The sequence below is a fragment of the Rhamphochromis sp. 'chilingali' genome, assembly GCF_963969265.1.
Source record: "Rhamphochromis sp. 'chilingali' genome assembly, chromosome: 18".
NCBI classification, from domain to species: domain Eukaryota; kingdom Metazoa; phylum Chordata; class Actinopteri; order Cichliformes; family Cichlidae; genus Rhamphochromis; species Rhamphochromis sp. 'chilingali'.
In genome coordinates this window covers 30,695,309-30,839,487 of record NC_137945.1, presented here as the reverse complement: position 1 = coordinate 30,839,487, position 144,179 = coordinate 30,695,309, and the positions used below count along the sequence as shown (strand labels likewise).

At 41.7% G+C, this 144,179-nt stretch overlaps 2 protein-coding genes and 1 long non-coding RNA gene across 4 annotated transcripts; 2 read left to right on the top strand and 1 right to left on the bottom strand.

The window, feature by feature from the left end:
• Window positions 1–33,876: 33,876 nt before the first annotated feature.
• Window positions 33,877–36,535, top strand: LOC308386058. Its single transcript, XR_013969704.1, has 3 exons — window positions 33,877–35,532; window positions 35,814–35,880; window positions 36,048–36,535. It is a non-coding gene; the product is annotated as an uncharacterized lncRNA (long non-coding RNA).
• Window positions 36,536–46,033: 9,498 nt separating this feature from the next.
• On the top strand, window positions 46,034–143,791 carry hecw1a (HECT, C2 and WW domain containing E3 ubiquitin protein ligase 1a). 2 transcript variants are annotated; one of them, XM_080864540.1, is made up of 30 exons: window positions 46,034–46,355; window positions 56,661–56,718; window positions 60,281–60,602; window positions 61,797–61,904; window positions 77,762–77,856; window positions 82,964–83,039; window positions 85,062–85,231; window positions 106,947–107,089; window positions 107,404–107,504; window positions 108,327–109,288; window positions 109,762–110,332; window positions 115,278–115,376; window positions 120,367–120,520; window positions 121,428–121,531; window positions 122,511–122,617; window positions 122,831–123,016; window positions 123,907–124,041; window positions 125,784–125,898; window positions 125,986–126,082; window positions 126,436–126,519; window positions 126,616–126,722; window positions 129,563–129,677; window positions 130,173–130,286; window positions 130,870–131,022; window positions 132,316–132,414; window positions 132,577–132,706; window positions 132,968–133,114; window positions 133,260–133,374; window positions 133,861–134,059; window positions 137,286–143,791. In XM_080864540.1, the coding sequence occupies exons 2-30, from the start codon at window positions 56,692–56,694 to the stop codon at window positions 137,395–137,397; spliced, it is 4,947 nt and encodes a 1,648-aa protein (XP_080720666.1). In that variant the 5' UTR covers window positions 46,034–46,355; window positions 56,661–56,691; the 3' UTR covers window positions 137,398–143,791. The 2 variants fall into 2 exon arrangements, with proteins under 2 accessions (XP_080720666.1, XP_080720665.1); XM_080864539.1 differs by lacking the exon at window positions 56,661–56,718.
• Window positions 98,452–104,485, bottom strand: LOC308385292 (uncharacterized protein; the record flags this gene model as incomplete). The annotated part of the gene is made up of 4 exons (XM_080864132.1): window positions 104,279–104,485; window positions 101,548–102,611; window positions 100,309–100,460; window positions 98,452–99,604 (listed from the first exon to the last, which is right to left on the bottom strand). The coding sequence occupies exons 2-4, from the start codon at window positions 102,433–102,435 to the stop codon at window positions 98,452–98,454; spliced, it is 2,193 nt and encodes a 730-aa protein (XP_080720258.1). The 5' UTR covers window positions 102,436–102,611; window positions 104,279–104,485.
• Window positions 143,792–144,179: the final 388 nt, after the last annotated feature.

Here is a 144,179-nt window from a genome sequence, read left to right as displayed (position 1 = left end):
TGTAGGAGAGATTAACCAAATTTAAATCAGGTAAGGTTTCTGTTTTTGAGGCCCATCCAGCAGACTTCCTAAAATACTGAAATCAGTGAAGCTTTCTTGGATATAATTTTGCAGTAATAGGCAAAATTTGTCTGATGGGTCCTCATCTCTCATTAATAACAGCAGTTCATGTGCAACTGCAGAAAAAGATCCAATAAAAACTAAGATAATGATGTGGAGGACTCAAACGTGCCACAGGAACGGTTCTTCCTTTTTACACACTGCTGCTACACCGATTTAAAGATGGCATTTGGGAGCCGCAGTGCTGGGTATCACAGATCAAACCATCAATGCACAAGAAGCTCAGGGGAAACCTCCAGGCTGCAGGGATGGTAATGCAGCTCAAAGTTAAGCTGAAACTCTGAAAGTCTGTTAGAAACCTGTGGCACGCAGTATGCAGCTCTACCAATTCCACAGCATGTGGCTGTTTGATAAAGACGGTAGCCTACAGGGAGAACCGCTGAGACCAGTCAGAACCAAATGGCAGAGGACCAAGTGTCCCTCAGTTTCTCCCCCAAAGACATTACAAATGCAGAGAAAAACTCCTGAAGAGTAATTCTAACACAGCTAGAAATCCAGCTTTTGTTAAAGCAGAATAAAAGGCTGTGTACTAAACAGAAGGTCAGCAGTTTAATTCCCACATGTCAGAATGTCTTTGGGCAAGACACAAGAACTCCAAACTGTGCCCAATGAACTCATGAGTGCATGCCTCATAAACAAAATAGTTTAAAGTGGGTGAATGTTGCCTGTAGTGTTGAAGCTCTCGGAGTTCACAGTAAGACTAAAAATTATACAAATAATATTCTGTCTTGAGCAAAAATTTGTTGCCTGTAACCATTAGGAAGTTAAGGGGCGGTTCCAGTTTAAGGGCTGCATTAAAATGAAAGCAGCACAGTTTTTGGACGACCCAGGAAAAGTGTTTGAAATTGCAACCATGTCCAAACATAACTCACTTTTATAAAATAATTTTCACAAGGTGCAGATGGATGTTAAACACGGGGTGTATAGATTAATGTAAAGACGTAGTTTAAATGGTTTCTTGTGTATTTGGTTTAAGACTGTGCTGCCTGTGGACACAATATACTGTAGACTGCTTTAGGTTTTGAAATGTGTATGAAAATGTGTCCTCCCGTGGTTAGAGTTGCTTTTTTATTTTATTTATTTCAGCATTTCAACATTATGGATCAAAAGCAGACAAAGTGCAGGATGTGCAGGCTTTTTGTTTCTGTCAGTAGATGGGTAATGTGGATCTGGAGTCCTCTGGGGTCCTTCAAGGGCGTTTAGGGTGGGGGAGGTAGACCAGGTCCCTGTGGTGTGGTTTTTTGAAAGGCTTGTGCATTTAGTCAGCTCTCTTGTCAAGTCTCGGTGAGTCAGAACCACATATACCTTTTATGTACCTGGGACGAAAACCTTCATTGTAGGTTTTTGGACATTTAAGCAATTGGGGTTAAAGTGCAGACCCTTAGCTGTCATTCAAAAAAAATGATGCAATTGTTCTTGTAACTGCACTTCAACCACATCTTGATTGTTTGATCCAAATTTACTATGGTCAGCAGTAAAATTACAAAAATTGCATCATTGTCTAAAACCAATGAACAACATAGCGTTGACCTTGACCTGACTGAGTCACCTGTGTTGTTACAGTCCCCATAGCTGGTGACAAACAGAGACATTTTGTCAGTCAGTACTGTCCATATATCTATATACACACACATTTATTTAATGTTTATTTGGTTCTTGTCGCAGCTTTGCAAATACCAGCTGTCAGATTAAATAGAGCTGTGCACCATCCGCAGAGTCCTGTTATGTTTTAAAATAACATATTTTAAAAAACGATGTGGAGTCCGTACTGAATGTCAGAGAAAAATCTTAAGCCAGTTTTATATGCAACAATTCCAGCTGAAGCTTATTCAAACCAGAAAACCACATCCTCCGTGTTGACATAAAGAGAGACAAGCAGCAATCCAACTGAGAATGAAATGCAGGAAGAAATATAAAAAGCATGGAGGTGCGGATGTAGGATGTGGAGAGTGTGTTATGCAGTGCTATCGTTTTTGCAATAAAACTACAAAAAAACCTGCTATACCACTAAAACAAACTCTTTGCAATTCACCACAGCTTGTTTGACAGCAGCCATGAGAGAAATCTGACTGAAACTCTTCAAACTGACTAGAAATCTATCTTAAGGTCAAGAGCCTGATCATACAGTGCAGCTGATTATCAAGGATTGTGACTCACTTTGAACAGAACATCAAGGACCAAATGATCTGGCAAAAATTTGATTCTAAAATTAGCGTGGGCAGAGATGTGGAATTGCTCAGCTTTGATATATTGAGGATGTAATTCAAGTGAAATGAACTGAATGGAGGCAAAACAAAGGAAGGCAGAGAAGAGAAATCATTAGAAACTAAAATAAAATGCAGCTGGAGGAGCACGTGTTAGATTTGCTGCACTGTTTTATCAAACACATACTGAAGGAAATTATATATAAAACTATTTTAAAAGTCAAAAGCAGGAAATACAAGACACACAGTGCCCACAATGAAAAAAAATATTTTTCACATGACTTCTCGTTCTGCTTCTTAGCGAGGACTCCCCACCAGCACCAAGTCCACTGTAAAGTTAGCAGAACTTAAATTAAATCAAACAGCTGCCTTAATTTCTTTACATTTATGAACTTAGAAGCTTATCAGAACTCCAATATTTTGATTGCATTTGATGTTTACCTTTTGACTAAAATAAAAGTAAAATGTTTAATAATTAAAATTAAAAAATATTGATAATGTAGAACCTAAAATATTCACTCACGTCTCCCTCTGGAATAAATTGACAGATCTTAAGCAAAACTCAATATTTATTGGTCAATTTTTTAATTAAAAATAGTCAAGCATCAACACTGAAAATTCAAAAACATGTCACACATCACGTTAAAAAAAAGGCAACCAATTGTCTCAATTGCATTGAGCACTGCTAAATTTAAAAGCTTAAGGGCATTTCTAAAATAAAACATTTAAAAAAATATTACACAGCAAAATGCACTTTTGAATATCTTAATAGCAGATGTAAACTGCTGAAACTCTAGAATGTACATATACTGCTGTGACAATGACTATCAGAAATGTATTATTTTGGTTACAACTCTGTATTTTGTAGTTCTTTTGAGAACAAACTACATATTGGTAGGGTAAAAACAGATGACATGTGTTCTAGACAGTAATCTGTTCCAAGGCCACGAAACCCAACTGACAAAAAGAGATGCAAAGCTGAGATGGTGTTGAAGATTGAGCTGTAAAAGCTAAAAGGAGAAAAGAAAGAGGAAAGCAAAAAAATGAAAACAAAGTGGGCTAATTCAAGAATTCAAACTCCAAGGGATACTCCAAGTTTTGACCCTTTGCTATGGTGAGAGCAAGAACCTCTGTTGCTCATCAAAGCGAGTGAAGTGGCTAGCACATTTGGTCTCTGGTAATATTGGACGTTGTCGGAAGAGACTGAAAGAAGAATTACAACTTCCAAAAGGCTGACGGGCAGCAACATATTCCTCTCAACAGGTTCAGCCATTTCTCTTCACATTCGTATTACTAAAGGTTAACTTCTCTTTTCTTTTATAAGCTCATGTCACTTTTGAATTCTTTATTAACTCAATGTCTTGATGCATGCTCAATCATCCAGGTAAGTAAATCCCAAAACATTGATTCTGTTCATCTGAACGTTTCGTCACTCATCCAAGTGACTTCTTCAGTCTCAGCTGACTGCAGGTTTCCCCAACTTTATAAACATTACGTTGCATGAAAACTGACACTAGCACCACTGAATGAACGATGGGTTGTGAGGTAAGGTCCTTGATCATTAATATGCAAATTGTCAAGACCATTGATCAACAAACACTGATCAAAGACCGCTGATCAATGGCCATGATGAAAGCCCAGCAGAGGATGTACTTCCTGAGGCAGCTGAAGAAATTCAACCTGCCAACACGGACGATGATGCAATTCTACACTGCAATCATCGAGTCCATCCTCACCTCCTCCATCACCGTGTGGTACGCTGGAGCCACTATCAGGGACAAACAGAGACTGCAGCGTGTTGTGCGCTCTGCTGAGAAGGTGATTGGCTGCAGACTCCCATCTCTGCAGGACCTGTACACCTCCAGGACACTGGGGCGTGCAGCTCGGATCTCAGCTGACCCTTCTCACCCTGGACACAGTCTGTTTGACCTGCTCCCCTCAGGCAGGAGGCTCCGGTCCATTCGCACCAGAACCTCTCGCCATAAGAACAGTTTCTTCCCCTCTGCTGTCGGACACATGAACAATAACCGTATGACTGTTCCCGCCACTAACACATGACCCTACGCTGTGTTCACTGCATCATTCTATGTTTGGCACTGATCACCACCTGCACTCATGTATATATCATGTATATATCTATCTATCTACTTAGCACTTTTAATTCTTATTCTCATTTTTATTTTCATGTCTATTTAAGCGTAATTTATAACAGTATGTTTGCACTGAAGCACCGCAGCAATTTCCTAATGTTGTAAACCCGCTCAACATTTGGCAATAAAACCCTTTCTGATTCTGATTCTGATGAGTCCCATTCACAGAGTTGGGGAATGGCTGCAATCACAGCATTGTAAGATGGTGACAGATGTACCCTTAGGCCCCCTCCTCGATTCAGAGATGGTCTTTCCCTTTTCACGTAAATGGCCTCCTTGACTCCGCGCTCAAACCAGCGTTCCTCCCTTTTCAGGATGTTACATCCTCATCCTTGAAAGAGTGTCCACTGGCCTGTAGGTGTAAATAGACTGCAGAGTCCTGGCCTGACCAGGTGGCTCTTCTGTGTTCGCCAGAGGTTGTTTGGTTTACCTGATGTATAAATCCTGGCAATCCTCCTGGCACTTAACAGCGTACACAACAATACTCTGTTTGTGTCGAGGGACCCGATCTTTAGGGGTGGACCTTTTTTTCAGTCATTATGCAAATGTCCTGTTTATAAGGTTGGGGAAACCTGCAGTCAGCTGAGACTGAAGAAGTCACCTGCATGAGTGGCGAAATGTTTCTTCCATTGAAAACGCTGCGTCCAGATGAACAGAATCAACCTTTTGGGATTTATTAACTTAATCCTGTTAAATTTAAAAGAATATACTAATGAAGTCTTCATTAGAAGATAATTATATATTTAAAAAAAATTAATCTAAATAAACTGACTGTTTTTACGTGTTTTGGAGTTTGTACGTGCTTTGTCTCCAGGGGCCCACCGTAAATACACTTTTATTTATTCACTCCTCATAAAATGTAATAAATAAATCATAATACAAAAACCAACTATTTACATTTCAACTTTTAACTATTTAAATTTTCAGCTTTTTCCTTTTAAACAAATTTAAAGTGAAACAACACAAAACACTGCAAACCACAACACAATTAAATATAAATCTGAAAAAATAAGAAAACAAAAAGAAGACGCACATCCTCTGTCATATAAACCTGCATGAATAAACGTTCTGAATCCTTTATCATCCACAACTGAAAATAGTTGTGGATGATTACTATACCTTTCTGATGTGACGTTGTAGTCTCTGGCTCTCTTTCTCTCTCCCTCCCGCTCTGTTCTTGTGCTACTGCCAGTGTAACTACCGCCCCTCCCCCCTCCTCCCAGCGCAAAGCACAAGGCTCGCGTGCAGAGTGAAGCGGGAAAAAAGTGCGAGAGAGAGGGTGAGAGAAAGAAGAAGAAAAAACAGCTCCCAATAAGGAGCCGGCTCGCGTCGTTCACTTCAAAGAGTCGGATCTAAGAGCCGTTTCGTTCATGACCGACACATCACTAGAACCCACATAAACACGGGGAGAACATCCAAACTCCGGCCTGATGGTGGAATTGAACCATCGTGCCACCATGGTGCCATTTCTTAAATTTTGTTCAAATTTAGTGCAAGAATTGTTAAAAGATCGAGACATTTTACTTTTACTCCATTTTCTCAGGATCTAAATCTATCCAGCTTTATGTTTGGGGTCAAGCTGATCCCAGGAATCAAAACCTGCCAAAAATGTCGTGATGTCATTTAAATAAATTAGTAAAATGAAATTATATTCTTTAAGTAGCAGGTACTTAATACACAAAATAGTTGAAGTTGAACTACCGTATTTCCCGGACTACAGAGCGCACCTGAATATTAGCCGCACAAGCTAAAAGCAGGGGAAAATCCTGTTTTGTACATACATTAGCCGCACCTGACCAAAAGCCGCAGGTGTTTCAATGTTGACTTATCATATGTAAGAGAACATGCACAAATCGAATTGTCAGGAAAGAGACGGCTGTTTGGAGACACACCACTTTTATTAATATTTTGAAAAACAAGTTATGGGTACATATTTGCATAACCTTTTAGGGTATGTGTACAAGTACCGGTAATTACAAGTACGAAACATGTACTGTGCTTCATAAATGAGTAACAAATGTAGTACATAACAATAACCTACAGCACACCAGAAAAATAGATTCAGACTACCTTTTAGGCTCAGGTGCAGTGACACGGCTTTAACAAGAAGAAAAGTCAGTCATTCACCATCTTTCTCTTCTTCCTGCGCACTAAAACCACCAAAGTCCTCTCCTCCAGTGTCGGAAACGAACAGGCTCAGGGTGGCTTCATCATCCACTCTCAGCTCCTTTCTTTCGTTGTCACTTTCAAAACCAAAGAAATCCTCATTGTCAGTGTCAGAGTCGAACACCTTCTGAAGAGCCTCCTCTCCATCAGGCAGCAGTCCAGCCCTTCAAAATCCGTTGGTGATCGTGGATGTTTTCACACTTTCCCACGCTGTCAGAATCCAGTGGTGGAGTTGGGCATAACTTGCTTTTTGCAAGTTTATCGCCGCTCATCATCCACGCCTCCAGCTGAACGCGTAGTGCTACTTTGAAGTTTGTTTTTCGCGCTACTTCGTACGGCACTACGTTGCCTGGCGGATGGACATGTGACTAACATACCACTCTTGAACTCCGATCCTTCCGCCAGGCAACGTAGTGCCGTACAACAGCGGAACAAACAAAACAAATCCGCTCATGGACAATCCATAGAAAAGCCGCACCTGACTAAAAGCCGCAGGGTTCAAAGCTTGTGCAAAAAGTAGCGGCTTATAGCCCGACAATTACGGTAACTTAAATGGAAGAAAAGGTTCAGTGAACTTCGAGTTAGAAGGACTGTTTTAAAATAAAGAAGTTTACTTAATTGATTTAAGTACTATGAGCGTTTGGGTTTACAGTGTGGGCACTCAATTGCTGATCTTTTTATTAATTGTCCGGCTTAATTCATTCACATATTTGCATGTTTAAAATGTCCTTAATCAGCTGAGCTCTAAACATGCATCAAAAAAGCCCAGCAATATCAGCTTTTATTTAGCATATTTCTATGCAAATCAGAAGAACTGCAGCTGGACTCATTTACATATGCAGCTTTAGTATATGCTTTGCTAAATTGAAAAATTATGGTTACGCAAAAATATGTCACCCTGATTATTCCAAAGTAATATTCTACTTAAACTAAGTGAAGTACTCAAACCCAGCGTGCTATCATTTTAATGGCACAAGTATCAAATCAGATGCTAAACTATTCTTGCGCATCAGTGAGGAAGGTTTTTAAAAACGTCTTTTGGTATTTGTCATGAGTGACTGTTATATTTCTTCTGCACTCGTTCCGTCTGTGCTCACCAAATCTGCTCTGGAGATTTTTTAGGTGTGTGACAAGAAAAGTGTATCACGATTTTTATGGAAATTACCAAGAGACCAGGGCAAAGCAGAGCCATTGCTCTTCTGCAGAATTTTTTTTCAAGATGTAGATGGATTAAGTATAGATACACTCATTATGGAATATGAGATAAAACCAAGAAAAATGGTTGAACAAACATTGGAGCAGGCATGGTCATCCTTTCCTAAAGTTGTAAACTTGCACAGACTTTCATGAACTGCTTCCGATATTAACTCTCAAGAAAACTCAGTATATCTGTGAAGGGTCTAAAAGTAGCTGGGCCGGGCTTTTGACCCATCATAAAGTAGAACAAGACAATCCAACTCCTAAAAGCTTACTACTGAGAGGTCTTTTTTTGTACCTCCGTATAAGCTAAGACCTTACAAAAAAGGTTAACCTACAAAGAAATACAGTTGTAATTGGTGCAAGTTATCCAGATACAAATGTTAAATCTGATATCTGATGCTAAGCTGCAAAAAAGAGAAAGATCTGTTACCTGAGTCAAATACTTTGATTCAAGGACCAGTGTTAAGCACGTGAATTGTCAGTACATGGGGAATAAAAACAAAAGAAAAAAACATAATGCTGATCAACTTATTTACTGTAGTCCATCACAGCTTGTGCTGACTCTCTTGGCCACTTATGGTCATGCATCCATCCGTCCGTTAAAAATTCGTATGTGATTGTTGGCAGCTTGTTTAACCTTGATGAACAGATCAGTTCTGTGGTTATTTGTTATTTGTTTCCAGTTGAGATTTTTGGACAAATTGAAGCACTTTCTTATATTGACTTTGTCATACATGTTGCACGTGGTCTTATCATGACAAGACTGGATTATTGTAATTTTTGTACAGAAGTTTACGATCGTTCGTTCAGTTCAGCTGGTGCACTGCTGCTTAACTTTTAACTGGGAGATGAAAATGTACTCAGTACTTCATTGGTTTCCTGTCAATTTTAGGATTAATTAATAATTTGTAATGTCCTAGGACCACTGCATTTATCTGCTCTTAGTTATGTTCACACTCACATTCAGTTGATCAAGAATATTGTAAGATGTAGACCTAAAAATTGATCTGACCGAAGTCTCTGGATTGTCTCAGCATTTCATGTTAGATCTGGCCAAACCATTTTTACTTTTGAGTTGTTTCTCATCCCTGGCCTTTAATTTGAACTAAACCTTCATATTTTGTTAATTATTGTTATGTTTTTTTATTTTTTTTATGCTGCCTGTGAAGCAGTTGGTTAATTCTGATTGTTTTAAATGTGCTATATAAATGATATAACTACCTTAATTGCTAATTGTGTTTACATTTTAAACACAGTACTAACCTTTTTGGAAATAAGGTTATACATACACTGTTGAAGCCAGGGCTTTTATCCACAACACAACATTTCTTTGAAATAAAAACAAATGAGTACTTTTCGGAAATAGGTCCCCTCAATTGTCTGTTGTAGCTTACTACAAAAGGATGTATATCCATAACTTGGATACTGTTTAGGATATTTGGACTACATTTTTAATGTCTCTAGGTTTAATGCCAGTTTTTCTGGGCAGCAAATGAAACACAGAGTCCCTCAAAATGGGCTGGAACACATCCAGAAAAGACATACAGCTAATTCACATTTGAGTGTGTGGCCTCTATTAACTGTCTGGACAGTCTTGTGGGGATAACGTCAAGGAGACTGGATGAGGGTCTTATGTGTAACTTGGTATTCATAAGAGCATGCAGTGATATTAGCCTAAAGCAAATCAACAAATTTAGACTGAAATTGGGTGCAATAAAGGTCCACAACAAAGACAGCAGGAAGGATGTAAGCCCTGATATGGCAAGTCTTTTTGACGAAGAGGGTAAGATGTTTTGCAAAAATTAGTAAGCTGAACAAGCTATGAACTTCGGTGTATTGAACGCCATTTTCTGTTAAGGGTGCAGATACTACTGGGTGTAGTGCATGTTGAAATCAGGTATAGAATACGTTTTTCTGTAACTGCTTTCATTGACAACGTCTGTCATTTAGATTTCATATGGTCTTTTATAATCAGGTAGTAGACTAAATAAATGCATTTACACAAACACACAAAGTATACCAAAGTAAGTATATACAGGCCCCAAAAACCCTAAATCTCACCCAGCCTACCCAGAGTCACAAATGAATGAAAAATGTGAATAAATTGAATCCCAAAAACATACAACAGGACAGGTAAGCAGTGTTTCCTGATTTGTGTCAACAAGAGGAACAATTCTAAGGGAATGTGAAAAAGGGTTCATTGATGTCAAGCATGGCAGGAGGCTCAGTCACAGACACTGAGCAACTGGTTTGTCAGTAGGAATGCTAAGTAAAGTTAAATCTGCATTTAGAGCTAAAGGAAAGAAACCAGTAAATTACTACTGGTGACAGTGCACATGACCACAGTGGTTGTACATTAAGCACAAAATGTAATAAAACTTAGAAGAGCAACTCTTCCTCACCTGACCGAGAGCGTCTAAGGGTCTTTTTAAAGTTTGTGAAGAAATTTCACTTCCCATCCAAGAGGCATCTTCAGTTCTAAAAATGGCCTACACCTTTTCCCAAGCCTTGAAATAGGTCAGCATACACTATGTTGCTTGACATAAGTCAAGGTATGAAAAAAGGCATAGCTTATTACCAATCAACTGGAGTTAAGGGTGCAATCTCTGTGGGACATTGCCACACCCTGTCATATTGAGGTAACCAGAGGCAAGGTGTGACTGGGGATTAAAGTACCTGGGGAGGAATATCAAGACTGCATTGTAGGTGGCTGACTGTTGCTGTAAGTCACCCTTCCTGTTAGATAATGGCCCTTCACAGTTAACATAGACAGTTTGGGGGAGAAGTAAAGACGCCATCTGTCTTATTGGTCCAAAATGTGAATACTGGCATCCTCAGGAGAGTGTTCTTTGTCCTTTAGGTGTAGATGTACAGCTCCTGTTGGCATGGCTCTTCTATGCTGTGCCATGCATTTGTTGAATGGCTGTTTCGTGGCTACTATGTAGAGGTCCTCACTGCACTGCACAACACACACTATGCTGCTCAGCTTGTTTGGGAGCTTTGTCCCTGAGATGAACCAGGTTTTGTCTGCGAATGTCATGTTTGAAGAAAATTCTCCTGAGTTTCTCTGACAATCCGGCTACATAAGGGATCGCAGTGGTGTTCCATCTGTCATTCTGGTTCTCCCTTGTTGGTGCCTGGCCTTCTTTTCTGTGTGTCTTTGCTGATTTCAGGAAGGCAAAGTCAAGAAAACCACGTTTTAAGAGATTTCTTTACATGTATGCATTCCAGTGTAAATTTCGTTGAGCAATCATTTTTGTCAAACTTTTTGCCAACAACCTTTTTTTTTTTTACATGAAAACAAGTCAATAATTAATAAAAACTAATTGATGAGAACAAAACTATGATGAAATGCATAGACACTTGTTAAAAACTGAAAAACTGGGTGGAAGCGGTTTGGAAGAGTTTGGAACAGATCCAATCAGAAGTAATCTTTTTATGTTAGATGCACAACTTGATCTGCCACCAACAAACAGGGTGGGAGAGAGAGGAACCATTTCCAAACTCTATGATACTATCCTGTCTTTTAGTAACCATTTAAATGTTAAGCTTAAGTGTACATGGGAAGGGGAAGTAGGAATTCAAATACACGAGGAGTCATGGGAACAGGCTATAGCGAGGGTACGGTCTTCCACCGCCTGTGCTCGTCTTGGACTTATTCAATTCAAGGTCATACACAGGGCGCATTTCTCTAAGTCTACACTTTCTGAATTGTATCCAGAAGTGGAAAATAAATGTGATAAATGCCACGGCTCTCCTTGTCACCTTAGCCACATGTTTTTTCTGGACAGGGTATTTTGCTATTATGTCAACTGTTCTTGGGGTAACTCTTCCTCCTTGTCCTCTGATTGCTCACTTACACTTGATTCTACACAAAAGGATATTATAGCTTTCACATCCCTATTAGAGAGATGTCTGATATTGTTGCATTGGAAGTCTGTTAAGTATCCTACTATTTCCCAGTGCCTTAAAGATGTCATGTTTTTTTAAAAACATGAAAAAATTAAATATACGTTGAGAGGTTGCACAGCCAAATCTTTCCACAGAGTGTTTTTGTTTAGTTGTTATTTTCTATATATAAGTATATTTACTTAGGAAAATGAAGAAAGGGTAATTGTATTTCGGTAACTGCAAGTACTGTGTTGTTTTCTTTTTTCAATAAAAAAGAAAAAAGAAAAAAGCCAAATAAAAAGCTGGAATAGAAACCTCAAAAAAAAAAAAACAAGGTGGGAGAGAGGGGAGTTATCGTGCTTCCTGTTTCTCATGAAAACATGAAAAGCATGATATCTGGACGCAATTCGAATTTGATGTTAAGGAAGGCGCTTTGAAAACCATATGGAGCAATTTACTGAAAAAAACACAACTTGGCTTCAGATTTAGTCTATGATAATCTAGTTTTAGTCAAATAAATATATATTTCCATCCATCCATCCATTCGCTTCCGCTTATCCTTTTCAGGGTCGCGGGGGGCGCTGGAGCCTATCTCAGCTGTCATAGGGCGAAAGGCGGGGTACACCCTGGACAGGTCGCCAGTCTGTCGCAGGGCCAACACACAGGGACAGACAACCATTCACACTCACATTCACTCGCACATTCACACCTAGTGGCAATTTGGATTATCCAATTAACCTATCCCCACAAGCTGCATGTCTTTGGACGGTGGGAGGAAGCCGGAGTACCCGGAGAGAACCCACGCAAACACGGGGAGAACATGCAAACTCCACACAGAAAGACCCCGGCCTGATGGTGGAAGTGAACTCAGGACCTTCTTGCTGTGCGGCAACAGTGCTAACCACCGTGCCACCGTGCTGCTAAATCTCTATTTATTTGACTAAAACTATACGAAGTTAGATGCCTAAATTATGACCAAAATCAAGATGTATAAAATCAAGCATGCAGACTGCTTCTACAAACATTTGTGAAAGAATGGGTCGCACAGTGAATTCTAGCGTGGTGCCACCTGTGTATGCAGCCTGTGCAACAAGTCCAGTTGTGAAGATAAATTATCTGAATTTCAGGAGCGGGACCACGCCTCCAGACACACCCCTTTTGGGTGTTTTCTATACGACCCCCCAGTTCTACAAGCTGTTCGTTCTCTTTTTCGTGCCCCACCCTCCCTCCCCTTTTTTCAGTTCATTCACGTCCTCACTTCTCATTAGTACAGGAGGATCTGCCAGGCCTGGGAGCTGCTGCCAGTCCCAATAGAGACGTTCCCCAAACCGCAGCTCAATTTTTAATTAAGCCATTCGCCTTTACCTACTAAAAACGCTGCCAAACCTAAAATGAGGACGTGGGTCCTGCTGCATTGTGCAAGTGTAAAGTTTAGTGGAGGGAGGATTATGGTGTGGGGTTACATTTCAGGAGTTTGGCTCGTCCCTTCATGTTTCAGGATAACAAGACATTTCGGACAATTTCATGCTCCCAGCTTTTTGGGAACAGTTTGGGGATGGAGTCTTCTTGTGTGACTGTGCACCAGCAAGATCCATAAAGATGAATGCGTGTGAAGGCAGACACACGACACACGCTTGTTATTTTCCTCTGAGTCATTGTCAAGAGTTAGTTAACATAAACAATGATTGTGCTGTAATATACAACGCTGCATTGATTTATTAGACCACCGTCCAATGTAACGTTTAGACCACATGCGTATGAAGGCAGACAACTGAATATGTTTTGCACTATAGTGTAGGTAGTGGTCTGTTTCCAGTAAACTTCTTTGTTGAATACTCCATCCTCCTAAACAAGCCCAGCACAATCTGGGAACTTGGTATTGGTATTGTGTAATCTTAGTGTTGTGCTGGTAGCTAATGAAAAGAAATGTCAAGAAAAACCCTCTCTCTTTCTTGGCTCTGTTAGTACTGTCACTGTACTGTTTTTGGTCAACTGAAGGCTTTTCAGGAAGACAGCTCTGATTTTAGCAATTTTGTCCAGATGAAAGAAAGCACTTAAACATATTTTCTATTGCACATGCTGAAGGACATGTCAGATTCTGTCACTAGTTAGTTAACATAAACTAATGTAAGTCTATTAGCCGCAACCAACAAACCAACCACTTGTTGTCACTGACAGAAGATGGAGCTAATCGTGTTTAAAAGTTCAACTCCAGCTTCACAGACAGTCTTACGTCATACATGTCATTTGTTGACAGCTGGGCTCCATAATGTAAATTAGTCTTTGTGTGTTTTGTGTTTTAGGTCCACTTCAATCCAATGGAGCAAGAAATTTGTTTCAACAAACCAAGAATTTGATATGAAAAAATAGGAGAGAGAAATAGGTCATTATAATTAACTTGGTTCATCTGTCATCATCACAGTCAGTATAAAGTTTCATGACACATACCTGTATGTGAGTCAGAACTTTCTATGGTTATCATTTACCCAACAAACGTTCATTAGAATTATCTGGAATACTAATTTTGCATGATTACTCAGCGGTAACAAAATGAAGGTGTCAGAAACTGAGGAAGTGGAAAAACAGATCAGACACAGTTTACTGACTGGACTAGTTACCAAGACAGCAACAGACTCTGTGATGGATCCACTCCCAGTTTGCTTTTGTTTTTTATTAAATAAAAGCTTCTTTTTTTAAGTTTATTACTTTTTTTTTTTGCAACAACCTTCTTTTTTTCCTTTTTTTCATCATTTCTGCCATTACTGCATAAAAATGTTTAATGAGATTTACAGAAAAACTCTTTGTTCTCCAACTTAAACATTACTAAGCTGATCTCATCTCACACGTCATGACAGATGACAGCTTTCTTATAGCCATAACAGAGATGTTTTACTGAGTTACTAATGCTGGGATAATCCACTGTCAATATGTGACCCTTACCCATTTGTGACACTGTGTATTGAGCCTTTACAGAGCATACCTAACCATTTACACGAATCTGGTTCTGGGCGGACCCACTGAGACCAGTTTAGGTTATTTTCAGGTGAAAAATGTTTAGGTTCAGACTCTGTTCAGTTTGTTTTATAGTCTTAAGGTCATCTCAGCCTCATCTTCACTAATCTTCAGGATCCCAGCTGTGACAGACATTGCACTTTGGATAGAGAGAAGGAACAAATCTGTCAGCTTGTTCAGGACAGCAGGGAAAACTCAGCTTGTTAAAGAAAACCTGCTGGTCACCTGGGTTAGTTAACAGAGTCTGTCACCCTGGTAACTGTTTAAATCAACTCTCTTTGTGGAACAGAAAACCCAAAGTGTTTGCCTAAATTCATGGGTTTCCCTTCCCATAATGCATTGGTCCGCGTTTCCCCCATGATTTCTGTTTTAGAGAGTAACGTCAGGTAACTACACAGTAACTGTTCTTACTGCTGTGTTTGTCAACAAGGGATTCTCCACCAAGTAACAAATCATGTTTCCTTGATGATCAAATACTTAGTGACTCATTTACAAGCCAATCAGTTTGTAATGTTCATGTAATGTGTGTCTGTCTAGATTTGTGGTTGACATTTGGTGTCTCTGCATTGAAATGAAACTACCATGAAAATTGGAGACTTTTCATTACTTTGTGAGAAAACTTACAAATTCAGTCGGGGATCAATATGCTATAAATACATATTTCCTTCTAGATATTGATGGATTATCCATTGTTTTTCTGTATGGTTTGATCCCTGGCTCCCCCAGTTTGCATGCCAAATATCCCTGGCAAAGATACTAACCCCGACTTGCCCTCCGATGCATCCATCAGAGTATTAATGCGTGTGAATGATAGTTAGAAAGCACTCACAGTATAGGTAGTAGTGCTTGTGTGAATGGGTGTGTATGGGGTGAATGCGGCGTGTTGCATAGAGTGCTTTGAGTACTCCAGGAGAGTAGAAAAGCAGTATATAAGAACCAGCCCAACAACCATAAATTAATGTATCACTATATATTATTGCACAATCATTGTCTAAATGGGGGCTGTAAGTAGGGATTATGTTCGCTCAGTTTGCAGGAGGTGAAGTGACTGCAGGCTCCTCTCCAGACTCATCAGCTGCAACACGTGTCTCTGTTTACCCATCTACAAATAAAACACCTCCACACATTCATTTACTGATAAATTATCGGCACCTCTCTAATTAAAGTTGGGGCCGTGGGCACTGCACTGATCCTACTAGTTGGATGTTACAGCTTGATATCCATTCTTTGTTACTGCAGGATACGTGTGCCCATTTTTGTGTCTTCACTTTTGGAGGAATTCCTATAGAAAGAGACATCTATAAGTTATTTATTTTTTTAAAGTGATAGATATGTATAGAAGTATAACAAGGTATGGGTAATCTACTAGAGCCTATTACGTTCTGTGCACAAAAGAGAACCTTATATTGTCTTACCCATCAAGTTGTATGACAACTCTCTGCTTCCTGCTATCATAGTTCATTAGGCCAGTTTGAATGGAAGATGTTACACTTAAATGTACCACCAGTTATTATTCCAACATCAAGGTGTTCTTTTGATGTACTTAAAACTGTGTTTTATTAGCAGTGTGCATGTTAGCCTAGTTTCTGTATTTTCTTCTTTAAATCTGTTCTGTTGTTTGATCTGCACTTTGTTCAGACCCCATTTTAAAATAAACATTCAGGCCATATCTGGCCCAGATAATGTGTATTTCAACCTTTTATATCAGGCTCACCTTATGAGCCATGTGGCCCACATGCTTTGAGCATGTCACGAGCAGGTTTGGGATCAAAAGTAGAAGCTATGCCTGACAGCACAGGTAGACACTGGCTCAGCACTCTGTTGGAGAGGCACGACATATAGTTATATGCAATGCTTCCAGATACACAGCAAAATCTCCAGTGTTAAATTAACACTTTTGACAGTGTTATATGTTTAAAAGTAACCTAGTCAGTTTTGAAGATTAACAATGGCTAACACTGAGCAGTGCTGATTTTCTAACACTGGAATATTTCTAACATTTTGAGTTATTTTCCAGTGTTAGAAAATCAACACTGCTCAGTGTTAGCCATTGTTAATCTTCAAAACTGACTAGGTTACTTTTAAACATATAACACTGTCAAAAGTGTTAATTTAACACTCAACAGTGTTGTATTTAACACTCAGAGGTGTGGACCCATATAGACACTCTCTAGTGTTAATTTAACACTGGAGATTTTGCTGTGTGTGTGTGTGTATATATATATATATATATATATAAAACACCCAGCACGCCCCTGCGGGCAGTTTATCCTTCAAGCTCGGGTCCTCTACCAGAGGCCTGGGAGCTTGAGGGTCCTGCGCAGTATCTTAGCTGTTCCCAGGACTGCGCTCTTCTGGACAGAGATCTCCGATGTTATTCCCGGGATCTGCTGGAGCCACTCGCCTAGCTTGGGAGTCACCGCACCTAGTGCTCCGATTACCACGGGGACCACCGTTACCTTCACCCTCCACATCCTCTCGAGCTCTTCTCTGAGCCCTTGGTATTTCTCCAGCTTCTCGTGTTCCTTCTTCCTGATATTGCTGTCATTCGGAACCGCTACATCGATCACTACGGCCGTCTTCTTCTGTTTATCTACCACCACTATGTCCGGTTGGTTAGCCACCACCATTTTGTCCGTCTGTATCTGGAAGTCCCACAGGATCTTAGCTCGGTCATTCTCCACCACCCTTGGGGGCATCTCCCATTTTGACCTCGGGACTTCTAGGTTATACTCGGCACAGATGTTCCTGTACACTATGCCGGCCACTTGGTTATGGCGTTCCATGTATGCCTTGCCTGCTAGCATCTTGCACCCTGCTGTTATGTGCTGGATTGTCTCTGGGGCATCTTTACACAGCCTGCACCTGGGGTCTTGCCTGGTGTGATAGACCCCAGCCTCTATGGATCTTGTACTCAGAGCTTGTTCTTGTGCTGCCATGATTAGTGCCTCTGTGCTGTCTTTCAGTCCAGCTTTGTCCAGCCACTGGTAGGATTTCTGGATATCAGCCACCTCCTCTATCTGCCGGTTGTACATACCGTGCAGGGGCCTGTCCTTCCATGATGGTTCCTCGTCTCCCTCCTCTTTCTTGGGTTTCTGCTGCCTGAGGTATTCACTGAGCACTCGGTCAGTTGGGGCCATCTTCCCAATGTATTCTTGGATGTTCCTTGTCTCATCCTGGACTGTGGTGCTGACACTCACCAGTCCCCGGCCCCCTTCCTTCCGCTTAGCGTACAGCCTCAGGGTGCTGGACTTGGGGTGAAACCCTCCATGCATGGTCAGGAGCTTTCTTGTCTTTATGTCAGTGGCTTCTATCTCCTCCTTTGGCCAGCCTATTACCCCAGCAGGGTACCTGATCACGGGCAGGGCGTATGTGTTGATGGCCCGGATCTTGTTCTTACCATTCAGCTGACTCCTCAGGACTTGCCTGACCCTCTGCAGGTACTTGGTGGTTGCAGCCTTTCTAGCGGCCTCTTCATGGTTCCCATTTGCCTGCGGGATCCCCAGGTACTTGTAACTGTCCTCTATGTCTGCAATGTTGCCTTCTGGTAGTTCAATCCCCTCAGTTCTGACTACCTTCCCTCTCTTTGTTACCATCCGACTACACTTCTCCAGTCCGAACGACATTCCAATGTCATTGCTGTATAGCCTGGTAGTGTGGATCAGTGAATCGATGTCTCGTTCACTCTTGGCATACAGCTTGATGTCATCCATGTACAGGAGGTGGCTGACAACTGCTCCGTTCCGTAGTCGGTATCCGTAGCCAGTCTTGTTAATGATCTCACTGAGGGGGTTCAGGCCTATGCAGAACAGCAGTGGGGACAGAGCATCTCCTTGGTAGATCCCGCACTTGATGGTGACTTGTGCTATGGGCTTGGAGTTGGCCTCTAGTGTTGTACGCCACATCCCCATTGAGTTCCTGATGAAGGCTCTTAGGGTCCCATTGATCTTGTACAATTCTAGGCATTCCAGTATCCAGCTGTGGGGCATTGAGTCATAGGCCTTCTTGTAATCAATCCAGGCAGTGCACAGGTTGGTCAGTCTGGTCTTGCAGTCTCGGCTGATTGTTCTGTCTACCAGTAGCTGGTGTTTTGCACCTCTGGTATTCTTGCCAATTCCTTTCTGTGTCCCGCTCATGTATTGACCCATGTGCCTGTTCATCTTAGCCGATATGATGCCTGACAGGAGCTTCCATGTAGTACTGAGGCAGGTTATTGGTCGGTAGTTGGAGGGGACCGCTCCCTTCTTGGGGTCCTTGGGGATCAGGACCGTCCGACCTTCGGTTAGCCATTCCGGGTGTCTCTCGTTAACTAGCAGCTGGTTCATTTGTGCTGCCAGACGCTCGTGGAGTGCAGTCAGCTTCTTCAGCCAGTAGGCGTGAACCATGTCGGGCCCTGGTGCTGTCCAACTCTTCATACTGGAGACCCTTTCTTGGATATCTGCCACTGTGATGGTTACTGGACCCTGTTCAGGGAGGTCGCTGTGGTCTGCCCTCAGATCCACTAGCCACTGAGCATTGCCGTTATGGGTTGCATCCTTCTCCCATATGCTCTTCCAGTATTGCTCCGTCTCCAGCCTTGGTGGTGCTGTTCTCTTATTGTTCCCTTGCCACTGAGAGTACACCTTTGCTGGTTCTGTGGAGAACAGCTGGTTTATTCTCCTGCCTTCTATCTCTCTGGTGTACCTCCTCAAGCGGCTGGCCAAGGCTGTGAGTCTTTGCTTGGCAGTTTCCAAGGCCTCAGGTATGGACAGCTTGCTGTATTTCTTAGGCACCTTATTTGTCGCACCTTTCTGCAACTCCGTTAGTTGGCTAACCTCCCTCCGTGCTACTTTGATCTTGCCCTCTAGCCTCCTTCTCCATGGAGGGTACTGCCCCTTGTGGCTGTTCAACTTGTAGCCAAGCATCTCACTGATCACTGCTGCCGTATTGTAGATCAGCTTGTTAGTGTCGGTAATCGTGGTTGTAGGTATTGCCCGTAGTGCTGCATTAACATCATCTAGCAGACCTTCTGAGGGTACTTCACGTAATCTTGGTAACCGGCTACGGGGGATCCAGGTTTCAAGCTTGGCCATGATCCTATTTTTCAGGTCAGTTCCTCTCGCACTCAACGATCCTTCTCCTATCGCACTTGGGGCTATGTACCCAATCTCGGGTGGGGGTGATGATATCTCCCCCCTGACCTGGCGTCCTGACTCCTCCTTGCCGTAGCATTTGTGTTGTACCTCGTCAATCTCTAGCTGTGAGAGCAGTCCCTTCTTTCGAATGTTGGAACACTGAGCTACTAGTTGTTTCGCTGTCATTGTGGATGTTGGGTATCGAAGAATCCATAGGTCCCTCATCCTATTCATGTAGCCCCTTCCGCCGGGGTTACTTGCGTAGTAGCATTCCAACAACGCCCTGTTTTCGTCCCTTGCCCACCGATGCCTTCTTGTTCCAGTAGCCCACTTTTCGTCAGGGTGCCCTGGTTCCTCAACACCTGACGCGGACCTTGTTGATCCAGGCGACGTCCGAGCCGGCATGCCTTCATATTTATCTGTCTCGCTCATGTCTGCGGTAGGCTTGCTTAGCATAGGGGGTCTAGCCTTAGGACCCTTACTGGATACAGACGCCCCAGGCAGGAATCGAACTTGCGATCCTCTGTTCCAAAGGCGTGTAGTTTAACCACTACGCTATCCAGCTGCTTGGTGTTTCCGCCTGGTTGTAGGTATTGTAGGTATATATATATATATATATATATATATATACCTACAGTCTGGTCTTGCAGTCTGTCCAGCCGAGACTGCAAGACCAGACTGACCAACCTGTGCACTGCCTGGATTGATTACAAGAAGGCCTATGACTCAATGCCCCACAGCTGGATACTGGAATGCCTAGAATTGTACAAGATCAATGGGACCCTAAGAGCCTTCATCAGGAACTCAATGGGGATGTGGCGTACAACACTAGAGGCCAACTCCAAGCCCATAGCACAAGTTACCATCAAGTGCGGGATCTACCAAGGAGATGCTCTGTCCCCACTGCTGTTCTGCATAGGCCTGAACCCCCTCAGTGAGATCATTAACAAGACTGGCTACGGATACCGACTACGGAACGGAGCAGTTGTCAGCCACCTCCTGTACATGGATGACATCAAGCTGTATGCCAAGAGTGAACGAGACATCGATTCACTGATCCACACTACCAGGCTATACAGCAATGACATTGGAATGTCGTTCGGACTGGAGAAGTGTAGTCGGATGGTAACAAAGAGAGGGAAGGTAGTCAGAACTGAGGGGATTGAACTACCAGAAGGCAACATTGCAGACATAGAGGACAGTTACAAGTACCTGGGGATCCCGCAGGCAAATGGGAACCATGAAGAGGCCGCTAGAAAGGCTGCAACCACCAAGTACCTGCAGAGGGTCAGGCAAGTCCTGAGGAGTCAGCTGAATGGTAAGAACAAGATCCGGGCCATCAACACATACGCCCTGCCCGTGATCAGGTACCCTGCTGGGGTAATAGGCTGGCCAAAGGAGGAGATAGAAGCCACTGACATAAAGACAAGAAAGCTCCTGACCATGCATGGAGGGTTTCACCCCAAGTCCAGCACCCTGAGGCTGTACGCTAAGCGGAAGGAAGGGGGCCGGGGACTGGTGAGTGTCAGCACCACAGTCCAGGATGAGACAAGGAACATCCAAGAATACATTGGGAAGATGGCCCCAACTGACCGAGTGCTCAGTGAATACCTCAGGCAGCAGAAACCCAAGAAAGAGGAGGGAGACGAGGAACCATCATGGAAGGACAGGCCCCTGCACGGTATGTACCACCGGCAGATAGAGGAGGTGGCTGATATCCAGAAATCCTACCAGTGGCTGGACAAAGCTGGACTGAAAGACAGCACAGAGGCACTAATCATGGCAGCACAAGAACAAGCTCTGAGTACAAGATCCATAGAGGCTGGGGTCTATCACACCAGGCAAGACCCCAGGTGCAGGCTGTGTAAAGATGCCCCAGAGACAATCCAGCACATAACAGCAGGGTGCAAGATGCTAGCAGGCAAGGCATACATGGAACGCCATAACCAAGTGGCCGGCATAGTGTACAGGAACATCTGTGCCGAGTATAACCTAGAAGTCCCGAGGTCAAAATGGGAGATGCCCCCAAGGGTGGTGGAGAATGACCGAGCTAAGATCCTGTGGGACTTCCAGATACAGACGGACAAAATGGTGGTGGCTAACCAACCGGACATAGTGGTGGTAGACAAACAGAAGAAGACGGCCGTAGTGATCGATGTAGCGGTTCCCAATGACAGCAATATCAGGAAGAAGGAACACGAGAAGCTGGAGAAATACCAAGGGCTCAGAGAAGAGCTCGAGAGGATGTGGAGGGTGAAGGTAACGGTGGTCCCCGTGGTAATCGGAGCACTAGGTGCGGTGACTCCCAAGCTAGGCGAGTGGCTCCAGCAGATCCCGGGAACAACATCGGAGATCTCTGTCCAGAAGAGCGCAGTCCTGGGAACAGCTAAGATACTGCGCAGGACCCTCAAGCTCCCAGGCCTCTGGTAGAGGACCCGAGCTTGAAGGATAAACCGCCCGCAGGGGCGTGCTGGGTGTTTTTTTTTTTTATATATATATATATATATATATATATATATATTGCATTTTCATTGTTTGCTTTCCAATATTAATGCTGGAGAGATAAAAAATAAAAACCACTGATAGTTGCTTTAGAGTGGATTTCAGCCAAAGCATTTCACTTTTGGTCTTCTTGTGTTTATTGCATGGAGCATAAAACTTGCTTTTATGCTTCTCTGCATGTTTAATTTGGCAAACTTTTACATCAGAGGCCCGTTCTGATGCAACCCCAAGGGGGATTTGTATCTCTAGCTGGAGATGGACCAGCAACCTTTCGCTAGCAAAGCAAATGTGCAAACCACTCTATGCTCATATGGTTGGTCAAATACTATTTGGACTACAGATAGACTAAACAGAAACCCCCCAAAAAGTCATTCAGCCTCAGTTATTAATGTGTGTCCAGAATACTTAAATGACTTAAATAATCCAAGCAGAAAGCCAGAAAGGGCTCATCTTTCCAGTGTTTTCCACAAAATGACCAGTTAAAAAAGAAACAAAAAGCAACACTCTCTATATGTAATAACAGAGGTGCTTTATAATGTTTCCCAGAGAAAAAAAAGAAGTTTGGAATGAAAGTTGATATAACAAAAAGACTAAAAATACAAAAAAAGAAAAAAGAAAATGAGGTGGAGGACAAGCAGCATGTGAGAAACTCATTTGAGCTGGGGGCGGGTGCAGCTTCATCAGCATACATGAGATGGTGCCAAGAAAGAGGACAAGTGATGACATCTAGCAAGGATAGAAATCATTTTTAATGAAAGCTACAGAAGTGGAATATGTTTAAACTGGGTTAAATCATTTTTAGCATTGATTTTTCTTTACATGCAATCTATTTCTGATTGTAATTGTGATATATAAATGACCAAAAGGCAATAATAATCGCCACCATCATTAGTAGCAGTAGAAGTAGTAGAATTCTTTTCAAAGGCTTTTAAATTCAATGAGTGTTTAAATGTGTCAGGACAGCCAGGCCTTCATTTGTTTGTATCTAATGTACGAATGAATTTAGGCATGAAAATATTCGATAAATGGTATTTGTGCATGGTTGATTTGCCAGTTCCTGTATATGGACTGTTAGGAAAAGAGGGTCTGAAAGTCCCAAAATAAGATAAAATAAGAAAGTTACCTGAGCGAAAAAGAAAAGTAAATACAGACAGAGAAGCATAGAATTTGTGAGATAAATATTAAACAAACACAGACATAAAAAACGATGACACTCTTTCTGGAGATTGATGAGCATTCAGTTTTTATTATTTGTCCCACACGTGAATGAATTTGAACAAATGGCCAATTACAAAGACAAAAAACTGCGATATTAAATAATGATATAAAATATGACTTAATGGATGTACAACTGACAACAGAAACAAACACACAAACAAACAGCAATAGGTTTCCTACGTCAGAAATGACTTGTAAAGTGAAAATATACTGTGTTCAACTCATCAGACCAGAATGTCTTCACTTTTAGTTGTGCTCTTCATCTTCATCTTCACGTCCTTATCCGTCCAGCCCCATCAGCAGTTCATCAGTCTGCTTTCCAAACTGCTGATATATCAGTGTTATGATGTAACTGCTTTGCAACGGAGTCTCCAAACTGGGTCATGCCATAAAAGACCTCTACACATATACAGTTTCCATCTGCAAATTGTGCTGTCTACAAAGGTAAAATTTCCTATGGCAGCAGAGCTGACTGCACTTCTGACTGCATGCTGCCACGCTGCTGCTCTGCCAGTCAGTCTTCAACGTTCTGATTCCTCTGAATGATTTTGTTTGAATGGAGGGATGAAGCCTACCTCTAATCGAGACTACTCAACACCTTGTTAGGTGCTTCGAGGCACAGACAAGCCTGTGCAAGAAGCTGACAATTCACAACACCCTCAACATGTCCCAAACCTACTGAGCAGCAGTGACCGCAGGGTCAGGTAGCATCATTCGCCTCAGCATCTTAGTAAAGTGTCTGTGGATCACAAGGACTATATTAATTACAAAGTCTGTGGTTCAATGCATGTGGTGCATGCACCATCTGTTTGTAAATGTGACTCACCAAATGTACAGCTGTTAGTGCAAAAGCAGCGTTTAGTCTAGATTTTAAAAGTGGTGTATAAACACCGCTGCATTCACCCTTTGGCTTCACTGTCGCAGTCATGGCTGGACCAAAAACAGCAAACATATCAGATGGTGATTGAGAAATAATTATAACGCTACAAACTGGAGCAATACTTAGTGCTGTAGATCTATTAGTTGCACTGACAGCACGATGGAGTCACAACATCTGAGCACTAATGTTTACAGCTTTAAATATTTTAACAGCAGTAGTAGATTTTATAATAGGGCCAAATGCCTGCATAAGGTATTTGTGTCCATACTAAGGTCTTTGTATAAGGAAGACACTATTAAAAAAGAGATACAAAATTCCTTAACGGTCTTTACCGGACATCAGGACATAGACCTGAGAGACAGTTCTATTAAAAATGACCCAGAAGGCCCCAACAGCACAAACATGTAGAGAGGTCCAATTCATTTACTTCAGTTATAGATGAGGGCTATGAGCCATGCCTCTAATTTGAAGCCTTTCCAGGATCTAGATGGATGAGTTAACAGTTGTTATAAAGGGAAAAACAACAGTGGGAGTATTGGAATACAACACTGCTAGTATCAGAAGCGAAACATTTGAAGTTGTCTAAGGTAAAGCTGGCAATGTGTACTGATTGTAGGATGTACAGCAGCTGTTGTAGTGATCTAAAAATAATAATAATACAGAACCGCTGGTTGTAGCTGATAGCAGTTATGGCAGTTTTGGTGGTTGGAGTAACTATTGTGACAGCAATGAGAACAATGCAAGACAGACAGTGCCAGTAGTGTAAAGCACAGTTTGGCTTAGCTGTAGAATCAGAAGTAGCATGTGTAGCAATTATAATACCCGTAGTAGCAGAACTAATTTTAGTATCAACATTAACAACAATTATATTTGCAGTAGAACATGACTGCTATAGGACTTTTATATCAGTGCTGATATTTAGTAATTAAAAAAGCCAATATTTCATTACATTGGAAAATTTGAAACATAAGCAGATAAGCACGACATGCTCGGATGCGTTGGGTGTTGTTTCTGGTGTTCCAAACTTGCTGCACAGTTCCTTCCATCCTACTCTTGAACTGGTTGAAGATCGTTTTTTTCATCTGTTCTTTTTTTATTGTGATAACCAATAAAATTGGATGAGCAGTATTATTGTTATTATTGTTGGCTGGGAAAGAACAATCTCATCCTGAGGCATCAAGCACTGGTAAATTGTAAAGTGCCATTCATTTAAAATTCAGTCGTGTGAGGTGTCCTTTGGTATCAGAGCCTTCATGCACCTTTTGCAGCAATAGTAGATTCTAGAAGTTAAGATTTATCTCTATAGAAGCAAAAAGTTCTTATTTTGATGGTCAGTTGAAGTTTTTGTGCCCTGTTTGGACTTCTGTGTTTTGTCTGTTTTCAGTCATTGATTTACTTCATTTTTTTTCTTTTGCCTTCACTTCATATACTGCAAAACTACTTGGTTTGATTTACAAAGTGAGAGTTCTGTGGTTAGCGTTGGAGTAAAAAACATCCACTGAAAAATTCCACTCACCAAGTGTGTTTACATGGGACATTAGGGGATCTTTTACAAGCATCCATGTGATATTTCTTAAACATGTGTCATCATGCTGAATCAAAAAGAAGTATTGGTTTCTGTGAGACACCAACAACTTTTACATGCAGCAGAATTTGATTCTCTGGAAATGAGAACACATTATAACAGCAGTAGTAAGGTGTTTAGTATTTAGTACACTATCAATAAGCAAGAGCAGAGATATTGGAACTAGAGTAATGATAACAGAAGTAACATGGCTGTATTAGTAGCAGCAGTTGTATTAACAGTGTGTGTCAGCAGTAAAATTATTAGGCTGCTATTCAAGGTTTTTGAAATATTGGTTTGAGCTTTGATTGCTAACAATGGGACGCTGCCTTCTCGGTGCTGCAGAATTTGAGGAAGAACAAGAGAAATACACGAGACGAAGCAGAGGGAGGACACAGCGAGCAAAGGCTCGTGGTGCTACAAGAAGTGGACGTTTGCTGTTCCTTTCAGCAAATGATGTACCTCACTGCCACTGGCCAGTGCAAACAAGGCACTCAGATAGTATACTAGTACACACACACACACACACACACACCTCCTATGTAAATACAAGATTGTGCACTGGTGTGAGAGACGGAGATGGATAGAAGCATGTGATGTTACACAAAACATACCCCAAGTCTTTACTTCAAAACCAGTTTGGAAAAAAAAACCCTGCACTGTTTTACCTGTGAAGAAGAACAATACTGCCCTCTAGTGCCGGGAGAACGTATAACATTGGGAACACTGCAGATGATTTCATCCCACCCACTCCAACAAGATAACAAGTGGCTTCTCTCTTTCTTTTTCTGTCTGCCTTTTACGTGTCTGTCTCTGTGTCACCTGGACAGAATGGATGATAAAGACTTCCTAGGATGGCCTGGCTGTGTCTACACCATAAAACTGTCATGGACCACTTGGTTAATTCCTTGGCCAAGGCAAGAGCAGAGTAGGAGGAATGTTATAAGTGCAGTCTATCAGCCAAGGTTGGGCAAAAATGATTAGGCTGATCTTGATTAAACTCGTTGGGTAAAGGAAGAACCTGTGAAGTGTTGTTAGGGATCCATGTCTCTTTAAATGGTCTTTGGGTCAGTGCTCTCCAAATATCTGTTGACTTTTATGCATGTCATTCTTGTCACTGGTCACTTATACCCACGTAGGGTTTGGCTTGAGTTCTGTTTTAGCCACATGTTTAATAGGCATATTTTCAGAAACTAGAATATTTGAAATTACAAATCCTAAATGTTGGTGTAACCCTGGAGAGTTACTAAGGGGTTTTAGTGTGTTATGAGTGATGTTAGTATTTTGAGTTCACTGTTAAGTTTTATTAAGTTAAATTATTTTGTTGAGAATTAATAAAATAGAAGATGTCTATAATGTCCTGATGGTCCTTGAAGTATACAGGGGGAAGTACCGCCTCCTGCCGTTCACTGCATAGCAGTTACGGATATCAGGAGAGAGGGAGAGGAAGAAAAGTCCGTTTTTTCCAAGTGAAAAGCGTGGTTGTTTTTATTTAGTCGGATTGTACGGTGGAAATAAACTATCTGGAAATTGTTGTTAACCAGAAAGGAGTTTGTTACTGCTCGGATTCTTCTGGGTGAGTTAATTTGTTGTGAACAAGAATATTGTGAGTTTAAGCCACTAACGATGACATGCTAGCGGCTATCGCGGCTATTGCGATTAGCCATGTGGCTGTACATGTGTGATTGTGAGGATTATACTGTATGTTAGAGTTTGTTAGCTTCCTATGACGATGCATGTAAAGATTGTAAGTCATATGTATGCTGTAGATGTTGATATGTTCCTATATCAATCCTTAATTGTGTTCATTGTGAGGTGAATACAGTTTAAAGAAAATGGGGTTATGTTTCTTTGTAGTTGTGCTACAATGCTTCACCATCGCCATTTTGAAGCTCCAGGAGAGCCCATTTTATTGGTTACTTTGGTAAGAAGTTATCATTGTCTATGTTTTGGAATATTCTGTCGTTCTTTCTGTATACTGGAAAGGTAAAATGCAAATTTGTTAGTATGTATGAACGAAACATAAGAAAGGATATATGTATAAATGACTAAATATAGATTTTTGAATGTTATTCTGACTGTGTTATACAGGTCAGGTTTTTTACTTGGGCGTACAGTTCAGTGATGATCCAGTCCAAAGATGGCGAGCCACCCCTCCAGGACCCTTGAGATGATTGCTCTAGGAAGAGAACTAAATTCTTTGGACGAACTGTGAACTGTACAAACTCTACTTAAGTGGTAGGACAGATTTGCACGTCATTCCTCCTTTGCACATCCTGCAAAGAGAATCCTCATTGCTGGACTCACACTTAAGGGTGTCGGCTGACACGAGAGAGAGAGACTGAGTCAAATCCCCCGGGGTTGTGTGTGTTTTGTTTATTATTTTCCATGACTTGGGCCCAATTTTTCCTTTCATGTACTGTTATTGTTTTCATTGTATGTATGTAAGATTCTTTAATTGTGAATACAAATTGATCAAACCAAGTTCTCAGAGCGTTTCATTAGTCATCCACTGCTCCAGTAGTCGAACCTCAGCTATTGGCCCAACACACAGGTAACCATTTAAATCTGTATCCCAAGTGTTGAAAGGGGTGTTACAGAAAATTGGCGAGCCAGCCAGGAGCAGGTGGCAGACTATTGACGCTTTGTTTTCATTTTTTCTCCTTTTTGGGCAAAAATTCTTATCTTCAGTCATTATAACAGTAATTTGCCAAATTGGTGACATGGAGGTAGTGACACGTGAGCTGGTAAAGATCCCTAACTCTGTCATGGTTGAAGGGTTAACCTGGACTGAGGTGGACAATGAAGTACAGAGCTATTTAGAGACTCATGGTTCTATTAACCGTGTCCTGCGTATAGATGAACCAAACTCAGAGTTCCATAACAATGCAATTGTTGAGTTCACTTTTGGTACTGCGTTGCAAACGCTTGCTCCTTTGTTGCCATTTAAATACAAAAGCCCCACTCGGCCTGATGTGACTTTCCACGTGTGTGCGCTTGCTAGTGTCTATACCCCTGTGGTTAGCAATAGTGCTACTGAGAGTTACATGTCTGAGTTGCAAAACATTGCTAAGTTAACAGGGAAGTCATTTCAGCTTCTTTTGCAAGATGAACTAACTAAGTTGAGCTCTACAGTTGCAGCCACAGTAGAAAATGCCCCTGTGGACAGGAGTCAACATGAGGGAAGTCAGGCACCTAATTTCAGCTCGGCCTCATTACCGCAAGGTGCAATGCAATCTAGAATTGCTCCTGATACCACTATTCAGGGTGCTGCACTACGCTCAGCTCCAGAGATACAAAACCTGACCAAAGAGCAACATCCGAGAATACCACCAGTGACGGTGAGTTCATGCCCAGATCTAAGCCCCAGTGATCTCAACCCCCCTGAGATACAAAAGGTCGTTGTGGAGCATATTGTGCGAAATGAGGAGGCACCGCCACACCATTATGCTGCCTCACGCCTTCGAGTCTTTTCAGGCCGATTGCCACGGCCAAATAATGAAACGGATTATGAGACCTGGCGCTCTAGTGTGGAACTTCTTTTAACAGACCCAGCATTGTCTGATTTAAGTCGCTCCAGGAAGATTGTTGACAGCTTGTTGCCCCCTGCTTCAGATTTCATTAGGCATCTTGATTCACAAGCTTTACCTTCTGCATATTTGCAGCTTCTTGACTCAGCTTATGGTGCTGTGGAGGATGGAGATTAGCTGTTTGCTAAGTTTATGGGTACTCTGCAGAATGCTGGTGAGAAACCATCAAACTACCTTCACAGACTCCAAGTTGTGCTTAACACTGCTACAAGGAGAGGAGGGGCCTCTGCTGATGAGTTTGATAGGCAGTTGTTGAAGCAGTTTTGTAGAGGCTGCTGGGATAACTCCTTAATAGCAGAGCTCCAGCTTGAACAAAAAATTAAAAACCCTCCTAGTTTTGCTGAATTATTGCTCCTGTTGCGTACTGAGGAAGACAAGCATGCTAACAAGGCAGTACGTATGAAAAAGCACCTTGGTACTTCCAGGCAACAGCCAGCCCCACCCAAACAGCATGTTTGGTCTCAACTGCAAACTGCCTGTGTTTGCTCTGAGTCTAAGGCTGTGGCAGAAACCAATCTCCTGAAGAAACAAGTTATTGAGTTACAGGCTCAAATGGCTCAGTTAACCCCCCACAGGAAAAGCAGGGGTAAGAACGCAAACTCAAATGCAAAGGTGACTGTGCAGACCAACCCTGCTCCTGAGCAGCCCTTGGCAGTGCCTGTTCCAGAGCACCAGCCACCTCCCAGGCCACGCCCGTGGTACTGCTTTCGGTGTGGAGAGGATGGCCATGTAGCCTTGAGATGCAGTAATGAGGCTAACCCCGTGCTAGTAGCAGCAAAAAGGAAGCAATTTCAAAGAAAACGGCAGGAGTGGGAGACGCAGAATGGCTCTGTGGATCCACACCATTTAAACTGACAGCAACTCCTGTTGTGGGACAGACAGGAGTTCAGTCTAACACTAGTCCCTCTACCTCCAAGCAAAAAGGCAAAAGACAGCCAAAATGTCAGCCATGTGGGCTGCCACAGAGGTTAGTTGGAAGCAAATGCACTGCTGAAGTGTGTGTTGCAGAGAAAAGGGTAAACTGTCTTTTAGACTCTGGATCTCAAGTTACAACGATCCCCTTGTCCTTCTATGAAAGCAACCTGAGGGACCAAGAAATTAAATCATTAGATGATTTGTTGGAGGTTGAAGGAGCTAATGGACAGCAAGTTCCATATTTTGGCTATGTGGAAATAGATATCACTTTTCCTAAAGAGTTTGTAGGAGAGGAGATTGAGATTTCTACTTTGGCCCTTGTGGTTCCAAACATGAGAGAAAATGCCCAAGAGCAAATTCTCATTGGCACCAATACACTAGACGTGTTGTACTCAAGTGTTGCTACTCACATGAATGAATTTGGCCTACCTGTCCAGTATGGCTACCGAGCAGTCCTCAAAGCCTTGGAGCTTAGGCACAGACAGCAACCCAATGGCAAGCTGGGCCAAGTAAAACTGTCTGGGGGGAAATCTGAGACGATTCCTGCTGGACGGACTGTTGCTTTAGAAGGGGTAGCCCTTGTTGGGAGCTCCTTTAATGAAAAGTGGGCCTTGGTAGAGCAACCAACAACACCCTCCTTGCCTGGTGGCCTACTGGTAGCAAATTGTTTAATCACATTGCCTAAGAAAAGGGCGAGCACATTGGCAGTGATAGTCAAAAATGAAACCGCCCATGATGTAACAATCGCACCAAAAACAGTGATCGCTGAACTCAGTGCTGTTCAACAAATAGTAGCACATAAGTCTGACACAAATGTACCTGACTCTGTCAAAGACAAGAACAATTCTAGTCCAGATTTACAGTTTGACTTTGGAGATTCTCCTTTGTCAGCTGACTGGAAGGAAAGAGTAACACAAACATTGAAGTCAATGCCAGAAGTGTTTGCTCACCATGACCTCGACTTTGGTCATGTAGGTCAGGTCAAGCATCACATCAGACTTCACGACCAGACACCTTTTAAGCAGAGAGCCCGGCCAATACACCCACAGGATGTTGATGCCGTGAGGAAACATTTAAGGGAGCTGTTGGATGCAGGCGTGATTCGCGAATCTGAGTCTCCTTTTGCGTCCCCTATTGTGGTGGTCCGGAAGCGTGATGACTCCATCCGTCTCTGCATCGATTACCGCAAATTGAACTCACAGACAACCAAGGACGCCTATGCCCTTCCCAATCTTGAAGAGGCTTTTTCAGCTCTCACAGGCTCAAAGTGGTTTTCGGTTTTAGACTTGAAATCCGGCTATTACCAAATTGAAATGGAGGAGGCCGATAAGGAGAAGACCGCGTTCGTGTGTCCCTTGGGATTTTATGAATTTAATAGAATGCCGCAAGGAGTCACAAATGCCCCCAGCACCTTCCAGCGCTGCATGGAGCGTTGCATGGGTGATCTGAACCTGAAAGAGGTGTTAGTTTTTATTGATGACCTTATCATTTTTTCAGACACAGTTGAAGAGCACGAGAGGCGCCTTCTGCATGTTCTGAATCGCCTGAAGGAATATGGTCTCAAACTTTCACCAGAGAAGTGTAAGTTCTTTCAGTCTTCTGTCCGATATCTAGGCCATATTGTTTCCCAGAACGGAGTTGAGACTGATCCAGAGAAAACTAGTGCCCTGAAAACCTGGCCAAAGCCATCTAACCTAAAAGAACTGAGGTCCTTCCTTGGGTTCAGCGGTTACTATCGCAGGTTTATTCAGGATTTCTCCAGAATTGTGAAGCCGCTGAATGAGCTAACAGCTGGATATCCTCCAACCTGCAAGAACAAGGAAAGAAAGGCCAATGTCAAGTACCGCAATCCTAAAGAGCCATTTGGTGAGCGCTGGACTGCTTCTTGTCAACAGGCTTTTGACACCATAATCGAGAGGCTCACTTCAGCACCTGTCTTGGGTTTTGCTAATCCTAAACTTCCCTACCTGCTCCACACAGATGCGAGTACGACTGGGTTAGGTGCAGCCTTATACCAAGAGCAAGATGGTGAGCTTAAGGCTATAGCATTTGCAAGCAGAGGGTTGTCTAGAAGTGAAGCTAAGTATCCAGCACATAAGTTGGAGTTCCTAGCCCTTAAGTGGGCTGTCACAGAAAAGTTTAGTGACTACCTTTATGGGGCTGGTTTCACTGTGGTCACCGATAGCAACCCCCTTACATACATTCTAACCTCTGCCAAGCTTGACGCGACTAGTTATAGATGGCTGTCTGCTCTCTCCACCTACTCATTCAAGCTGCAGTATAGGGCTGGAAAACAGAATGTGGACGCAGATGCATTATCACGAAGGCCACATGGTGGACTCATAGATGATCATATCTCAGTGAAAGAGAAGGAAAGGATCTGTAAGTTCACTGCCAACCATCTATCAGAAACGGAAACTTCAGAGGTCATTCAACCAGAGGTGATCAAAGCCATCTGTGAGCGGCATGACATCTATTTTGCTGGTGAAGGTTCTGAGTGCTCTGATCACTCAGTTGCTTTGGTTGAGTCCATAGCACTCAGTCCTGAAGCCCTGCCACCTTGCTTCCAAGGGAATGACAGTCATGGGCTGCCAGTTATCCCCTTTTTCTCATTTGCTGAAATCTCAGAGAAACGGCAAGCAGACGCAAGCATCAGGGAAATAATTACTCAATTGGAAAGTGGTGAGACACCTCCACCTCAAGTGAGAAAGGAGCTCCCTGAGTATGGACTCTTGTTAAGAGAATGGAACCGGCTAGAGCTCAAAAATGGAGTCTTGTTTCGCAAGAGACAGGGAGTGATGGGAGTGACTCATCAACTTGTCTTACCAAGAGAACTGAGAGATATGGTACTTGAAAGTCTACACGACGACATGGGCCATCTTGGTGTTGAACGCACCCTTGATCTAGTGAGAGCTAGATTTTATTGGCCTAAAATGTCCTCAGTGGTTGAAGAAAAGATTAAGACTTGTGATCGCTGCGTAAAAAGAAAAACTCCACCAGAGAGAGCAGCCCCAATGGTTTCAATAGCGACCACCAGACCATTGGAATTAGTCTGCATGGACTTTGAGTGTGGAACCAGATCAAAGTAATACCAAGGACATATTAGTAATAACGGATCATTTTACTAAGTATGCCCTCGCAATACCAACGCCAAACCAAAAGGCGACTACCGTGGCTAAGTGTCTGTGGGAACATTTTATATCACATTATGGGTTCCCTGAAAAACTCCATAGTGATCAGGGCCCCGATTTTGAGTCCCGTACCATTAAGGAGCTGTGTGAAATGGCAGGAATCCGGAAGACACGGACAACCCCGTACCATCGAAGGGGTAACCCTGTTGAGCGTTTTAACAGAACGCTGCTGCAGATGCTAGGCACTCTAAATAATAAGGACAAGTCACGTTGGAGGGACTATGTTAAGCCTCTTGTGCATGCATACAACTGCACAAAGCATGAAGCCACAGGGTTTGCACCTTATGAGCTTATGTTCGGGAGACAACCAAGACTCCCTGTGGACTTAGCTTTCGGGCTTCCTGTTGATCCTCTGCCATTGTCTCATTCACAGTATGTGCAAGGCCTGAAGAACCGCCTGAAAGAGAGTTATGAGCTTTCAAGCAGAAATGCTAAGAAATCTGCAGATTGTAACAAAACTAGGTTCGACCAGAGAGTTACAGGGTCTAGCCTTGAACCAGGGGATCGAGTGCTAGTTCGAAATGTGAGACTGAGGGGAAAGCACAAGCTAGCAGACAAATGGGAGGCAGATGTGTATGTAGTTGTGTCACATGCTAATGACCTTCCCGTGTATACAGTGCGTCCTGAGGCTGGAAATGGTCCTTTGCGCACTTTACACAGGGACCTCCTGTTGCCCTGTGGGTTTCTGCCCGTAAGTGCTCCTGAAACCCCAGTACTGCCAACAGTGCGAAGGTCAAGAACCCGTCAAAACCCAGGTTATGTAAACGAATGCTTTGATGATGTCATGTCAGACGAAGAAGAAGTGTATCCTTCAAGGATTGTACTTTTGGATCCAGCTGCCTCCAACCTAATGCCCAAGGTTGATCACGTTTCATCCGACATTCCACCAGAGCAGCACGCTACTGACAATGTGATCCCTCTTAGCAGAGTGGTTGTTCCCGGAGCAGTTTCAGATGAAATTGAGGTGGAAATTCCCATAGAAGCAGGGGAGGAGTCCCCAGCCACAAGCTCACCTCAGGTCAGCTTTCTTGACCGTGAAGAACCAGGAAGAACTGGAGGTGATGAAAGTGAATCTTCTGGGAAGATTGGTGAGATTTCAGTGCCCCTCATTTCACCTGTTGGGCAATCTCAGCTGCTTGACATTGAAGGTACACAAGATGTTCCTGAAACTGATGACATAGCTAATTTAACCCACATAAAAGAGCCATCAGAGGGGTTAGATGAGGCCGTCAGATGTTCAAACAGGCAGCGAAGTCGACCAAAGAGACTCCATTATGCTGAACTTGGAAACCCTTTAATAGAGGTGGTTCAGTCACTTTTTCATGGTCTGGGTGCTGCTATAATAAGGTCAATGGATGCTGCAGAACCGTTGTGGTACAATCAAACCACCATCCCTCCTGTCGATCCAGTAACAACACAGCCGCAGAGAAGGTGCACGGGGACGTGCCACCCTTCAGTGGGGGAGGGTGTAACCCTGGAGAGTTACTAAGGGGTTTTAGTGTGTTATGAGTGATGTTAGTATTTTGAGTTCACTGTTAAGTTTTATTAAGTTAAATTATTTTGTTGAGAATTAATAAAATAGAAGATGTCTATAATGTCCTGATGGTCCTTGAAGTATACAGGGGGAAGTACCGCCTCCTGCCGTTCACTGCATAGCAGTTACGGATATCAGGAGAGAGGGAGAGGAAGAAAAGTCCGTTTTTTCCAAGTGAAAAGCGTGGTTGTTTTTATTCAGTCGGATTGTACGGTGGAAATAAACTATCTGGAAATTGTTGTTAACCAGAAAGGAGTTTGTTACTGCTCGGATTCTTCTGGGTGAGTTAATTTGTTGTGAACAAGAATATTGTGAGTTTAAGCCACTAACGATGACATGCTAGCGGCTATCGCGGCTATTGCTATTAGCCATGTGGCTGTACATGTGTGATTGTGAGGATTATACTGTATGTTAGAGTTTGTTAGCTTCCTATGACGATGCATGTAAAGATTGTAAGTCATATGTATGCTGTAGATGTTGATATGTTCCTATATCAATCCTTAATTGTGTTCATTGTGAGGTGAATACAGTTTAAAGAAAATGGGGTTATGTTTCTTTGTAGTTGTGCTACAATGCTTCACCATCGCCATTTTGAAGCTCCAGGAGAGCCCATTTTATTGGTTACTTTGGTAAGAAGTTATCATTGTCTATGTTTTGGAATATTCTGTCGTTCTTTCTGTATACTGGAAAGGTAAAATGCAAATTTGTTAGTATGTATGAACGAAACATAAGAAAGGATATATGTATAAATGACTAAATATAGATTTTTGAATGTTATTCTGACTGTGTTATACAGGTCAGGTTTTTTACTTGGGCGTACAGTTCAGTGATGATCCAGTCCAAAGATGGCGAGCCACCCCTCCAGGACCCTTGAGATGATTGCTCTAGGAAGAGAACTAAATTCTTTGGACGAACTGTGAACTGTACAAACTCTACTTAAGTGGTAGGACAGATTTGCACGTCATTCCTCCTTTGCACATCCTGCAAAGAGAATCCTCATTGCTGGACTCACACTTAAGGGTGTCGGCTGACACGAGAGAGAGAGACTGAGTCAAATCCCCCGGGGTTGTGTGTGTTTTGTTTATTATTTTCCGTGACTTGGGCCCAATTTTTCCTTTCATGTACTGTTATTGTTTTCATTGTATGTATGTAAGATTCTTTAATTGTGAATACAAATTGATCAAACCAAGTTCTCAGAGCGTTTCATTAGTCATCCACTGCTCCAGTAGTCGAACCTCAGCTATTGGCCCAACACACAGGTAACCATTTAAATCTGTATCCCAAGTGTTGAAAGGGGTGTTACATTGGCATGAAAATTTTTCAGTTAAAAGCTTTTCTAATTCAATTAATGTAATTAATGTAGTCCTTTTGTATCTTCATCTCACTGATCTGGCTGCTGTTCACCAAAAACAAAGAAACGTGCTTCACTTTATTATGTACAGTATACTAGACTGCTTAGATTGATTTTTTTCCAATGGGTGGTGAAACAAAATATCGACATCCCCTTGGAGCCACGGTGGAGGCTGATACAGACAATGTTTTATTAATCTAAAGCATCATGTTAAATGGCTGCTGAAAGGCACTCTGGGAAACACTTCTGCTGGAGTAGATGTGTCAAGGTTGAGGGGGAAAATCATTATCTGCCATTATCACAAAGCAAGTCCTGGAATACATTTGGCATCACAAATTAATTAATGATAGCTAGTAGCATGCAGGTTCTTAAACATTCATCTTAGTGTGTTTTTAACATTATGCGAGCCCTTCCGAGTCTCATCGCTCCCACACTATCCATGTTTCCTTGTAAGTACAAGAAAACTCACCTGTCTAGGAGGCTGCGGTGCAGAGGCACTAAACAGCAGGAATTAGATTTGTGTAATAAGTTTACATGTCTCTAAAGATATAAGGTAAGCATTTTAATAAATTCAAATGTGCCTGCTTACCTCTGTGATATACACACCGTTTGGGACCTTTTTTCCCTTAAAGGGAGCCATTCTGCTTTTTATTTTCCATCATATATATATGATGGAAAATATATCCTGTGGTGGATGCTTATAGTAACATGGCTGTAGTTTGTGATACTGAAGTCTTTAATTCACTTCAGTTTAATGTTATTTATACAGCGCCAAATCACAACAACAGTCGCCTCAAGGCACTTTATATTGTAAGGTAAACCCCCTCAATTTTATCCCACAACTTAGACATTCACATTACTCACACTCTCATTACACATACATATAGGATCTTGGGGGTGGGCACGATACACGGAATCCAAAGTACCATCAGGGTGTACACCCCACCCCTGGCGTCGTTGCCCACCTCTCAATGTTAAATACACGTAGACATTGAGGGCTAGCAGGAGGGACCATGCGCTTACCTGCTGCTCTCTGGCAGGTAGCTCCATGCCCTCCTGGGTTTTAATTGCACCTTAGAACACACATGCATCAACACTACAATGAGCGGGTGGAGGGAGGTTTGGAGTCTTCTCACACCCCCATTCTCTGCGACCTGCTGGAGCGGGGGGGCTAGGAGGAGGAGTTGGCCGTCCGACTGCGGTCTGGAGTGTGGGGCCTCCCTGCTGCTGCGGAGTCGGGGCGGTCTGCCTCCCCCCACCGCAGGGAAAAGGGTAACACCACCTGGGTCTGGGTGCAGTTCCCCCCTCCAGGGGCAAGGGTACCTAGACCCGGTTTGTAGAGTACGCTTGGGGAGTGTGATCGTGTGTACAGCGTCTCTTTATGTCTGTCTCCACGTTGGTTGAGTGTGGAGTAAGTGCATATGAGAGCATGAGGGTGGGAATGGATGTTTGTATCTGTGTGTGCCTGTATGTCTGTGTCTATATGTCAGGTTGGGTGTCAGGCGCCACCTCTCTGGGGACATCTCAGGCCCTCCAAGGTTTGGAGGCCTATCTCCCCCTACCACCACTTCCCCTGCCAGTGGCGGACTCCCTCAGACGTCGGTGCGTTGGTGGTTCTTTGTGTCTGGGGATGGGCGTCCAGGTACACACCTGCTCACTCCTTGGCGGCCGCTTATCAGGGCCTGGAGCCTGGGGCTCGCTCGGGCCACTTCGGAGGTGGGGTGCCCCCGGCCTCTCGGCCTGGGGCTCGGTCACTCAGGCACGGCTGGCTGCCGGCGGAGCTCACGGGCGCGTCACTGCAACCCCCCCTGGTTTCGGCTCCGCGGCTGCTGAGTGAGCCCTCATCTGGGACTCTCCTCAGCTCTTTCTGGGACAGTGGCGCGGCTGCCCCTCTGTTGGTCTTCCTTGGTCTCTTGTGTTCTGGGGGCCTCTGGATGTCTGGAGTTTTGATCTCCTCCATACCTGCTTCATGCCCTGGAGGACGGGGCTGTGGCCCCCCCACACCCTCTAGCAGATTATTACATGAAGGAACCTTTAAAAAAACAAAAAACAAGCGCGTCCATGCTCACAGGTGTACACACGGGTGATCACACCCACAAACTACACCCTTTTTGGCTCCTACCTCAAAGCACACTGTGTTCTGTTGATCTTATGTGCTGCACAATAATGTTTAATATTTAGTATTTACTGTCATATTCCCATATATCATTGTGATGTTGTTTATTCTATTACTCTTGTTCTCTTCTGCTTGTTTTCTTTTTTCTTTCTCAGCAGGTGACCCAGGTGATTGATAGATGCATTTTTTTTTCTTTTTTTCTTCTTTTTTTTTCTTTTTCTGCTCATTCTGTTGGTTTTTGGTTTTTGCCCTTCTCCCCCGTCCCTCTTCTCAGCTGTTTCTCTTTCCCTCTTTCTTTCTCCCCTTCTTTCCCCCAGTCAAGTCTGTCCCATGTTCAGTAAGTGAAAATAAAATAAACAATAAAAGGTGAATCAAATGGACCATTACGGCAAGGCTGGGATGGTCAATTTGGTAAAGTAAATCCGTTGGGCATCTTTCTTTGCCTTTAGACAACAATTCTGATGGCAAAAGAGCCAAACGGGACAGGCAGAAAGAAAAAAAAAAAAAAAAAAAAAAAAAGGTAAACCCTACAATATGCATACAGAGAAAAACCCAACAATCATATGAGCTCCTATGAGCAAGCACTTTGGCGATAGTGGGAAGGAAAAACTCCCTTTTAACAGGAAGAAACCTCCAGCAGAACCAGGCTCAGGGAGGGGCGGGGCGGGGCCATCTGCTGTGATTGGTTGGGGTGAGAGAAGGAAGACAGGATAAAGACATGCTGTGGAAGAGAGACAGAGATTAATAAGAAGTATGATTCAGTGCAGAGAGGTCTGTTAATACATAGTGACTGAAGAAGAAATACTCAATGCATCATGGGAATCCCCTTTACAATAATGTATCTTATCCTATTTTACCTTATCTGTCTAACCACAGCAGTCTACACACAATTTGCTTATTTCTTCCACTCAAACTCTTCTCTTTAAAAGTATGTGATATTAATGACAAATGCACAATAACCAGTAATTAATGGGTCTGAATGTGCCTTACGTACAATACATACAATGCAATGCCTACCATGTACATTTCTCCTGACACTTGCTTTAAATCTGATCTACAGTTATTTGTTTTACAGGGGCTGCATTTGGAAAACCAGCACATAATAACAAGCGCAGTTCAAACATTTTAGATTCCAGGCGTAATTAACTGTATAAGTTCATTTAATTTTCCCCTGCATGAAATAATTAAACTGGGAGCATCGAGATCATCACCCCCATGACACCTGCTGGGTTGTGTTGCTTTTTAATTGACTGCTGCCTGTACATTAATTGCCTCGTATGGTCAGCTGATAAATTAATGATAATCAGCCATATGGTGTGAAATTGTAATTACAACAATATAGAAGATGTCAGCAAGCCCACTTCCATACACACTACACTATGTTTAGACATCTTTGTGGGAACCTAAAATTGGCGTTTCTGAGCTTATGATTAGGTTGTGTTTGGGTTTAGGCATTTGTTTTGGAAGGTTAGGGAAAGCATTATGTCAGTTAGATGCCCTCACGGAGATATGAAAATGACTGTGTGTGTGTACCGAATAGTTTAGTGCCATAGCACGTTTTTGCTTGTTGTCTCTGAGTCAGAATTAAACATGGAGAAGCAGTATTTCATTTTTATGCTCTACATATTTGGAACAAATTCCCATAAAAATTGAAGTCGGGCTCTCAGGGCTGCAGATTTTTGCATTTGTGAATTTATTCATATCTCATACAGTAATGTTTTTTCCTCCTGTTTGATCTGTAATTTTTTTTATGTCTTTTCTAATATCTGGTGTTTTTTAAAGTACACATATGATTTATAGTATTGCTCCACAATCCGATTCTCACCCGAGAAAGAGAAGATTACAGTTTAAAAGCACGATTAAAAAGACTTGAAAAGCTTTAAAGATCTGCATCGTCTACACTCATGTTATGATATCCTTTGAAGAACTGCGTAAATTCAATCCCAGCAGAAATTATACCTAATTTTATTACTGCACTGTGGCTGCAGAGTATTTTAAAGAGTCATCTGTGGGTTTGAATGCCTTATTGTCCTGCCTTATTTTTCTTCTTGAGATGTCTGGGGTTTTAGTTGGCAGTGTTATCTTTTTATCTTTCATCTTGGAAATTTATATTATTTATATATTTATAATTTAAAAATGTATAATAATTTTTTTAATCTACCAAATCTGTTTTTTTTTTAATTTACATGCTATACATGTTTTCTTTGCTGGGATGTGAATTATTGTCTTTTTCTCTACGAACACATTTCTGATTTTCAAGACAAAGTCCAGCCTCCTGTTGTTGCAACTGGACTTCAGGAAAGAAGTAATCTTTACATCTCTCCCTCCTTCTCCTTCCTCTCCTCAGTCGCTGATAAAATGAATAGCCAGCTGTTTCTCTTTCTTCTTCAATAGCTCAACCTTAATAGAAACGAGCTGACAGAGGGGCTGGGAATATGAAACCAAGAACAGGAGGGAGGAAGAGAAAGTGACACATAAACCTGAGGAGGGGGGATGGGTGAAACTGCACAGAAAGATGGGGAGATATCAGAGGACTGCAAGTTAAGCCAACCCAGTGTTGGTTACCCGTCTACATTCTTTGTAGCCATTCCTCTTTCTAACTTTCTCCCTCTCCTTTCTACACAGCAGCACAGGCTGAATACACACTCAGTCCTTCACATGTAGGTTATTTGCCCGTGTTTGCTCATTTATATTTAGAGATAATGAAGAGCTGCATGAACCAAAAACAATCAGTAGTGTAATACTGATGCATCACCAGGTTCTGTCCACCAGATGGCATCAGAGTAACAGTCCAAGCTCTGAGTCGCACTCAGACCATTTCAGGGTTACAGTTCAAAGCTGAAAGGTTTTTTCCACTTTTAGTTCATTTTATATTAATTATTTTACTGATCTCAAACCAGTTGAGATGATTGTGTGTTACTGAGTTAAATTGCGCTCTCTCGTACCTCTGCAGGTATGCCATTTGGACCAAGTGCCTTTCCACTCTCTATCCTCTTCATATCTCTGTTTACTTCCTCCTTACTCCGCTGCACTTCCTGACTCAGTAACTGTGCTCCATCCATCTTCCTCTTTCAGTTCAACTACAGTTCACTATAAGCCTTTGCCGTGTCTCTCTCTCACAATACTCCTGCCTATCTCCCTGACTGTCCTGCTATTTTTCTCTAACTTCTTCCTTTGAATACTTTCCTGTACTTCCTTTCCAGTACTTCCTCATTCCACCATCGCTTCTCCAAGTCCTCTTTCCTCTGTCCAGATTATACACCAAATCTTCGTAGTTTTCCTCACAACTGTACTTTCCGAGTCCTCTGGTTACTCTTCCCTAGCACCCAGAGCCTGTCTCAGCTCCTTCCTGAACTCTGTGCAACATTCTTCAAATTCCACCATTTAACCTTGGCTCTGCATTCACTCACTTCCTCTTCCTGAATTCTGAAGTCATCCTATAGTCTGATGCTGTCTAGCTGCATTCTCCCCTATCACCACCTTAAAGGCTTCTGTGTTCTAAGTTGTAGTCCACCTGTTTGCACCTCCTTCAGTCTTATATGTTACATCATGTTCCTTCTTCTGAAAGTACATGTGCACCACAGCCATTCCCAAAATCTTGTGAGGTATAAAAACACACGGATAACATTCATCAGCACTCCTTTGACACCACTGGCCCCGACAGATTCAATATAGAAATCTCATTCTTTATGATATTCATGTTCGATTACTCCAACCCTTCTCATTTATTCAGGCTTGGCTTTTAAGGGACACCTCACTCTGTTCCTTAATATCAGGTACATACTAAGAGACAGTGATCTCACTTTCTGGTGCATTTATGTGCCCCACATACTGCACATGAAGCACATGTGTAGGGACACTTTTACTGAAATTTGAATAACCCTGAAGACGAACCCTGAAGTCATAGAGGTATGTTAATGGACAAGCCTTGACACTGTTCCCTACCCACAAACCACAAAACATATGCTTGTGAATTTAAATCAAAATACAACTGAAATAATGATAACAGCATGGATAAATGAAAGATTTGACAGTAGGCATTCACTGTCTTTATGCTTGTTGTTGTAGAAGTGTTCCTGACTTGGAAAAAAATCACGTGCAAATTGCTCGGTGGAATAACTATAAAAAACGTAGTAATATGGGCAAAAATCACAGATATCTGTATAATAAACAGTTAAACACACTCATTTAAATTAGGTAAAGACCTCGTTTATTAACAGTGCACCATTAAACCAGCAGTGTGTACTATGACAGCAAGGTAGATTGGGTGTGTGAATTAATGCTGGTAATGCAAAATCTTGAGCCTGAGGTTTGCCCAGAGGCACTACACAGTGCAAGAAATGACCAAAGTAGGCATATCCCCTCTCACTGCAGCTCTGCCTCATGGCAGCTTGCAAAATAATCACAAAAATGTAACATATTTTTGTGTTCATGGACGCAAATTGTAACATTTTGTGTGTGTATGTTAGTGAAAGGTGAGGTGTCACTATGGCAACCAGGACAACACAGTCTTGAAAGATGTGACAGCTGTTACATTTTGACTTAAACCATGGTAATTTCTTAAATGCCACCCAGTAGATTAATGCCTAAACCTAACAAAACCACATACTTGTAATTAATGAGGTATTTGGAAATCATACAAATAATGTGTAAAAACATCTGAGACATGAATGACTTAAACCTGAGTGTGGTGAAAGTCAAGATGTCTCTAAACAACCAACCTCCTTTTAGACTTTTTCTTTGCCCTTTAAACACTGGATACAGCATGAGACTGTCTTCATGAAAAGTCAAGTTCAGGAATGCAAAATAATGTTGGGAAAGCTGTGATGAGGAACACAAACGATTTGGAAATTTGCGTCCAGCAAATCTCACTGTATGATCGCGTCACATTTGACCTCTGTCAAGTATTGCTGCCATTGTTTGAAATGACAACATATAGACATATAGGGAATTAGATATCGGGATTCTAAATATCAAATTACGTTTGGCTTCCAACATCTTCCTCAAGGTCAAATAAGGTCAAACTTTCAGTTCCTGCCCCAAGTGGAAGAGTTTAAGTACCTTGGGGTCTTGTTCACGTGTGAGGGAAGATCGACAGACAGATAGGTACTGCGGCTGAACTGATGTGGACGCTGTACCGGTCCGTCATGGTGAAGCGAGAACGAAAACGAAGCCCTCGATTTAGTGGTTTAGAGGGAGGTCAGGGCTTCTCTAGGCTGCTGCCAATGCGACCTGGCCCAGAAAAGCCGAAGAGGACGGATGGATAGTTTGCATCCAAATATCACGTCACATTTGACCTCTGATCTCATTTTTACATTTCACATCTGCTTTCTCTTTAAGTTGAACCCATAAGGTTTTGTAGTATTGTCAAAAAATGAGCTGCCTAGTGGGTTAGAAATATACTGTAGTATAATATTATATAAGAAGCTCAAGTTATTTGTGTCCAGTTATTTATGAATCAACACCTATTATCCATTTCCTGCTCCTACATAATGTTTGTGTAATCAGAGTAAACACCCGTCATGCTGCCCTTTTCTGATTTTTACTGCACTACAAACTTCTTAAAGTATGTTTAAAAAAGAACAAGGAAAACAAAATGAATATACATAAAACTAAATACTCCTCAGAGAGTGTGGTGCCTTGGTGAGGCTTTAATTCTGTGAATGCATCCTGGTTTTATTTGAAAATGCAATTTCTTTGTATTCTTACTGTTTGGGGGGTGGGTGCAAAAATTCCCTGATGAATTTGTATATTTTCTCACTTACAAAGAAATGATGAGCCTCTAATTTTTACAGTAGTTTCACTTTAATGGAGAGAGACAGAAAAACAACCAAAAGGTCTAGAAAGGAAAATACATGAAATTCTAAATTAATTTGCACGTCACTGAGTGAAATAAGTATTTGATCTTCTACAAACCACTGAGAATTCTGGCTCCCACAGACTTGCTGTGAGCCCACATGGCACACAGATTACGATCAGTCAATCAGTTACAAATACTCCTGATGTCAATTTGTTATATCTATAACACAAATCCATTTTTTCCAGTCCAACATCTCCACCACCATGGGCAAGACCAAAGAGATGTCAAAGGATGTCAGGAACAAGATTGGAGACCCTCACGAGGCTGAGGTGGACAACAAGACCATCAGCAAAAAACACTTGATGAGAAGGTGACCACTGTTGGTGCGATTATTCAGAAATGGAAGAAATAAAAAATGACCATTAATCACCCTCAGTCCGGATCTCCCTGCAAGATCTTGTTTCATGAGTACGAGCTCATCCTTAAGTTTGCCAATGAACAGCTAACTGATTCAGAGAAGGCTTGGAAGAGAGTGCTGCAGTCTGATGAAAACTAAATCTAGCTTTCTGATTGAACCGTCCATGTTTGGAGGAAGAAAAATGCAGAGTATGACCAAAAAAACCCATCATCCCCACAGTCCAAGCATGGAGGTGGAAACATTATGCTTTGGGGCTGTTTATCTGCACAGAAAGACTCCACTGCATTACACTTTCATTGGTAGTGCCTTCGGTGGCTCCCCTGAGAGTTTATGACGTCCTGCCCACTTCACCTGCGGCTTTATCAATGGTGTCTGGTTGCCAGGTCAACACTGGAAGTGTGTGGCTCAGGGAGACAGAAAGAGAATTGTATTTGGCAAATTTAAGTGACAAATGGTGACACTTGATAAACGTTCGCTGAAAAGACTGAAGTGGCCATAAATGAAAGCAAAGAATACTGCTGATTGACATACTACCTGCTAGTAAATACGTTAACGGCTCACCTAGGTAACCGGAGCTGTAGTCACTAGCTGGCAGCTTGAAAGCGACACTGCTTTACACGAAAACATTTTCAGAAATACGGGATTTCCAGCTTTCACTTGTACTCATCCTCAACCTGTATTCATATACATACGAAAATGTCTGTTCTGCAGGCACAGCATCGACAATGCGAACACGGTTGCCTGGGACGGAGTCGCATTTCCTGCTTGAACTAAGTTCCAGCTTTTCTTTCGTCTTTCCGTCTTTAGCTTCTGTTGTTTTGGCGGTGGGAGTAATGCGAGCGCTTGCTATCGCGTGCGCGTAACTAGGTACATGAGCGGAGGGAGTAGAGATGAGGAGGTAGCGCACGCGAGGCAGAAAACCCGCTTTCGGATTGGCTGAGAGACACTGGTACCCAGCTCAGTGAAGCTCGAGAAATTCGCCTCAAACGACCGGAAGTTCCACCGGAAATCGCATTCTTACATTGTCATGCAACAAACTGTAAGAAAATAATATTTGGGATAGAATAGATTTCCACACAAAGTATTACGTCACATTTCATTATATCAGATAAGCTGAGTTCGGAAAATACTGACCAAAAACTTCGCGGTATTCGGTTTTCTGACGGCGTGTTTTGGCCGCATCCTGGGACGTGCTCGCGGTTGCTGCTAGCTTTACTTTGGTCCAGAGAAAGAGTGAAGGATGTGACTGAAGCCTCTTTCGCGTGCCTCATCGGCCCTGACTCACCACGCCGTTTGTGTACACTCCTACTGCACTTTGCCTACGAAATGGAGCTCGATGGAAATTAGCAAGCGTGTACCTCTTTGAATTCCCACCCTTACCTTTGGAGAATGATCCACCGGCAGGTTATTTTATCCCAGGTAGGTCGCCTCCATTGTTGCCTTAACGTTGATGTAGTGTCATATCCTGCCAGTCTCCAGCAGCGGGCCCAGCGTTCGGTAACCCGCATTTATGTCATTCTCTTCCGTGTGGAGGAAACGTTACGCTGAATTGTTTAAACAGTGAGTGATTTATTGTAACAGTACATAACGTCAGCAAAAATATCAAGTACATAGCCGCAGCATTTAGACAGAGTGCCTTTTCAGAGGCGGTTTACTTTAAAGCCAAACGTGTTTCCCCAGTAGCTTAATTTTCTATTGCTGCAAGGGCGTAACATCCTTTAAAGTTGTTATTTTGTGTAATAAAACATCTAAATTGAGACTGTGTCAGCTGTATTACACGTGCCGAATTGAAGGGTGGCGACTGCTGTATGAAGACATTAAGCCATGTTTCAGTGAAAACCTTGCCCTTCTCTGGTAAGCAGCGCTGCATTAAATTAATTAATTTCTTGAATGATGTTTGGCGTGAATGTATTGGCGCTGAAGATGTCGGGGCCCTACAGCGTCGCACTGAGTTCTTCCTCCTTATTTGTAATGTACCACGAGCAGGCTATACAAGAGAAAGGCTTACCCCCTCCGGTCTTTGTGCGAGGATTCCCATCCACAAAATCCTCTTAAATACTGGAGCCACACATGATCTGTGTATTTCCTTTTTTTTTGCTTCTGTTCTTTGGAGACATGATAATAATAATAATAATAGAAAAGGTATAGCCACGAAGGGATGCATATCACCAGTGATGGTGTTTGTCTAGCTGTCAAGCTGCTGAGTAAATTGTGACCCACATAAATCCCTGTAACAATGGGGAAAAGGCAACGTTTACTAGGTATTGCACACTACCATTTGGTTCTTACTATGAACTCAGATCTTCCAGTATCAATAGGGCAAACCTATTTTTTGCTGGGTTTTCTGTTCCGCTTCTGAATGGATGCCACTGATTTGCCACCAGCTATTTTTAACATATTCATAATTATGCACATAGGTATGGTTGGTACTAATTAATGGTGGATATTCTCATATATGCAGTATTTTTGTTGTATAATGTCAATGATGTTCATAGTTCCTTTAACTGCATGCAAGTCTGCAGTGGTTGGCTATCACCAGAGGTGAACTCAGGTTGTTTATGATGAATATGAGAACCAGACCCTGATGTTTTCATGTATCACCCACTCCACTGTAAGTCACACAGGGCTGAATAATGTTTCTACTAGAAAGCCTAAGAGGTTTGAGCACATCTTTGTGACCTGAGCTCTGAAGATAAGCTTTTTATGTTTATCTTTCTGTGGGCATTGCAATAAGTAAAACGATAAGCAATTTGAAATTGACAAGCACTGTTTTCTTTGAGTGGTTCACCTTCTTATGCTAAGAAATGTTAATCAAGCAGGCTCAAGTGAAAAGGATTTTTCTAATGGATTGTCAGATTTAAAGCATGATAAACCAGAAAAGCACTTTGTTATTTTAAGGGAAATCCCTGCTTAACCAATCCATTCTTCTGTTTGATTGGGGTCTCTGATTATTGAAAAAAGCACAATCATAATTATTTCTCAGTTATTTATTTTGATTGTTAGTTAATATTAACATTCACCAGGTGGATGTTGAACTACTTGGGGGTAGGGTTAGGTTTCATGCGAACCAAGTGTAGTTTCAGAAACCTGAAATTAATTGTTTTCAAATGAATTCTCTTCCATGCATTTTGGCTTTATAGATCTTCACTTGTGAGATTACATTTGGATACACCAGGTAGATGAAAACTTTGTTGTTTTGTTCCAACAGAACTAAACAATGAGTGACTTTTGGCTAAGGTGAAACACTCATTTGATTTAAAACACAAGACAGAATAATCTCATAGTGAAAATAAAAAAAAATTAAGCACTTTACCCAGATTTTCTTTATTCATAATTAAATGTAACACAAGTTCTGATCCAATCAGCTGAATGTTGCATTATCTTTACATAATTCAGCATCATTGTGGATTGCATATGTAAAAACATATTAGTTACACTGGCAAGAAGAAAGTCAGATTTATTGAGAGAATTCTGTCAAAGCAAATAGAAGTGCAACATTTTCTGTTTGGCTGGAGAGAGGCCAAGTCAGGTCAACATGTACAGAAAGAGGAGCAACACAGTTACTGTAGCAAGAGCAGGTTAAACATGTCTTTGTCTGCTCATGCTAACTGTCATGGCAACTCGGATACAATCAAAACAACACCCAATATGGGAAAATGCTGTTGAGTGGATAACTCCTCAAAGTGATCAGGTAATGATATATAATAATTAAAACTACCATGATGTTCCTGCCACAGCTGGCTGCCTAACATTATGTCCTGACACCTGACAGTTTTTCAGCAGAATAAATGACAACATAAAAATTGATCTAAGCAAGCAGGAATACTGTAAATAAGCCAAACAATAGTTTAAAAAGAAATATGAAAAATGGAATAATTTAGGATAAGTGCAGCAGCTTCTGCCACTTAGCTGTAATGTAATCATTTCATACTTCAGCCTGTTAAAAGACACTGCTTAAATGTATATGCAAGAAACAGAAGAGGCAGATTTCCAGTAATAAAAGTGTACTTGATAGAAGACTATCACTGCATGAGAAGTGTAGCCTGTAGCTTTTTTCATTCAAGACGTTTAAAGGACTAAAGGTAGTTTAAAGGTTTCTTTTTAGTGAGTTTTGCAGAGAAAAGTTGTACGCAGTCAGAAGCTCTACCAGCACTTATTATAGTTTGGTGAGTATCAAAGCTCACAATACAAAAAAACTCAACGTAAGCAACACTTACACTGTTTTCTAGCTGTTTAACCTTTCAAGTGAGAGAAAAAAGTGTGCAAGCTATCATAAAGTGGCCATTTACTGCATGATGACAGCAACTGCTGCAACCAACTAACTTGATTAATAAAGTGGAAATTGTTTGATCATGGATTATTTCTGTCTCTAATATGATTGTCCTAGTATTGCAAGCTTTAAACAAAAACAACATCTGCAATTGAATTGTGTGTAGTTGGGGACTGGTAAAGATTTTCAGTGTTTTCAGTTTTGTGTGTGTTTGTTAGCAGTCACTGCTTTGTGTCACTTGGTTTGATTTAGACAGTAGCGACAACTGTACAACATGTTTATCAAGTTTACTGGGACATTATAAGAAGCAGAGTATGCCATTGGTCTTTATTCCTAATGATGTGGCATAATAGCAGTTTTTTTGTTTCAGTCCTTTAACATCCCTTTTATAATTTTATCATGGCTAAATTGTGGATATTTTAATATTGAACGATTCAAATAATGCTGAGAGATAATTTGATTTTAATGACTTTTCTCATCTAAATAAAATATGGAAGGAATTAATTCTTCTTTATTCCCAGGAAAGTTAATTTGATTTTGTGCATCAAAATGGGCTGTGTTAAGTGTCTACAGAGGGAGGACCCCAGACTCATCCTCTTAAATAACTTGCGCTACTTTACCACTTTTAGCACAACAGACCCAATCTGATCCTCCACACTAGAGTTTTAAAGCCTGTGCTGAAACCAAGGGAAAAAAAGATACTTAATACTAGTGGTGCAACGGATCACGGTTGATCCGTAATCCGAACCGATCCCACTCCACGGTTCGGCACGCACGTGATCCGAAGATTCGATAAAGAAGAAAAAAGTATGTGTATGGTGCACGTGGTGGGTCTGTCAAGCGATAGTTATGGCCAGCGCTAGCAGTCCAAGTAGAGGAGCAGAGGAGTTTGCAGCATTTAAGCAGCCCTTTGCTGCCCAATCCGACCGGGCTAAAGCTATTACAGAAGCTGTTGGGGTGTTTAGCTGCAGACGGGAGGCCGTATTCTGTTGTGCAAAACAAGGGGTTTAAACTATGATGAACGTGCTTGAGCCACGCTATGATGCGCGTCTGCTTTAGTGGCAAGATCGTACCCAGGCATGTATGAGCAGGAGAAGATTAAAGTTATGGCTGAACTGTCCCAGGCATCTTCTGTTGCCCAACTACAAACGGGTGGACCTCCAGGTCAACGGAAAGCTACGTGACCGCTCATTATATCACAGCGGAGTGGTAGATATAAAGCCCTGTACTGCCCTATATTGCACCTTAATTAGTTTTTATATAATTGCGTGGAATAAGTCTTGAGTTGAATGTTTTTAACAGGCAAAAAATACTTAAAAAGTTAATAAGTAAATGTTAAAAAAATTTCTTTTTTTCTTTTTTGCTGATCCGAAAATTGATCCGATCCGTGACTTAAAACCGTGAGATTTTTGATCCGGTGCACCACTACTTAATACCATTTGCAATGCCACTGGGGAAAACAGAGCAAAAAATGCTGTTATTAAAAAAATGGGAAAAGATTAGAATAACACACGGTAACAGCACCATTTAAGATGTCTGACGTAGTGCAAAAAACATGCCAACCACGTTAGCATTTATGAGAACTCTTTAATTTAGTGTGAAACTGGAGCTTTACTGACCTCTCAAACTCCTTTATGAGGAATGCTTTGGGAGGTTCGTTGTGCTGCTTGACTTTGTTGCCACCACTTTGTAGGGTCATTTGCACAATATAATATAATATCAAATATGTTGTGTCTTGGTCCAACTTTTTAAGCAGCTGCCTAAAGAGGTCCTTTTTTACATGTGACTACGTTAGTAAATTCCATTCATTCTTGACTTTTTCTGTCTAATGGAGTGCAGATTGCGAGTGCTCCTGCCACACTTGGTGGAGTTATTTGTTTACATTTATATCGAACATCACCAGCTGTTAGTGTGTCCTCGTCTGTAGCTCAGTTGTGTGTTGTTTCCACCTTTAATGGGAACAATATCTTGCTAATTAATGCGCTTTATTGGAGGTTTTTGAAGTAGCTGTCTTTTTCGACTCATCGGAGGCTGACATGTGGCTCTTGCTCTCAGATATATCCCGGCTTGTCTTGTTGCTGCTGCGTGCACTATAGAAAGTGCATGGCGTTGCTATAGAAGTGATTGCAGTATGACATTTTCATACCATGCAACAATTTAAACCAGTATTATCACAGATGATGAGATATGGCACAGCCTGAGAAGACTATTGTTGGTATTAAGACTATTATAAATCGACATGCTGTTATGATTTTTAGTATCTCACAACCCGTTTTTTTCTTTCTTTTACTTCTTGGATAACACTACTGCACACACAGCATCAGGGCAAACATAGCATGCTGTTTATGGCCTAAAAGTGTTTTTCCTTAAGAAATTAAACTGTGGTCAGTATTGTGGTAGACCTCAGTTTCATTAAGCTGTCTTTCCATTGAATTTTTAATCCCACAGACAAAAACTCAAGAACAATAAAAAACAAAACGAAACAAAAGCTAAATTTACTTTGCCAGCTTACCAGCTTTGTGTGCAAGAAACACTCATGTGGAAGGCGTTATTCTGCAGAATGGAAATGTAGGGACACAAACAGATCTTAACAGGAAGAACTAGTATCTGCAAGTTTCATTACATGCAAACAGTATCAGTCAAAATATTCAATCCGCATCTAAAACTGCTGCTTGACAGTTAAATAACAGAACTGAAGTTGCATGGACTTACTCACTGGAGTTTGTGTACACCTTTAAGCATTATGGGAACTCTATTGTAGTTCTCAAAGTTTTTGTACTGTATATTGTAGCAGATACACTCAATGTTTGTGTGTCCCAAATACATGGGAGAACAACAGGAGTCTAACCTTCTCTGGGCAGGACCTCTTGTATCATTTCAGTACACTTTAGGTTTTTTCCTATTCTCAACTGTTATTGGCTACAGTACATAAAATGATCTCCAACAAAAGACATACATCAACACCAAACACACTAGACTGACACTGCAATGTTGTAATCAATCTGCAGATCTTTTCTCCTGTATTGTACTGTGTGTAGTTCTGTTAAATGATAGAGTAATTTGATGGAGTAACTCCAACTTACTTTTAAAAATAAAAACATTACATTATATTTAAACCAAGTTCAAAATGTCCTTTTCCCCAGCAACTGCTTGACATTGCTGGGAAAACCATTAGAGCTCCGCATTGATGGTATAGCCTAAGACTTCACTGCATCAGCAATCTGCTCTCGATCTGTTTAAAGTACAAATAGAAGTATTGATATTCGGTTTGTTATTAGGTTTTACCAAGAGCACAGGTCATGTTTCTGATTCAGAATTGAGCGGATTGTTACTTTGTATTAAGTCGTTTTAGCAATTTGCTTTGATTCTGTTTATAGGTCTACAGTACATTATTTACAGGGACCAATAAGATCGACGGGTACATTAGCAAATGGTCCAGTCTTAGTTTAAAAGCACCAGTGGGTGGGGGGGTCAAATTTAGCGCTGTTACAAAATTAATGGGTTTGGGTTCAGTTAGTGTTACAAGCTGTGCTGAAAGAATATTTGATTGTATGAATGAAACTTCATTCGAAAGTGACTATTTATTATGAGCCTAATACAAAATCCAATCCTAACCATAGCCAATGGCCAGTTTTGAGATGAAGTGAAGACTCTACTAAGTGACCACATTCCTGATGATAGTCAGGTCATCACTCAGATTAATACTAGTTCTGTAGTACACTGTGTTTTGCAATACTGTGTTCATGAAACTCATGAAACGTGTTTATGAAAATCATTATGTTAAGTCCATGTTGCTCTCATGTGCTTATATTGGTCAGGGAGCTCTCTGTTGTAGTGCTATCACAGTAAAGGCTTCCAAATCTCTCCCATACTGGACTGAATGTGATTATACCAGTTAATTGTGCAAATGTAAGAATAAGCAGGAAGTACAAGTGGGAACATTTCCTAGGAGAGTTTTGCCTTAGTGTAGCTAGCTATGGCACTGTACTGATGTGTAGCTATGAAACTAATGAGCACTGTAGGGATTTGAATGTGACTGTATAGTTTTTGTCTTCTCTCTTATTTGCATATGTGTGTCACACATGAGCATTGTTTTTTGATGCATATGTAGTCAGTGAGTGTGTACTCAGTGTATCTTTAACTGTTAGTCAGGCTGTTAGAAAATAGAAGGGTGAGTAAGAAAATATGAACATAAGGTATCAGTGTGTTGGGATGTAATATTGATCATTTTTTCATTCACACTGACGTGCAGATATGACCTGACTCTCCAGTCGCAGATGTCAGACTGTCCTTGAGTACATAAACTTTTACTGTATTGTGTTTAGTCACAGAAATAGAACAAGTGCATTTAAAGATTTGTTGTTTATCCTGATTAATGGAAGAAAATTAAACTCTTGCTGCAGGCTCAATCATATTCTGTCTTATTCAAATTTTTGTCTCCCATTCTTTAACCTCTGGGCCGTTTTTAGCATAGCTGCTTTTCCTGTAGTAGGTCAGTCTGTAGTAGTCCTGTTACATCTCTTGGTCTTCTGCTTCTCATAGATACTCTGCAGTCTGGCCAGAGAGTAATCCTTCAATTTGCTTTTCATTTTTGGCAAATGGACAAAGTTGCAGGGAGGCAAATCTGGCAAGTGGTCCAGCTGGTGAGCAAAGTTTATGTTGGTGTTCCAGAAAAGGTGCCTACGTGATGTTTTTCCTGCTTGCCAACACCAGCTCTGATTATTTGCGGTAAGTTTCCTCCTCTAGCTAAGTGAGGATGTTACAGTGGAACTAGGGGCTGAGCTCACAGTGAAAAATCCTGCGCATAGTCCCGGCTTTATGACTGTGACATTGTAGACTTAGAGGCGAAATTCAAGCCAGATTTTGGAGAGTTACTGAAATTCGACTAGTTACATAAAATGATATGCCATTGCATGGCTATCTTTGGAGCTATTGTTGGGCTAATAATAAACACAGAAGCACGGAAATACTTTAGGGTGAGGGTTGAATTGTTCCTAATTACATGTTGGGGGTTAGTCTCTGGTACTTGATTGGCAAAGTTCTGTCGTAGGGCAGGAAGAAGACATGGTTTAATTGGATTCATTCTCCTTTTAAGGGGCTCTGCTGGGTGTGCTTGTGGGAATGCAGACATTTTGCAAACTTGCAGGGAGGCAGCTCTTGTGCTTGCATAATAAAGTTTGGTTGTGTATAAGTCAATGGGAAAATAACCTGTCACCTACGCAAATACTTTGCTGCTTAGTTGATGGTTTCATAGCTGGTGTCACATCTGATTGTTTATTTCATAAATTATTGCCATCAGATCAGGGTGTTGTTTAGGGTGGGCCTTAGGTGGAGACACCTGGGGACCTACACACACCTGAACTAAATCTAGGAGACACTGGGGGGTAAACTAAAAATAAGGCAAAAGAGTCTAAGAGAACTTGACAGAAACACTTAAAACAAAGACAAATACTAGACAAGAAACAAAAGGATACTGGAGATAATAAAAGAGATAATCGAAACCAATTTTAATATATCTGACATAAATTTCAATACAATTATTTTTTTTAAATACATTTTTTTTATTAAGGTGAAAATGTTTAATAATAAATATCAAATTTAAAAAAAAGTATTTCACCCTCAGAATGTATATTTATTCAGAACAGTGCGCATGTATTCAAATTGTTATGTATTTAAATGGTTAGAACCTGTTACTCTGATGTACATAACAAAGTCAGAATAACATATCATGATATTTAGAATGGCCACATATCATTCCCTGTATTACTCTCTGTTGTCAATATAAAAAGTGGCAGTAAGTTTTAAATAGCTGTATATGGCATTATTAGCACTTTGCCCTTCAGATCAATCTGGTGACCTTAGAGGAGATGTTAGCGGTGGAATATGGAATTATATTTTAAATCCTTATGCATTACTTTCTATATTTTGGCTGTACACAACATTTGTTAGAATAATGGTTACAAGACTTTTTGTCAATGTTCAACTAATACATGATTCAGTAAAAGGACTAGATGTTATAGTCCCTGATAATGCATTGCTTTAAATGGAGAGAATCTTGAGGGATGGCTGTTATGAGGAAAGGCAGCCCAGAAACTTTACCAACGGGACACATCGTTGTGTGCCTCAACTTTCGGTCTTTTACCCAAGCTAATCTGCAATTTTTCGGTTAGGTTTAGTGATTAGAGATGTGATCTAGATTATCTTATTAAAATTTGGGACACATCGTCAGTATTCATCGGGTGTTTCGGCCATTATGACTAGACACCCTCATCCAAGGAGGCCCTGCCAGGGGTGATCAGGGGTGTGTCACTGGTTTATGTTAAATTGTTATTTCTCTTCTTTCCTTTTTTTTTGTGTCTCCATGTGTATCTGCCCTGAGTAAGGCTAATCTTACGTTGTAGGCCACAGTCTTCAAGGTCATTAAGATGTAAGCCAAATTTCATAATCAGAATACTTTTTTAATCCCAGAGGAAATTATGTTTACATTTTAATGGATTGTTGAGCCCAATCTACACCTCTACAATGTTTTCTTTCTAAACTTTCTGAGCTTTCACCTTTACAGACAGACATTTATGGAAAATCCAAACCAAAATCGTAACTTCCATAGCAGAGGTAGAAAAAACAACAAAATAGTCCAGAACTTCTCAGAATCTCAGAAAACTCAGAAAATGCTCTCTTCAAGGCTGAACAAATGAGCATATATTAGTGTTTTGCTTCTACAAATCAACACTTTTTCCGCTGTTGCCCCACATGTGGAAGTAATGCTACGTTTTGCTTGAAACTGCAAGTTATTGTGTATATTGTAACACTAATGGTGTGTTTCCCTCAGTGCCTCGGGACATTTTATGAGCCAGGGTGGCTGTTTGCTTATATAACACAGTGATAGTAGGCCTGGGGCTGTGTGGAGAGCGAGGATCCGTGGCACTTTTTTGCTAGTCCGTTAACCCTTGGTTACGTAGAGTGACACAGCTACTGCCCAGTCATCCCATAATAGTTAGTCTTCATCCTATCTATTCTTTTACTGATATTTATTTTTTATTGAAGTTTCATATTTTCAGGTTGTGATGAATTCACAGAAAACAACATTCAGAGACTTCTTGTTAATTTTTGTAGGGTTGCTTCTCCCCTGCAGGAACACTGACCATGTGAACATCTGCAGATGCACATGAAAAGTGATTTTTGTTGTATGTGTTGTAACTGTGTTGAGTCTATTTGTCTGTTCTATCTGTGCTATATTTGTGTGTTCTCCATGTCTCTGTTTCCACTTGTTTCTCCATCTGTGCTTCTTTTCTTGAAGTATTCATATTTTTATCTGATAAAGATGAAGTATGAAAAGATGATGATGATGTTTCCCCCCCTAACACCCTACTTCACTTTCTCCTCTGCATTCACTGCTTCTGCTTTTTGTTTCTGTGGTTTGTAACACCCCACCGTTCTCCTCCCACTTCCCTCAGGTTTTGGTCTGCTTTGGGTTGACTGGTCATTATGCTGATGCAGCTCTGTAGTTTCAAGGTCAGTGCCCCCTCCTTCCTGCAATCACTCTCCAGCTTCTTTGTATGTGTACCTCCACCCAGCTTCTGTTGTGCATTTACGAAAGCTGCTGCAAATTTTACACACACACACACACACACACACACACACACACACACACACACACACACACACACACACTGGTTGGACGATAAAAAAAAATCTTATTTGTAAACTGTAAAAACTCCACAACTGTATTTTAAATAAATACCATAGCTATATATGATAAACTAAAACCTTAATTGACTCGACTTACAGCTTAAAGTGCTACAGAACAACACTCACAAACTGAAAACTTAAAACTTTGGTCAGTTCCAAAGAAATAAAGTAGTCATAGTACAAGAAAAAAAACTACCTCTACACGGCATCAGTTTTTTGTATACAAACAAACAGTTTTCAGTTATTGGGTAGAAACATTCAAATGTAAAGAAAGGAGAACAAAAACAAAACTGGCACCTAATTTTGGTCTGCTTATTCTTTAAACGGTACACCTTTGTTCACATGAAGTACAGTACTGTGTCGATAGAGTGGGCAGTGAGTTGTAATCAAGGTCAGTTACTTTAGTCAGTGCATGCTGCTCTGCTTCTTTCCTGAACTTTAAATAATCAATTCCCCAATTTCTCAACAATGTTGTCATCTTTTGAACCTTGGGCTGTATCCGCTGACGTCAGCAGTGTCAAAGCATCCTGTGGTCTCACTTGGAGTCCGGTACAGGCAGTTTTTCAAATTGGTAGAGTCCATATGAATTATTTTTCTGGCTTTTACCTGTACTGCGAGTCGAGTGTTTTCACCAGTGCATGAAACCACATATTTTTAGATACAAGTTTGTAATGGCCATTTTCTTTGTGCGTATTTATTACACGGCGTGCTGTGGGGAAAGGCCTGTTCTAATGTTTGAGTCTAAGGTTGATTTTGAGCACCTGACGGCTCTTTTTTTGCTTCTCCTCCCTAAACTCTCTTTGATTACTCTTTCACGTGATCCTTGCGTAGGTGGTAGAAGAGGTTTGTCGTGTTTGAGTCTGGGGTGGGGACCGGTTTCCTTCATAATTTGCATAGTACAGTTTTCTGGTCCGTGTCAGACTTTTCAGAACCATGTCCATGCTAGCCCCTCGTTTAGAAATAAGGTCCTCGTATTGTTTTGACCGGTCCTTCTGTTTGTCATCATTTCAGTTTATTTTGAAAAATCTCAACAGGATCTTAAGCTTTATTGTGAAAGGTTTATGTGGAAAATAAAGAAGAGGACGGCGGCTGGGTTTACCACCGTTGTTCCTAACGGCAACGCGTGAAAACAGTCGCCTGTCTGTTTTAAATATAAGATAAAGAGAGAACTTTAAAAAATTAATATGGCAACTACAGTGTCCATCAAAACGATGAAAAAATATTGCCGTAAACAGTTTATTTTGCGACACCACGACACAAACAATAGCGTAAAATGAAACGATAGACGTTTTCATGTTATTTTGGTCAGCACCCTCTGTCCATAATAATGTAAAACTGGCTTCACTGTCAACAGTGAGACTAGTGTTGCAGCAGCTTTAAGTTCATGTCAGTTGACCTGAGTTGTTCCTGAACACCCTAACTAATCTGAGGGTCTTCTTGCAGACTTTGGCAAAGCGGTGACACATCCAAATAACTTGTACTCTCATACAGTTGTTTGGACTGATGATCTTGGAATCTGGAGTTGCTTAGAAATGGCTCTAAGAGACATTCACAACTTGTGTAAATCTGCAATCCTCGTTCATAGCTCTTCACTGAGCTCCTTGGACTTTTCCGTTGTATTGACAGTGAGTGCTGTCAAACAAATCCTTTTTATGCTGGCAAAGTTGTAGTTAATCATACTAACAAAAAGTTAATAGGCCTTGGCTTTCACAAATATAAAAGACATCATAGAACCTTCAGCACCACCTCTCTACAGTCAAGTGAATGTACAGTCTGTCAAACTGAAATGTTTCAGATCATCCAAAAATTCTAATATGAGACAAAAATAAACCAAGTAAATACAAAGAATGATGAGTGTGCCCATGTCTCCACCATGTTTGATAGATGTCATGGTATGCTGAAGATCACGAGTTGTGCCTTTCCTCCTCCATGCTGTTTTCTTCCCATCATTCTGGCGCAAGTTAATTTTTTGTAGAACTTTGCAGGCTCTTCCAGTTGCCGAGGGTAACTAGTGGTTTGCCATTCTTGTAACCCTCTCTGTCTCTTGATTGTACACTTTGGACATCAAGTTATTTTTCTTAATCAAGAAAAGAATTCTGGTATCGCCCACATAAGTTTTGTTCTGAGTCTTCCAGGCCTTTTGGTGTTGCTGGATGTAAGTGATACAACAGAAAGAAAGCACTGGCCAGTTTTTGCTTTCTCTCTGATAGGTTTATTTTTATTTTTTCAGCATATTGATGGCCTCGGTGAAAACCTGACACATCCAAGTTGAACATTCAGAGTGCCCTACATATATTTTATTTGTGTGGCTGCCAAGGAATAATAGGCAGAGACCTAATAGACCTGACCATGAAACAGCTTGTACATCAGTTGACCAATTCCTGTTGAGACTCTGAAAATGTGGTTATATATCTCAGAATGGCTGTAATTTCTACTGTGATCCTACCATTACTGTAGGATCTGCTGTACAATATAAAGCGCCTTGAGGCGACTGTTGTTGTGATTGTGACTGTTGTTGCGCTATATAAATAAAATTGAATTGAATTGAATTGAATGCCATGCTTTTGTTAAAAACTGTTAAGAGCTTCAGTACAGAGACAGAATTACAAAAACTGTGTCATCATCTAACTGGCTCACTGTCAGTGTTCAAATGGGACCCACAAGCTGACACATCAGCATATTAACTTAGGGCACACAGACTTACTATAACTAAGAGATAAAGCACAGACTATACACACATAATAATAAGGTGAAGGTAAATTCCATGATTGTTTTTTCGATTGGAAGTGTCAAATTAGAAGAGCAGAGGCAGTGGTGCGTCCCTACAGTGGCACAGGATGACTGGCAGGCTGATTTAACACTGATTTAGTAGCTTGCATTTCAGCTGTTGGTCACAGTTAAAAAACAATCTGCTAAACGATTAACAGAATATTGCTGTGTTAGCAAACACAAGCTGCTCTGCTTCTAGCTGGAAGAAGATCTGTGTTTGACGTCAGTCATCAGACAACATTAAAATACATGACCGTTTTCTGTTATCAGCGCATCATCATTGCATTGTTGTGCAACTGTGTGATCGAGTTGATATTGAGGATATTTTTTGTTTTGGTGTCCACCAAGCTGCAGCATAAGAGAGAGCACTGACCACCATAGTGATCAAAATGTGTATAAAAATGTGAATTCAGTCACTTTATTGTTTTAAACAAGTTTTTGACAGATTTCTATTTTTTATTTTGTTTTTACAAAAGCCGGTCAAATAAAGTTATATTGTATATGAAAATGCACTTTTACATTTTAAAGAGGCCACAAATTTTCAACCACTGTAGGTACTTCGTGTTTTTGTAGCTTTGATTCTGCTAAAAGCTTCTTTCTGTGTATGTCGTTGCAGAACTTGTACCAAAATCGGTTCCTGGGCTTGGCGGCCATGGCATCCCCAACTCGCAGCAGCCAGACCCGCCAGCGCTGTAAGGATGCGGTTCGGCACAGCTATGGCCCTGAGTCCTTTACTGTCAATGGCCTGAACCAGGATGCTTTTATGTTGGGACTGTCACGCTCCACCAGCGACACTGATCTGGTCTCTCCAGATGCACGTTCCACTCTTACCATCAGCTCTTCCCACTACATCATAGGCCAGTCCGAAGACCTGGTGATCACATGGGACATCAAGGAAGAAGTGGATGCTGGAGACTGGATTGGGATGTATTTAGTTGGTAAGATGTCACGTGCTTTGAGATTTTAGAGTTTTAAATATATTGACTCTGAAAGTAGTGTTAAAAAAATCTTATTTGTTTTTGTACAGTATGCTACTCTGGTTTGCTGTCCTCTGCTGTGATGGTTATCACGTCATGATTTTAGTGCCATTTGTCTTTGTTTAAAAATGGCAGCATAAGTCCCAGAGGTGGAAAATAAATCAAAGATGTGTGTAAATAGAGAGCACAAGTGGTTAGTTAGAAACTGGATATTACAGCATGCACAAACCACTTGTAGTCATTTACCTTACTTACTTTTCTGTATGTATTTATGTTATTGTTTGACTAATGGTAACATGTAGGCTTGCTAATGAAGCTTTAAGACACAAAGCAACAATGTAACTTCAGTGCTCTTCTCTGAAAAAGCTGATAGCTCTGAAGTCTGTGATATAGATTTTCATTCAAGCAGGCATGTCATGCATCAGGTAGTCTGTTCTAGATAGGCAATATCTGCAAACATACAGTCACATTAAAAACAAAGTACACCCAGTTAATTCCAAGGTTTTACATATCAGGCAGGTCTTAAAATGAGGTAAATACAACCCGAGATGAGCAACAGCACATGAGCTGTTATGTTAGAAGAAATAATTGTTGTATTATTATATCATAAATTATTTATTTAATAAACACTAAGCCAAATGCAGAAGCAGTGAGTGAAAAATTATTTACACCCTATGATTCAGTATCTTGTATAACCACCTTTAGTGGGCTGTAACTTAAATAAAGTAACACTTTGGGAAACCTTCTGGTACACAGAAGAGTTCGTGGTGGACATGGTGGTGTTGTTAAAATGACGCAGCAAGACCACGGGAGAGCCGTACGTAAGCGAAGGATCAGAAACCTAAAACTACTTAAGCATTGTTTAAAATCAATAGTGGGCCAACATTTCTCCACAACGATACAACAGACCGGTACATTCATACATAAAGCGCTTATTTAATTTTCAGATGTGCTAAGGGCCAAATAATCATGTCCTGATATGTAAAACCAGAGTTTACTTTATCTCAAAGCAAAGGATTTCCACTTGTCCAGTTGTATAAGTGAATACCAGTAGTTTCAGCTATCATTTTATTTTGTTGCCAATACATTACAGAAAGAAATTCAGAAGCTTGGACGTGCAGTATGGTTTGAGCTCTCATTCATCTCTCTTTCCAGATGAGACGTTATCGGAGAACTTTCTGGACTACAAGAACCGAGGCATCAATGGATCTCACAAAGGACAAATAGTCTGGAAAATTGATTCTAGCTCCCACTTCAGTGAACGTGAGTAATAAAAAATGTTTTTTTTGTTAATATAGGGAACACTTTGTCTCTAAGAAAATGTGAATGTCTTTCACCAAACAGCTCACAATATAAAGTAAAACAAACGATTCCACGTCACTCACGTTATATTGGATTTTTGGGGGGAATTGTGGACATACGCAGTCAGTCGTGTCAAAAAGGTAAAACTTTAGTGTTAAACTACAGTCAAGATGATATTAGCAGCTGGTGACTTGTGACCCAAATGAAAACAAATATCTCAAACAAGCACGACTCTACCACCTGCTCCATATGACAGGCAAAACATAGATGTGGCTTCCGGTCGAGTGAACGCTGCCGCGCTTGGCTGCCGCTGCTCACCGGTTATTATTATTACTATTACTATTTTTATTATAATTTTTTTTCAGTTGCTGACGACAATGTGAACCAAGTATCTAAGGCGCAACCCTGTTTTGACTTGTTTTCGCAACATTTGCGGGCTCCTATTGCTTGCGCTGCAGCTGTCAGCTGGTTGTTCGGTCCTTCCGTTTGTGTTCAGTGCTCGGCCCTGATTAAGATGCGGCTCCACAGGGTGTTGGTGTGGCTCGTGCTCACCTGGGTTTTTTTATCCATCATTCATCACCCGGCGACAGCTCTTCTCCAGTACTCTGCTACGGATCTTTTGCGGCTCCATTTTTGCCTGGCTGTCTCTCCACCTGTGGCTCTATACTTCTACCCGGACATCGCCTTCCAGCCCCGCCACAGGTATATCCACCGAGGGCTTCGGCGGAAGTTCAATATCAGTGACACTAACTCAATATTGTCCATCTGGTGAAAAACTCGTTGTCCTCCCCGCAAGACTGACCGGGCTGTCGACCACAATGTGCTGGCCCACCTGGCTAGATCGACTAAGCCTCCTGTCCAGCATGGTAACTCCAGCATCAAGTTTGGTCTATTAAACCTCCGCTCTCTCACTGGTAAGGGACATCTCGTCCATGATCTCCTCTGTGATTGTAAGTTGGACTTTCTTTGCTTGACTGAAACATGGCAACAGCCCAATGACTTTGTTTCTCTCAATGACTCCACTCCATCTGAGTTTGTTTACACCTGTCAACCTCGCGTCTCGGGGAGGGGCGGAGGTCTCGCGATAATTCACCGGAGGCACTGGAAAGTGCTCCCTGTCTCTGCCCCTCCCTCCCATCCATTTGAATACATTGCACTGCAGCTCCCTGGATCTACCCCCACCATCATATGTACTGTTTATCGGCCACCTAAGCCAAACAAGGAGTTTTTAAATGAATTTTCTGCTCTTCTCACTCATTTCACTGTACTTTCTCCAAATCTGATCATTGCTGGTGACTTCAATATTCATATGGACAATGATAAAATCCCTCTTTCTTTCCAGAGATTTTACCTCCTGCCTGGAAAGTTTTGGGCTTCTACAGTACATAAAATTTCCTACCCATTCTAATGGTCATATCCTGGATTTGGTCTGTTGTTCTGGCATTACCCCCACCCATTGTAAAGCCACATTGTTTCCCCAGTCTGATCATATGTTTATTTCTTTTGATGCAAACATAAGCGCTTCCAAAACCTGTATCTCTCGTAATATCACTTTTAGGAAGATTAGTAACATTAACCCAGCTGTTTTTTCATCTGCCGTCCATGACCTTCCATCTATCCACTGCTCCTCAACCCCTCATGAACTCGTTTGCCATTATAATGTCAACCTTCATAACCTTCTTAACATATTTGCTCCCCTTAAACATCGAACTGTCTCATTGCGTCACCTTAAAGCTAAAGAACGCCAACTCGAACGTCTATTCAAGAAAACCGGACTTACTGTACATAAAGAAATGCACAATGATCATGTTCTGTTCTATAAGGACTGCATTGCCTCAGCCAAATCTGCTTACTACTCTGGTTTAATTAGTTCTAATGAAGGTAACTCCAGGTCCCTCTATTCAGTAAATTGTTCAGTAAAATTACAAAACCTCCAGACACATTCCCCTCCCACATGTATTCTGTTGATTTTTGCAACTCTCTTATCTCTTTTTTCACTTGTAAAATCTCAGATATTCACTGTCAACTTAACTCTTTAGGAGCTCCTGACTCTGAAGTAGACTTCCCGGTTCCCCCACTGTCTTCCTGTCAGTTATTTTCAAGCTTTACTGTTCCCTCCATAACTGATGTGTCTAATCTCATTAAAAAATCTAAGTCATCCACCTGTCAACTTGACCCTCTCCCTACTGTGTTAGTTAAAGCCTGTCTTCCCTCTTTAGCACCTCTCATAACCAGTATTATTCATTCCTCCCTGAACACTGGGATTGTTCCTGAAGCACTGAAAAAGGCTTCTGTTATCCCAACTCTCAAAAAGCCTGGTGCAGACCCCAATAACTTTGATAATCTTCGCCCTATATCAAATCTCCCCTTTATTTCAAAAATTCTTGAAAAAGTTGTCGCCGCCCAGCTTCATTCACATCTCAATGACCATAATCTCTATGAACCATTTCAATCTGGTTTCCGCCCCAATCATAGCACAGAAACTGCTCTGTCAAGGATTACCAATGACCTTCTGATGGCAGCTGATTCTGGTCTCCTATCCATCCTCATCCTTCTTGATCTTAGTGCGGCGTTTGATACCATTTCTCACAATATTCTCCTGAACCGGTGAGCTTCCATTGGTATTAGTCACACCCCGCTTACCTGGTTTACCTCCTATCTCTCAGACCGCACTCAGTTTATCCAATTTAAATCCCATTCTTCAACTCTATCCTGTTTCTGCTGGTGTGCCCCAGGGTTCAGTATTAGGGCCTCTTTTATTTATTATTTATATGCTCCCTCTTGGTATATATATATTCCGAAAATACAATATAAATTTTCACTGTTATGCCGATGACACCCAGCTCTACCTTTCTAAACCCAATTCATCCCTCCCACCTACCTCCCTCTCAAACTGTCTTATTGAGATTAGACCCTGGTTCTCCTCCAATTTTCTCAAACTCAACAGTAATAAAACTGAAGTTTTACTTGTTGGTACACCATCTATCTTAACCAAATCCCACAGCTTTTCCATTAACATTGAAAGTTCTCCCACCCTTCCCTCCCCTCAGGTTAAGAGTTTGGGTGTCATAGTTGATAATACTCTTTCATTCTAGTCTCACATTAATTACATAACCTGGTCTGCTTACTACTATTTACATAATATTAACCGACTCCGTCCCTTCCTTACTCCCCATGCTGCTGCCATCCTTGTCCATAGTCTTATTACGTCCCGTATTGATTACTGTAATTCCCTCCTATTTGGTCTCCCTGAAAGGTCCCTTCATAAACTCCAACTTCTTCAAAATTCTGCAGCTCGGGTCATAACTTGCACTCCGTTAAGAGCTCATATTACCCCAGTTCTTCAGCAGCTTCACTGGTTTCCCGTAGAAGCCAGGATAAATTTTAAAATCTTACTTCTTACATACAAGTGTGTCCATAAATCTGCTCCTTCATATTTGTGTGAGCTGCTCCATATCACCACTGTTTCCCGCCCTCTCAGATCATCATCTGCTATTCATCTTACTGTTCCGTCCTCACACCTTATTACTATGGGGAACAGAGCTTTCAGTCGCTCTGCTCCTCGGCTCTGGAACTCTCTTCCTCCTGCACTAAGAAATATTGACTCCCTCTCCGTATTTAAGACACAGCTCAAAACACATCTGTTTAAACTGGCTTATTTGCTTTAATGCTGAATTTATCTGTTGTCAAGCTCTGTTTTGTAATTTTAACTTATTTTATGTATTTTATGACTACTGTTCCTTTTATTGATTTTGTTTTTGTAAGGTGACCTTGGGTTTCTGAAAGGCGCCCTCAAATAAAATGCATTATTATTATTATTAGAGGAAACAGTGGATGGAAAGTAGTGATGTGTTCACAAGGTGGTAAAGGAGGCCTTTAAGCAATTTGGATCAGCTGAAGGACCTTTCAAGGGGTTGTTAGGATAACCTGATGATAATGAGTTGGAGTAGTCAAGCCTAGAAGTAATAAGTGCATGAACTAGTTTCTCTCCATCATTCTGAGACAGAATGTTTCTAATTTTAGAGCTATTGTGCCAATGCAAGAAAGCAGTCCCATATATTTGTTTAATATGTGCACTGAAGGACATAGCCTGGTCAAAAATGGCTCCAAGATTTCTCACTGTGTTACTGGAGGCCAAGGTAATGCCACCCAGAGTAAGCATCTGGTTCGATACCATATTTCTGAGAATTTAAGGGCCAAGTAGAATAACCTGAGTTTTATCTGAATTTAGAAGGAGAAAATGGGAGGTCAGGCCTTTACGTCTTAAAGACATTTCTGCAGTTTAACTAATTGGTGTGTCTCCTATTTGTGCATTAATGTGAACACTGAAGAACATGTCCTAGTCAACAATGATTTCAGGAGCCCTCACAGTGTCACTGAAGTCATCGGGCCTTTAACCTTTTAAGACATTTCTGCTGTTAAACTGCAGGAATGTTTTAATATGTGTCGTGTTGAGGGAGAGCACACATTTTCATTGCTATGCAGATAATACGTAACTCTAAGGGAAGCCTGAAAAACAGTGTGTAATCTAAATAGAAGTGGTCCTAGCATGGAAGCTTGTGGAGCTCCATAATTAACCTTAGTGAGTTAGGAAGACCATTTACATGGACAAATTAGAGTCTAGATATATATAATTCAAACCACGCAGAGTGGCACCATTATTACCAACAGATTGCTTTGATTTGGCAATAGTAAAATCATTTAGTTTGTTGGTTTGTTTGCTAATTTATTTCACTCATCTAAGGATACAGAAGTTCATTTAGCCTGTTGATGATATTTAGTAATATCATGTTTGTTTGCTTTACTGAAATCCAAATCCAGGGTCTTTAAAATCTTTTGTTTCCTACCCCTGGCAGGCTTGTTCTTTACCGTGTGGCTTTCTTTGAATTCCTTTTTTACTTCACACTCCAGTCCTTGACACTTGGAAATCTGTGATAACTTTGTATATTCATCCCCTGCTTTCTGAGGATGAAAAATTATTTTGTTTCTGACATGGTGCGTTCTCAAGTGACAGCTATACTGTGTGTGAATTGGAAGTTAACTGCCAGTTTTAACTTGACTTTACAAGCTTGAGCTATGGCTCAACCAGAGCCGCTACCAGCCTCGAACCGCGTCAGTATGTTTGCCTGCAAGCTGCAGTCACCAATAAAATGTTGTGTGTGTGTTTTCTTTCTGCATTCATAAATATCATTATCACAAATGTCTTTGAAATATCGTGATATAATTTTGAGCCTGTTTGCTCATCCATAGTTTCAGCATAAATGCTGAGTAATGTGGTGATAATACCTCACAGCACAGTATACCTGAAAATCAGTGGCAGTATCACTGTACTGTAGTTTATGTCAGTTTGGACCAATACTGTTTTAAATGGCTTTATATTCTTATCTCCATATATCATTTTCTATTAGATTGAATTTGTGCCTGAGCTGTTTTTGGAAATAATAAGAACAGTTAATAATATATTTATATGATGTAGGTGCTGAAGAGCTTTTTATTTTTTATTTTTTGAGAAGTCGAAGCTTAAATATAACATCTGGTATCTAGCTGAGGAGAATAACTGGTCCCTAATTTTATAGCTCAGAGAAACCCAATGTTGCTACCACTCCACCTTATGATAATGAAATGTAGTTAATTACAAAGGAAACACAAACAAAATAGGAGCACTGGTTATTGTTGTCACGATACTCGAGTTTTAAAGTAAATACAGATACAAAGGAAGACACTAAATACTCGATACCATTTTCAGTACCATGGGGAAGATTTTGACCCCATTCTGCAACAGCACAAGTAACAAGTCATATCTTGATATGTTAACTAACTAATAAATACAAAATAAGTATTTAACATTAAATTATTATCATTATTCATTTTAGAAAATGGTTTAGGTCATTTGATTACAGATTGTGAAGTTAAAATATATTCAAGAAACTACTAATAAGCCTAGTTATTGTGCTGCTCTACCCTAACACATCTAAATAATCTAATGTAGAAGAAGAGCATTATGGGACAGTGCGGTATTAGTTATGCTAACAAAAAGATGCACTCACCGGTCGCTGCCTGCATTTTAAAGCTGACCTCACTGTTGGCTCTAACAGAAAAGTTAACGTTTATGATCGTAGCAGGAATGACCCGCACTCGGCAGTGTGAGGCGAGTCTTTATTTACAGTGTGCTTTTCAGTACTGTTGTGCTTTCACCGGCAGCTTTTCAGCTCCTCAGTGCTTGGCAGCTCCTTCCTCTCACTACTACCACCTCGCTTCTTCTCTGGCCCCGGCACATTAGTGATGCTTTCCAATCGTGATGACCAGCCTCCCCTGAAACCACACCCTAAACCCTCTCCTCCACCCCCTCCCCTGCAGCTGAGCCACCAACCACTTCCCACCACAATCATCCTGTGCACATCTAACTGTAGCCTCTCATCCATCTCTCATCCATCATTCACCCTGCTCCGTCCGTCTCCAAATGCTTACATCCTCAGCTCTGCTCGCCAGTACTGAATTTTGCCTGTCCCACTCTGGATTTAACTCTTTACTTGCTCAGTTTAGTTCTCCACACTCAGTTCACCTGCTGTGCTGTACAGTCTGCAACCAGCCTGGTTCTCCATGGGTCCATAATCCACTCCATCCAAAACCCATTCATCCAGGGATAATGATTCCTCTAACCACAGTCTGCTAGCCTCTACCTTAATGAAAACAGATGGCTAATATCGGGTAGTTCCTAATAGTTGAATGGCTAATGTTAATGCGTTTGCTGGCCAGGTTAACATTTATAATAACTGTTTAATACGTCATTGTTTTTGAAAGGAGAGATTTACCGACCTCTGAAATTCCTCCTAAAGTGTAGCTCAGTGTAGCACATTAACGTTGCCGTTCTCAACTGTCAGCTGGAGAAGACAAAGATAGTGCAGTTGGTATTGAAATGGTATTGATACTATTGTAAATGAGTTTCTATATATAATTCAGAATAGATTTTTAGTATTGAATAATATCATGTTGTTATTGTTTATTTGTTTTTTTCGTTTGACAATCTTAGCACCGGCTAAAACAAACAAACGAGGAAGAAGGCCATGAACCAACCTGGCCCATTCGATTGGACTGCATTGTGATTGTGTTTTTAAAATAATGTGGAGATATCGGATTGAGGTCTTTTGAAATATAAAGTCTAAATGAACAAAGGACAGAGTGCACTGAGCCTGTGAGGCACTTAGTACTGTAATGGTATTACAGAGACACCAGCCACAAGTCCCATCATCAGAGTGAGGGAGAGATGGAGACAGAGCGAGCATGACAGCGAGAGAGCAAACGCAGGCAGACATTCATAAATGGCGTACAGTGACTCTGTTTAGGAATGTGGGAATTGTGCGTAGGAGTAAGAGAGATACAAATAACACAGAATACCCATATCACCATGAAGTCATGTAGGTGTTTCCACTCCCACTAACCTCTATTACACAGGAAGTAGAAGTCAATTTTTCCTGTGACTTCACCTTCATATGACTGAAGATGCTACGTTAATCTCTGAGACATCTGTTCAACTTACTCTGAAATGTATTCTCGTCAGCATGGAGAAGCCTCCAAAACAGCTAATTGAATACAAACTACATAGTTTACATGTAGATAGATAGATAGATAGATAGATAGATAGATAGATAGATAGATAGATAGATAGATAGATAGATAGATAGATAGATAGATAGATAGATAGATAGATAGATAGATAGATAGATAGATAGATAGATAGATAGATAGATAGATAGATAGATAGATAGATAGATAGAGTGCGACTGGTACTAACACATTTCTTTGTATGCCAGGGTTTTAACTCCTACAGCATTAGCCAAGCTTTTGCCCCTTAAGCTACAGCCAACATGTTAGCTGATATAACCAGTAGTTTATCTTCCTGTTAGCCATTTTTCATATAAATATATATGAAAAATGGCATATAAAAACATATAAAAACTGCTTAGTTTAGACATAAAAAACCCAAGACAAAACAAACGAATGTTTTGATTTAATATTAGGGCTGTACTCAGACATTTAATTACTGTGGTGTTCAGTGTTGCCAGCTTTTAGAGTTTAGCCTTTTCATATCAGTGTAGTGGATGGCGATGGAGAAAGTCTGTAGACAGTATCTTTACACTTTGCAACAAAGTGCTGCTTTCCTAACATAGGAAAAGCCCCCCGCTCTCTCTGTTGTGTTCATTTTCAGCAAGGCTTATCAGAGTGACAGAGAGCAGCTGTGCACAGTTTGACTGAACAGTAAGAGACCTTTTGTTGCTTTTAACTTTTTCCCAGAGTTATCATTTTACACATAAATATAAACAGAATCACAGCACAGCTATAACTGCTGTGTACAGTTATTTTGTTTTTGCTAATAACGCCAGCTTTTCAAGTAAGAAAGTACAGTTAGGAAGTCAGAGTATCTGCCCTGCTTGCTGTTGATCAGAGACCCATGTATATTAAATGCTTCTTTTTCTCCTTTGAGCGCTCTGCAGAGCGTCTGCTAAATGCAAACAGCTTTGAGTTGCTGCTTACTCTTTTAGGTATTTTCTAATCTGGCATTCTTGCTCTTGAGTGTAACCTTGTTCTAAACGCTCGACTAACCCTTATCGAGGTAAAAGACAAGGCTCACTCTTTCGAGGATGCCAGTGTTCACAGAAGACAGACGGTTTGCAAGAGGAGCGAAAGAGGCCATCTTTTACTCTTGCTGTGAATGTGGGTCAGTGACCACCTCCTAAGGGACAACCCACACTACGGTTTACATACCTGGGACTCTTTTGGTTTTAGACCTGAAGAAGCTGCTTGGATGAAAGTTGAAATGTCTTTAGAAAACACACAGAAGTGCATTCACCTTCTTTTCAAGCGCTTAAGACTACCATGACTTGGATTACTGAGAACCTACACAAAACGACCTCTTTGAGAGTGTTTTTCACTTGGATGGATGTTGTGAAGTGTTTTTCTTAAGCAAGGATGCAATCATCAATTTGTCTTCGGTTTTTCATTGTTTTCTGTATGTACGCAGTTATTTGTTATGGTAAAAGGACTGATATGTTCCTACTCTGAGCACTCAGAGTACTTTTTACTATAAGCCTCATTCACCCAGTCACACAGTGTGTTCAGTATGTTGCCCGAGGATAATTTGACATGCATACTAGAGGAGGTGGGGGGGGGCACCGACCTTCGATTGGTAGACGACGTGTTCCGCCTCTTAAGTAGAGTTGGATGTCTCGAGACTACTTTTACATGGTCTTGGTCTTCTCTTGGTCTCGACGGACTTTGGTCTTGGTCTTGTCTTGGTCTCGCTGTTTCGGTCTTGCTGTCTCAGATCGACATAGTGGTCGGGAGATTTGGAGTCAACAGTATCCATGACACACAATGTAACGTTCGATAATGTGTCATGCACAAGAGCATCAGCTCTAAGAGCCGTGCTTAGAGAGTGCTTTGTAGTGAATCAGAAGAGTCGACTCCCATTGAGCGAGAGCCGCTCCTCACTTAATTTCCTTTTGCTGCTCAGCTCTCACACAGTGGCTCAGCTATGCTCCAATTCTCCATATTGTGTCCAATCACATGCGAGGATATAGGATAATGTGAAAAACAGAGAGGGTGAGAGACACAACAGTCAAGTGGAGCGTGCGTCTGTCCTCTCAGTGAGTGAGTGAGACAGTAGACAGCGGTGAGGAGGGCTGTGCAAGTGCGTCGCAAAAACACATAAATATGCCTGACACCCGTAAACGAAGCAGCATCTGGCTGCAGTTTAAAGACTTTTTTGTCTTTGTCTTGGTCTTTGTCTTGGTCTTTGTCTTGGTCTCGTCTCGACTTTGTCTTGGTCTTAACTCGGTCTTTCTTGGTCTTGGTTTTGTCCTGGTCTCGATACCCTCTGGTCTTGGTATTGTCTTGGTCTTGGCGGTCTTGACTACTAGTCTACTCTTACGCCACAGATATTTGTCTTGAGGCCACTGTTGTTGGGATTTTGATGTGATACAAGTAAAAGTGATTTGAATTGAATAGCATTTTTACCAGAGGGGTGTAATTAGGGTTAACAAGCTGTGACAGTCTGGGAGAAATATTGATACCTAAAGGTCTGTGAAGGTTCTCAGTCATCCAGGTCATCGTAGTCTAAGGAGCTTGGAAAGAAAAGCGTCTGGACTTCTTTGAGTTGCTTGAAGACGTTTCACCTCTCATCCGAGAAGCTTCTTCAGTTCTAAGGGGCAAATGGTGGAGAGTCCCAGATTTGGTTTCCCCCCAAAGAGGGACAAAGGACCCCCTGATGATCCTCTACCTAATCACATGAGCCAAGGTGTGAAAGCGGGTGTGGGTCCCAATCAGCCAGGGTTTCGGGTGAGCTCATTGTGAAACCTGGCCCCACCCTATCATGTGATTTCCTGAGGTCAGATGGCCCAGGATGTGAGTGGGCGTTAAGGTGTCTGGGAAGGGATCTCAAAACTGGATTATAGATGGCAGAGAGTTGGTGTCGTCAACCACCGCCTCTGTTCAAAGATGGTCGCTCACAGTGGACATAGATGCTTCTTTCACTCCTCTTTCAAACCATCTGTCCTCTCTGTCCAAAATGTGAACATTGGCATCCTCGAAAGAGTGTCCTTTATCCTTAAGATGAAGATGGATGCTGAGTCTTGTCCTGTGGAGGTGGCTCTTCTATGTTGTGCCATGCGCTTGTGAAGTGGCTGTTTGGTCTCTCAGCATACACCACAGTTAAGTTAAGTTTAGGAGTTTTGTCTTTCGGGTGAACCAGTTTCTGTCTGAGTGTGTTGCTGGATGATACCTAAATATTTAATTTTGACAGTGTGAAGTGGGATGAAATAATGATCTCAGACATCTTCAGAATGAATAACATTATTCTAATTGTTCCAGTGTGTTCATTAGTTCATTCATTACCTGAATGTTTTTTTCAACATTTCAGCTTTCATAGAACTACCATGCTTTAACTAGCCATTAACATAGGTACTACAGTATAGAAAGATGGGCTGAAAGTAAGACATTGCAGTCATTTGTAAGTTTTTCCCAGTTTCAGAATTGTCAGAATGCATGTTTCAGGTGACAAGAACCCAAGTTACTTGGGGTTCAATCAAAGATGGATTTCTGATTGGCCTAACATCAATAGAAGTCATCAGTAAAACTGTCTCTAATGTCAGGAGTGTCATGGCGAGGAACGCTGGTGTATTTATGAAACGGACCCAAAAGCAGACACAGGAGAAATGAACTAAGGTTTAATAAAAAGTGAGCCTTTATTGTGGCTGATAACATAAAGAGGCAACAAGGCCAAACAAGGGAAAACCTAAACTGAAACCTCCACTGGAATAAACTAAGATTAACAATGAAAACTGTGACAACAAAATGAGCAAGAACCTAGATGTGAAACATGAACATGGAACGGTTTGGGATAAGGGGGGTTGTACTGCACTGGGTGAAAAATGATTTAAGTGACAGGAAGCAATTTGTGAAGCTGGGTGTCCATTCCTCATCATGCTTAGACATTGCTTGTGGTGTTCCACAAGGCTCTGTACTGGGTCCAAAATGATTTATTATTTATATAAATGATATTTGTAAGGCATCTGATATATTAAAATTAGTATTATGTGCAGATGAAATAAAAAAAATTTGTTCTGGGGGGAATCTAAAGGAGCTGCTGGATACAATTACTTCAGAAATGAAAAAATGGTTTAACAGGAACAAACTATCGCTAAATCTAAGTAAAACTAAAATAATCTTTTTTGGGAATTCCCTTAGAAGTGCACAGGTGCAGATTCATATAGATCATGTGGAAATTGAAAGAGTACTTGAACATACGTTTCTTGGTGTGATTATAGATGATAAATTAAACTCGAAGTCTCATATAAATCGTATACATAACAAAATTTCAAGAAGTGTTTCAATCTTGAGTAAAGTAACACACATTCTGGACCACAAATCACTCCACAGTCTCTATTGTTCGCTGATTGCACCGTATTTGCATTAGTGTGCAGAGGTTTGGGGCAATACTTACAAATGTTTGCTAACATCAATGTTTATATTACAAAAAAGGGCCATAAGGATAATCCATAAAACAGAGATCATACAAATCCACTACAATTTGAGGGAGGAATTAAATTTAAAACATCCTCGTATCCGTACAACATTAAAAAGTTTTTGCATCTCTGTGTGTGGAGTGAAGCTGACTAAGTAAAGATATGAAGCAATGTCCAAGCATGGCGCAGTTTAAAAAGCCGTTTAAGGATTTGGGTTTTGCAGGGCACAGAAACGAGGTAGAGATTTGATAGGGTGTCCTTGTCCAATACTTTCATGTGTGTGCAGGTGCACGGGCATGTTGGTATGGGTATATATATCTGTAGGTTGTGTATCCTTTGAGGTGTTACTGGGGTTATTGAAAATATGTATATATGTGTATTTGTATATATGTATGTATGGATAGATAGAAAGATATATGTATAAAATAAATAAATAAAAATACACGTAACATATAACGTAATTGCAAGGAGGTATTTCTGTAGTCTATTGATTACTAGATAGTGGAAAAGGGGTGGGATTAAATAAGCTTATGCTTCTTCCTGCTCCTTTTTGAACATGAAACTTATATATAGCTCATCGTGGACTACAGGAGGAATGCTGACCCACATCCACCCATCCACATTAAGGGGACGGCTGTGGAGCGTGTGAGCAGCTTCAAGTTCCTGGGAGTCCACATCTCCGAGGATCTCACCTGGACGACCAAATGCTCCAAGCTGGTCAAGAAGGCTCACCAGCGCCTCTTCTTCTTGAGGACTCTGAGGAAGAACCACCTGTCCTCAGACATCCTGGTGAACTTCTATCGTTGCACCATCGAGAGCATCCTGACCAACTGTATAACAGTCTGGTACGGGAACTGCTCTGCCTCGGACCGGAAGGCGTTGCAGAGGGTCGTGAAAACTGCCCAGCGCATCGCCGGAGCACCACTTCCTGCCATAAAAGACATCTACAGGAAGCGGTGTCTGAAAAGGGCTGGGAAAATCATCAAAGACCCCAGTCACCCATCACATGGACTCTTCACCCTCCTGCCCTCTGGGAGGCGTCACAGGAACCTCCGGACTAAGACCACCAGGTACCGGAACAGCTTCTTCCCCACAGCTGTCAGACTCCTGAACTCTGCCTCCTGACATCTGACCCACGTTAAACTCATGGACTGAACATACACACACCCACAATGGACAACTGTACCCTCAAACACACAATAATAACATGGACTGAACCACCACTCACAACCACCAGCACTTTATATAGCCTCTGTAGAAACTATCTACACCCTCACTTATCTTAACTGCACTACTGTATAGCTCTGTGTAAATAATCATTCTGTACATTCAATAATCTTTAATCCTACAACTGTTTGCAACTTGCATAGTTCACATTTCTGTATAACTGTATATCTCAGATTCTGTAAAGTTATTTATTTCATATTCTGTATAGTTTTTCATATTTATATCCTGTTCATATCCTGTACATAGCTTGTACTCACTACAGCCTGTACATACTTATAGTTATAGAATATTCACAACATACTTCATACCGTGTACATTATAACATACCATAATAGACCCATTTCTGTAATATACTCACATATCTATATTATTGATAATATATATTGTAATATATCTATATCACTAAAGCACTTCTGGATGGATGCAAATTGCATTTCGTTGCCCTGTACCTGTGCATGTGCAATGACAATAAAGTTGAATTCTATTCTATTCTATTTGTAGTTGTGTTTGCTCGTTTTCCTTTTGCTTTGCTTTGTTTGTTTGTCTCTTTTTAATTCTATGTTGTTGTACTTTTTCAACATGTTCAAAATAAAGATTCAATCAATCAATCAACATGAGCATGAGCAGTAGCAAAAAACCTGACGAGACTTGACATGACAACAACAGAGGACCCGGCAAAGAACAGAAGGAGGACTTAAATACACAGAAGGGTAATAAGGGAAGTGGACATGAGGGGGAAAGTAAAACTAAGCACCGTGAACATAGAAACAAGAGACGTTCAAAATGAAACAGGAAACACGGAAAAACATGAACTGGGACAAGCAAGCTTGACACAAGAGACCGAGGGAGCGAGAGAGGGACACAAGGGAACGCTACATTGACGGGGAAGCATAGAAAAAACATAAACCAGACTAAAACTCGACCAAGACAAACTAATAATAATACTAGAACTAAACATTATCTCATAAGACATCAACAATACAGAATAACACAAAAAGCTGGGACTCAGCCTCTGATAAGGAGTCGGGAGAAAAGGTTTTACGTCGTGTCCTAAAAGCAGCAGTACTCTCAGTCACCCTGAAAATCTTCTCCAGTCAGAAGCTGAGACTTACAGTGTCCACTTATGCTGACCACTTTAACTGGTTTCGTAATATGAAGGTTGCAATGCATGCAGGGATTTGGTAATTACATAAAATGGTAAACTGTAAATGAGAATTTAAGGATTTTGTCACTCAGTAATTTTTATCATTTTACTGTATTTCTAAAAACACTGAGGTTTGAATTGTTGGTTGCACAAAATGAACACCAGTAAGTAATGGTTTCTTTGGAGTCTGCTTTTTTCACCATGTTCTGTATTTTTAGAAACAAGCAGTCATTAGAGAAATGGTGATGGTAGTCTGAATAATTCATGTGGAAAATGATCCCCTGTTTGCAGCTGGATACCAACTGGCTCAAAAGCAACAACATCAACAACAGTAAAGTCCTGCTTTTCTATTAATGTACGAGCCATAAGAACCTAATGATAGTATGTGTTACAGACAATTACAGAGCCACAGCATATGTTTACTTTAATTATTTTAAGTGCATTTTCCAGATTCTAGCCATTTGCGAATACTTTCTCTCCCACACGTCACTCAGAAGCCAAACGACTGGAATAGTTAACATGAACTAAGCTTGCATGCGGTCTTGCTGCTCCCTTTTCCTTGTCAGAGCATCGAGTATGTTTGAGACAGAGCAGAAAAACATGGAGCTTTAGTATGACCTTAATCTGCTTGTGTGTGTCCCCCAAACGCACACACATACAACCCAAGCCCTGTCCTTCTCTTGTTTCTCAGTAGCCAGCAAGTGATTTGTCACTGCTGTCACTGAATAGTTAACAAATAAACTAATTTAAACAGATAAATGTTTAGTTTTATACACGTACATCCAAACCAAATCTCTTTTTTCATAATCAGAGGCTGCCTCTGGGTTCACTTCGGCACAGATCCAAGCAGGGACCAGGCTGACCAGCAGAGTTTACTTTACCACTTTGCACAGGCCTACACTACAGAAATCTAAAGTCTGTGTTCTTCTGGAGCTTACCTGGCAAGGCAAAGCACACGAATTCTCAAACCCCAGTTCAGGAAAACTTCACTCAGAGATTCTGCGTGTGTCAGCTGGGTCCAGCTCACTACTTAAAGCAGGGGTGTCCAACTCCAGGCCTCGAGACCGGTGTCCTGTAGGTTTTAGAGGCCTGGAGTTGGACACCCCTACTTTAAAGGGAAAATTGATTAGACTGGGAGCACATGTGCTCCCCATCTCTTCTCCTGAAGCTGAGCCAAAATCTACAACCCTCTGCTGCAAGATGTTATAGTTATCTCCAATAAATGACCATGTACAACTGGAAATTGAATGTAATTGTGTGATTCATTTAAAAACACCTGTTAGATCGTCTCTCTGATCGGAATTAAAGATGTTTTTAAATCCTTCTGCAGCAACCATCACTACCAGATTCTATTCATATATCTTGTATTGTATTTTATGCATTGTGTTTTTTCCCCATCATCATTAATCCCATTTTTTTCTCCACAGCTGAGACCCAGGTCTGCTTCAGGTACTACCATGGTGTCACTGGGGCACTGAGGGCAACCACACCCAGTGTAATCATCAAGAAGGGCTCAGCGCCTGTGAGTCTCTCATCACTTTATCTCCTTATTGTGACCCATGCAGCTTTGTGGAGATTCTCACTCAGTGTCTCGTGGCTCGCTGGGAATGACAGTTCGGTTTATTCATTAGCGCTTACTTCCATCGGTTAGGTCAGTCATTCAAGTTTTAAGAGAAGAGACAAGCTGCTCTTAAAATAAGTTAGCTGCAGTTGCACCTATGCTGAATGAACTTGATCCGCTGAGTACACTTGCATCTGACATGTCTTAAACAGACTGCTTTTACAGTTAAACCCCAAACAGAGGTTAAACAGCACGGAGTTGATTTGTCCCTTTAACACTTAGCAAATACGGAGAGATGCTTATTGGTATAGACCTTATCGCAGTACCCAGACTTTAGTGTCATGGGAAGGTCATGGTGATAGAAGGGTGTTATAGACAAGCAACACAGTAATTATTAAAGACAGATTTTAGCCTTGCAGTGTCCACCAGTTGAGCTTTTTAGGGTTAAAGGCAAGGGCTAGGGTTAAACTCAAATTACTCCTTTACATGAAGTTTTCACCTATCCAACTGGAAATTGTTTGACAGAAGAACAGTGAGGCCAAAATGCACGTAGGAGACTTAATTTGAAAGCTGTCGTTGTCTAGTTCCTGAAGCTTATTTACCATGAAGCTAATGCTAACCAAGCCTCTTAAATGGGAGAGGGGAGACAGTGTCACTGTCGAGGGCTGGAAGCAAGCCGACACAGCTCATACTTTACAACTTGAAGGTTATAACATTCTCATATTACTGCCAAAAGTATTTTCCCATTATGAACAAAATGTTTGAAATGATAGTTGAAAGAGAGTCCTTCAAACTATTTGAGTTTGTAACCTTTATTGAGCTTCATTTATTTGTTGATTGCTGTCCATACATCCACTTTAGGATGCTCCAAAAATACTGTAGGCAAGAAGAAATACTTGCAGACCAAATGACTCAACCTGTGGTTAAAATGCATCTCTTAATGTTGCTAACTCTTACAAACTGCCTTTTTAGCAGAGGAACCTCACCTCGTATTTGATATTTGCTGTAAGAAAGGCACATCTGTTCAAGCTTCTTCAGATCTGTGCACTAAGTGACTTTTCAAGGTGTAAATCTCATGCTGTCAAATAGTGCGTGAACACTGTATAAGCAGTAATTATGTAGAAATGCAGTGTTTTTAACAATCCTATTATTCATCAGTGTATCACACAGCATTGTCCTAAGGCCTGTATCAGTCAGTTGCTGTCATCAAGAGGGTGCCCGACAGGGTGATTGGATTTCCATGTTTCCCTTCCCATTCTGCTGCTGTGGGACCCTGGAAATGCTGATGGCCCTAGAACCTGATCTGTACTTGCTTCCTGAGGACAAAGGAATAAAAATAACCACCACAGAAAAAAGACAGGAAGGGAGGGAACAAGTAGAGAGAGCAGAAATCCTGTCCAGTTCAGGTAAGTCATTCAGGTATTTGGAGACAAGTGCTAATGCGGCTGGAGCCTCCCACATCACAAGAAGAAGAAGGAAAATAATTGGAGACGAGAAGAAAGGACATGGAGAGCCGGGATAGCATTACAGAGTGAATCGTCTGAGCTTGTTTACTGTCGCCAGTCAGAAACTGTCAGATGCAGCAGAGAGAGAAGACATTGTGTTTGTTTGTGTATGTGTGTGATGGATGGCATGTGTCTCCAGCTGGGGCTACTGTCTCCCAGTCACCCTAACAGGAGCGGTAGGAGGACAAGGCTAGGCTGGATAACATGGGTAACTGTACATATCTATTCCAACCTGTTCATGTGTTTCCTTTCTGTTCATCTCTTTGGTTTACTTGCATCAGCTTAATAGACGTGTCAAATTGATTGTGATGCAGTAAACATAGAGTCAGCTTATCATTGTCATATGTAGATCATTGTCTGATCTATTATGCACAAAACCTAGCCAGTGGTTAAAAAAATGTATTACAAAAAGTAGGACATTTGCTTTTGGTCATTTTTTTCTTTGTTGTAACAATGGCAATAAATCTTATACCTAAATGGTAAATAGTGCTTTTCTACTTTTTCTGAGCGCTCCAAGCATTCATGGGTTGAGCAGCGCAATTGAGTATGTGGGTTATACCCATGAAAAATCTCCCAAATCTTGTGTTCTGGTGCCAAACAGCTCATTCTGCTATTGACTCTTGCTTGGTGTTGTTCATTTGATTGGAAGATTGAGGTTCGAAGAGACAAGAAACACTGGTACTTTAAGAGCTTTTGTCATAAGAGAGAAATGCTGGTTGAAGAATGGGATAGCGGTGTGTAACCAAGCCAGAGCAAGACATGGCAGGCTGTTGGAGCCGTGCATGGTTCTTTCTCATGCTGCTGAGGACCTTATTCATTTAAAGCATTTTCCTTACAAGCCTGGCACTATTTAAGAGGAAATAAACAGGCTTTCCACTGGTATAAGATTTATTGTGAAGAAGCATTGTTACAACAAAGAAATTGACCAAACATAAATTTCATTAGAAGTTTATTTGATGATGCTGTAATGCTGTGCTTTAGCATCGCATAGTTTTATTTAGCCTTACCTGAGACAGGTCATCAGCAAAAGCTCTCCTTGGACCACTGTCTTAGACAAGAACTGGGATTCTCCAGGTATAGCCTTGTACCTACTGCCATAGCTTCGACATGGTAGCAGAACAGGAAAGGAGACAACATGTGTGTCTCTTTTCCATTCCTGAAAAGAACTTTTGATTCGTTGTCCTTGGAGTACTCTGTATGTCATCCCTTTGTAGGCCTGGCTGCTTTCTCATGGTTATAATGCTGATGTGTAGAGGGAACAGTTTTCCTGCGTGGTTAGTGGAGGACCCTGTCTTGCAAAAACTAGCAGAGTGGTCCCAGAGGTAACAATCAGTCAGCTCTTTCTGTTAAAGAATATCTTGCCTAGGACAGATAGTGGTGCTCTTTTGTTGATAGCCTTTCTTTGGCAGCTTAATGAGATTACTACCTTTCTATTCTTAAGCAGAGACCTACTCGATTATACTCGATTGATGAATAAACTACAAAACCAAATCACCAAAAAAAAACACCAAACATGTCCAAATATGGTTACTTTTGTCTCAAAAAAGAAAGCAAAAGTGATAATGCTGAAGCTTCAGAAACCAGTGGGTGACTATATAGTGGTTATGTTTATCATCTGGAGTCCCAGAGCAATAGCTTTGTAACTCTTTCCATACTGATGCCAGTGACTTTGTTTCTTAGATGTTCTTGAGTTTCTTTAGGTCGCGACATGAAGTGTTGCCTCCACCCCCCCCACCACCAGCAGAGTCCAGCTAAAAGATAAAACACATTTACTTCAACGCTTCTCCATTTATGAAATGCACTGTCAGAGCAACTTCCTGGGTCATTTTCACTGAAGTGCAAAAAGCACCAGTCCCATAAAATGCAGCCAACAGATCAGCATTAGATGATGGCGTTCCCCGTCCACCCCCACCAGCCCTACTCTCAACGCTGAACTGACATAACCTACTTAACATTACCCTCCCACTCCCTGTCTCTCTGCTCATCCACGCTAACTGATTTAGCTCAGACTCAGACTTTCCGTCTTCAAAGGCAGTGGGTGTATTAAAATATCTTAATACCAGGGTGTATCTGACCTGCAATCAGATGGGGATGCACTTTGTAAATGTAAGCTCTCTTTCGGGGTTGCAATGGTTGGAGAGAGGGGTACTGTTATTTCCATAGAATCAGTCTCGTCTTACATCATTTAAGATTCTTGCAACACTTGAAGGAAGCTCATGAATTATACATACTTTTCCTTTCTTTTATACTTTTAGTGTCTTAGTGTTTGGTCTTTCTCTGAAGTGGGTGGTAAATGATATAAAGGGCGCTACAGATGGATGCATTTGTCATTTGGTTTATCGTGAGATTAGACCCACTGCAGAGACCCATGGTGGCACTTCTCTCCATAACTGTACTCAGCAAGGCAGATTAGCATCTCATTAAAATGAATTGGTCTAAACATCTGTCATTTCCTTCATCCCTTTATCTTGTTGTTTTCTCTGCTGGAATTGTTTCTGTTGTTTTGTTTCCAGTCAGTTGCATAAGCACTGAGAGTGATGCAGCATTTTGTGTGTCGTTGTGGAAAATTCTGACAGCCTGACAAAAAAAAAAGCTTTTATGCAACAGAAGTGTAACTGTACATACAAAACTCATAAATCTGTGTAAACCTATGTTTCAGTAGACCTTGTCTTTATTTAAGTGTCCAGTTTAAGCACAGTGCTGCCTCCTGACTAATGCTTTAAACGTGGCAGCACTACTAAATTCTTTTTCCTTTGAATCCATAAGATCAATAATTATTTTGTTTCCACAGACTAACTATTTGATCAGCTTTTGTTTACTGCAACAAGACTGGGTCATATCATACTACACTATACAATGAAGAATTATCTGTTTGCCCAACCACCGAGGATGCCTCCTCAAACTACTGGTTGTTTATTTGAAACTGATCTGTCTCAAAGTGCGATAAAGAAAAGAAAACACTGAAAGAACTTGTATAAAGTATAATGTATAAAGAAGTGAGAGGTGGCTCAAGACTTTTGCACTGATCAGGACTGAGGTTAGAACTACCATCTACAGCCACACACAGCTGCTCAGCTGTTAACTCTTGTCATTTCTCAGCTGTTGTAGCATCAAGTGCTTGTGATATACAGATATTTTGTAAATTAATTCAACATTTTCTTAACCACATGCTCTAAACGTAGTAAATCCTTCTTCATTTCTATCCTCAGAAAAACAAAACTTATTTAACACAAGCTTTTTGACCTTAATAATTTAGTAGGAAACGGCTTGGATATCCTTACAATCCTCTTCCTATTGCTTTGGCATGTAAGGAAAGTCAAACATGGGTGCTATATGTTAAAGCAGATGAACGATGGGAGGCTTTACACTCCCCTCCATTTCCAGGATCATGAGGACAGAGTATTGATCTGAGCACGCTGTCGGCCTCACTGAAAGCGGAGCTTTAGCAAACACTGTTGAAATGAAGCAGGCCTAAACGCGCATGCATCATTACGTTTCTCTCACCGTGTTCTTTTTGTTTATGAACACCTATTAACTCTTCACATCTGTGTGTGTGCGTCCAGGTACTGAAGCCAGTGGTCAGTCCTGAAGTCAACCATGGACTGGGCAACAGAAGACTTATTAACTTTAACCTGTCAGGTAGGCTGCTTCACTTCAGCTACAGGACAGTGACTTGTGTGTAACTTTACTAATGTGTATATCCAAACTAGAATATATAGTAAAAGTTCAGCTTCACAAATCTGACATCTGGCTTCCTCTGCATTCCTGTGCCGTTTAACAAAACAGAAGATACACAGAACAGCTCGTCGTGAGAAAACAGTTTTACCAACTGCAGACACTCCACAGTTGCCTGTGAAGGTTAATAGACGGTTTAAATAAGCCGCTGCTACACCCTGAAGGTTTTGCTGGGAAAAGTCAGCCAGTGCTCAGCTGCAGAGAGAGAACAGCATGGTTGCACATCCCTGTGGCTCATCCTCTGGAGTGAGTACATGCAAAGTAATATCGATATAATCCAGGCAATTTGGAATAACTGGTTATGTTAATCCGAAGCATTTTGTTCATCACCAAGTTAACAGCTTTCTCAGCTAACGCCATTATGTTCTTGTGACAGTTCTGACAGAGGCTCATGCAGTACGTTAGGAACAATGTTTTTATGGAGGCTTTACAATTTCTAACAGTAAGTGACAGTCGTGCTGCAGTATGCAACGCATGCATTACTTCAGTCTTCAGCCACTGGAGCCAGTACAGTATCTCAGTATTTTCCAGAAAGCGGATTCAAAGTACTTGAAATGATACATTAAATCATTAAAAGATGTCATAAGACAGTCGTAGGAAGTCTGTCTGTGTCGCTGTTACAGTGCTCAGCACACTATATGACGTTCTTTCAGCACTAGTTTCTAGGATGATTTGAACTGGAATTACTGGACACTGCATCAGCCTAATAAAAGCTGCATTTTCACTGCACTCGTTTGCCTTTGGGTCCTCAATACTCCCACACTTGTTTTAGACCTGATGTTTCTAAACACTTATTGCCATCTCCAGGATTTCCAAGCTGAAGTTGGCTGAGAGCAGAAAGCTGTTTACTTGGTGTTCAGGATTAGTCACTAAGCTAACATGAATGTTAGCCTGTTGTTATTAGAAAATGGTAAGATTAACTTCAAAGTGTTCTTCCACATTATCTAGATTATATCTATATTCAGAAATACACATTACTTAGCATATACTGACTTCAGAGGATGAGCCACAGCATGTCTCTGTGCTCTCCATCTGCAGCTGAGCACTGCCTGATTTTTCTCTGCAGGGGAACCTCCAGGTTATGTAAATCATATATTACCTTCAAAGGCTACTGTGCAGTGTCTGTAACTGGAATGTCTGTTTTATTAGAAAGAAAAAATGGAATACAGAGAAAGCCCAGATATTCCAGTTTTCCACCACGGTTACATTTGTGAGTCTGTGCAAACCCCCAGGTGAGCCCGTGACCTTACGTTGATGTGTTAATGGTCTCGTGTCGAGGCAGTCTGGACTTGTTGTAGTGATTTCTCTGCTGCCTATTTGATGTTATTTTAATTTGGGGTAACTCAGACGTGTCAGCCCTCACTCCTTTCTGCGGTTATGTAATTCATGTTTTTTCCCCCTTTGTAGTTTAAGACCAGACTGGGCAGCCTGCTGTTTTATTTTTTCCAGAGTAAAACCTTTATTTGTGCTGGTGCTATAGAGGGGAAGTCTCCCAGCCGTCCATTTGTGCTGATTTTTAATTCTTAGAATGTTTTTAAACAATGTGTTTTATGCTCTGTCACACATCGAGTGTAAGCGCACTGTTGGGATTTAGCTAAAGAATAAATGTGGAAAAAGCCTCACTGTGGACTGCTGTGATGTAATTGTGCTGACGTGTAGATCAGTAAGGCTGAGGGTGGGCTAAAGCTGTGAGTGTTTCCAGGAGCACAGCAGGGATCAGAAACTGAACATGATCTCTTTATTCAGAGTAGTTTGTATATCTGTGGTTTTGTCTGGTGAGAATCTTTCTAAACGTATTTCCTCTAAAAATACTTAGTCTAAACAAGCTGTAGCTTTAACTAAATGAACATCGGAATCATAGACTAATAGAAACCAGACACACGTGTGTCTTCCCAATTTTACAAAACTGTGTGTGTGAATCTTCAGACCTCCAGGCAGTGGGACTGAAAAAGGGGATGTTCTTCAATCCAGACCCGTACCTGAAGCTGTCCATTCAGCCCGGAAAGCACAGCATCTTCCCGTCTCTGCCACACCACGGCCAGGAGAAACGTTCCGGAGTGGTCTGCAACACTGTCAACCCTAAGTGGAGCACAGAGGCAAGCCTTCGCAATTTCTCTCCTGTGTGTTGCTTGCATGCCATCTTTAGACTCTCAGAGTGTTTAAATGACAGTATCAGTATCCATCCTTGGCCTTTCCTGCAAAATGCAGGCTTAAAGCTGGAAACCTAAAGTCAATCACATGTTTTGAGTAAGTTTGACTTAACCAGGAGGAAATGTGCATTCTTTAAACAGTACACTACTTCTATCACCTCTGGCTTTAAAAGCAGCGATTAAACAGCATATTCGTAGATGCGTTTTGTTGGGAGCATTTCAAAGATGGAAACACCATCACCTGATCTACAGTCTAATCTTCAAAGATTTACTTCATAGAGATATTTTCGCTTGTTTTTATATTCCATTCTTTTTAGCTTTCACATGTCTCCATGTTTGATGGTATTCTCATCTAATGAATGCTGGCATAAAGGCATTGTTTCCTATTTAGACCAGATTGTGGTGGTTCATGCACAAGTACATGCTGTTTGTGTTTGTGATACAGACCAACTCTCCTTAGAGAATGTCTGCGTTAAACTTAAGCTTAGCCGCCAATACAGTGCATAACAGCAACAAGTGTTTTCTAGTGCCATGCTGTGAAAGATGGAAACAGCTTTCATTAAAGGCATGTAACGATCCCTTGTTTATTTGTGCTGCTATAGATTGGTGGTCTAATCAGGATATAGCCTGCCTCTTGCTGTATGACAGCTGGGATGGGCTTCAGCCTCCCTGACATCTTAAAATGGATGCTGCTAAACAGAAGGACCATTCAAAACAAATTGAGGACCTTATTCCTAAACATGGACCAGAAAACTGCACTAATTGTGTACAAATTATGCAGGAAACCGTCCCCACCACAGACTCAAACATGACAAACCTCTCATACCACCTATGCAAGAGTCAAGTGAAAGAATATAGAGATAGTTTACGGATGTGACGCAAAAGAGAGCCGTCAGATGCTCCAAATAAACCTTAGACTTAAACGTTAGAACAGGCTTTTCGCAGCACACCGTGTGATAAATACAAAGAAAACATATCTAAAAATATATAGTTTCATGCATCGGTCAAAACACTCAACTCCAGGTACACGACGCTCAGCGGAAAACACTTCACACAAGTCAAGTTGCCAGAGATTCACAGAATTTACAGAAAATTGACTATTTTGTGAATTATATTGTTATTGGCTGAGAAATGTTTTATATCGGGATATGAGATTTTGGTCACATCGCACAGCTCTATCATATCGGTGTATTTATGTTCCCAGCAGGTGCCCGAGGTCTTGTGACCAGGGCTTGCAGGCCAGCACACTAGATTAAAGAAACCGTGACAGAGCCTTTGTTTCTGTGGCTCCCAGACTCTGGAACTGTCTCCCGTTGAGTTTGAGATCTGCAGACTCTGTCAGTTCTTTTAAAAAGCTCATCTTTTTAAACGTTTTTTTTATGTTCTAGCTTCTGTGAAGCACTTTGTGATTTTATCTTGAAAGGTGTTACATAAATGCAATTTCACTTACTTATTTATAATTCATCCACACACACATTCACACACTGGTGGAGGCAGCTACAGTTGTAGCCACAGCTGCCCTGGGGCAGACTGACAGAAGCGAAGCTGCCATATCGCACCATCGGCCATCACCAGTAGTAGGCGGTAGGTGAAGTGTCTTGCCCAAGGACACAACGACCGAGACTGTCCGAGCTGGGGCTCTGACCAGCAACCTTCCTGTTACAAAACGAACTGCCAACTCTTTGAGCCACGAAAATTTAGCATTACTGTAGTGATAATAGGAACTGTGAAGCTTCCAGTGACAAAATGTCAGAATGTTATACCGTTTCCACATGATGTTATTTTTTGCTTTAAGTTGTTATTAATGGATTTATGAACAAGGCTACTGTGTGTAACCCCAGAGGAGTATTAGAGCTACAGAGAAGCTGTTTGACCACAAGGAGACACAAAGTGTCTCAAGAACTGATACAAAGGCACCCAAATTACAAAAACAAATAAAAAAAGGATTGTGCAATTGTAAAAACAGGCAAACATACAAGGGAAATATGACCAGAAACCGCAGAAGGCAGTGAAGAAAAATGTATGCAGTTAAATGCAGAACGACTGCAAATAAGCAAAAAACAAAACAGGAACTGGATGGAAGTAAAAATAGATTTTAAATGAACACAAATGGATGCGAATGGGATGTTCAGAATGTCTGCAGAAAGACACGAAATCATCATTACTGGATGGCATATAACACGAAAGACAATAAAATCATTAAAAAAACAGTGAAAAGAGACAGAAAACCAGTATGAGAAGAGTCAAGTCTGTACAATCAGAAGCAAAATGATTCTGAAAAAGCTCAAAGGTTTGAATCACACTGACTTCACATAATCATTTCTTCTTTTTTGTGGGAGAAACTATTTCCAAACATGCACTAAGTTTAGTCAACCTGCTATTTTCAGATAACTAAATGCTTCTGGTCTTATTTTCAGTGATGTTTGAAGAAATGTAGCCTGAAAATCTGTTAGTTTGGTTGAATCATGACGGGTAATACAATAATAATACAATGAGCAAAATTTAAGTTATTCAAGCAAATTCACTGTCTGGATGGTGTACCACAAAAAAGTCAGGAAAATAAATTCTATTAATCATTAATATTATTAATGACTTGTGGCTATGTGGTTAACACATCCACCTTATACATAGAAGATCCTAAGTAAGGAGACGAACCCAGTGTCATGGGGTCAAGTGAGGCTAATGTCTCAAGGTTAGCATCAGGAAGGGCGTCTGGTCTAGAATCTGCACCAACTCAAAGCTGTGGATACATCCACTGTGATGACCTCTTAAAGAAGCAGTTGAAAGTACCAATGGTAAATATAAAATGGTAAAGGGCCTGTATTTGTACAGCGCTTTACTTAGTCCCTAAGGACCCCAAAGCGCTTTACACTACATTCAGTCATCCACCCATTCACACATACTGGTGGTGGCAGCTACACTGCAGCTGCCAATGTTAATAATAAACATTTTAGTTCTCTGAAAATCATCCAAAAGGCCCCAAATCAAAAACATGGTGAAGTCCAGCACCTGAATTAGCAAAGGTGAAGCATGGCCAATACCAGCTGGCTCCAACTGTCACATGACACTGTGTGGCAGGCAGAAGGTGAAACCCAATACAGGACTCTCAAGACGAGAGTTTAACTCTGACTAGACAGAAACCAGGAACTGACTGTGTGACTAATAAGCTGGAAGCAGCTACAGTTATACAGCTCACACAGGGCACACAGCAAGCAGGACGACACAACAAAACAAAAACAGAAGCAAACTGAGGGTTTAAATAAAGATTAGGCCAGAGTGGAGAAACTTGGGGAACACAGCTGAATAGAATCAAAATTCTCTTCATTCCCCAAATTGTCGTATTATATAATTTCTCTTATTGTTGAAACAACAGAAGCATTTACAAAGCAAAATGTCCTGCTGCGCCCCGTACAGCACCAGAAAGGATAGTTAGGGTGAAATCAGTGTAATCCATGAAAATCGTGTTTGCTTTGTGAAAAGCAAAAGCACCTAATTATTGTAGACTTGCTGGAAATTACTCTACAATCTGTTGTGGACAAAGCAAATGAGCGGCATAGGAGGAAAACAGAACACAAAAAATGTAAAAAACAAAATATGACGTTAATGTTAAAAGAGTCCGCTACATTTAATTTCCCCACTCGTGCAAAATATATTATGTTAAATCTGTTTGTTTGTTTTTTAGATTCATTCCTTTGTTTTTGTATCCAGACATCACAAGCAGGGAGTAGCTCTAACAGAGGAACTGATTATATGCCCTTGTTACGACCCGGCTCAAAAGCCACAACATAAAAAAGGAGACGAATACCAGAGTGTCGGTGAGCAGAGGTTTTATCTTAAAATGGAAAACCAGGTTGGCTAAAATGGCTGGTGCCACCGAGGCAAAGACAAGCGAGCTCTCTGGGAAGCTTGCCTCAGGTATGCTTTTATCCACACCTGACTAGGTGTGGATAAATGAGGTAGCCAGATATTTGACATGGTTTAGGGACTGCATTGTGAACAATACAAAATGTGAATAAGCAGTAACCATTGTTTCAATAGGAGATTATAAATGAGGTGATGCCAATCAGCACTGTTCTGTGCTTAAGCTTCTACATGATCTGGAATAGAACAGGCATAACTATGCTGTGACCCTGTGATTTGTGCACAAGCTCCACTGATCGCAGGATGTCCTGTGGCACAGTCTCTATCTTTATTATGTCCCTCAGGAGACTCATACAGAGATTTAATGTGGTGTCCCAGTTGACAGCATCCACTCAGCTCTAAGTCACTTTCCTTTTTCCAAACTGATCCCATTTTGAGCGAGCTGCTCAGCTTGCTTGGCAGTGATGTACTGTGTCAACTCTAATGGAACATGCTGGCTCATCCAGCAGACTTTCCATACTGCAGTCCAGCACTGCGCTGTATGAGACACAATTTTGAATCAAAACTGAATGTTTAATATGGCTTCCTGTCTGTAGAAGCAGACTCTGTTGTTTACATAAAGGTGTGCAATTCTCTGTTAACAGATAATTGTGTTTTAAAATGAAGCCTGATTAAACTAGAGCAGAAGCAGAGTAAGAAACCATTAGTAACAATTAAAGGTTGAACTAACGGCTAAAAAGTCAGGCGAACAGAGGTTGACCTGAATGTAACGGATTTAACGTCCAAGTCAATCAACAAAACAGGCTACAGAACATATACAATGGCAAGTAATAAACTAGGGATGTAAGCAAAACAGCAAACAATAGAAGAAGGATAGAAGCAAATGACATGAGCGAACACATGTAACTAACAGTAACTTCCAGGCCATGGCTAGCTGCTCACAAAAATCCACAGCTTCCATGAATAATGCTTTTAAACAGATCCAACTAACTGTGGAGGAACTGAAGAAGTAGTAGACAGGAATGGAAGTCAAGATGAAAAACAGGTGGAGGACCCAAGAGCAAAGAGCCTACAATACACAGTTAAAACACTGAAAAGAACTGAGGGCTGTAACAAACACTGGCAAGTTAGCACAATGACACTGGAAGATTGTGATTATCTACCACTAGACGGAACTAGGCAGTCCATCTGCTTGATGAACTGTTCTTGGGTCAGGATTGTTAGCTAATGGCACCAGCGCAAGAGCGAATGTTGTAAGCACTGTGTGAGGAAGTAGAAACATACCCCTACATTCACTTGAATTTCACACCTAACCTGGTGTCTAATGTTCTGTTGCCTAGCGCTTTAACAGTGACACTGTTCATGTCTATAAAACTGATAATTGTTTCCTGGCAACAGAAAAAGAAAAAAAATGAATTAAGGTGTTTGTAAGAATCTTCTTATTGCAGATGTTCATCAGGGGAAACAAAGACTTTAGATGCTACTGGAAAACTTTGGACCCTTCTACTCTCTCCAGAGGTGCAAGAGATTGCCCAGGAATGGTGGCACTAGACAATGGATTTGTCAGTAGGCAGTGGTTTCATACCTATAGATCTGTAGATCTATCACATGGCAGTTTACACCTGTGAGAAATAAACCAACTTTGTAGTACAGAAACCAAAGTTACCTGGATAAGACAGTACAGGCCTCAGGACAGGAGCCCAGTTCATCAGTCACATTAAAGTGGGACGATTAGCCTGCCTGACCAGGCAAGATTGCTAATTTTGGCTTGATTCTAATCAATTAACAAAAAACTGAGATTAAGGTAATTAATCTGGCTGCTGTCCGTTTGCCAGCTCCTTAACATTCACTGTTTTATAACCACTCACTTTAAATACAGTGGACAGCCCAGTGAACCTGCTCTGTATGACCTTGTAGGGATCAATGGCCTGATGTCGAGACGCTTCAGCTCCTCCTGCGTGGTGGATTTGTGGTGCTGAAATGAAAAGAGCATTTTTTTTGGCTTGAGGTGAATGTTGTTGTGATTTGGAGCTGTACAAATAAAATAGAATAGAATTGCCTTTTTTTTTTGTGAGACTCAACCTCTGTACGCTGTCAATCAGAGATGAACCTAACCATGGTGGTGTTATCGGTAGACTTGACGATGACGTTGGTTGGTTTACAGTCATAAGTGTACAGGGTGTACAGAAGGGGGCTGAGAACGCCTCCCTGCGGGGATCTGGTGCTGAGTGAGAGTGGGGGAGAGAGGTGGGGCTGACTGAGTGAGGCCGGTTGGTTAGGAAGTCTTTGATCCAGGAGCAGGTGGCAGCGGGATCTGAAGGTGGTCCAGTTTGGTGGTGAGGATGTCTGGGTTTATAGTGTTGAACACTGAGCTGTAGTCCACGAAGAGCATCCACATTTAGCTCTTCCTGTTCTCCAGATGGCTCAGCAATCTGTGAAGGGTGATGGTGGTGGCATCCTCCGTGGACCGAGTTGCTCTGTGAGCAAACCGGTGGGGGTCAAGGGAGGGGGGTGGACAGTCTGTCAGAGCTGGGGGGCTCTGGCCTGGTAGTTGGTGAAATGCAGAAGGCAGCTGTGAGCTCAGCCTAAATCTTTAACATATAACTCTGAAAGATGACAGACAAGGAGGGCTGAATTATGTGAAATTTAGAGTCAAGGATTTGTGGGATTCTTATTTAAAAATACATGAACCGCAGCCCTCATAGCGCTGATAAGTATAAGCCTAATGGATGGATGAATGACCCAGAGCAACTTTACTCTCTACTCTAAAATACAGTACATTCAGTATATACAGTAACTATATATACCTTGATGGCGTTGTTTCCCTTTGAACTTGGGTTCTATGAGCTATTTCTGCTGTGATAAAACAGGTAATTATTTACACGATACCCACATTACCCCACATCCACCTCCCGTCCATCCTGTGCAACCCCACTGGCACCTTCCTCTGCCTGCTCTTGTAAATGATTCACTCGTTCTCCATTTAATCCTCCTCATTTATCTCTCTGCACTAGGGATGGGTACCGGTGTCCGGTGCCATGATGGCACCAGTTCTGACATAAACGGTAGTAAGCAGACCGAAAAGCAGCGCACATTTCGGTGCTTTATTTCGGTGCTTTTTTTTCCTGAGCTGTGATACACTTCTAGCCAATCATTTTACGTTTCCGAGGATAGTAGGCGGGTCCAGGTACGTACGTTCAGTTAGAGCAGAGCTACAGATTAAAAATGCCCAAGGCGAAGCGGTCAAAAGTCTGGCTGTACTTCACAGCAAAATATGCAAACTCAGCAGCCTGCAACAAGTGCTTTAAGCTGATACTGTGATACTGTCAAAGGAGGTAACACCTCAAATCTGATGAAACACCTGGCGACGCATAGCGTTTTTTTTAAAAGCCCAGAAATGCGCCGTATTTGATAGCTTGCTGCGAGACCTCACACCGAGCGCATCTACTGCGGGTGTGGTGCCTGTTATCGGACCCGGAGCAACATCCCCCAAGAACCCGAAGAGGAGAGTCCTGGCCCCTAGCCCTGCCAGTGTAGCAGAAATGATGAGGATGATGATGCAGCAGCCGTTCTTCTCTGCGTGAGTAGCTTAATGTTGTTCGTGTGTAATTTACGTTGAGTACACTAACCACGTTATTAAATTAATGCATGTAAGGTGAACTAGCAAACATCATCGTAGCTACATGCGGCTGTCCTCTTGTTTGATGGCAGATACTCCCTTCACCCTGGCTAAAAAGGCTAAAATGACCAAAGAAAAAGTGGGAAACAGCTGAACATGAGAGGTTTTTGGACAAAGTTTGTGTTTTTTCCATTGTTTAAGCACTGCTTCCAGCCAAGAGTGATACCATATATGCCCCATAGATGCAGAAAAGGCTAACATTGTTATCTTTTTACAAAAAACAGCTGAGCATGAGAGGTTTTTGGACCAATTTTGTGTTCTCCATTCTTTAAGCACCGGTTTGAGCACCGTTTGAGCACCGGCACCGTTTCAAAAGTACCGATTTGGCACCGGTATCGGATAAAACCTAAACGATACCCATCCCTACTCTGCACACAGATTTCCACAGCTAACTCTTTTTTTCCCGGTTTTCATTTTCCTGCATTTGCCACTTCATTTTATCCCATGCAGTCAGATCCATTTTACATTGTTCTGCTCTCATTTCTTGAGTGAATATGTTTTTCCTTCTGTCCTTCCCACAAAAGAACTATCAGGGACACACAAGAACACAGTGAGTGAAACAGATTGGAAAAACAGCAGCCAACATGATCAGCACTTTAGTCATTGTCTGAGACACTGGCAAGGGTAGCAAAGCAGATAGAATGTAATGTAGCAGCCACAACACATGCACACGCACACACGCACACACACACACACACACACACACACACACACACACACTAATCCAATCAAACTTTAGTGTCACCCCTTCAGGTTTCATTTCATCATGTCCAACTGGACTTGCAGGGAAAAGGAAGTTGTAGCCTGGAGCTTCCAATCACCTAAACACACATGGATATACAGAGACTTGGCTAAGATATTAAGAGAAGGAAAACCCAAAAATGTAAAATCTGCTGCTGAGAGAGAAGAGGGAGAATAAGTGTATATGGATGGTACTTTACAAGAACACAGCACCGAGCAAAAACTACTGTTCCTACATCGTATCCTGTAGTCTCAGAACGTAAATGACCTTGTAAATAAATGTTAAACAGTAAATAAAAAGTAAAATGTTTATTTATGCTATTTAAACAGTGAAATTAACTTTTTTCGTAGTTAATAGTTTTATCATTTTTCATTAAGGGCTGGTTTTAATACTTGTATGAAAACCTTTTGGAGTCAAGGACTGGCTAATGTGTAGAGTCCACGGACATCAGCAAGTGTTATTTCCTTTCTTGACATGTTCTGCCAGCACGCTCCAAAGAAACACACCCTTGTTTGCTGCTAGTTTTGACTTCAGTGACTTAAAAGCATGCTGTGGTTGTTAAGATCATGTGAATGGCTTAAAGGCCATTAAAGAGAGCATTTCTTTGCTAATATATACCTAAAAAACCCTGCCCTTTTCTGGATGCTCCAAAACTGATCAGAAATGCAAAGTCTGCAAAGGAAATCCAGCAAACCAAAGCAAAGTCTAATTTGCCCTTCCTCCTCTTGAGCATAAATAGTGTTCGCCATTTGTTGTAAAGCCTCTGTGTTTCATGAAAGCATCACTTGATTATAGACTGAGTAATTGTTGTGATGGGTGTGAATAGAACAGCTGGTTATGAAACTACTTGTTAGTCAATTGTCTGTAACCTTTGAGCCTCTGAAAATCTCCAAATATGCTGTACTTTTGTTAAGACCTTTAAATTAAAAACCTCCACACATTTAAATGATCCCTCAGAAAAGTACACATAGCTAAGGATAGTTAACCTTGGGGTTACATTTTGTCGAAATATTACCTGTAGGGACAGAAATGCTAAAATAATTACTAAAGCCAGTGCTGGTCTTACTTAAGCACAAACATTTCAGAATCCAAAGAAATATCGTTATGTTACTGTTCTATGTTACAGAAGGAGTCTTTAAGTTTAATTTAAAAAGGAAAGGTACTTTTAATGACAGGTTTAGTTGTTGTGTATACCACCAGAATCTTCCTTTGATGTTCTGATACCTTTGATGAGGCGGCTTCAGGGCAATCCATACTTTAGACTGACATTAAGAACCTATGGAATTGGGCTGTTGGCAAAAACGAAGGTTTTCCTAATTCAGAAGTCCCTCACTGCAGCAGGCTCCTTTGTATTAATAGTATGGTTGCAGAAAGACCTGTTCTACAAGGTTTTCACAGGAATTATTCATGTGGGCATCTATTGTATAGGAAATTAGGCATTTAGATTTACACAGTGAAGTCTTAGGAATTCAATTTTAAGCATCATATTAATGAGTTTGTTGACTAATCTGACACTAAAGAAGAAACATTTCGACCACTTACAGATGAAGAAAATAATGTTGATTAGCTCATAACTGCTGTATAAAGACACTTGAGACCATCAGTGGAGAAGTACTGGAACAAATGGGTTCCATGATGGCTGCACGTCTCAGCTTGCAGAATAGAAGTGCTGCTAATGCACTGATGCCTGAGTCCACGCTTCAAAGAGTCAGAGTTGTTATTCTGGCGTGAGCAAGGTCAAAAGCATATTAAAGACGAAATGTTTCTACTCACCAGTATATAAAGAGTTATCAGAGCTGCAGTTTCTTTATACTTCATCATGACCATCATGAAGTAAACATTAGAAATACTCTCAGAATAAAGGCTTCAAACAAGCCTATTACACCCAAAAAAGGGTGTTTTTGGAGCTCCTTGCATCAGAGCCTCAGCTGCAAATTATCCTACTTTAAAGAGTGAGGAGGCTGAAGTTAGTCCGAATACTGTCTGAAGCATCAAACACTGAAGGCAGAGCAACATATATCAGCTAAAACATTAAGACCACTAACAGATGAGGTAAAGAACACTGATTACTTCGTCATAATGCAGGTTGTTATTGGAAATCCTTGGTTCCTACTGGAGCAGGGCGATATGACCAAAAATATTTATGACGATATACATCTGAAAATTTGCAATAACAATATAATTGACATTAGACAAATTACTTTACAACTCCACAACTTTATTAGTGCAAAAAAACCCCAAAAAACATCAATGTATTTTCACTTAAACAAGCAGCTGTTTTTTATGTGCATTAAAGTTATATACAAATGTAACAGTGCAAATGCAAATTCCTCACTGACAGTTTAACCAAAGGGCATTTCCAGTGGAAACTGGCCGACATATCCTCAGCACAACCAGGTATAATATCCACAAAACTTAAAAGAGGTTATACACACACAATACGGTAATATTATGTTGAGGCACAGTCTGCTGCCCTCAGGTGAATGTATGGCTATTCACCCTATGCAGCGAGCTTAACATAAGAGGAGATGGTTCCAGGAACGACAGGACACATCGCTTTGTCTTTGTGTCTTTAACGGACCGTTTTTTCCTCTTTTAATTTGTAAGACTGTGAACATACAGTAAAATAATACGTAAGCATCAGTATCAACATATTTTGTAAACAAAACAGAAGTTAGCAACATAGCTTTCCTTATGCTTTACATTCATCACTAACATCTTTCCTTATACGTTCAAATAACCTTTTAAGTAACATGAAAGTAACAAATCTTACAGAAAGTGAAGTTAGACATTGCTTACTTACAGATTATGGCTCAACAAACTCCCCAACGATGTAAACTGAGCTTAAAGTTGTGCAGCTTGTTTTCTGCTCCATGCATTTTCTCACACTGCCTGTGTGAACTTTGCCTGCTGTTTACAACACATCACCAAAGGGGGCAGTGTAGTGCACACCAAATAACCAAAGAAGAAGCCACAAACTGAAGGGGTAATACTGCCCACTATTGGGAAACCTGAGAAATGCGCCAGCCAAAGAAACCCAACAAAGTAACAACCGAGGGGCAGAATACTCCCCGCCTGACATCCATGGAATGTCACCCTCAACTAACATGTAAAAGGCAAGTGACATACAATGAAACAAAGCTTCTGCTTCTAAGTACAATCCTTAGACACCAATAGCACAACCTCACTTATAGGCCTTATGTAGCACTTGTTTTCACCCTTGCGGAAAATCCTCACCTCTATCTTCCTTACAAGCCCATCCTCACTGGGAAAGGTTTTGGTGATAAGTCCAAGTGGCCAGTTGTTCCTATGTTCGAGTGTCTCTCTTAAAAGAACAACATCTCCTGTTTGTAGGTTAGGCTTTACTGTTTTCCATTTGCGGCGGTCCTGAAGTCCTGAGATGTATTCTTTTTTCCATCGTCTCCAGAAGACATCAGCGAGGTATTGTACGCGCCTCCATTGAGCTTTGAACAGATCACTGTTTCCAAACTGACCTGGTGGGATTGGTGGGGTCGTAACCTTTTGCGTGAGCAGCATGGCTGGGGTAAGGATGACTGGGTTATCTGGATCTGCAGAAACTGCTGTTAACGGACGAGCATTCACTATTGCAGTGACTTCAGCCATTAAGGTCACTAGTATTTCATGGGTAAGCTTTGCATTCCTGTGTTCTAGGAGCATTGCATCAAGGATTTTGCGCGTGACCCCAATCATTCGCTCCTAGGAGCCAGCCATATGCGACGCATGTGGGGGGTTGAATAGCCATTTGCAGCCAGAGTCTTCAAGAAAGCTGTTTAGTTTGCTGTTGTAGCAGCCCTGTTTGTCTATTTGCAGCTCTTTGCAGGCACCCACAAAATTTGTCCCACAATCGGACCTAAGAAGTTTGACTGCACCTCTGATGGCAAAAAAACGACGCAGGGCATTGATGAATGATGACGTGTCCATTGATTCTATAACTTCAATGTGAATGGCCCGTGTACTCATGCACGTAAATATGACTGCCCATCGCTTTGCATCCGCTTGCCCACCACGCGTTTTTCTGACAGTGACAGACCAGGGCCCGAACACATCAAGCCCTACATGTGTGAACGGAGGGTCAGTGGACAGCCTATCCTCTGGTAGCTCAGCCATAATCTGTTCCTGCTGTCTGCCTCTTAGTTTTCGACATGTCACGCAGCTGAATATCATTTTGCTTATTGCTCTTTTTCCTCCCACAATCCAAAAGCCTGCAGCTCTGACTGCTCCTTCAGTAAAATGTCTGCCCTGATGGCATACTTTCACATGGAAGTGTCTTATAATGAGCTGGGCAAGGTGGTGTTTGGCAGGGATGAGGATAGGATTTGTTTCATCCGAAGTCAACTGTGCTCGTCTTAGTCTCCCACCCACTCTGAGGATTCCATTTGTGTCAAGAAATGGGTTCAGTTTGCTAAGTGGGCTTGAACTTTTGAGGGGCATACTCTTTTCAAGCTGTCTTATGTCTTCTGCATAGATTTCTCTTTGGACAGTGCGAATGATAATGATCTTAGCTTGATCGAGCTGCTTTTCGGTTAAATGCTCACTACAGCTGTGCCAGCCCTGACAGGTGCCTTCTATGTTCTGCTTAAAGGACTGAACAATGTGTCGGAGTCTAGATATAGCCTTCAGTAGTACATTCCAACTAGAAAACCTTTCGAATCTGGCACTACTGAGAACATCCTTTGCAAGAGTGGTAACACAAGTAGTTACCTCATGACGCAGTTCGTTGTCAGTCTCTGGGTCTACAAGATCAAACGACTCTGCCTGAGATTGACCTATTTCTGACTTGGTAAGAAAAGCAGGTCCACTGAGCCATGTGGAGGTAGAAAGCTGCTCAGCAGGTAATGCGCGCGTGGCATGATCAGCCGGATTTTAGTGAGTGGGCACATAATGCCACTGGTGAGCTTGTGTGGATCGCCTGATGCGTTCCACTCTGTTGTGCACGTAGATGTAAAAACGCCTCTTTGTGTTGAAGATGTAACCAAGGACTACTTTGGAGTCTGAATAGAAGCTCACCTGATCAACTGCGACGTCCAGCTCGTCCACGACCAACTCTGCCACCTCGACAGCCAGGACCGCTGCACAGAGCTCAAGTCTGGGTATGGTGATGTCTGGTCTTGGGGCAAGCCGTGCCTTGCCGAGAAGGAAGCCCACCTCATTATGACCATCTCTGTCTGTGAGTTTAAGGTAGGCAACAGCGGCCACTGCCTTGGTAGAGGCATCGCAGAAAACATGGATTTCCTTAGTTACTGCTGCAGAGAGTGGTATTGAGGTGAACATTCTGGGAATCTCAAGTTGTTGTAGATGTTTGAGGGAGTGTTTCCACTGTTGCCACTGTTGTAATTTGTCTTTAGGGAGTTCAGTGTCCCATTCACAAATGTCAGTGGAAATGTCTCTGAGTATGACCCTGCCCTCTACAATGACAGGGACAGCAAAGCCGAGTGGGTCATACACACTATTAACGACTGACAATGCTCCACGCTTGGTAAAGGGCTTCTCATTGACGGTTATTTGGAACCTGAACAAGTCTGTAGACAGGTTCCAGCCCAAGCCCAAGCTTCTCTGCATGGGTGTCTGCCCAAGGTCAAGGCCCTGCATGTCAGCTGCAAGGTCCTCACTTGGAAAAGCGTTTGTGATGGTAGGACAGTTGGATGAGATTTTATGTAGGCGTATGTTACACTGAGCCAGCATCTTCTGAGCCCCACAGAGAATGTTGATGGCCTCATCAGTGGAAGGAAATGATTTTAGTCCATCATCCACATAAAAGTGGCATTCAATTAACTCTCTTACATCATTGCCGTGTTCTTTTTCTCCCTCCATCGCTGTTCGTTTCAGTCCATAAATGGCCACTGATGGGGAGGGGCAGTTCCCGAACACGTGGACTCTCATCCTGAATTCCTGTACTTCTCCATCCAGATCATGGTTTTTGAACCACAAGAAGCGAAGGTAGTTGCGGTGGTCTTCTCTGACAACAAAATTGTAAAACATTTGCTCCACGTCGGCCATGACTGCGTATGGGTCAGACCTGAAACGCATCAGAACTCCCACAAGAGTATTATTGAGATCTGGCCCTTTTAGTAGCACATCATTGAGAGAAACATTGTTGTATTGCGCACTTGAATCAAAAACCACCCTAATTTTTCCTGGCTTCTGAGGGTGATAAATGCCAAAACTAGGAAGATACCAGCATTCTTGTTCTGGAGCTAAAGCTGGAGCTGGTTCAGCGTGGTCCTTACTGAAAGTTTTGTCTAAAAACTCAATGTAATGTTCTTTCATTTCAGGTTTCTTTTTCAGTGTTTTGCGGAGCGTCATTAAGCGACTGAGGGCTTGGTCCCTATTGTTGGGTAAACGCTGTCTGGGGGAGCGGAATGGGAGTGGAGCTACCCAATTGTTCGCCTCATCTTTAGTAAAGTCTCTGTGCATAATTTCCAGGAATAATGCATCTTCTACTGAAAGAGCCGTTTTGTCATCATCTGCTGTTTGCTGGAAAATGTGTCTGCCTACTTCTGCTTGTGTCTTCTCGAATTTAGGACAGCTTTCTGTGTATTTGTCTTTTATATAGATTTTGCTTGCACAGGGGCTAAGGGAGGTAGGGCGCCCGTTATTCAGAATGTCTGTCTTGAAAGAGTTTACTGTGGGTTTGTGGGCACCTGAGAGGCAGACATCGCCTACAACCACCCATCCCAGATCGAGGTGTTGGGCATAAGGTGCACTGTTTGGACCATTTACCTGACTGCGAACCTTGTGAGCTTGGATGATGTCCCGGCCCAAGAGGAGGAGAATGTCCGCGGCTGGGTCCAGAGGAGGGATCTGTGAAGCGAGTGCGTGTAGATGAGGGTGAGCCGACACAGCCTCCTTGGTGGGTATCTCATCTCTATTATCTGGAATGTGATCACATTCTGTTAGTGTGGGCAGCACCATGGACACTTCCCCATTTACATCCTGAATAATGAAATTAGTTGCTCTGCGTCCTCCAGCCTCTGACAAACCTGCACATGTTTTCATGGTGTATGGGAGCATAGCGCCTTTTACATTAAACATGTCGAAGAAAGCAGACCTGGCTAAGGATGAGTTGCTTTGATCATCCAACATGGCGTACATCCTCTTTTTCTCTTCAGGATTTGTGCGGGGATACACGTCGACTAAACAAATCTTAGAGCACGATTTGCCTTTCAGAGCTGGGCCACACACCTCTGTGCAAGCAGTTGTGGTTACAGGGCTTGAAGGATCAGACTCCCCGCCGTGGCTTTGAGGCAGGAGGTTAGAGTCCTTGGTTGCCCACAGAGGTGGACCAGCATGCATGGCAGACACATGAGCGTCACTATTACATTCTGAGCATTGGATAATGGCTTTGCAATCGTTAGCTCGGTGACCTGTGGAAGAACAACACTTATAACAAATAGCATGTTCTTTGAGGATGCTTTTCCTTTCATCTAGTGTTTTTGACCTAAAACCCCTGCATTTAGCAAGTGAATGGGGCTTGTGGTGAATAGGACATTGTCTGTCTGGGTTGAGAACTGACGTTCGAGCTGTGACATTTGTTTGACTAATATCTGTTCTGTTCACTGCAACCGCACCTCTGTATTTAGTTGGTTTCAACAATGGCTTATCAGGTTTTGGAGCTACTATGTTTGAACTTTGTAACATAAAGCTAGGATCTGTTTTCATTTCTGCATAATCATTTATAAACTGAACAAAATATGAGAAAGGTGGGTAAACTGCACCATTGTCCCTTTTGTATTTTGTCCCCTGTTTCACCCAGGACTCCTGGAGTCCGTAGGGGAGCTTTTCCACTATCGGGTTTATCCCCCTTGGGGTGTCCAGAAAGCTAAGGCCGGGTAGATAATTTTCACTTTGTGCATATTCTAACTCCAACAGGAGATCTGCAAGCTCCTGCAATAAGTGAGTGTCCTTATTAGATATTTTTGGAAAAGACTGTAAGCGTTGGAAAAGTGCTGCTTCGACTACCTCTGGAGAACCAAAACTTTTGTCCAGACGTTGCCACAAACGTTGAAGACCTGCGTGTGGGTTGTTCACATGGACCGCCCTGATCCTCAGCGCATGTTGTAGTGACTCCCCGCTGAGCCACTTGGTGAGAAGGTCAAGCTCTTCGCTGAACTTGAGGTTGAGGCCTTCTATGGCGTTGCGGAAAATGGACTTCCAGGACAAGTAAGACTCAGGACGGTTGTCAAAAACCTTGAATCCCGCTGTCAGCAGATCACGGCATGCTAGATAGGCTGTGAAATCTGAGAGTTCAGTCTTTGGAGGCAATGAAGGTTTAGGCTGGGTTGCAATGTCAGTTTTTCTGTTTATAGGAGGGGACTTTGGTTGCTCCTGATCTACAAAATCAGTGAGATGTTCACCTGGAGAGGAGGCAACTGGTGGTTGACTCTGTCGTAGATGCTGAGCGTTGTTATTACCAACCAGTTGTCCTGTATCAGGCTTTCCGTCTTCATTAACTACCAAGCTGCGGTTAGCGAAGTGAGCGTTCACATAATCTTGAGCGCGTCTGATGGAAGGAGGTGTTTTAGAGGAGACTCCTTGTTCTGTGAGGTCAACGGCGTCATGCTCCTCATCGGCTGCCGCTTCCAGGACATGAGCTGCGGCGAGCGCTGCTTCAGCCTCACCCTCCTTCTTTAGAGCGTTTAGTGTTGCCTCGATGCGTGCCTTCTCAACCTCCATGTCGATCTGGCGTTTGGCGTACTGTGCTCTAGTGCGGGCGGCTTCTGCTTCTGCTCTGGCTCGGGCTGCAGCTTGACTGGCCGATGAACGACGTGAAGAGCGTGAAGAGCGTGAGTGGCACTCTGACCGGACCACCATCTGGGAGAGAGGCGGTGATGCTTCAGGCTGAGACATCTTGGGTGCTTGATAGGTAGATAATCTTCTTACTCTGCTGCCCTCAGGTGAATGTATGGCTATTCACCCTATGCAGCGAGCTTAACATAAGAGGAGATGGTTCCAGGAACGACAGGACACATCGCTTTGTCTTTGTGTCTTTAACGGACCGTTTTTTCCTCTTTTAATTTGTAAGACTGTGAACATACAGTAAAATAATACGTAAGCATCAGTATCAACATATTTTGTAAACAAAACAGAAGTTAGCAACATAGCTTTCCTTATGCTTTACATTAGGGCTGAACGATATATCGCATTTGCGATAATATCGCGACATGATCAAGTGCAATTTTCTAACCGCAAAGGCTGCGATTATACTCTGGACATGTCCAAATTCATGGGCTGCATCCTCCTGAGGCCGCATTTGTAGACCGATTACGTCACAGCGACGCGCCGAAGGCTGTCCAAATTACTACCATATCCCAGAATTCATAGCGCGGCCCAGCCAAACTCCAGTTTCCAGCAATGGCGGCCGCTACTAAGTTTTAAAATTACTCATACTAATCTTTCAGGGTCACAAAATAAACTTTTAACATATTTTCAGGCGAGAAAGTAGTTGTGTAAACATCAAATATCTGCTCGGTTTATCAAGATATCCCATATTTGCAAAAGTGCTTCGACGTTTTCAGAGGCGTCTGCTACCCACCAGCTCGACAGCTAGCCGGGAGCTCGAGGGTTACTGATGCGGCCGAGAACGGCACAACTCCCGGCACATCATTTTCAGATCACCGCGGAGTTTCGCTGCTCGGGTTAAACGTAATATATAAGTCACTTAGACAACCTAAAAATGTTATTGTTGGGCTTTTTTCAGTGTTTTGTTTGTTCGTGAGTAAATCGGTTTGGCTGAGATTAAAGTTATTAGATTAGATAAAATAAAACTTTATTAATCCCCCGGGTGGGTTCCTCCTTGGTTTTCACACAGCTGACTAAACGTCAAACAGAAAACTTATTAAACAGAAGTATGAGACAGTCGAGAATTTACACCAGTGTCTGGTTATATTTTAGATAGCAAGAAGCAGACGGCCGAGTTTATTAAGCTCCACCGAGACAGCGGTGACGCTAATCAGAACTAGACCGTCCAATTTCACGCCTTTAAACTTTAAAGGCGTGTTTGTGTGTGTGTTTATACAATTGCTATTATGTTTGCACTTTATGTGTAATGTTACTGACTGCAGAGATCAGTAAGATGTGTGTATTTTTTATTTATTAGTTTTATTTATTTAATATTATTTTTTAATTGAATGACTGTCTAGTAGTTCACAGATGTCGAAAAACTGAGTGTGGTAAAGCCACTGATTTTGTTTATGTATATTTCTGCAATCTGCACATTGTACTGACTTTCATTTTAATGTTTACACCAGGGTTCCTTGTCAGCACTTTATGCTCAGATGTTTGTAAGCTAAAAATAAACTATTGTGTATGTTCAAATATACTGTTGTGATTGAAGAAGTTAAATAAAAATGTCAGTCATCAATTCATGCATCACCTCATGTCATCATAACAGAGGTCTGTCTTCCAGGAAAGAACAGTTTAAAATTAATGTAATATAGTATTGGCCATACTATATGATGTATTGCTTGTCTTTGTTTAATAATACAGAAGACAAATACCTTAAAAAATAATCGCATATCGCATCGCAATCGCAATATTGGGGCAAAAAATCGCAATTAGATTATTTTCCATAATCGTTCAGCCCTACTTTACATTCATCACTAACATCTTTCCTTATACGTTCAAATAACCTTTTAAGTAACATGAAAGTAACAAATCTTACAGAAAGTGAAGTTAGACATTGCTTACTTACAGATTATGGCTCAACAAACTCCCCAACGATGTAAACTGAGCTTAAAGTTGTGCAGCTTGTTTTCTGCTCCATGCATTTTCTCACACTGCCTGTGTGAACTTTGCCTGCTGTTTACAACACATCACCAAAGGGGGCAGTGTAGTGCACACCAAATAACCAAAGAAGAAGCCACAAACTGAAGGGGTAATACTGCCCACTATTGGGAAACCTGAGAAATGCGCCAGCCAAAGAAACCCAAAGTAACAACCGAGGGGCAGAATACACAGTATGTATCACTCCGCGAGGCTCCTGCCTACGATAGCCGTAATGCTCCGACAAGCCATCAAGCGGTGCGGCTTCGTAGCTCAGCAAAGTCGTACTAAAACATTTGACAGATTTTCGAGTGCCATGCACATAAAATAGTTTCGAGGTCAGTAAACACAACCAGAGTTCATACATAAGGCACACGGGATTATAAGGGGCTCTGTCGATGGTCAGAAAAATCAAAGGATTGATTTTAAGTGTGCCGTATTTTCCAAAAAACACGGTAATAACGACGGCCCGCTAGCCTGCGCTACCAAAAATAGTGCTTTGTTGTGTATCTGAGGGACGAAAGCTAAACCAGTTCCACACCACTGAAGCTGCAGCATTTTTACTAACCAGTTCTGGTTCATCCGTTTCATTCAACGATCCGCTTTCGCCCTTCTCATTCTGCGTCGCCGCCATGCTTTTTCCACCATGTGCATATGAAAACAAAGGCAGTGCGCATGCGTGTTTTACCCATATTCTATTGCGATATTTCATTTTCTTGTCGTTGCCCAACATTATACCAGTATTACCGTGAACAGTGTGATATAGCCCAGCCCTAATTCCTTAGTATTAGACTAAGACCATTCTCTTTGCAATGACAGGCCCTAGGTACACAATGCACTTTCCACACTGCAATAACTGCTTATGAATTGCTTGAGGGACTCAACAAAGATCATCTGCCTCATCTTCAAAACACCCAGATCCTGATGAAGTATATCATCAGAACAAGGCTGATGCCCCATTCCACAGCATCCAAATGATAAAGCCCCAGTGCCAGACACCACTGTGATCACCCAGAGGTCCTATGTGCATTCCCCAACAGGGCAAAGCCTCAGGACAATATTAGGCTGGTGGTTTTAATGTGCCTGTTGATGCCCATTACTTCCCCATCATAATAATTTCAAGGAGTGTTAACCTTAAATGAAGACGCAGACATAAGACAGGATTTACAAGAACTCTGAAATGCAGGTGAAGACAGAGACAAGGAAAAGAGGTCTTTGTATTGACATTTGAATAAAATGTATAAATGCAGAAGGGAAGTCCCATCATGGGTTTGTTGTTGTTGTTTTGCTCTTTGATAAAAACCAACTAACAGGTTTGTGCCAGTACTAATTTAAGCATTTAACGTTTTTGGTGCCAGAAATTCTGAAGCTTGTCTCAAAGAGCTTTAAGCTGCAATCAGTATTTCCCTCTAAAATCTATCTTGGTAAGAGTGAATAAAAAGCTTTGGAGGATTTGGACTCTCCAAGCAGTGTATAAGAAGCTTGGACAGTCATCAGAACCCCAAAAGAGAAAGATGGGGAATTGGATTCTCTCAAATAAATAAAGTACAAATAACACTGAGGAAGAAAAATAAACCCCAAATTAGGCACGCTAAGCTACCAGGAAATGTTTTAATCCAGGACGAGTTACATGGTTGTGATTCCTGAGCCTTACTGTATGTGCAGAGTTTCTTTTAATGATTATCTGCTGAAGAGGGAGCACTTTAACCCTCCCACATATTTGCAGAAATTTGAACTCTAACAATCACGTCTCCAGTATTCATTTGAGATAAGTCGTTTTTAGTAACCTGGGGAGAACTTAAAATAGCATACAAGTAGAAACACTTTATTACCACTGTTAGTTCATTTCATTCATTAGTTTATTCTAACAATATCAAAATGTAATCATAGTTTCTTAGTATAGTAGTTGTGCAACCATAAAGATGATTGTATTGCTTAATTCCAATAACTATAATATTTAATTACAAATGCAAAAAGTGACTTTAGTTTGAATCAGTCTCGCCTGTGTGAAATGTGGCAGAACGCAGTTTGTATTTTATAAATAAATAATGAAGTTGTTGCTGTTGTGTCACATGCATAAATGATATACGTTGGGGGTACGTATACGGTTGTTGGTGTTCTGCTCATACCCTTCATTCTGCAGGCACTCCATTTACTCATGCTATGTTTGAATAGCAAATATAAAAACCCAACAAGTTTTCACAGTTATCTTGGTGAGTCATGAGGATTGATGTGCTGGCACTGACTCTGGTCTGGTCTCTTCAAGGGTTGCCAGATATGTGTTGGTTTTAGGTGTATGGATTAGGGCAGTTTGAGTAAGTGCGAGCAAAGAATTCAAGAATTGGCACATTTAAGCACAAAACGGTGCTGGTTTAGATTCAACACTCAGACCCAAGTCAGTCTACAGAATATGGACATCTCATTTAATAATATATTCTTGTTTGCCAAATTTGGATGATCAAGTTTTTTGCCTGCTTTTTTTCCTTTTTTATAGTAACTCCTGTTAGTGCTTTAAATGCTGAATGCTGTAAATGATTGCCTGTGTTACATATCACACATCCAACAAGAAATTGCTCTGTCCTCTGTTGTTTCTCCAGAGGTTTAACTTTGTGTCCCTACCCACTGATGTCCTGGAGATTGAGGTGAAGGATAAGTTTGCCAAGAGCAGACCAATCATCAAGCGTTTCCTGGGGAAGCTCTCGGTCCCGGTCCAGAGACTGCTGGAAAAACATGCCATCGGGTAAAACACATTTATGAGGATTTTCCCTGTTTAAATAAATGCAGCATGGCTGTCATCAGCTCAGGGGTTTGCTTGTGCTCAATGGTTCAATCTGTAGAGCTGTAAAAGTTCTCCTACATAAACTGGCCCACACAGGCTGTCCGTGAGGTAAATGATGTGGGTGGTTATAGCTGCTTTAAAAGCCATGTAACAGTCTGATTTTAGCTACTATGTTATTTTTACTTTTTTTTTACTGTATGTTTTTACAGAGTTTCTCCCTTCTCTCTCATTTACATACCCTTTCTAACTGTCGCCTGTCTCTGTGTTGTCCCCAGGGATCGAGTAGTAAGTTATTCCTTAGGTCGCAGGTTGCCTACAGATCATGTCTGTGGCCAGCTGCAGTTCCGCTTTGAGCTGACCTCCTCCATTCACCCAGGTACACCAGGCTTAATGCTATGTAGTAGTATGGACAGTTCACCTTGAATTAGTAGCTGTAGATTATGTAAGAGACTGAAAAGGACTTGGATATGCTGCAAGATTTATTTTATCTCCATAATACATTTTATAATATAAGATTTTAAACTGCTACTAATGTAATGGCACAACCATTGTACCCAGTTGCTGCCTTCAAATGGAACTTATACCGGCGGTTAATGTTAAAGTAACATCCATCAAATGTTCCACTGTTGGCTAACTAAATGATGTTTAACCGTACTATAGCAACTTTTGCACTGTGTGGTGACACTTCAGTTACAGGCATGCATTTTTAATTTCTCTTTGATATTTGGGCTGATTGGGTCCTGATGAATATAAAAACAAACAATTACCAGATGAGGATATTCGTTTAAAACAGTTCGATAGAACAGTAGCAGTATAATGTCCTCATAAGTGCATATCAGGCCCTTGTAGAGCAAAATTGAGTATTTTGGTCTAAATAACCCAAAATGTGATGTTCACATATGTGGACGCCAGGTTCTAGGAAGTTAAAGAACATTAGCTGTACCGCACGGTCTGTCGTGTTATTTGTCAGATGATTCAGTAAAAAATACTGCAAAAGGCACCAGCAGCTCAAAGTTTAGTCTCTAATTAGCAGGTAAATCTTTGCTCTGTATCAGAGGCCACACACCCAGTATTTCTCTGAAAAATTTGTGATTTCACTTAAGTCACTGCACACTGAAGACAAAGCTCAGTTTGAAGGCAGCAACTTGAAAATGAAACTTATGAAACAGTGATGAAAGCGTGTACCTTTCTTTCTTAGACGATGAGGAGGTTTCCTTAGTCATAGAGGCGGCCTGTCCTGAGGGTGGACACGCAGCAGATGTCAACCATGCTGCTGATGCTCCCGATGATGACACACTGAGCGTGGGCCCTGACATGCCTGATCTTCCCTTGGATGCTCCTCCTGACCCTGAGACTTTACCTGAAGCAGCCTCCGCACCCAAGGAGGTCCAACCCGCTGAGAAGGAGCAGGGTGAAGCGACGTCACAGGAGGAGCAAGGAAGTGTGGAAGAGGAGACCACGGTGAGAGAGGAACCCTTGACTCCTGAGCCTCAGGTGGAGCAGGCGGAGGGAGAATCTGGTGAGCAGCAGCAGGAGGGAGGAGAGGAGGGGCAGCAGGAGAAAGGAGATGTGGAGCAGGGAGAGGAGACTGCAGCCCAAGCCGAGGAGGAGGTTACAGCAGAAGGAAGAGAGGCTGTGGATGAAGCACAGTCAGAGCCACACTCTGACTGTGCCGTAGCAGAAATGACTCTCGATGAGGCCACTGCTGTGGAGGCTCCCCCCGAGGAAAACACTGCACCCCAGGAGGCTCCTGTAGGCCCAGCTGAAGGGGCCCCGCAGGAGGTTGGAGAGGGAGGGGAAAGAAGCTGTGCCCCCTGCTCCTGCCAGTCTCTCTTGTCGAACTACAACTCCAATGCTCATTCACGCCGTAAAACCCGCCCCTGCTCCCTCCCGGTGTCAGAGCTGGAGACGGTGATTGCCTCGGCCTGTGGCGAGCCTGAGACGCCACGATCCCACTACATCCGGATTCACCACCTCCTTCACAGTCTTCCCTCGGCCCAGCACAGACCGCCCAGCCAGGAGGAAGAGCAAAGTGGGGAAGGAGTGAATACAGACAGCACTGTGGAGACAAACAGCACATCACCAACACATAAAACCTCCAAAGAGCAGGAGGGGCAGGAGGATGATGAAGAAGAGGATACATCACAGTCACCCTCTCAGGTAGGGGCAGTAATGGGCTGGTTAGACACTTGCTAACAAACAGAAGATGTTGTGGAGTCATTCTTACTATGTGGTGTATGCAGTGGAGCTTCTTAAGCTGGAGTTCCCCCAAGAAGTGTTGGCAGTACACCTGTTTAGCACATATAGCATGTAAGCTAGCTTTTCTCGATCTTCTGTGCTCATACTGTCTCTTTGGTTTAGTGTTAGCTATAAACCAAAATGATCCAAATTAAATTGTTCCAACTGAATTTGAATAGCGTGCTGTTTATGAGACAGGGAATTGCCCGGTAGCACTGAGATCAGCTGATGTGCTGGGATTGCTCACACGATGCATGATTTATTTTAGAAAGCTGTGGCAGCATAAATCCTGTTCTCATTCTGCACTTAACATACTGAAGGGCTAACCCACTCATTCACTCTGATTCACCTCTGCTGAAGAGTAATAAAAGATCTGTGTCTTTAAACTCGTGCAGGTTCTGGGGTGTCCGGGCCCCTGCTGTCGGCGCTCGCTGCCCCGCAGCCTCTCCATTGAGCGCCTCTCTGAGCTGAATCAACTTCTGGAAGGTGAAGGATTTGGAGGAGGCCACACAGCAGTCAGGAGGATCTCCCCTTCCTGTCCAGAAAGCGAGGAGGGGGATTCCAGCAATGGAGGAGGAAGGAGGGCTGGCGGCAGCGCCCACAGAGCTCCAGGTGAAAGCGAGTGCGAGTTTTGTGACACCTCCTGCTACAGCACCTCGTGCTACAGCACCTCCTGTTACAGCACATCATGCTACAGCAACTCCGGCTATGAGGGGAGGGGGCGGTTTTGCAGCCACACCCGCCTGTCTTCGGTGGAGAGTAACCGGCTCTCCAGCAGCACTGTGTTCTCCTCCCAGGAAGAGGAAGATGAGGAGAGCGCCTTTGAGTCAGTACCTGATGGAAATCACGGCCCTGACGGAGAAGAGCAGGGCGGGGCAGAGAGGAGGACGGGCAGATGGAAGGAGACCAGGAGCGGAGAGCAGGGGGATCCAGCTGTGGCGGGGCCCAGTGATCAGAACAGCATCGGTGAGATTGTCTCAGAATAACTCTTTCACCTCCAGCTTTCAAATTAGACTAGAACACTAGGCAAGCAACACATTCAGCTTCGCAGGAAGTTACCTTACCGGCCATATATAAAGTGAAGCTTTTCCCCCAATGCCTACTATGTTGGCCTATTCTTATAGAGACAAATACGCTAGCTCACGCTTCTCTAAAGCTTTCTTGTCTCATTGTCTGGCATGAGGAGAAAATTGACTTTCTTTTTTGTTGTTTGGCCATTTCTAGAATGAAATTGAACCCACAATGATTAATTTCCAAGACACTCAACTGGATGTTTTTTATGTTTCTTCTCCTTCTTTAGTCAGTACGATGACTTTTAGCTGTTCTAACACTGGTGTGTGGGTCCCTCCCATGGCTCCAAAAAAGCTCTGACATATGGGGAAGTGGAAATCCAGGGGATGTCCTGTTGAGCGTGTGGAATGATGGAGAGAATCATTTGAGATCTGTGAGTGTTGAGATGGGTCTCTGTGGATTGTCTCAGGCTCGTGTGCAGAGGTTCAGTCAGCTCAGCAGCTTAGGTTCAGCCGTGTCATGTTCATGAAGCATTGTTCTTCTGGGGGTCATAGCTGTCATTGGGGGGGGTTGTTTTCATGGAGCGGTGCCTCAATGTTCAAGTGAAGCCCAAATGAATACATGTTCCTACTAATATTCGTTTTAGCCAATTTAATGTAACTTTTTATCTACCAGGTTTTCACCGAAGGCTTCTGTTTACCTTCTGGGAGATTCAGGCTCTGCTTGTTAATGGCCCTCACTTTACTTCCTCAGAAAGGAAAATTCTGAAGTGACAAATTATTTAAGTATAAGCTGTAAACGTATATATTTAAGTATAAACTGATTGACTGTGTTTGACTGGATTTTTTTTACTATGTTGGTCATTTTTGTATATTTGTATTTTTTACATGACGTTGCCTGTAGAGAGTGAAAGCTGGATACACACACAGTTTTGCAGAACCCTGTAAGACTTCCTTTTACTAAAATGTTTTCAAACCCTCTGCAGAGTTCGATAGCTGTCTAGTTTTCTTCTTCCTGCTTGTTACGATTATATTCTTGCACACAAAGATTGTTTTTCCCCCCATTTTGGATTTGAATGCTCTTGGCTTGAATCTGCTTTTATCACTTCTCTGATATTTAATTTGGTTGTGTGATTATGGGAAACCTTTAAGTGTGTTTGGGTTTTTAAGACTTGGACCAGTACTTGGTTATTTATTCAATTTTCAGAGCTTGATGAAACCATGGGTTTCTCCATCCAGATCTGAATTTCTGTCAAGTGTGGGTGCTATGTCGAGTTTGTGTGAATGATCTACAAAAACATATATGGGAAGATTTTGTGTGTGGGTGTTCAGCCTCCGCTAGCATGATGGAAACTGAGCAGAAGACCAAATAAACAAGAAAGTGAATGAGTAGTGCTGTGACAAGAGTGGAGTTTCCTCGGTTGCCTCTATTAGAGTGACTGTAACTAGCTAATCATAAGGTTTGATCCCTAGCTCCTTCGGTCTGCATGCCAATGTGTCGGGCAGCTTAGGATAGAGCATTCATTGTGTGTGTGACTGGATGAATGAGGCTGTAGTATTTGTGATTTGAGTGCTTAAATTGGGCAGACAAGCAATATTTAAACATAAGTCCATTTGCCATTTATTCTTGGACCAAGTTTGTGTTGGCCTTGTGGGTGTGTGTTGGACTGCTTACCTGTTATAACAGATGGTTTGTTACCCCGAACCATCTGGACAGTTGTCCTTGGTAACTCTTTGGAAAAGGACAGGCAGGTGAGTAAATGAACCATGTGTCATTCACAGGCTCTTACTTTCTATCTCACTTTTAGAATAACCACATCCACAACAATCATGCCCCTGCGCGTCCACAGCAGCTATCTGTGGGTGAACTGTGGGGCTGTGTGGGCAAAGCAAACCCACAGGTATCCCGTTTTGGCCCCAATTGGAGGCAGTCCAGCTTCAAAAACCATGTGGACCCCTTGTAGGCTAGCCCATGTGGCTCCCACAGCAGTTTTACCCTTTTGCGGTTTAGCCCATGCAGGGCCAATGTTAGTTTTACCTGCAAGGTCCCCATCATGGATTGTTGGGTCATTGAACCATAGGACCACATAAAAGATTGAAGTCGCCACTGTAGTATCCCCTGGTAGTTTGTGATGCCATGTTATTGTAAGGCCATGTTGATATTTTGAAACTGGATGTGATGGAGAGGAACACTGCAAGCCTATACAGGGGTTAAAATGGAATTTGGCAGGTGGAGGAACACTAATATCCAGTGCAGCAGTACAGAATGGCGGGAAAACAACAACTTTGAAATAAGACATAAAATCTGCTTTGTAAGCTCCAGCAGATTTATTTTCCTTACATATGGGGATAAGCTGAACTGTGCTGCTGCTCTTAGGTTTGCTGGTCTTTGTGGGTGTAACTGAATTCTATAACATTTAAGCAGACAGATCAGCTTGAATTCAAATTTATGTCTGCTACCCTTGATTTAACATTGACCATGAGCACCACAGGCTGCTTTGACAAATCCATTGTAGTACATTACTGTTAACTTTATTACCACACTTCAAACTAATGCTTTTAACTGGCAATAAACTACATTAAACTGTCATGTATTCTCATTTAACCTTTCAATAACAAAATTATATTACTTAAATTTGTTTTTTCATATTTTTAAAGATTTGAAAAACAATTTTAACTATGCCAGTCCTTAACTTTGAAAATTTCTAATCTTTCTCCTCGTTCTCTCTCTCTTACATCTGATCACTGATTACTGTCCTTGGCACACTTTAACTTCTGGGAAATCCAGCCTCTGTACCTTTAACTCCCAAGCATATTGTGTTCCAAACTGCACAAAAAGTTTGTGTTTTGTGGTATTTGTTGAGATTTTTGAAGCAATTATAAACATTACTTCATATGTGCTCACTCACTTCTGTAATGCTAGTCACCTCTGTGGTGAATTTCCATGATTAAAACTTTACTGCCATCTACCAGCATGAACATCAGCAGGAAGAAATGTTCCTCTGTCTTTATTGAACTGCTCGATTTGATTACTTATTAATTGAAGGTGCCAGAATGTTGTTTCGGATTCTCCTGGTTTACTTTAACTTGTGTGCTTTTGGAACTTTAGACTAGTTTTATTATTAAAATCTGCTTTTCCACTATAGAAACTTTATAGCCTGTAATTGGAGCTTTCTATAATCTCAGCCTATGAGAACCTTTAAGGCAAAGGTGATCCGTCCAGCTTTGCCTTCCAACTATATTTTACAAGAGGTAATGATAGACATTGGCCATCTCCACCCTAAAGCCCAAGCACTGAAGCCTTAAATCATCTCACCTCTCTTTTTTAATGTATATATATTAGTGCTGTCAGCGTTAATCTCGTTAAAGTGACGTTAACGCCATAACTGCATTAATGTGGCAAATCTCAATTAACGAGTTACACACAGTGATGCATATCATGGCCTTCCGTCACAGTCCTACCTCAACAGTGATGTTTCTGTGTTTTGCAATGTATGTACAGCCAGTGTGTACTCATGTTAAAGACATTTGATGCCTGAGCATCAGTGCTTCTCCTTGGTGATCAATGTTTCTTTTTTAGTGGAAGGAAAGCTTGCTCATTAATGTGATAGCATTTTATGGATTACATTTCCCTCAGGCTGACTCCAGCTAATCCTATCACAATCCCATCTCAAAGCATGCTATGTCTGTTTGCACTTCGCATTAACACACATTTTCCTTCATCCAGACCACATACTCACTCACCATTTTACCATTTTACTAGCTGATGGAAAAGCTGTTAGAGACTATTTCAAAACAGTCTGCAAGTAATAGTAACTATATATATATGTAAATGGAGACAGCGTTTATTGTTGGTGGGGCAATTAGCTGAAAGACTAACTTCTAGCTCTTGTTATTGGTGCTGGTGGTAGAGTAGTTCAAAAAGAGATTAAAGGAATGTGGTTGGCAGATGGGCATGATTTGTTTATGTGTCTGCAGGGCATGAAAGATGTTCCAAGAAATATTTTCATTTTTTAGATACTCTTGTCTACCAATTTCATTATAAATAAAAATGATTTAGATTATAATCTCAGAAGTTGACATAACTGCAACATGAATGTCATGGTAATTTGGGACACTGTTGGTAGTTTCTCTTTGCCAGCAAAAGGATTTATTTGACAGCATTTACTGACCAATACTCATAACATTTGAAAATTTGTGCTCAGTTCATGCCAGGCAAGAAACCAATTTAAATAAACAGTATCAATTCTGCCAAGACGAATGGTCAAATATCCAGTGAGAATTATGCCAGGAGCTTGTTTTGAGATGCAACTTGTACAGATTTATTTACACCCAATTCTTGAGTTGCTAAAGACCTATGCTGCACAGTCATTTCACCTTCCTATTATTAAAACCCAAAATTAACATGACATTCATGCTCATCAGTATAAGCACCTTTATGACCCCAACTGTATATTAAGCTAATGTAAAACTAGCAAGATAAAGACAAGTATCAGGTTCTCAAATTTAACAACAGGAAATGTTCTGATTCGAAAACAAAATGAATTTGTTATTAAAATTGTTGAGAATAAATATTCTTTTTTAACCTTTCATTGGTAAACTGACACATTGGTATTTCAGCTTTCACTGATTTTTCTTTAACCTTATTGATTTGATAAACAGTTACAGTAGCATTAGCCAAATATATGCTAACATTACATGTCATTAACTCTATGACATCTATATATGAAACATTGGGCATGTCTGTCTACAGCCTCAGTGTTCACATATCTAACTAACAACACATGGGGATTCCACATCTATGTGGGCAAAGTCCAGTTTATTCCCAGTCTTATAGTTGGTACAGAATATCCTTGGCCCTATGGTAATTCACCCCGTGCTGTTTCTCTAATGTCCTGTAGGCTCAAGCTTCTCCCCTCCTGTTGGCCATCTTCCAGTCCTGCGACCCAGCCATGACCTAAACCATTTTCCTGCTGCCACTGACCAAGCCTTACCTCCAAGTAAGAACCAACAGCTCCCAGTCTTACTCTGGAGTCTCATGCTAACACTCTGAGTGTTTGTGCTGTGTGTGCATGCCGCCACATTTATTTGCTTTCCAAATACATTCCTTCTCCTCTGTGTTTCTTATCATTGTCTCGTCTCTCCTTACGTACTCATCGAGCTTTGAACATACAGCTTCATACTGCTCTCTGCTTCATGGTACATGGTTGGAGATTTACTCTGAGTAGGATTGTTGGATGGCTTGCTGGCCTATACTGATAGGCTGTCAGAAAGCCTAAACTCAACCGAGCCGTTACATCATCACTGAGAGTCCCCAATCACTGTTTCCCCTGCAAGCACCATTTTTCTCACACAGTACTGTAAAAGTACTGTATTTGTAAAAGAGAAACTGCTGCTGAGTTTTTTCCAATTGTAATGTTTTTGTGCTTACAGCATCACAAACCTTTTTTGTTTCATTCATCCATCCATTCTGCTTGGTCTGATAAATATCCCTACAAGCCAGAAAAAACCAGCATGTAAATATGGAGTGAACTGAAAGCCTACAAAAAATGTGAGGAGTAATTAGTAATAAGGATTGTTTGGGAATGTTTTCCTGAGGACTATAATAATGTCAAATTTGCAATTTGCGCCATTGGTTTTTCCAGTGCTGTAGACTCTTTTTGGACCACACTTGACTTCCAATCAGTTGTCATGACGTCCTGCTCATCTGTGCACTGCTCACAGAGCTCACAGAATCTTTTATCTTTGAAAATCAGATATGACCATGAGTTAAAAGTATTTCATTTTGTAATTCATAAAAGCCACACTCTAGTTTCAATATTAATTCCTTCTTGATGTTTAGTATGTGGATTCAAGAAGCTTTCTGCAGACAGGCTGGATGTAGTGGTCTTACAACACATACAGTCAAGTACTATGTTTATAATATATCTTTTCTTTTGAAGAGAACAGGTGAGTGACATTATTCGATCACTAAAATCTGATCCAGACCACCTAGAGCCCAGAATAGAACAAGACTGTTACCTAGATTAGAGATACTAATTCCCTAAACACAGTCAGGACAGCTAATAAAGGCTGCTCAAGAGTGTTTGTGCGCGTGGGCAGGCAGAGCAGTCATGAAAAACAACACAGGGGTTTTTCGTCCTTTGGGAGCATTCTTCATCTTCCTCCTACTCCCAAAGCAGTTAGACAGAGCTGAGGAAAGCTGCAGTGGTACTAGTCCGACACGTTCACATTATCGCTATTAAAGGGCTAAACAAATCCCGGATGTGGCACTACAAGACTGATACTGCTGTCTATCCGGGCGTTAAGTCTGACGTCACTAGCCGTGTCTGGGTCTAAACTCCGCTGCAGGTCCATATATCAAACGATCACTATGGCATTACTGAGAGTTGAAAAACTGTCTAAAGTCTTTCATCTTTAATAAAATGATCAGCGTTCTGCTCTACCAGGTTTAACAATTGAGTTTAACATCCAGGCATCCATGAAAACGGAATTTATGACATTTAACGGAGTTAGAAGTTAGCAGGGAGTTAGCTCGCTAGCTTCTATCTAAATACAACATAGCATGTCCTGACTGCGGGGTTTTGGAAACAAATTAAAACGTACAGCTCTGCTATCACTTCCAACATAAATGAAGACAGAAAACTAAACAGCAGTGACGTTTGTAGGGTTACTGAAGTTTGGCTAGCTGGTATATAATGATGTGCTACGTGACCGCTAGCGACACAGCTATGTTAGCATAATATAAACAAGCTAACTTTTTTTCCACTCGATAAAATGGTAATGGTAAATGGCCTGCATTTGTATAGCACTTATCTAGTCCATAGGACCCCAAAGCGCTTTACACTACATTCAGTCATTCACCCATTCACACACACATTCACACACTGGCGATAGCAAGCTACATTGTAGCCACAGCTGCCCTGGGGCGCACTGACAGAGGCGAGGCTGCCGGACACAGGCGCCACCGGGCCCTCTGACCACCACCAGTAGGCAAACATGGGGTTAGTATCTTGCCCAAGGATATTTGGCATGCAGCCAGGATGCAGCCTGGGATCGAACCACCGACCTTCTGATTAGTGGCTGACCTGCTCTGCCACCTGAGCTACAGTTAAAAGTTAACGTGAGTGTTCTCGGTGGTCAGGAACAAATGTAATCGCATGGCAGGATGCTGTAAAAGGACCAAACTTCAGCCAGGAGAACAACTGAGATAATCCATCCACAATACGAGGTTAGTCATTCATATACTGCTGCATGGGCTGGGCTGTAGTTACATCCTAAGGTGTTAAAAACTGAGCTTAAATAAATGATTAGCGGTAATAAAAGCCGAGGGAGATCAACAGTGATCACTGACTGTTTTAGGAGCTTTTTGAGATCAAATAGAAGAAAATACAAAACATTAAACATGTTAACAACACAAAAGCCATATTAAACGCAGACTACTTTAGACCCGGAAGTAGGATTCGTCGCGTCATCACTTAACGACCGAATAGCTACATTTAACAACAAGCAGCAGCCTCCAGGGCAAAAAAAAATGAAGCAAACCTAGAACTGCCCAAAGATGCAGTTTCTGTAATTGCCACTTAAGGTTGGCTTCAAAGGCAAGTGAGTCCACATAAACCTGTGTTAAAATGCCCACTTTTAAAGCAAAAATAAACATGGTTCTTACAAAATACCAAAATCTATATATCGAGCGTTCCTCTTCCTACAAGCTGTGTTTTTTTTAACTCATTCATTTGAATGTTGTTAAGACTTTGAGGTATGACAGCTTTGATTGACAGGTTGATTCTAATAGCTGGTGTTTACTCCAAAGCCTCACTCAGAACTGAACCTCTTCTCTACATGTGTTTGGTTTTAAGGGAATCATCTTTCAGGTAATATGGACTAGAAGTTGGGTAGTAGTAGTTTCTTGTAGTCCTAAAAGTACTACTGAGTGCTTAATAAAGTTTGCCTTCGATATAGTTAGGACTATGTGGTAATAGCATTTAATATTTATATATAACAAACTGAAGACATTTGCTATCTCATCATCTGTCATTTGTCATGTCAGAAAGGACCTCACACCATTACACCTTACTCATCTTAGACATTGCTGTCAAGGGTTTGGCTTATTTCTTTGAATGTTTTTTTTTTGGTTTGATTCATTTTATATTTATTGCACCAGCTGGCAGTTTTCTTAGGATTGAAAGCCTTACCTTTACTCCTCCAAACAAACCTCTGGCAACTAAAGCACTCAACATTTGTCTCATCCATCCATCCATCCATCCATCCATCCATCCATCCATCCATCTTCTTCCGCCTATCTGGGCCAGGTCGCGGGGTCAGTAGACTAAGCAGAGAAGCCCAGACCTCCCTCTGGCCACCTCCTCCAGCTTGTCGGGGGAACACCAAGGCGTTCACAGGCCAGCCGAGAGATGTAATCTGTCCAGCGTGTCCTGGGTCTGCCCCGGGGCCTCCTCCTGGTGGGACATGCCCGGAACACTCACCCAGGAGGAATCCTTGTCAGATGCCCGAACCACCTCAACTGCCTCCATTCGATGTGGAGGAGCAGTGGCTTTACTCTGAGCCCCTCCTGGATGGCTGAATTTCTCACCCTATCTCTAAGGGAGAGGCCACCCACCCTTCGGAGGAAGCTAATTTCTGCCGATCCGCCATCTCGTTCTTTCACTCACTACCCACAGCTCGTGACCATAAGTGAGGGGAGGGGCGTAGATCGACCGGTAAATTGAGAGCTTCACTTTTACACTCAGCTCTCTCTTCACCACAACAGACCGGTGCAGCGTCTGCATCACTGCAGCCGCAGCACCATTCCGTCTGTTGATCTCCCGCTCCCTTCTCCAGTCACTTGTGAACAAGACCCCGAAATACTTTTAATCTCGTCATAGATTAAAAATGTCTTCCAGAAGGATTTTCCTTTGTCTATGTGGTCAGCTGGAGGTTTTGTTCAAATTGTCAGTGTGCTGTATTTGGATGTAAGGTTTCTTACCGGAACCATCTCCATCAATAATGATAATAATATCTTTGTTTCCATGACACTGGTTGTTCAGGCAGTTTCGTTCCTGTGTCATGGTGGTTTCCTGGTTGTTTCTGACCATTTGGTTCTCTGAAGTTGCTGCACCTCCCAGTAACTTGTATACCTGTTAGCTCGGATGATTTTGGAATCTGCAGTTCTTAAAATTTCTTTGAGAGACACTGCTGGCTTGTTTAAATCTCCAGCACTCCATCCCAGAACTGCACAGAGTTTCTGCTATGTTTTACTTTACTGTGTGCTTGTCAGTCCTACAAGTGCCCTCAAACACACCTTTTAGCTGTTGTAGAGTAGAAGGTACCAGCTGTTGTCAATTATGGTCACAAGCATGGTAATTGTTGCTAACTAATGATTACATTTTATGACCTTGGCTTTGATAACGCCATTCTGTGTTTATCTCAAAATATCAAAAATAAATTTGAATTTGTGTAACATATTCTTAAGAATGTGCTTGGTACAATTATTGAGCTTTGAAAAGAGAGCAGGTCACACTAATTATCAAAATTAGTGTGCCCTAAAATTAGCAGCCAAAGTTTGGCATCCATGAATGCATGTACATTTCAAACTGTAGCTGTAGTTTATTAAATTAAACCTGCAAAAATAAGTAAACAAGGCAGCTGGATTTCTGTTACTTCTTTGTTTTTTTTGTCACTAGAAGACATTTCCAGTCTGGTTGCCTAGGTAACACGCTGACATATTTATCACCATATCATATGTCAATCAACAGTATCCTTTGCTCTCTCTGGCAGTCACTTCAATCACTTGTGTTGAAATTCAGCTCAAGATCTGCCCTCTTTGCTTTGCCAGCAGTTATTTTGCCTGCCGTTGCTTGAAGTCGCAGAATGCCATTGGCTTTCTATGGTGCCTGGTCGCCCTGTCACTGTGAATTGCTTCATGTGTGGACACTGGAGCTGTGCTTCCGCCAATAACTTTATGTAATAAACTGCCCTCTGTCACCACAGACTGGGAAGCTCGGATTGACAGCCATGGCAGAGTTTTCTACGTGGACCATGTCAACCGGACCACAACCTGGCAGAGGCCGAGCCATGCTACCAAATGTAACCATGGCATACCTCGCTCAGGGTCCACACATCAGATGGAGCAGCTCAACAGAAGGTCAGAATAGGAACACGCAGAGAAAACTCCAAGTGTAAGACTGCAGCAGTTCTGTCTAGACCCGTCAAAATAAGATACATTTCTTAACTGCAGTGATTTATATTCGTTGGTATTGCTCTGGTACCTCCGCCTGCTATGCAGCAAGCAGTAAGAATGCCTCATTATTAAGTTAGCATGGATGGAGGATCTGGAGTCCAGACGGTTGCAAAGAGGCTTGCAGATGCACAGTTAGTGTATGAAGAGAAAAGGGAGGGAAGTGGATCACTTGAGTGATCAGCTGGTGTGGGCTAGCACAGAGATCAGTGAATGTGGGTCGCAGGTTATAATGGACCTTCGTCCTGCCAGTAACTATGTTTGCTTTACTTCCATAAAACATGGAAGGATTATGAATGAAGTGTGGAAGAGAAGAGACACTTGGTATCTTCTCAATGAAATGTACTTTATAGTAATTCGATTAAAATGACCAGAATACATACATTTCTTAATCAATTGGATTTTTAGTCTTTATCCATGTCATAATTTATAAACATAGTTTATAAACATTTTTGACAGAAGTAAATGTGTTTTTCTGTGTCAGATCTTTATTTTGTAAGTACATTAGTCAGATATATCTAAAATATTTGTAATAAAAATATAATAATGTACAAATTAGAAGTGGAAATATAGTGTAGCTGAAACTATCTATGTAAAGTACAAATTGCAGCCAAACCACCAGTTTGAACAGAAAGGTGAGGTAGCACTCAATAGTCTGAGCCTGTGCAGTAAGATAAACTAATGTGGAGTCAGGGTGACATCTGGTGTCTGGAAAAGGGATCGAAAACATGAAGTAGTAAATATGATGTGACATGAGACAGAAATGGACACTTTTGAAAGGTTCTCAGATTCCTGGCTGTCGTTTATTATGCAGGTACCAGAACATACAGAGGACTATGGCCACAGAAGAGAGTGGAGGGAGTCAGAGGACTGAGCGGAGCAGCAGTACTGAAACTGATCCTGACTCCACTCAGACAGGTACAGCACTGAGCCCTCTCATGCTTTACACTCACACGGCCTGCGCCTTTTAATACCACCGTCATTACGCATGAAAGACAAGTGTCCTGATGTGTGCTGGGTTATGTTGTGTAATTGCAACCCGTTCTCACTCCCAAAGCGTAACATTTTACGCTAGGTGACAAATCGTCACCATATTACGTTTTCGGCTACCCACCACGTTCCTAAATGACGACCTCGGAAAAAGAGGAAATATGAGAACCGTCTGGACTGAACCTACACATGTTCGCTCTTTTTCTTCAAATCGCTTAGAAACACGCTATTTAACATCATTAAAGACCTGGTTAAGGTCAGGAATAAGGTTATGGTCAGGGCTAGGGATAAGGTTAGGTTTAGGGCTGGAATACAGGTCTGGAACGTCTACTACCGCGGGAGCGTCATTGCACTGGATTCCAGCCATAACCCGCCGCGTACCATAAGAACGCCGAAGGTCTCCTTTCGCGTTCCTCAGGAACGCCGCGGGACGTGACAAAACGTCCACATGTTACGCCTCGGGAGTGAGAACGCTCTGGTAATTGTGAAGGTCCTGCCTATGTGTATGTGTTACTGCAGGTTCTGTTTTCTAAAGCAATGCTTTAAATGTTGTGGACTGATGCTATATGTATGCACTGGCACAGAGTACATGACATCACAGTCAAAAATCATGTTGTGTTAGCAACAGTTTGAAAATACCACCTATTCAGCTTGTCCTCCGCCTCCATCTGACACACTAGCAATCATATTCCTGTAAACCCTCTAATATTTTACATGAACATGGTTTATAATTCGCTCTTGTATAGTTGGGATGCTGAAATTACCTGATTGTCTTAAATGATGAAAAAAAACTGTAGCAGTTGCACTTTAATGTACATCAAACTGCATGGGTTGGTTTACAAAACAGTAATAAATAGTAAAGATTTCATTATATAAGCTTCCTAAATGGCCTGTTGCCTGTTTGCAGGCCCCGCCTCCCCTGTCAATCAACAGAAGATCAGCCATCTCCTCCAGTCTCCTGCTGTCAAGTTCATCACACACCCAGAATTTTTTACTGTGTTGCACAGCAACTATGTGAGTATAAACATACAAAAAGATACGTACAAGCACATATTATATGTTTATTGAACCAGGAGCCCTTTGTTGGGCTTTTTCACTGATGTGGATATCTTGCTGTCACAGTACTGTTCTTATCCAGGGTGAAATACTGTAGTATTAAGTCGTTTAATGGGTTTATTAAGAGTCCCACGCTCGATAATTTTTGGTGACTATAATTTGTGACTATAGGCAGCGTACCGGATGTTCACCAGCAGCAGCTGTGTAAAGCACATGATCCTGAAGGTGCGCCGTGATGCCAGAAACTTTGAGCGCTACCAACATAACAGGGACCTTGTGGTCTTCCTCAACAAGTTTGCAGATAGTCAGCTGGAGCTGCCAAGGGGTTGGGAAATCAAAACAGACCCCCAGGGCAAGGTAGGACAACTCGCCCACATGAATGCCCTTTCAGCAAATGTCAGCACCTGATAGTCAGCAAGTCCTTGTGCTTGGAAATGTTGGTGAAGCGATACGTCATGGAGCTGAGAGGACCTTCATAAGCACTGTCTGTTTCCACCACATGGTGGTTATGTGAATTTATTTTACGATATAGACCGAGGATGGCATTTAACAGTTGTTATACTTACGTGGATATTTAATGAATCCCAACAGTTCTAGGGTGTTCTTTTCTTTTTAAATGAGCATTACTGATCCATTTATTAATGCCAAATAAGAAATGTACACTTTCTAAATATTTCAATAGTAGAAAATTTGATAAAGACACTTATTTTGACGAAACTCTTGGCCCTGGTCAAAGTTGACCTGGACCGCACTGTTAAGGCATGAAATATGAACAGTAAGTAAGGGCTCATGGGAATTTCTATGTATTTAGACAGAAACAGGTTTTTAGACTGCATATAATTGCCAGCATGACCCCATTTAAATTCAATATAGTAGCAGATTTATCTGTTTGACTTCTCTGACACACCGAAATAGCTTTGAAGACATCAACTGACTGAGTGCTCGCCAACCTGGTCCTCTTCTTTGATGCAACTATTTGACAGTCAACAAGATCACAGATCCATTGCACACGTTACAATAATTCTCGTTTTCCATTATGTGACTACACTGAACCAGCTCAGTGCTCTCCAGATTACCTTTGTGTATTTAATGCAAATGTTCAAGTTTGATTTATTTATTTTATGCTGGTGCTGCCATTAACAGTTGGAACCTCTCATTTTGAATGATTAACAACAGCAAAGAATATGAGTGTGTTTTCTGTTATCAATCAACATGTTTGCTTCAGTCCTTTTTTGTCTGTCTCTTAGTCTTTCTTTGTAGATCACAACAGCCGAGCCACGACCTTCATCGACCCTCGGATACCTCTGCAGAATGGCCGGCTGCCTGGCCACCTCGCCCACAAACAGCACCTGCAGAGACTACGCAGCTACAGCGCCGGGGAGGTACTCTAACCCATCTGCATCTGTCGGTTTACAAATACTCAGAAAATGGCAGCGGTGTCGGACAGGACCGGATCAGATTCTCAATTAGCAGCACGCCCTGCTCGATCCTGCTGGGTGGCAGCATTTGGGCCAGCTCCTCCCCTGGCTGGCCCGGTCACGGTTCCACCATGCCGCCTCCGGGGTTTCGGCACCAATGTGACACAGATGACGACCCTACCACACTTTTTGCTTTTCTTTATTTACTCTTTCCGCACGCGGTCGCTGTGCACAATCACACGGCTCGGCTGCAGCTTTTCAGGTCAGCCGCCGAACACATGAACAACAACCACATTAGACAGACACAGACTTTTAAGCCAGCGAGGCGTGATTGCGGATGCTGCTCAGGTGCGTCACCTGCAGCGTCACCGCAGACCTTGCCGCGCGACAAGAGTCTGAAAAGACAAAAGAGTCATGTCTGTTTTTAACTTAAACAAGAATCGCTGGAGTAGTGGTCATGTCCTGAAACATTTTATTCCACAACTAGACGTCCAACGCCATCGTTATTTGAATAGCTTCTCCATCCAAACTGCCTCCAAAACTGAGTGGATGGGCTTTTCCACCTATTAGTGAATTTTCCTCATGTTTCCAGTCATAAGAGGAAATTCACCTCCTTTTCCAATTTTTCCAGATCAAAGCCCCTTAGTCTTTACTGAAGGACTAGCAATCTGTTTTGTTGGGAATAAAGCTTGAATAAGAAATAATTCAAAGTAGAGCACTGTATCAATGCACTGCTTATCAGTGTTCCTTATTTTGTTTTTCTCTGACTGCATCAAACCAAATTTTAAGTGGGGTCTCCATCCGTGGATTAGTTTGGCCAAGGCGCTGTTGCTTATTATAGCTTGTAGTGAAATATCACATGACATTTGGCCCTCTATCTTTCCACTGTGCTGGACGGGTTGGGTAAGATATTAAAACATTTATATTTGGCAGAGAATGAACGCAGTGCTCTTTAAAGAGCCAGTTGTAAAGTCTTACAATGTAATATGTTTATTTTGACAGCTTCTGCTCTTTGTGCAATATACATGTGAGGCTGAATAAGGGCAGAATGCTGACTCACAGGTGGAATGAATGAAAGGCTCACCTTTAATGACAGTCCAAAAAACATCAGGGAAAACATGGCAGCACAGCAGCGCGTCACAGCAGAGTACTGAGACAAACTGAGACTTCAAATACAGCCAAAAACATGAAACACGAGGCCAAAGGACCGTGACACATTCCTAAACAAGGATTCAATCTTTGAAATTAAAGGTTCAGAATTCATTGATACAGTATTATTGAGATTTGGGGGCACTCACCTCAAAATACTTCACTGAATCTGGACCCGTTTTATTTTCAATTTGGACTCTAACAAAATGGTAATTAACATATGTGCATAATTAACTTAAAAACCAGAAACTTTTTCACATATAAAACTGTAAAAATTAGCTCTGGGAAAAACATATTTTGGTACCTGGAATATATCAGTATAACAACCGCGTGGGTGCCCCTGTCAAGAGTGCAAGAGCAGAAACGTGGATGACAAACCACTGCAGCAGAAATGACAATAAAGGTTGTTTTTCTCACGGTTACGGCACACTGCTCAGTGTAGGATATATATGCGCCCTTCCTCCCTTGTCGAGTCTAATCAGGAGATAAATAAAAAATGTCCACGACTAAATCTTTCATTATATTTGGACAGCAGTCTTATGTTGTTTTTGTTTCAGGCCTCTGATGTGTCCAGGAGTCGAGGGGCGTCTCTGATGGCCAGGCCAGGAAACAGCTTGGTAGCTGCTATACGAAGTCAGCATTATGCTGACTCACAGCAGCTGAGCGCTCCATGTAAGCCCATCACCGGCACATTGTTTGTATTTTTTACTGATGAGTCGTTCTTTTACCGTGTTTATGTCTGACTGCTTCTCTCACCAGCTTACAATGACAAGATAGTGGCATTTCTTCGACAGCCAAACATATTTGACTTGTTACAGGAGCGACAGCCCAGCCTGACTAGGAACCATGCACTGAGGTACGCTTTCTCACGTAAAATATCCGCCTGATGCCAGCGTCATTAACAATCATGTTAGGGTTTGTTTTATACGATTAAGAGACAAGTAGAGGCAACGATAACTTTGAACCGGACAAAGCTTAAAATGAGTAGATAATCAGCACAGTGTATTGGTCTCTCTGTCTTGGTGTTTTTTAACAATGCTTCATAAGTCCCTCTGCCTGACTCATGACTGCTGCTGAGATGTTGGAGGTGGTGGCATCACGCTGTCTCTCAGCAGCAGGAGCAGACAGACTGGTCGTACCTGAGGGAGGGATGAGATATCTTTAAAGAGACAAATTACAAACCAATTCGTTTCCCTCTCGATTGTTCAGGGAGAAGATCCACTACGTCAGGACTGAAGGAAATCAGGGAGTGGAGAAGCTGTCATGTGATGCTGACCTGGTCATCCTGTTAAGGTGAAGAACTTGGATTCAGGTGGATTCAGCTTCAAACCCAGTGTCTACTTTCACGCCACTAATCAAAGTTTTGCTTCTCTGCTCTGTTTCTTGCAGTTTATTTGAAGAGGAAATCATGTCATGTGTTCCACCTCACCCCATCCATCACAACCTCAGCTTCTCTCCTCGCTGTTCCCCCGCCTCGTCGCCACAGAACTCTCCCGGTAGGACTTGTTACCATTCCTTTAACGATGCTGCATCCTTTATAATGACTTCCTCTTTCAAATTCTCACTAATTAATTCCTAGCCGCAACTTTTATAGTGGCTCTGTGTCACAATTATGCTAGCATGTGCTATTGTCGTTGTTTTGTTTAGTTTTAATATATTCTTTTGACATTTATTTCATTTCAAATTTATAACCCCCAAAGAAGTGAGAAAAAGAAGTACAAGTGATGGGCTTTTACTTACACGGAAGGTGGAATTGGAAAGAGGGTGGAGGGTGCAAGAAAAGGAAACAAGAATTAAGAGAGCTGTTCTTTCCCTCTGTGCTAACTAGAGAGGGATCAAGCTGATCAGCCGTACCAAGAAGCTGTGGGAAAGAGTTGGTGAAGCTAAGTTAAGAAGAGGGGTGATGATGAGTGAGCAGCAGTATGGCTTCATGCTGAGAAAGAGCTCCACAGATTTAAAGTTTGCTTTGACAGTGTTGATGATGAAGTATAGTTACGGATGTCAAGAGAGCGCCTTAGGGCCTTAGAACACAGATAAGATTCATGAATGTGGTTAGTGTAACAGAGAAGGGTGCTGGGGATAGGGTGAGACGGCGCCCCCTAAAGGAAGCAGCTGAAAGAAAAAGAAGCACTTGACATTATAGTAACTGTGACATATAACATGTAACCATGAAACTACCTATTTATGTCCCTACATTGGTATGATCTGTGATATGCTACTGGTTTAGCATTCCAGCCTAGAAATGGAGGAACAGGATGCATGTGGCATTCACCAATAACAGGTGACCATAATACAGTAGACTGTATATAAAAGATGGACATAACCACTGTGATGTTATTGGTTTTAGACTCATTTGAAGTCTCGACATTAATGTTTGGTTATCAAAACTTTCTCTTTTTCTTTCTTTCACTTTTTTGGGACAAGAAGTAGGAGTGCTACGTTGTTAGCTAAGGCTAGCAGACAGGCATGCACGCTAAGTAGTGTTAAGTAAAAATTCTATTTAAAGAATAAAATTTCATTCAACAAAACTGAATTCTTGGACTGTATCACACAGCAGGAGGTGTTTGCTGTCGGGTATTTTCATGGATGTGTGCTTGTGTGTACCTGCTGTTTGAAGCAACCATGTGTGCAAAAAACACAGAAAAGCTGATCACATATGCAGGTGATGAAATCTGAGCCCATCACAGTGCACACAATAGACACTCACACACAGTGACAACTCATAATAGACACACTGTATGACAGAACCTGCTGTGCTATGCGATGCTGCTCTAATCTTATCTTAATGAGCTCCAGCAGACTTCTAACAGGCCTCAACAGTGTTTTTGTGAGTGTGATTTGGGGTGTGCGTGTTCTTGATGGGAGACTCTATAAAAGGAAACTAGGTCACAGCAGGGAAGCCTGGTCTGTAAATGTGTTTCATTCATTAGTTGTGCTGTTGTCTTTGTTGAAACGATGAGCACTGAACCGTTTCATATCACTCATTCACCGTTAGAACTATCCGTCGCTGCCTACTCTTACTTCTTACTGACCCTTGAAGCATGTTTGATCCTTTAATGCTGGAAAGGATTTTTTTGCTATAATTTGATAACTTTAGCACCAAGATTGGAGTAGGAGGGAAATGAATGAAGGCAAAAGCCTCGACTGTCACAGATGAGAGCAACTAATGTGCAGGCAGGAGCCAGCAGATGGGTAGAAAAACAAGGAACTATAATTAGCCTCACAGTTAATTAAACACCACGTCACACTGTGACAGGAAGAGCCAATGAACTTACTTACACTAAATCATTTTTAAAAAATGTGAGTCAGCAGAAGGAAAGACTAAATAATAAAGAACAAAGAGAACAGGTAAATTCAATCAGACACTAATGCAGGCATGAAAAGAACAAAGGGAGGTGAGCACAGAAACGATCCTTCAGGACAAGACAGGAAGTAAAACGAGAGCCGATTAGCAATAAACTCACACAGGCAAAGAGAAGAAGAGTGAAAAATCTGGGAAACACTATCACCATAAATGCCAGGTGTTAGCCAGTGGCCACCAGGAGAGTAAAACCCAAACCTCAGCAAGAAAAACGTGTGCTTAATTTTTCTGTGTTACAAGTAAGAATAAGCAGATGTTATCACACAGTGTGTACAAGATGAGGAACAAGTGTGGGTTGTTTTTTTGCAGCTGGATGATATCTAATAGAGCTGACTGTTTACCGTGCTGCAGTTATTACTGTAAAGGGGATTCTAGTGATTAACAGCTTGATAAGACTAGTGACTGCTGTTTCTTAGCAGTGAGATATGAAATAAAGTCAATAGGCCCGTGACAGCCTGGCCACCTGCCTAGGCTGTACCCTGCCTCCCACTTTGAACAAAGTTGGTAGAACAACTTCCCAACTTGTGCAAGAAGCACATATTTTCAGTGTGACACATGCAGAAGAACTGGGTGGCAGAACGGTGGTGGCTGTAGCTCAGGAGGAAGAGCTGGTACTCTACTAATTGGATGGCTGATGGTTTAGATTTCGGACTGCTCCAGTCTGTATGCCAGATATCCTCGGGCAAGATATTAACCCCAAGTTGCTGTCCATCTGGGAGACCTACATGTGAGTGAGTGTTACATAGAAAACACTTACATAGAAAAAATGTTTGTATGCAGAAACCAGTTCATTTCATTCAAGTCATTTTTATTTGGCATTCCTTTGAAAAAGGTTTTGCCTCAGAGGGTTTCATAATCTGTTGTTAGACTGTTTGGTGGACTACATGGTGATTCCCTTCACATAACTGGCTGAGTGTAACTGTAACTGCAGTTTTACTGACTGGCAGAGTAATGCAACTTGTGTTCTGTGTGCAGGCTTGCAGAGGGCCAGGGCTCCAGCTCCTTACCGCAGAGACTTTGAAGCCAAACTGCGAAACTTCTACAGGAAATTAGAAGCTAAAGGATACGCCCAGGGGCCAGGAAAGATCAAGTGAGAGTTTTTCCTTCCCACTGTTGCCAAGTGCTTGCTCATAGGGGGTCCTTTGATTGTTGGGGTTTTCTGTCTATTATTGGGGTTCTTTACCTCGAGGTTTGAGACCCTTGAGGTAACTTTTGGCATTATATGAATAAAACTGAATCGAAGTAAGACCCAAATGGCGCAACTCATTTTATCATGGCAGAGTTTGATGCCCATTAGACATAATATGTATTTATTTACATTGCACATGTATCAGCATAGGTCCTGATGCAACTTTAAAATATGTCCAAAGACATATTTGTTCACTGTGTCTACTCCATGGAGACATGGTCGTAGCTATAAAGGAGAGTGGTGAAGTCCTCTTTTTTTAAATGTGTTGTTCAGTAATCAAACAGAGCGCCCCTTTAGAAATGATACTTATGTTGTATGAATGTGTCAGCATTGCTTAAACAGTGGTGAGGTTTTTTGGGGTATATCGGTGCGTTTCAGCTGTCCTGCTTGTTGTAGGTTGCTCATCAGGAGAGAACATCTACTGGAAGGAACCTTCAACCAAGTGATGGCATATTCACGCAAAGAGCTGCAGAGGAATAAACTCTATGTCACGTTCCTTGGGGAGGAGGGGTAAGACAAATAAACACGAACAGGTGACCGTGGACGTACCACTGCAGTGCCTACAATACTGCTGTCACACACTGTAGAAGCCTCAAACTGTGTGAGGAAGAAGCTGAGTGGTATAAACACTAACTGAACACTGGACATGTGCTCATCCATGCCAACTACACACATACAACTACAATGCATCACTAGATGAATGCGTAATGCGGCCATACTGTATGTGCTGTCATCTAGAAACATGACCACAAAGTGTACCAAGGACGTGCTCCACAAGCTCACACCGTGACTGCACGCACCGCAGTTAGAATCTTCCTCAGCGCAGAAAATGAGTTTTCATGCATGAAGGTAGAGGCCCCGTGTGATGGCGGTATTAAGAGCCAGCGGTACACGCTCAGTGACCTCTCAGTTTCTGGCAGCTTAGCTCTGGCAGCACTGGCGTCTTCAGAAATGCTTACATTCACTCCTGTACTCAGGTGCAGCACAAATCCGATCAATAGTCGTATTTAGTTCACAGTCGACTACTTAAACACCGTTTAGTAGTCCAGTATTAGCCTGTATTGTCAGTTGAAGTTGCATCTTCTCTCTTCAGGTTAGATTACAGCGGTCCTTCCAGAGAGTTCTTCTTCCTCTTGTCTCAGGAGCTATTCAATCCATACTACGGCCTGTTTGAATACTCAGCCAATGACACCTACACCGTGCAGATCAGCCCCATGTCAGCGTTTGTTGAGAACCATCTGGAATGGTAAGCTGTGTGATGCATACTCACGTCCTTCTCTCACCCCAACCGGTCGCAGCAGATGGCCCCGCCCCTCCCTCAGCCTGGTTCGGTCGGCGGTTTCTTCCGGTTAAAAGGGAGTTTTTCCTTCCCACTGTCACCAAAGTGCTTGCTCATAGGCGGTCATATGATTGGTGGGTTTTTCTCTGTATGTATTATTGTAGGGTCTAACTTATAATATGAAGCACATTGAGGGAACTGTTGTTGTGATTTGGCGCTGTATAAAAAAAAATGAATTGAATTGAAAATAATAAAAAGCCTCTTTTATAAATATATTCAGACCACAGATGAGTGTTTTGACTGGGAACACACAATGAATGCCATAACCTTTCAGTTCCTTACACATTTTACAATGTGAACAAACAAGCATGAAATGAAATATGTGAAAAGCTGTCACTGACATAAGACAGGTTCTTAAAGCATGCTTCAGAAACAGTCGTCTGTCCACAGCAGAAGCGTTTAAAAGTGCCATGGCAAGTGGGCTGTCCTGTCATAATGAAGACAATAAGAAAGTCTCAGTCCAAGACATGACTGCCCTCGGCTCACTGCTATATGTTACCTAAGGACGCCATTTTTCAGTATTTCCCTCACATGTGATGCAGGATTTCTCCTAACATAAAGTTTAGGAGCAGCATTCGTTCTTTTGTGTTCCTGTCGTTCCCTGTGGTCGTTCAACAGTGAACGCCTTCCATAGTTGTCTTGTTCAACATGCACTTTTTATGAAAACACAGGCATCATCAGCATCTTTCTATTAGCTGATCCTTGCTCTGAGCGTCGTGCATGATAATCAGGATGCTGAGACAAAAAATAAGCATCATGCACACGGAAATAAAAGTAGGAGGAACCATACAAATATATTCAAGGCCTGGTGTTTTGGACATTACTCTAAATCTGGTGAGGGTTGCAGAAACCACTTTGTTCCCAAATAATTAGGTACTGTCCAATTAGCAAAGGTTGTCTTTGTGCCCCTAAAAGACTTGGGTTGCCTTGAAATTGTGATCAGTTAAGTACAACAGTGAAAGAAAGTTGCTGTCAGCCAATTTAAAAACACTAATTAAGCTAACATGTCTCTGCACTGTTGGTGAAAACTCATTAGGTAAAGGGAGAACCTGCGAACTCCACATAGAAAGGTCCCAGGCGACCATGAGATTACAATCTAGACCCTTCTTTCCATAATGTGACAGTACACCACCAAGCCAGTGGGCCACCCGGGCTTGTTTGTGTGATTCTGAAGCAAATGTTGGGTTTGTGTGTCTCCAGGTTCCGTTTCAGTGGTCGCATCCTGGGCCTGGCTCTGATCCATCAGTATCTGCTGGACGCTTTCTTTACTAGACCGTTCTACAAGGCCCTGCTCAGACTGTCAGTACACACACGTACACACCTGCAGCATTGTTCATGTGTTTTCACGGGTTTATGTTCAGTTGAAACAGTTACAGCTAATGTGTGTTAGTGATGAACATTTGAGGAACAAGTGAAGCGTGGCAGTTGTGTGTCAGTCTTTGACTTTTGCGTCTGTCTCAGGGCGACGGACCTGTCTGATCTGGAGTATCTGGATGAGGAGTTTCATCAGTCTCTACAGTGGATGAAAGACAACGACATCACCGACATCCTCGACCTAACCTTCACTGTCAACGAGGAGGTGTTTGGCCAGGTCAGTGTGTGTGTGTGTGTGTGTGTGTGTGTGTCCATCTGAGTGTGTCACTGACCCACCACCAGTCGCGGCAGATGGATGAACACTTTTTAATCAGAGCATCAAAAGCCAATTAAAATGTGATTTGTTTTACATTTTGTTGCGGAGTAAAGTTTAACACCTGCTCATTTCCTCTTTGTTTTTCACCTGTCGAGGCTATAATGTCACTGACATTCCACACTGCTGTTATTTACCTCTTTACTCTTCTAACTGTGATGCCAGGTAACGGAGCGTGAGCTAAAGTCCGGTGGCGCCAACCTCCAAGTCACTGAGAAGAACAAGAAGGATTATATAGAGCGAATGGCCAAGTGGAGGGTGGAGAGAGGAGTGGTGCAACAGACGGAGGCGCTGGTCCGAGGCTTCTACGAGGTAAACAACACAAGGTTTTCAACAACTCGTCAGTGCTTGCTTACACTGTTCACTTCCAGTGCCTGCAACCTCCAAAGCATCATAATACACACATGGAAATAAATGTTAGCACAAAGAACTGAACCTTTTGTTCCTTCCTTTCCAGGTGGTGGACTCCAGGCTTGTGTCGGTATTCGATGCACGGGAGCTGGAGCTGGTCATTGCTGGGACGGTGGAGATTGACCTCGGTGACTGGAGAAACAACACCGAGTATAGAGGAGGTGTGTTAGACAAAGAAAATAGAAAGAAATATTGACTCCTTGATATTTGCACATTTGCAGCTCATTATTTTTGTTCTTTAGCACTACTACCTTTATGCTGGGGCTCTTCCCAAAATAATCCCTTTTAAGGATTATTATGAGTTTGTCTTCTGTCTGAATCAAGATGGTTTAGCTCCAGTCTTCACGTTACATTGGCTCACGTTAAGCCAACTTTCTGCAGAATGGCTGCCCCTCGTAAACAAAATACAGCAGGTGTGTGGGATTTCTGTGCTTACACAGTGAGCACAGAAATGAGTATATTAGCTGTACAACAGTAGAAAATCCTGTGTGAAACCAAGTTTTAGAGCAGTTTGGACTAAGTCAAATATGGGTTGCCACTATTTTAACTGCAAATGAATAACAGAAAATGGCACAGTAAAATGCATTGCTTGTTTTGTGTTGGTCAATGTGTGTAACCTTAGTTAAATGTGATGTCACACATGCTAGGTTACCATGACGGCCACATAGTGATGCGCTGGTTTTGGGCTGCAGTGGAGCGCTTCAACAATGAGCAACGCCTCCGTCTGCTGCAGTTTGTCACGGGGACATCCAGCGTTCCCTACGAAGGCTTTGCCGCCTTGCGAGGTTCGAATGGCCTCCGGCGCTTCTGCATTGAGAAGTGGGGCAAAGTGACATCGCTACCCAGGTATCTCGTCCTCTTCTGCACTCCTACCTGTTCTTTACAATCAGTAAGGAACATGGTTCAAGTAGAGTGAGCTCATCCTGGCCACCAGGAACAACACAGCACAGTTTTCTACATAGCCTGCATGTGTGTATTTTTAAAACAAGCAATCAGGAGGATGGCACTTCAGCACCAAAATGTAGATTTATGAGCTGGTAAAAATAGTTCCCAAATGATGGAACTAAAAACCTATTTAGCTAAAATCTGAACCTTTATGACAATCCACCTGGCTGTACCTGTTCTACCATGAACAGAATCAGCGACAAAGGGGAATCCGGGAGAGTCCAACACCCACCAGAAATCCACAAGTCCAAAAAATACACGTAGACAGATTGTACAAACCCCCACATACTCTCGAATGTCCTCAAGAGGATTAAGAACTGATCTGTTGTTCCACGACCAGGATAAGGAACTGCGTTGTTCCTCTTGAATCTGAGGTTCAACTAACAGATAGACACATTTCTCCAGTACGCTGTCATAGGACCAGTTCATTTACAACATGCGGTATTTCTGACTTCTTTCTTGAGAAGTCTTCTCTGATTCGTCAGTGATGCTTTTTTGGTAATTTTCCTTTGAGGTCTTTTTAAACTGCTTTCAGCTCCATTTCCCATTCTTTTGGAAAGCTTATTCTAATGCATTGTTTTAATTCGGGAGTTGTGCTGGTTGTTGTTTGGATATAGTTGGATAGTAATGAATATTTCTGACACACAGTGTCAGCACACAAGTGAATATACCCTGTAAACGCCTCTACCATGTCATCATCTTGTTGAAAGACATCCCAGTCTGTAGATGGAAAACAGTCATTTAACTCCTCCATGTAATTATCTTGCCAGAGCCTGACCATCTCTGAGGTTTACTACATTTCAATGCAGATATGTGAGTGGGGGATGAAGTAGATGGTGTGAATTACAAAGAGCTGGTTACATCTCAACATAGTGTGCATCTTTTATATTACCGTAACATTTGTCCAGTGTCTTGTGTTTTCATTATTAACGTATTGCTGAAATCCAACACATGTAAACAACATGTTTGTAATTGATGTCAGTATCTGTAAATACCGATTGCCTTACATGATTTTGGGTGTAATAAAGTCACCTGAGGTCATGAAGGTTGCTCCCTTGACATCAAAGCTGCAGTAAAACTGTCTGCCATCTCAAAGTACCTGGACTTTGATTGACTGCAGCTGTGTATTATTTTGTTGAGGCACTGTATACAGGATATACAGTTCAAATGTGTTGACACTGATCAGCAGAGAGGCTGTTTGGCTCTCCCACCTCTGCAGTGCAGCTAGATGAGAAATTGTTCTCCGACCTTGGAGTCAGATGTTAATTTGATAAACAAGCAGTGCTCAGCAGAAAGTATGAGTCAGGTTTTACTGCAAAGGAGGGAAAAGGTGCCAGTGTTTGATGCTTGCCTGGAGCACTCACATCGTTCTGTTGTTCAGCTAATAATAGGAAGTGTGGACATGGTGTGTATGGGACTGTGTCCAGCCTTTTTCAGACGTGGGATACTTCAAATTGACAGCCTCCTAAGTTTTTCAAAATCACTTCCGACGTAGGTCACCGTAGTAGTATTTGCACTGAAAGGACACAGGAACTTTCTTTCAAGGAACTAAAAGATTCCTCTGCACCATTAGTTGTCTGTCTTTCCACTACATCTAAATAGCTTTAACTATTAGGCAGTCAATCTTGTCATGTAAAAGTGTTTTTACGTGTTATTTTTGATGCAGCTACACCAGCTACACATCTCACTGCTCCAGACCAGTTAATATATCAGTCAACAGTCACTGGCTTATTGAATGTTACATTAATCTGGGCATTACAACTTTGAGCAATCCAGTAGGTGGCAGTAATGCAGAAGATGTTCTTCAGAACGGTCCTGTTTTTAAATCAGCTGTGTAACTCCAAAAGACTCATTTTGTATGTGGCTATCAATGTTCATGGTACTGCCTGCACTGCGCTGATAATTCAGTTCAGTTCTACTGAATTTATATGACGTCAAAACACAAGACGTGCTGCCTCAAGGCACTTTATATTGTAAAGTAAAGACCTTACGATAACAGAGAGAAAACTCCAACAATCAAACCTGTGGGCAAGAACTCAGCAACACAGAAAGAGAAAGAAACTTCCAGCAGAACCAGGCTCAGGGAGAGACATACATGTGTTGCAACAGGTGGAAATGAGGGGAGGTGGACAGGATAAGACAGAATAATAATGTGTTATCTGTAAATGGTACATAAGCATTTCTAGGGCTGATCTTTTTGGACGGCCTCATCCGTCTTTTATAGAAAACTGATCAGACACGAAGCTGACACATTCAGATTTCAGATTCAGACGTTTAAGTATTTTAACATTGACTGTTTGTTCTGTAATTTACATGGTCACCCCCAGCTAGCCAGAGATTTTTACCTTGCAGATAGCACCACATCTCTGTGGGACGTGTCAGCCATTTCAGATGAATCTGACATAATATTAATGGATTGTGTTTATATAGCACTTTTCAAGACCCTCAAAGCGCTTTACAATACCACTATTCATTCACTCTCACATTCACACACTGGTGGAGGCAGCTACAGTTGTAGACTGACAGAATGGAGGCTGCCATATCGCACCATCAGCCCCTCTGGCCATCACCAGTAGGCAGTAGGTGAAGTGTCTTGCCCAAGGACACAACGACCAAGACAGACAGAGCTGGGGATCAAACCGGCAACCTTCCGGTTACAAGATGAGCTTCCCAACCCCCTGAACCACGGTCGCCCTAATGACATGTAACCTCTTGACTGTAGTAACCACATTCTGCATGGGTTTATGGATTTTAGCCTGCAAGGAAAACGGGCTGCTGCTGCTAGCATCGCTAGCAAAGCTAGTCTGCTAGCTAACACCTGTATGTGTGTGCAGTGTTATGCACAATGCAAACTGCCACACCAACATTTAATCTGAACTGTTTCAAATAACTCCTTTATTCACACGTAGTATTTGTACATCATCTTGTCTATTAAAGTGGGTTTAATTTAGAGACTGTTGGGACCAGCCCAGCTGAAAAGGAGGCTAATGAGCATGCTCGTCTGCTTGTCTACCTCTTGTATATTCTGGCTCTCAGCTCTATTAATGGAATGTACTTGTTAAAGTGGATAAAAGACAAGCTCCATTTTGTTTAAAATGTCTGTCTCTTTCTCTCTCTCATTTCTCAGAGCTCACACCTGCTTTAACCGCCTCGACCTGCCTCCCTACCCTTCGTACACCATGCTGTATGAGAAACTGCTCATTGCTGTGGAAGAAACCAGCACATTTGGTCTGGAGTGAGACAGACAAATCAAACACTGCACGCCTCTATGTCCAACACTGGCTGGGCCAAAATGTGAAAGGAGCGCAGCCTAACCTGTCTTAAAGATCCCGGAATTGTACTGGAAATGTTTCTGATCATGTTGGATACACAGTATGTTTGTCACTGTTACGGTTCTGTGCGTCAGAGTCTGTCACTCATGAGGATCTTTACGATTGCACGCAACACTCACGGCGTCACAGCACTTATTTTTCTATAAATCATTAGAAAATAAGAAACAATTACAAAGACTTTTTTATAATTAATATTGATCAGTCTGTGTGTACCTGAAGAATGAGTCTGTCAAATCGAATCAAAAACTTTTGTTGCATGTACCACAATTCATCCGACAATGAAAATGCTTTGACTAATAAAAGCAAAAGCAAAGTGTTTATACTCAGTACAGCAACAGGTGAAAAGTAATGTACAGAAATAAGAACAATATGAGCAACACAGTAACACTGAAAACAGTAATTTTCCATATGACAATAACAACAGCAATGTGCTTGGAGACATGCTGGAAGTTATCTTTAATAGACAGAAAATATTTAAATAATAATTTAATAACCATCACAACCTACTGTAGAAAGAAAATCGGAAAGAGAAATGAAAGAAATGGGTTAAAACCGTTAATAGAATTAAATACTATTAGTTACTCTAAAAAATGTTACAGTCATTGCAAACTTTGATCCAGAAATCTTCTTTTTATCAAAAGATGTATGCAAAGATTGTTACACAAATCCTCAGGTGGTTTCCTGCTGTGGACATGTAGAATGTCTAATGCAAGTTTAAATTCAAGAGAAAAACACCTCAATCAGTTTAATGCAAAGTTTAGTAGCCCTGAAGCCAAAGGAACAATTGTCTGGGTTTTTTGTTGTTGTTTTTTTTAGTGGAGATACTACAAATACCAATATGTATCTGTCTGGACTGCAGCAGCCCAAAAGGAACTTGCCTGAGGACTTAACAGAACTGCAGCACAATGGGAAATAAGAGGTTAAGGCAAATATATGACGAGCTGCAGACAATTAAGAGAGAAAGACTGATTATCACTCAAAAAACTCCCAACAGGTAAAGAAAACTGCACTGAAGACAAGGTGAATAACACATGCTCAGAAACTCAGAAACTACTGAACATCTGGAAATGAAATGAATGTCAATAATGGGCAAGCCACAAAGCAGTGAAGTTTCTGTTTCAAGCAATGTGAAGAGTAGTCTGGTACACTGGAAATCAAGAAATATACATTCACAGCATCCAGGCTGTACTCGCATAAAAAGACAGGCCCTCCCTGCAATTAAAGACTCCGCAGTACTAACATGCTTCTGATACTCATCCTGGAAGTCCTACATCTGCGCCCACAGCTTCCGGTACTGTGCCTCCCTTTAAAGTGATGACAACAACTGGACACAGACACTCCACAGACACTCTATGTTGCATAGAGCTCAGTGATGAGGCAATGATGTCAAGTATTGCGAATGCAAAAGCAGCCATCAATTCCAGCACAAGGGCTTCTGGGATTCCTTTTGTGGAGACTAAGGGCGATTACGTCAAACCAAGCTACGTGAGCTCCGTGATTCGTGACTCTTCACGACAGAATTTATACTTGGACGCTCTCCAGATGGCTAAGGAGGACTAAAGTGGGATTCTGCTTTCAGCCTGTGGTCTGGCTGTTTGAATGGGAGCTTCTCACACTCTTGTTCGAGTCTTCCACAAACGAAGTTGTCATCTCTGACCATGCACCATTGGTGCCGCTCTTTGTATGGAGCCGGTACTCCAGTATTTAACTCTTTGCTGTCTCAAACACAGTGACCAGTGCAAGAGCAGCGTGTGGAATCTCCAGTGGCCTCAGACCAATGTAACAGATCCCTGAACTGATGTGGCCCTACTGGTAGAAATGTGTGATGTGTAAAGGGACAAACAGGTGTAACATATGCAATAGTTGAGACCTTTACTCCAATCTGTTCCACAGTCTGCCATATTCTTTTAGACACTGACTGACTGCAGTGCACCCTTGACATCTCCAGCCCCTTGCCTGCATCTCTAGCTGAGTGATGAAGCTGTGCCTCAGTTACTTTCTGCCTCATACATGCCCTGTGGGGGTAGTACTGACAAAAGGAAAGTCATTTGCCTTGGGTTTTTTTTAAGTCAGGTTAATTGGTAATAGTCACTGATTACTGTATTTACAATGGATGTAGCTTTGTGGGCAGATAACTAGCCTGATATAAGCAATGCCAAATATAAACAGAACCAGGAGGCATCAAAGCTGGCTGGAAATCTGACACATTTTCGCCGGATTTGACAGATACACTTGTAGCTACTCTTCCCAAGCTGTAGGCTTTTGTCAACCTAACTGTTGAATGAGTTGTAAGGCTAACAGAGAACTAATGGCTTACACATCAAAGTGTGTTTTACCATTTCAAGTACAGCTACAATGTTCATAAAACTTGAGAAATGCTTTCTTGTGGAGTTGCGTATGTTTGTCGCAGGCTAGACACAAATCTCCAACCTTGCTGTCAGTGGTCAAAGCACCAGGTTTCTGAATGTTTCTGAAACCCATGACTGACATCACGACGTGCACAATATTGTAGTCCATTTACATCTCCCGGAAATTTTTTTTGTAAACTTTATTAATTCCCAGTTAAAGCCGACGACTCCAGTGGTGGAACAGTTCAGTTAACGAATGAACTGGAAACACTTCTGAATCATGGAGTGTAGTTTTTGTTTGATCCACTTCTGATTAAAGAATGTTTGTCACTGATTTTTATTATTGCTCCCCTCTAAAGACAATTCAAGGTTTGAACCAAACTGTGCTTTTAGAGAATTGTTACATACCTAATAAATGCTAGGTGTTTGCAGGGAAGACAACTGTGTGCAATGAGAAAGATGAGATCTCTTGTTCTGCTTCTAAGTGTTGGGATTAATTGTTCAGGTTTTTGTGAATCTATAGTTCATACTGAAGCCAGTTGCACCAGCTGTTCATGAATTCAAACTTAGCCCTGTGTTTGCTAAGTGGCACTTTATGCAAGATGAAACTACAACTGGTTGCAGCACAATGACAGTTTCTGCACAGAGATTAGTTGTTACTAAATATTTATACCCACTAACCACCATGTGTAACTGGCATACAGCTAAGTGAACAAAGCAACAAAACCAACAGCTTAAAAAGAAAAAGCTAACATGAAAGTCTTTAAATTCACTTCCTACTACCTGGCAGGCATTTTGGGAATTCTCCTGGGAGTTATTTGGAATCATCCAAGGCCGTTTAAAATAATTGGGTAAAGAGCTGTGAATGCAAAAAAAGTTTAAAAGGTCTGACAACTTTGCCCCAAAATAAGGTTTAAAAGCCATTATTTTTATTTTAAGCATAGAAGGTACACAACAGTTTTCAAAGCACAAACATAATACTAATACTTGGCAGATTTAGGGGTGGCTGTGGAGTGAGAACGTGTTGCTGTGGCTCAAGAAGTAGAGCGGGTCATCTAGCAGTTAGACGTTCGATCCCGTGCTCCTCCGGTCTGCATGTGGGAGTATCCTCGGACAAGATACTGAACCCCAATTTGTCCCTGATGCATCCGTGTGAGCATGTCGATAAATGTTAGCTAAATAGCAACGCCTGTTCCTATGTGAGCAGGTAGGTTTGGCTGTCTTTCTTACCTTAGCAAATCAAATCATACTTTAAAGAGTGCAACTTGTATTTACTCAGGCTGTCTTTGTCTAACATTTGCTTGATGATCTGGAACCTGTCGTGTGACAAATATGCAAAAATAAATAAATGAGAAGGCAGCACATACTTAAATTGCATGGATACAGAGAAAATGGAGCAACAGAGTGTTTAGGAATACAGTCCCTATTAGTCCACCTGAGCGCCCTATATGAATTCCCCAAAGAACTGGACAAACTCAAGTAATTTCCAGCATAAGGATTGTTTTTAACTCATGAACACAGGCATCCAATATTGATTTTGACCCTTGCAAACAGAGATTTCTCTAGGTGCTCAGAGTCTTTTGATGATATTGTGTACTCTTGATGAGATATTGAGCGTCTTCATAATGTTACGCTGAGGAACGCTGGTCTTAAACTGTTCCACAGTTTGTAAATGTGCTTTTTTTGCAGATTGGTGAACCTCTGCATATCTTCACTTCTCAGAATATTTATTTAAATTATACACGGTGTCCGTGTAAAGACATTAAGTCGTCACTTACTTGCGGCTTTTGACAATGGTACAGCTACCTCCGTGAGAGTGTTCTTGACTTGACTTGTGTTTTTCTTAACCAAGAAAATATTTCTGTCATTATCCACTGGAATTTTTTGGACAAAAATCTGTCATTCTTCAAAACCAGTTTACCTAACTAAATGAAGAGTTGGTGCAACTCAGTCAGGCCGGTTTCCAAAAAGCTTTAGGTGGATAGCCACCAGAGGGTGGTGGTAAAGTATACATAAAAATATATTCAATCACATTGTTAGTTTAGTCAGATTTGCAGTGTAAGCAGCAGACGTTGGTTTATGTCTAGACTGGGTTTATGGGTACAGAGCATCAAACTTTGACATAGGAAATAAGAATTTCTGTTTAATGTTTGTGTTTAGGGTTAATAAAATGCAATCTGTCGTTACTTAATTGCCTAATCCCCACCATACCCTTACCCAGTGACAATCTTTCCCTAACCTGGCCCTCACTGGTCTGTGTCCTGCTGTGTGCAGATGTAGGTATTTAAAGCAAGATTTTTTTTTTGTCATTGTTGCCACTCTACATTGTCTTACTGTGCTTCTCTATCGTCCACCCAAAGCATGCTGGGATAGAATCCACCTTCTGGTCCAGAGTAGGACTGATGTGTGTGTCAATTGTCCACATCTTATCGTGTGAAAGATTTTCACCACAGCGGAACTTTTCACCTTCATGAACCATCAGCAACTCAAGTAGACGTGTGTGAGATGAGTTGGCTGAAATCACTTTCCAGGTATCACATTTGGGGCTAATTTGGGCTGTCGGGTCACTGACAGCCAATCTAGGGTTAGAGTTAGGGTTGGTTAACATGCGCCCCTTTTTGTACAGTTTGTGCTTGCTTAGAACACCCAGAATGATTGTAATGCCAAAACTATGTGACTTCATTGAAAACGTGTCATCTGCTAGTGTCTGACTTTTTGCCTATTTAGCATGCAGCTCAAACTCAACCCAAGCCTAACCCTAACCCCCAATGTGTCACCAGTGACTTGGTGGAAGAGTTTAAGGCTCAGCTGTGGTGCCAGCAAATGTGGTGTGAATCAGATATGGCCCAGATATCACAGAATGCTGAACTTGTAGCCAAACTCACCCTGGGTCAACACTGTTGTTACTCACAAATCAACTACATGTCAAAGTTTGACACATAGCAAAGATCCCTGACTTCAGCGGCCTGTCAAATTTTAGGCTTCTTTATTCCCAACATGGTGTGATGTTTGAAAAGCTGACTATATCTCCAGAATTTCACTTTTTTTATTTTCATTTAAAATACTGTCATGAATTCGCTTCCGTATAGAGGAGAAAAACTGCAGTGATAGGTTCCACTAAAGAAGAATCCAAAGAACTTTGACACAAATTTGAGATTTTTGGAGATTACCCACACTTCTGTGAGTCAGATCGATAATTACTCCAGTTTTTGTTTGGTGTGGCAACATCTTGTCCACACATCCCAACACACACAAGGACAAGGCTGTGATTTAGTTGCTCTCCTCATCCTTTTTCTACAATCGTTTGTACTCTTATTTATACAGTATTGTATTTATAAGCAAGGGGAAGTCCTGAAACTTTCCTTGAATGTTTTCTTTCTATTTTATTTTGTAATCATGTAATTAGGAGGATCAGTGGAAGATTTTGCCTTTGAATTTGAAGCCTTTGGGTTCTTATTTGTGTCTTTTCTATTCTAAAATAAGCTGGCTGATTTTTTTTGGTTTTCTGCGGGGAAACTGTGATGTTTGTTCCCATTTGGCTCCTCTTTTTCTGTTCACCACTTTTGCTGGTGGCATTATTGAGGTTAATGTCAGCTGTGGCTCACTCTGTTAGAAATGTCAGAGCCACATGAATCCAGGAAGCACTCTATTCTTTGGGCAGTTAATGATTTTTGTATGTGCTTTGGTGAACATGTAAAGAGAGCTTACTGATTTGTTGTTTTTGTTGGGTTGATATGATGAATGCATACATCATAACACTGATATTTATTGTGGGAAAGGAATGATTACAAATGTTCCAGTAACACTTATCTGTAAATGTGCTGATAGAAGCTATACAAGTTTAAACAGAATATTGGAAAAGTAAATGATGATGGGCTGTCTACTGACAGGGAAGGTGGTGGAAAATTGTTGCTGCTGTTTTGTGTGTGTGTGTGCGTGCGTGTGTGTGTGTGCGTGCGTGCGTGTGTGTGTGTGTGTGCGTGCGTGTGTGTGTGTGCGTGCGTGTGTGCGTGCGTGCGTGTGTGCGTGCGTGCGTGCTTGCGTGCGTGCGTGTGTGCGTGTGTGTGTGTTTGAATTAATCAGAAGTAGACAGGAGAAGACCAGGTGGTGACACTAAAACATGGATATTTTCTTTTGTTTCCAGTTTCATGTGTGGTTACTATACATGTATGTACATAATGTTAAAGTTCATATTTGACTGAGAACAGGTTTCTAAATACTCAGGCTGTTCTATTGCCCCACCTTACCATATGGATCTTAATAAAATGGTCACTTTGTTACTGCTGTGTGTATTCATTCTACAGACAAAGGGGTGAAAAATGAAAAGGTTCACTGTCGATC

Bases quoted from the DNA above. Each gene is read 5' to 3' on its own strand.
- hecw1a (XM_080864539.1), top strand. From the start codon at position 46,326: ATGATCCACCGGCAGGTTATTTTATCCCAG. The intron at 83,040-85,061 runs GTAGGCTGCTTC...GTGAATCTTCAG, and splicing joins TATTAACTTTAACCTGTCAG to ACCTCCAGGCAGTGGGACTG. The intron at 134,060-137,285 runs GTATCTCGTCCT...CTCATTTCTCAG, and splicing joins AAAGTGACATCGCTACCCAG to AGCTCACACCTGCTTTAACC.